Source organism: Mus musculus, chromosome 7 (genome assembly GCF_000001635.26).
Source record: "Mus musculus strain C57BL/6J chromosome 7, GRCm38.p6 C57BL/6J".
Lineage (NCBI taxonomy): Eukaryota > Metazoa > Chordata > Mammalia > Rodentia > Muridae > Mus > Mus musculus.
In genome coordinates, this window is record NC_000073.6 from 104,407,772 (window position 1) to 104,551,950 (window position 144,179).

Below are 144,179 nucleotides of genomic sequence, written 5' to 3' on the forward strand. Positions count from 1 at the left end.
AACAGCTGAGTAGTAATATTGTGTAAATGGTGTAAATGTACACCATTTTCCGTATCTATTCCTCTGTTGAGGGCCATCTCGGTTGTTTCTAGCTTTTTTTTTTTCGTTTTTTCGAGACAGGGTTTCTCTATGTAGCCCTGGCTGTCCTGGAACTCACTCTATAGACCAGGCTGGCCTCAACTCAGAAATCCGCCTGCCTCTGCTTCCTGAATGCTGGGATTAAAGGCATGTGCCACCATGCCTGGCTTTGATTCTAGCTTTTGACTATTATAAATAAAGCTGCTATGAACGTCGTGGAACATGTGTCCTTTTTATATGTTGGAGCATCTTTTAGGTGTATGCTTATGGATGGTATAGCTGGGTCTTCAGGTAAAACTATTTTCAATTTTCTGAGGAACCTCCAGATTGATTTCCAATGTAGTTTTTCCAGCTTGCAATCCTACCAGTAGTGGAGGAGTGTTCATCTTTCTCTATATCCATGTCAATGTCTGCTGTCATCTGTGCCTTTGAGCTTAGCTATCCTGATTGGTGTGAAGTGGAATCTCAGGGTCATTTTGATTTGAATTTCCCTGATGACTGATGCTTTTGAATGGGCTGCTGCATATTCTACCAGCATGTGATGCTAGAATCTGGATTGTACTTGCTGCCCTGTAACTGCTTCCTCTATTCCTTTCACATAGACAGCTGCTATAAGAGAACTAACTTTCAGGAGCCATAATAACCTAAGTGAGTTTCCATGGGAGGTTGCCATGTCCTGTGTCACATGACTGCTGTGACTCTTGCCCTGACATGAGAGAACCTGGGTGTAGGCTCCTGCTGAGAACTCACCATTTTGAAAGGTCAAAGATGAGTCTTACCTGCCTGCATGCTCTGCACAGAGATCCCTTAATTTGTTCTTCTGTGGTGCTGGGACCACTACTTCTCTGGGAACCATAACCCATGATGTGTCCTCTCTATCTCTGTCAGTTTATGTCAATATGAATCTTTAAATAAACTCTGATTCCCCAGTAATCCTTCACAGTGTCCTCTTGAACTTCCTCACTTATCTAAAACCTAGCACATTCTCCTTTAAAGGTGTTGAGTTTTGTTCTATTGCTATGTATTGTAAACTTCAACACAAAAGCAAAGCAAAGCAAATCCAACCAAAGCAAGGTCATCCTGTGTAACTGAGCCTGGCCACAGATGCACTGAAATTTTCCTGTCTCTGTCTCATTAGTGGTTGGATTTTATCAAAACCATCATGGCAACATCTGTTTGTCATTCCAATGGTACTTTATTGTGGTCACAACAAAGGGTAGAAAAAACTTAACAGATACAGTATCTGATACCTTCTATCTGCTAGAAGCAATATGAGTTCCTAGAAACATTCTATTGTTTACATTTCACAACATAACAGAAGGTTCAGTTATGGGTATCATTGTCATTATTATTATTTATTGTGAATGGAAAATCATAGATTTTAACTTACTTGATAATGAATACAGCTAAACAAATATCCTTTCAAAAAGTAAGTGTGAAAAGAAAAAAAATCATATATATCCACAACACATTAGAATATTCTTGGCGGCAGCTTCCAGGATCTAATATCCAGACATGAGAAGATCTATACCTTAGTTTCCTCAGTGCCACATAGAACATCAGTACAGCACATCTACCCAGTAATTAGCACAATCCCCACTTACAGAGTGTGCACTGGACACATTATACCTATTGATCTTTTCTTACTAAAAATAACATAGTCTCCTCTCATTTGTATGAGTTTCAGCCTAGATGTTCTGTAGCATATTTGTGAAGTAAGATGATCATCTCTCAGAGCTGGCTGCTTCCTTCAGCCAAGAGGGTCTAAGTAAATGAACACAGTTCATCACTCACAGAGGAAAGGGCTTTTACTCTCAGAGCCTTGTAAAGATTTCAAATTTATTTTCCTAAAATGACGTGTAATATAGGTGTGCTATTTTAGCAAAACTGAAAAACAAAAAAGAAAAATGAAACAAACAAAGAAAAGAACAAACAAACAGGCTTGAGATGATGTTATTCAGGGTTGTAATGCTATGTGGAGAGACAGGATTAGAACCTGGGTATTCTAAACACATGGTCTTAGTGGATATCATTTGAGATGTCTCCTTCTTAACTTTTTGATGAAACACAAGCATTGTGGTTAAACTGACCTTCTGCTAAGTCCCATTCCTTAAAGACAGACTCCTACATATAATTTCCTAAACTGCTAGACACACTGGAGAAGAACTTTCTCTCAGCTTTTTCAGTTTCAGAAAGAATGCAGCTGTGGAGACCTGACAGAGCTGAGGCAAGTAACTCAGGGGTAGAGCAACTCATAAGCACTCACGAATCCCTGGCTTCTATCTCTGGCAACACCAAAAAGAAGGTGTGCATACCGTTGTGGGCCTATGTAGTTCTGTCTGTAAGATCTGGGGTTTGCAGACCTTAAAGAATGGGGGGACTACAGCCTGATGCTGCAGACAACTTTATTTCAGTTTCACTGTGCTTTTAAACATGAATGTACAAAAGAAAGCAGGAAGGTTGATGAGTTCAGAAGAACCAAATCAGAAAAACATGGAAATACATACCAGTAAGAACATATTAACAAACCTTTCCTACAACTGTCTCAGGACAGACCATATAAACACAAGTGTCTGGTACTATGCTATAGATGATATCTTGAAAAAAATGAGATCAAGGCACAAGTCCATATTCAGAATTTGTACATTGAGGCCAGCATTCAGTATATCCTTGCACAGGAATTGGATCTATAGCTATGTTCTGACATCCAACAAGAGTAAACAGATCTTACAAATTGAATGCAGATGTTCTTTTTGCAGGAGGCACAAAATCACATCCAAAGCAATCCAGGGAACAAAATGTCCCTGAGGTTAAAGGCCCTCTTTCTTTTTCTCTGGGGCTTCTCTTACAGGTCCCTAAGACATTGTTCACCATGAGTCATTCTTTTGACTGTGTTTCTACAGAGATGGTGTTAGCAGAGGATCTATTTTACTTTGTGAGGAAACAACTATTTTTTTTTTTTTTGAATATGGGAAATGATACATGACAGTAATCATCTTGTGAACAGACAAGCAACTGGATCAAGGAAATGAATCTACAGTGGTTTGGGGTTAGAAGTGAAGGTCATTAAAATAAAAGGCCCAAGACAAAAAAGAAGTTAGAATGATGCAAGGGGTTTCTTGCATAAGATACACCAGACATGGGGGCACTGTATAAAGATATAGATGATATAGATATAGATATAGATATAGATATAGATAGATATAGATATAGATATAGGTGAAGGTTTAGGAGGGTGGCCCGCATATAGTCATTGGCTCTGAACATTTCATAGGATTAAAATATGGATAGACTTCAACAGGGAAGGCAGGGTCATAGAACCTATAGATGAGAGCACCGCAGTTAGAAACATCATAAAATGAGAGAGTGCCAGCTTTCCGATCCAGGAAAACTCCGACACGACTGGGACGATCAGGCAGAGAGATGACCAGGATACTGGAATTGTGGGTGATAGAACACTCATCAAAGGCCTTGTATACAGACGGATTCTTCATCCCTATAACCCAGTAGCCACATTTAGGCTGAAACAATACATTTTGTTTGATCTGAGAATGAAGGTTTTTTTTGATGCCCATTTCTTCCTTTGAGTGAAGTTGGGGTTGAGCACACTTTCCGTCATTTAATCCGAGGAGCCAGGCATCACTTCTAGATATGTCTACTTCCCAGTAATGCTTCCCTGAGGAAAGAGCTGGATATCCCAGGACACCCAAATGGTAGATCTCAGAAACTGGAACCGTATTGTAACTTCTATACTGTATTTGTCTTTTTTCTTTGTTAATGGCAATGACTGCATTGTTCCTTGCATGTAGAGTCATATGAACTGCAGAAAAATGAGACATATATGTTTTGAGTCAAATGAAACATAAGGTGCAACCTTATTTGTAACTTAAGCAACAGAAGCATAAGGAGAAAGAGCAAGGAAACTTGGAGAAGCCTTGTTTAAAGTCAAGCAGAGGCAGAGGGCTGCACATAGTGGGAGAAGCACCATGAAACCTGAGACTTAACAGAGAAATAAACTCTGGAAGACATTGAGAGGAGAGGGGTTCATGGTGCTGTGGTTTCTCCTTACCCCAGTATTGCTGGATATCCATGAGTCCTGAAATGATGAAAGTTCACAGCAGTAAATACAGTGAAGAAATCAAACCATTAAAGCCCATCACCTCTCCAGATGAGGGGAAAGTTTAGAAAATGTGATAATGTGTATGGGATAAATGATGATTTCCCACCACATACAGTGACATCATAGGGACATACTATCTGCTCTTCTCTGTCCCTCTACCCATAGTCAGAAATCTTACTCGCTTCTTTATGCAGTCTAGCACACCTAGAATCATACATGGAATCACAGAATTTAGCTGCACTCACCTTGATACACTTGCAGCATGCCTTTCAGATCTGGAGCTTGGAATGTTCTTTTTCTCTTTTGGGGGACAGTTTGGGGCTGTTGCAGGCTTAAGGACTGACTCCTAGGGGTAAAAAATTGACTTTCACATCACAAACCTTTGACTTTTGACCAGCACTGACTCCCTGTCATTCTAACCATAGATTACCTTGAACTCCCCTGAGAATTCTGAGAAGGAAGAGGGGATGTAGATTATTAAATGTAGATATATGGGACATACTTATGATCCTGATCACTTACTTGCTGTGTGATACTAGGAAAGTCTTATTCTCCAAAGCATAGTGCCTTAACGTCACACTCACATAATGTTTTTCTTCCACTTTCCCTCCTCCTCTCCTAGAAGTCTTTTAAACATGAATTAGTGAATTTTTAAAAAATTAAATTGAAGGTACAGAAAAATAATGTGTGGACTCGGAAGGGTGCCACATGTACTTAGAAGGCAGAGGCAGGGGATCTGTGATTTCAATAGCAACCTCTTCTACACAGTGAGTTCCAGGCCAGCCAGACCTAGAAAGAGGAACCCTGTTTGAAAAAACAAGAAATCATAAATGAGTAAATAGAAACATAGAAAAAAGGAAAGCAAGAAAGAAATAGATGGAAGATAAGTTTTCAAGAATCTGGTATAAATCCTTCAACAAAACTAAAAGAAGACAGCCACAAGAACAGAATGCCAACATTAACAACAAAAATAACAGGAAGCAACAATTACTTTTCCTTAATATCTCTTAATATCAATGGAGTCAACTCCCCAATAAAAAGACATAGACTAACAAACTGGCTACACAAACAAGACCCAACATTTTGCTGCTTACAGGAAACTAATCTCAGAGAAAAAGATAGACACTACCTCAGAATGAAAGGCTGGAAAACAAATTTCCAAGCAAATGGTATGAAGAAACAAGCTGGAGTAGCCATTCTAATATTTAATAAAATTGACTTCCAACCCAAAATAATCAAAAAAGACAAGGAGGAGCACTTCATACTCATCAAAGGTAAAATCCTCCAAGAGGAACTCTCAATTCTGAATATCTATGCTCCAAATACAAGGGCAGCCACATTCATTAAAGAAACTTTAGTAAAGCTCAAAGCACACATTGCACCTCACACAATAATAGTGGGAGACTTCAACACACCACTTTCACCAATGGACAAATCATGGAAACAGAAACTAAACAGGGACACAGTGAAACTAACAGAAGTGATGAAACAAATGGACTTAACAGATATCTACAGAACATTTTATCCTAAAACAAAAGGATATACCTTCTTCTCAGCACCTCATGGTACTTCTCTAAAATTGACCACATAATTGATCACAAAACAAGCCTCAACATATACAAAAATATTGAAATTGTCCCATGCATCCTATCAGATCACCATGGATTAAGGCTGATCTTCAATAACAAAATAAATAATAGAAAGCCAACATTCACGTGGAAACTGAACAAAACTCTTCTCAATGATACCTTGGTCAAGGAAGGAATAAAGAAAGAAATTAAGGACTTTTTGGAGTTTAATGAAAATTAAGCCACAACATTCCCAAACTTATGGGACACAATGAAAGCATTCCTAAGAGGAAATCTCATAGCTCTGAGTGCCTCCAAAAAGAAACTAGAGCGTGCACACATTAGCAGCTTGACAACACACCTAAAAGATCTAGAAGAAAAGGAAGCAAATTCACCCAAGAGGAGTAGACTGCAGGAAATAAACAAACTCAGGGGTGAAATCAACCAAGTGGAAACAAGAAGAACTATTCAAAGAATCAGCCAATCAAGGAGCTGGTTCTTTGAGAAAATCAACAAGATAGATAAACCCTTAGCCAGACTCACTAGAGGGCACAGGGAAAGTATCCTAATTAACAAACTCAGAAATGAAGAGGGAGACATAACAACAGATCCTGAAGAAATCCAAAACACCATCAGATCCTTCTACAAAAGGCTATACTCAACAAAACTGGAAAATCTGGATGAAATGGACAAGTTTCTAGATAGATACCAGGTACCAAAGCTAAATCAAGATCAGGTTAATGATCTAAGCAGGCCTATATCCCCTAAAGAAATAGAAGCAGTCATGAATAGTCTCCCAGCCAAAAAAAGCCCAGGACCAGACAGGTTTAGTGCAGAGTTCTATCAGACCTTCAAAGAAGACCTAATTCCAGTTCTTCACAAACTATTCCACAAAATAGAAACGGAAGGTACTCTACCCAACTCATTCTATGAAGCCACAATTACTCTGATACCTAAACCACAAAAAGACCCAACAAAGATACAGAACTTCAGACCAATTTCCCTTATGAATATCGATGCAAAAATCCTCAATAAAGCTCTTGCTAACCTAATCCAAGAACACATCAAAACAATCATCCATCCTGACCAAGTAGGTTTCATCCCAGGGATGCAGGGATGGTTCAATATATGGAAATCCATCAATGTAATCCAGTATATAAACAAACTCAAAGACAAAAACCACATGATCATCTCGTTAGATGCTGAGAAAGCATTTGACAAAATACAACACCCATTCATGATAAAAGTTTTGGAAAGATTAGGAATTCAAGGCCCATACCTAAACATGATAAAAGCAATCTACAGCAAACCAATAGCCAACATCAAAGTAAATGGTGAGAAGCTGGAAGCAATCCCACTAAAATCAGGTACTAGACAAGGCTGTCCACTCTCGCCCTACCTATTCAACATTGTACTTGAAGTCCTAGCCAGAGTAATTAGACAACAAAAGGATCAAGGGGATACAAATTGGAAAGGAAGAAGTCAAAATATCACTTTTTGCAGATGATATGATAGTATATATACGTGACCCTAAAAATTCCACCAGAGAACTCCTAAGCCTGATAAACAGCTTCAATGAAGTAGCTGGATATAAAATTAACTCAAACAAGTCACTGGCCTTTCTGTACACAAAGGACAAACAGGCTGAGAAAGAAATTAGGGAAACAACACCCTTCTCAATAGTCACAAATAATATAAAATACCTTGGCGTGACTCTAACTAAGGAAGTGAAAGATCTGTATGATAAGAACTTCAAGTCTCTAAAGAAAGATATTAAAGAAGATCTCAGAAGATGGAAAGATCTCCCATGCTCATGGATTGGCAGGATCAACATTGTAAAAATGGCTATCTTGCCAAAAGCAATCTACAGATTCAGTGCAATCCCCATCAAAATTCCAACTCAATTCTTCAACGAATTAGAAAGGGCAATCGGCAGATTCATCTGGAATAACAAAAAACCGAGGATAGCAAAAAGTCTTCTCAAGGATAAAAGAACCTCTGGTGGAATCACCATGCCGGTACTAAAACTGTACTACAGAGCAATTGTGATCAAAACTGCATGGTTCTGGTATAGTGACAGACAAGTAAACCAATGGAACAGAATTGAAGACCCAGAGATGTTGCGCGCGCTCAACTGGCCAGGAAGAACGACGCTGCTACAGGATCCTTCTGCACACATTTATTCAGTCCTGTTTCTTCTTTCTCCATATATCTCCCTTGTTTATATCTCCCTTGTTTATATCTCCCCTGTTTATATCTCTCTTGTTTTTATATCTCCCTTGTTTTTATATCTCCCTTGTTTATATCTCCCTTGTTTTTATATCTCCCTTGTTTTTATATCTCCCCCGAACCCTGGGCCTCTCACTCTTTTATACTCTCAGTTCCCATCCACGCACAGCAGGCCACGACACCTCACCAGGCACGCAGCTTCAGCTAATCAGGGCAGCAGGGGCATATCTCCATCAAACTGGATTCACTGGTATCCTGGTGCACCTGCGTAGCTCTCAAGATGTTTGTGTCTTATATGAGGAAGTCAGGTGCAAGTCATATGACTTAGCTGCAGTCCCTGGCGCCTTTGAGACTGCCGCCACACCCGCTCCCCACAATTCCCCCTTTTTTCTTTTTTGGCAGAGAGAATGTCTGTAGATAGCCCCCCGCAGCCATGCCCCTTACCCGTCCTTGGGTGACAAACAGCATTGGTTTGATCCCTGTCTTAGGTTGGTGACATGCCCAGGGAGTCTTATCACTGACTACCTCTCTATCATGCCAAGCCACACCTGGGGAGATTGTGTTTTGCTTGTGGCAGGTGCATCAAAAGGCCAGGATGTTAATTAACTTATGGCCAGATCTTAATTGCTGCAAGCAAGCCTCATGGGTGAAGGTAGAGGTCTGATCCCCAGTGTGCAAGCATAGGGGCCCTACACAAAACCATCCCTTAGGCTCATCACCCAGAGAGGTCTTGGCCAGCTCCCGTGTCGTTTTTCCTGGGGGAAGGGAACTAGGACACTGAACCTTCATGCAATCAGACATGCCTTCCACAGGATGCCAACAGCAAGCTATCCTCTGTGCAGTGCTTAGCCTCGCAACCCATGGCATAAAGCAGCATTATTTCTTTTAGAGTGGCAAACCGAATCTGAGGAGATTGTCCTGCCTCCACTGCAGCAAAAGCCTACGCTACCATGGCGAAAGTGTGGGCCGCACACTCTGCACCTAACACATGTGCCAAACACAAAACACACACACACACACACACACTATAACAAGCATACATCCCAGGGCTCTCACCCCCGCTCATCTTCCCTGAAGCAAGGGATAGATGGCCAGAGAGGCTATATCTTTAAGGGGAATTCAGGGATCAAAAAGCGTGGAAAGAATATCATGTTGAGCTGGTATCGGCTTCTGGAATACCGAAAGGATCTCTCATCTCGGCTCCATCCTTTGTGCTTGTGGGATCATCCACCACATCCACAGGGGCAACTGGATCAGGAGCCTCATTCTTGCAGCGTCTCACCAATCTCTCCGGCACCCAAAGAGGTTCCGTCTGGTCCTGTGGAAACACACAAACAGACCCTCTCGCCCACGTCAACACCTGATCTGGTCGATCCCCAGGGGAGATGGACACAATACCTCGTGGTAATGAGACCATAACCTCAATCACCTGTGTGTCCATCTGGGGAGTCAATATGAGAGTCAAGTTTTCACTAACTTCCCCTCTGTTAGGCAATGATTTCCACGCCCTTATAGGAATCTGATTCACCTGCTCAAACACCTGCACTGGATATCCTGTCTGTTGTTGTGCAAATCTACCTTGACCAAGCAGCATATCCCTATCCTCTCTGCCCTGCTTGGTCGGTGAAAATAGGACATCCCAGCAAGATTGTCTAACCTCTCTCCAAATCTCCGGACAGAAGGTCCGTCTATATGCGGCTGCTGAGGAGGCATAGGGAGGAGGCGCAGAAGCTAATTCGCCTTCCTCTTCCGCCTCTGCTCTTATATTTTGTCCTTTCTGTCCACCTGTTAACACTGTGTCTCCTTTCTTTTTCTTTTTTCTTTTTAAGCCCTTCTCCTCTTCCGACATACTTTGTTGCTCTGTAAGGATTTTCTGACCTGTCTTGACTGCCTCTACACACAAACAGTAACAGAGTCCATATATCAGAACAAACAAGACCAAAACTATCAGACCTACCCACAAAGGGTCAATGGGAGAAAAAAGCATAACTACACAGCGAGGATCTATTGATCACTACACTGAGGTTATCATAGTTCCTTAATCTATCCCTAAACCATGAACCTTAACTTGTCCCAAAACCAGGAACCTTAACTTGTCCCAAAGCCTGCTTCCTGGCAACTTTATATTTGCCTCTATTTTATCCGAGGTCCTTCCCAAACTCCTGGGGTCGCAAGTTTCACTCACCGTGAACTTACCCTGCCAGCAACCACTGACTGCTGAAAGTTCTGAACTCGGTGGGGGAGTCGGGTCCCCGTACGGGCCACCAATTGTCGTGCCCGCTCTCGACCAGCAAGAACGACGCGACCACCAGTCCTTCTAACAGCAGTTTATTCAGTCTTCATCTTTCTTCTTTCTCTTCATCAGTACCGTTCCCCAGCTGAAGAGTTCTGAATCCACGCCGGATCCTTCTCAACAGTCTGTTTTACGGGAACACTTTATTAACCCCTTCTTCCCCGTTATGCAGTTCTGAATCCTCCCTGTAGCAGGGGGTCTTCACTCATGCCTGAAGATGTTTCTTTTCCAGGGTTTTTTCGTCCCAGGTCTTCTCATCCTGGGTCTTCTCATCCCGGGTTTCGGCACCAACTGTTGCACGCGCTCAACTGGCCAGGAAGAACGACGCTGCTACAGGATCCTTCTGCACACATTTATTCAGTCCTGTTTCTTCTTTCTCCATATATCTCCCTTGTTTATATCTCCCTTGTTTATATCTCCCCTGTTTATATCTCCCTTGTTTTTATATCTCCCTTGTTTTTATATCTCCCTTGTTTATATCTCCCTTGTTTTTATATCTCCCTTGTTTTTATATCTCCCTTGTTTTTATATCTCCCCCGAACCCTGGGCCTCTCACTCTTTTATACTCTCAGTTCCCATCCATGCACAGCAGGCCACGACACCTCACCAGGCACGCAGCTTCAGCTAATCAGGGCAGCAGGGGCATATCTCCATCAAACTGGATTCACCGGTATCCTGGTGCACCTGCGCAGCTCTCAAGATGTTTGTGTCTTATATGAGGAAGTCAGGTGCAAGTCATATGACTTAGCTGCAGTCCCTGGCGCCTTTGAGACTGCCGCCACACCCGCTCCCCACACAGAGATGAATCCACACATTTATGGTCACCTGATCTTCGACAAGGGAGCTAAAACCATCCAGTGAAAAAAAGACAGCATTTTCAACAAATGGTGCTAGCACAACTGGCGGTTATCATGTAGAAGAATGCGAATTGATCCATTTCTATCTCCTTGTACTAAGGTCAAATCTAAGTGGATTAAGGAACTCCACATAAAGCCAGAGACACTGAAACTTATAGAGGAGAAAGTAGGGAAAAGCCTTGAAGATATGGGTACAGTGGAAAAATTCCTGAATAGAACAGCAATGGCTTGTGCTGTAAGATCAAGAATCGATAAATGGGTCCTCATAAAATTGCAAAGCTTCTGCAAAGCAAAAGACACCGTCAATAAGACAAAAAGACCACCAACAGATTGGGAAAGGATCTTTACCTATCCCAAATCGGATAGGGGACTAATATCCAATATATATAGAGAAATCAAGAAGGTGGATTCCAGAAAATCAAATAACCCCATTAAAAAATGGGGCTGAGAGCTGAACAAAGAATTCTCCCTGAGGAATACCGAATGGCAGAGAAGCACCTGAAAAAATGTTCAACATCCTTAATCACCAGGGAAATGCAAATCAAAACAACACTGAGATTCCACTTCACTCCAGTCAGAATGGCTAAGATCAAAAACTCAGGTGACAGCAGATGCTGCTGAGGATGTGGAGAAAGGGGAACACTCCTCCATTGTTGGTGGGATTGCAAGCTTGTACAACCACTCTGGAAATCAGTCTGGCGGTTCCTCAGAAAATTGGACATAGTACTACCGGAGGACTCCGCAATACCTCTCCTGGGCATATATCCAGAAGATGTCCCAACCGGTAAGAAGAACACATGCTCCACTATGTTCATAGCAGCCTTGTTTATAATAGGCAGAAGCTGGTAAGAACCCAGATGCCCCTCAACAGAGGAATGGATACAGAAAATGTGGTACATTTACACAATGGAATACTACTCAGCTATTAAAAAATGAATTTATGAAATTCCTAGGCAAATGGATGGACCTGGAGGGTATCATTCTGAGTGAAGTAACCCAATCACAAAGGAACTCGCACAATATGTACTCACTGATAAGTCGATATTAGCCCAGAAACTTAGGATACCCAAGATATAAGATACAACTAGCCAAACGCATGAAATTCAAGAAGAACGAAGACCAAAGTGTGGACACTTTACCCTTTCTTGTAAATGGGAACAAAACACCCATGGAAGGAGTTACAGAGACAAAGTTTGGAGCTGTGACGAAAGGATGGACCATCTAGTGATTGCCATATGTAGGCATCCATCCCATAATCAGCTTCCAAATGCTGACACCATTGCATACACTAGCAAGATTTTGTTGAAAGGACCCAGGTATAGCTCTCTCTTGTGAGACTATGCCGGGGCCTAGCAAACACAGAAGTGAATGATCACAGTCAGCTATTGGATGGGTCACACGGCCCCCAATGGAGGAGCTAGAGAAATTACCCAAGGAGCTAAAGGGAACTGCAACCCTATAGGTGGAACAACAATATGAACTAACCAGTACCCGGGAGCTCTTGTCTTTAGCTGCATATGTATCAAAAGATGGCCTAGTCGGCCATCACTGCAAAGAGAGGCCCATTGGACTTTCAAACTTTATATGCCCCAGAACAGGGGAACGCCAGGGCCAAAAAGGGGGAGTGGGTGGGTAGGGGATTGGGGGAGGTGCGTATGGGGGACCTTTGGGATAGCATTGAAAATGTAAATGAGTAAAATACCTAATAAAAAAAAAGAATCTGGTATAATAGTCATAGAGCATGAAAAAGCCATATGAAAAAAGGCTAGACTTGAAACACTTTGGTCAATGAGGACACTATTAGTCAACATCTGCTTCTTCAAGTTCTCTTGTTAAGATGAATAAATTTGGAAGAGGAGACAGGAAACCACACTTAGGCTGACACACGCTTCACATGTTAGGATGAAGCCTGATGGTGACAGTTGGGTTGTCACACTTTACACAGAAGGGTGAGGCTTCCCACAAATCTGTGACCTATGTGGTCCACCTGCAGTCATTTTTTTTCACCATGCTCACAAACTGTCAAGTCTCTTTTGAAAAAAATCTAAGTGCAATCACAAAGGAAATCTGGATCTACTCTATCTCCAGGAGAAATACACAAAATATTTGGGAATTTTTCCATACACAACTTCGTGAAAACTGCAGACACAGAGGACATACACTATCTATCTGCACTTGTCACCTGCAGATCCAGAGCTAAATACAAGCAGACAGTATGGAGAGAATGATGTATTTATGAGGAGTCCAAAAGTACCTGTAGGTCCAGTTGTTTCATCTCACCACTGATCCAGCTCATTAGATATCCATAACTATGTCTCCTAAAAGAGAACCTAATTTGTTCTCAATAGTTACAAAACGTCCAGATACTCCCTTTTTCATCCTCTCCTTTCCTCTTCCTAGAACTTCAGAATAGCTTTATATATAAATTCTGCAAAACCCCAGAGATATTTATTCTAATTGAATATCAAATAATTCTCACCACACAAAGGGCTATACTCCCCTATCAGCCCAGACATACCTTCTCAGGACACAATTTGCACCCTAGGGAAAAGTGAGAAAACACCATTAATAACATGTTCTTCATGTTCTTGCAAATACTGCTTACACTCTTATTGGCTGAAGAGACAAAGTCAAAAGAGAATCAAATCAGTCACCCTCAGTTCCCCAAGAAATGATATAAATATGGTGCATGTCTCTTTATTTGACTTATATGTAAATTAATAGACTCTTTCTGTCTTATGTTACCAGGCATTGGAGACCAAAGATGATGAAACCATACTTTGAAAACTTACATAGGTTTTCATGTGCATATTGTTAAACAAATAAACACATGACCTTTCTCATGCTACATATTAGGTATCTGTTACCTTACTGAAAACTTCTATGTATGAGAAGCTGAATTCTAGATTCTTTTAATAATTTAACCATTTCCCCCCCCTCTGTTTTTCTTCTCCTTCTGAGTTGTCCTGACAGGTAAGAAGTTGATCTAAAGAGATATTCATGTCTCTCAATTTGACCATCAAACTGTTTAATCACAGAGACTCCAGAGAAAGGAGGATTTCTCAAGGATCTCATATTCGAGAAGGAAAACAGCTCTATCCGGGGGAAGAGCTGGTCTCCTCAAAGAACTTCAAACAAATAATGACTTGTCTGACCATCTTAAAGTGTGACACTGTGACGTAGATCATGATGGGAGAATGATGGACAGGACCACATCTTGACTTAAATTATACACATGTTCATATTCTTGGCTCTCTACTTAAACTTTGATCTCACTTAGGGAACATGAAGATCCACAGAGGGTTTTTTTTTTTAAATCTCTTCCTCTCCTTTCAAAACATGGCCCCCTTTAGTAAATCTCCTTTTTCTGCTTTCCAATATTAATTACACTCCTTTATTTTGGCTTATTGAGGACAGACATCAAGACCTGACTGGCCAGGTCGTTTGTGATATGTTAAATAAGTACTGTAATTTGCCATTTAGCCTACGTTTGAAAGGTAACACTATGCAGGAATTCTTGAATGTTTGGGTTCCACTGGATATTGGTAGATACATGTAAAGTTACATTCTTAAAGAACGACAACCCTTCTTCTTCCTGCAGTTAAGAATTACCAGTAGCTCCTTGACTGTGTATGAGCTTTCTAAGCAAGTCTACTTTCATACTTGAGTTTGGCTTGCACAGTTCTTGGGTTTGATATCAAAACCAATCTTAGTTTATATGGGCTGCTGCTAAGCTGTATTCAGAAGAGTGTTTTCCTTGGACTCATCCACATCTGGCTCTTACACTCTTTCTGCCCCCTTTTCTGCAATGACCCCTGGGCATTTGAATTAGTGGTGCAGTATATGTGTTCTATTTAAGGCTGGAAATTCTGCAATCTCTTGCAACTTTTACCTTGAGAATTGCTGAGTAAATGTGCTGTTCTGCAGCTCACTATGTAGGACAGGCTGGCCTTGAACCCACCTAAGATTAATTTATTTTTGCATCCCAGCTGCTGGAGTAAAAGGTGTGGGCCAGCAGACCTTGATCTACAATAGAAAGCCTATATTTTCTGTTTATTATTGTGGGCTGTTCATCTATATATTTTTTATTTCTGTATATTAGAAGCTTTGAATTTCTGAGACCACAGGCTATTGCATATGTATTTATTTTATATGACATAAACAAATGTAGATTCCATAGTAAAAGGAATTTTGTGAGAGAACTAATTATTCTAGATGTAAATGAATTCTGATGAATAAGTTTGTCCTCATGAAGAACTCAGTATGTCCATGTCCACCGAATCATGAGTATAATAGATAAAATAATGGGTCAATTGGAGAACTCGTCAACAGATGAATGGATAAAAATGATATGGTCGTGCTCGCTTCGGCAGCACATATACTAAAATTGGAACGATACAGAGAAGATTAGCATGGCCCCTGCGCAAGGATGACACGCAAATTCGTGAAGCGTTCCATATTTTTTTAAAAGACATAGACTAACAAACTGGCTACACAAACAAGACCCAACATTTTGCTGCTTACAGGAAACTCATCTCAGAGAAAAAGATAGACACTACCTCAGAATGAAAGGCTGGAAAACAATTTTCCAAGCAAATGGTATGAAGAAACAAGCAGGAGTAGCCATCCTAATATCTGATAAGATTGACTTCCAACCCAAAGTCATCAAAAAAGACAAGGAGGGACACTTCATTCTCATCAAAGGTAAAATCCTCCAAGAGGAACTCTCAATTCTGAATATCTATGCTCCAAATACAAGAGCAGCCACATTCACTAAAGAAACTTTAGTAAAGCTCAAAGCACACATTGCGCCTCACACAATAATAGTGGGAGACTTCAACACACCACTTTCACCAATGGACAGATCATGGAAACAGAAACTAAACAGGGACACACTGAAACTAACAGAAGTGATGAAACAAATGGATCTGACAGATATCTACAGAACATTTTTCCCTAAAACAAAAGGATATACCTTCTTCTCAGCACCTCATGGTACCTTCTCCAAAATTGACCACATAATAGGTCACAAATCAGGCCTCAACAGATTCAAAAATATTGAAATTGTCCCATGTATCCTATCAGATCACCATGCACTAAGGCTGATCTTCAATAACAAAATAAATAACAGAAAGCCAACATTCACATGGAAACTGAACAACACTCTTCTCAATGATACCTTGGTCAAGGAAGGAATAAAGAAAGAAATTAAAGACTTTTTAGAGTTTAATGAAAATGAAGCCACAACGTACCCAAACCTTTGGGACACAATGAAAGCATTTCTAAGAGGGAAACTCATAGCTATGAGTGCCTTCAAGAAAAAACGGGAGAGAGCACATACTAGCAGCTTGACAACACATCTAAAAGCTCTAGAAAAAAAGGAAGCAAATTCACCCAAGAGGAGTAGACGGCAGGAAATAATCAAACTCAGGGGTGAAATCAACCAAGTGGAAACAAGAAGAACTATTCAAAGAATTAACCAAACGAGGAGTTGGTTCTTTGAGAAAATCAACAAGATAGATAAACCCTTAGCTAGACTCACTAAAGGGCACAGGGACAAAATCCTAATTAACAAAATCAGAAATGAAAAGGGAGACATAACAACAGATCCTGAAGAAATCCAAAACACAATCAGATCCTTCTACAAAAGGCTATACTCAACAAAACTGGAAAACCTGGACGAAATGGACAAATTTCTGGACAGATACCAGGTACCAAAGTTGAATCAGGATCAAGTTGACCTTCTAAACAGTCCCATATCCCCTAAAGAAATAGAAGCAGTTATTAATAGTCTCCCAGCCAAAAAAAGCCCAGGACCAGACGGGTTTAGTGCAGAGTTCTATCAGACCTTCAAAGAAGATCTAACTCCAGTTCTGCACAAACTTTTTCACAAGATAGAAGTAGAAGGTATTCTACCCAACTCATTTTATGAAGCCACTATTACTCTGATACCTAAACCACAGAAAGATCCAACAAAGGTAGAGAACTTCAGACCAATTTCTCTTATGAACATCGATGCAAAAATTCTTAATAAAATTCTCGCTAACCGAATCCAAGAACACATTAAAGCAATCATCCATCCTGACCAAGTAGGTTTTATTCCAGGGATGCAGGGATGGTTTAATATACGAAAATCCATCAATGTAATCCATTATATAAACAAACTCAAAGACAAAAACCACATGATCATCTCGTTAGATGCAGAAAAAGCATTTGACAAGATCCAACACCCATTCATGATAAAAGTTCTGGAAAGATCAGGAATTCAAGGCCAATACCTAAACATGATAAAAGCAATCTACAGCAAACCAGGAGCCAACATCAAAGTAAATGGAGAGAAGCTGGAAGCAATCCCACTAAAATCAGGGACTAGACAAGGCTGCCCACTTTCTCCCTACCTTTTCAACATAGTACTTGAAGTATTAGCCAGAGCAATTCGACAACAAAAGGAGATCAAGGGGATACAAATTGGAAAAGAGGAAGTCAAAATATCACTTTTTGCAGATGATATGATAGTATATATAAGTGACCCTAAAAATTCCAACAGAGAACTCCTAAACCTGATAAACAGCTTCGGTGAAGTAGCTGGATATAAAATTAACTCAAACAAGTCAATGGCCTTTCTCTACACAAAGAATAAACAGGCTGAGAAAGAAATTAGGGAAACAACACCCTTCTCAATAGCCACAAATAATATAAAATATCTCGGCGTGACTCTAACGAAGGAAGTGAAAGATCTGTATGATAAAAACTTCAAGTCCCTGAAGAAAGAAATTAAAGAAGATCTCAGAAGATGGAAAGATCTCCCATGCTCATGGATTGGCAGGACCAACATTGTAAAAATGGCTATCTTGCCAAAAGCAATCTACAGATTCAATGCAATCCCCATTAAAATTCCAACTCAATTCTTCAACGAATTAGAAGGAGCAATTTGCAAATTCATCTGGAATAACAAAAAACCGAGGATAGCAAAAACTCTTCTCAAGGATAAAAGAACCTCTGGTGGAATCACCATGCCTGACCTAAAGCTTTACTACAGAGCAATTGTGATAAAAACTGCATGGTACTGGTATAGAGACAGACAAGTGGACCAATGGAATAGAATTGAAGACCCAGAAATGAACCCACACACCTATGGTCACTTGATCTTCGACAAGGGAGCCAAAACCATCCAGTGGAAGAAAGACAGCATTTTCAACAATTGGTGCTGGCACAACTGGTTGTTATCATGTAGAAGAATGCGAATCGATCCATACTTATCTCCTTGTACTAAGGTCAAATCTAAGTGGATCAAGGAACTTCACATAAAACCAGAGACACTGAAACTTATAGAGGAGAAAGTGGGGAAAAGCCTTGAAGATATGGGCACAGGGGAAAAATTCCTGAACAGAACAGCAATGGCTTGTGCTGTAAGATCGAGAATTGACAAATGGGACCTAATGAAACTCCAAAGTTTCTGCAAGGCAAAAGACACTGTCTATAAGACAAAAAGACCACCAACAGACTGGGAAAGGATCTTTACCTATCCTAAATCAGATAGGGGACTAATATCCAACATATATAAAGAACTCAAGAAGGTGGACCTCAGAAAATCAAATAACCCCCTTAAAAAATGGGGCTCAGAACTGAACAAAGAATTCTCACCTGAGGAATACCGAATGGCAGAGAAGCACCTGAAAAAATGTTCAACATCCTTAATCATCAGGGAAATGCAAATCAAAACAACCCTGAGATTCCACCTCACACCAGTGAGAATGGCTAAGATCAAAAATTCAGGTGACAGCAGATGCTGGCGAGGATGTGGAGAAAGAGGAACACTCCTCCATTGTTGGTGGAATTGCAGGCTTGTACAACCACTCTGGAAATCAGTCTGGCGGTTCCTCAGAAAATTGGACATAGTACTACCGGAGGATCCAGCAATACCTCTCCTGGGCATATATCCAGAAGAAGCCCCAACTGGTAAGAAGGACACATGCTCCACTATGTTCATAGCAGCCTTATTTATAATAGCCAGAAACTGGAAAGAACCCAGATGCCCCTCAACAGAGGAATGGATACAGAAAATGTGGTACATCTACACAATGGAGTACTACTCAGCTATTAAAAAGAATGAATTTATGAAATTCCTAGCCAAATGGATGGACCTGGAGAGCATCATCCTGAGTGAGGTAACACAATCACAAAGGAACTCACACAATATGTACTCACTGATAAGTGGATACTAGCCCAAAACCTAGGATACCCACGATATAAGATACAATTTCCTAAACACATGAAACTCAAGAAAAATGAAGACTGAAGTGTGGACACTATGCCCCTCCTTAGAAGTGGGAACAAAACACCCATGGAAGGAGTTACAGAAACAAAGTTTGGAGCTGAGATGAAAGGATGGACCATGTAGAGACTGCCATATCCAGGGATCCACCCCATAATCAGCATCCAAACGCTGACACCATTGCATATACTAGCAAGATTTTATCGAAAGGACCCAGATGTAGCTGTCTCTTGTGAGACTATGCCGGGGCCTAGCAAACACAGAAGTGGATGTTCACAGTCAGCTAATGGATGGATCACAGGGCTCCCAATGGAGGAGCTAGAGAAAGTACCCAAGGAGCTAAAGGGATCTTCAACCCTATAGGTGGAACAACACTATGAACTAACCAGTACCCCTGAGCTCTTGACTCTAGCTGCATATGTATCAAAAGATGGCCTAGTCGGCCATCACTGGAAAGAGAGGCCCATTGGACACGCAGACTTTGTGTGCCCCGGTACAGGGGAACGCCAGGGCCAAAGGGGGGGAGTGGGTGGGTAGGGGAGTGGGGGTGGGTGGGTAAGGGGGACTTTTGGTATAGCATTGGAAATGTAAATGAGCTAAATACCTAATAAAAAATGAAAAAAAAAAAAAAAAAAAAAAAAAAAAAAAAAAAAAGAAAGAGGCCATGACTTTGAGAAGTAAGAGGGCACATGGGGAGACCTGAGGATGGAAAAGGAACAGGGGAAATGATGGAACTATTCTTTTGTCAAAATGAAAACAAGATTTAAATTGATAGTTTTGGATAATGAAAAAGAAAGCCATCACAAAAAAAAAAAAAAAAAAAAAAAAAAAAAAAAAAAAAAAAAAAAAAAAAAAAAAAAAAAAAAAAAAAAAAAAAAAAAAAAAAAAAAAAAAAAAAAAATGATATGGTCATCATGTATATTAAAATATTCGGCACTTTAAAGCAAAAGTATTGTCATTTGGTACTTTTCTGAACTCAGAGAATTCATTATATGCACCTAGCTGTAAACAAAAACCCATCAGAAGTGATATTATTGAAATATGTGTCATGTAAACATATTTTATCTCACAATGGTAAATATTAGAGTGGGGTTATCAGGGGCTGGAGGCAGAGAAAAATGATCATACTTATTAGTCAATAGATAAAATTGCAAAATTATGAAATGTGTTTGCTCTAGTTATTATGCTAACTAGCTCATTTTAGATATAGATGCATCATTCTATCTATTATGAATGTTTTCAGTTATAATTAAAATAACGCAATGGAAAAGAAGCAATTAGAGGACTATGAAGAATTTCTAGAACCAGCAAAGTCTACAAGATGATAATTCATGTGAAAGAAAGAAATTCCTGCAGAGGTATACATACTATAACTTTGAAATAAATCATTTAAAAATATGATAGAGATCAAAAACTACAACTTTATACCTCCATAGATAAAGAAGACACCTTTCCTATTAGTAATTGGGGACAGAATCAGGGACAAATTCTTTGAGTTCTTAGATGGTACTTCCACCAACAACAGCATCCCAGTCCATTAGCATCAGAGGCCATGAGGGTAAAACTCTCAACTCATCAGAGGAAGCAATGAACTCTACTAATTTCAAATTCTGGTAAAGTGACTAACTTGACAGTTGAAAATGTGCTTCACATATGCTCAGCAATAGAGCAGTGTCATAATACCCATGAGGCAAGAGATCTTCTTTCTAAGGTTCAGCTTCAGTTCTGAGAAGTTGTTGACAAACCAATAAAATACAATTTCCTTTTGGCATTTATGTGTGCAGTAATTCCTCCTGCCTGTGAAAATGATTCAGGAAAGATTTCAGGAAGAACTCACTATCATCACTAGGAAGAATATAGCAGCAGAGACGGAAGGCAATAGCTTCCTGTCCCCTGACTCTCAGACACTGGGACCTCCTGCTGTCTTACCTGCAGCATTTCTAAGGTTGAGAGCTCCAAATGATGTTCCACATCTGAGATGAGGTCTCTCACCAACTCTGTCTGATCCTCCAGCTCATTTTCAGACTCTTCCAGCTTTTCCATAACCTCTTTCTTCTCTTTCTTCAGCTTCTGCAGCTCCTCATTCTCCTTGGAGTCCAGGAGGTCTCTTAGTCCTTTAAACTGTCTCTGAACATTTTCTACATTGATCTGTATTTGGTTCTTCATGGGTAGGAAAAGAGAGAGGAACTAAGTCAGTCCAAATGGGAATAGGACACAGAGAAATACTGCTCTGGGAGGGGACCTTTCACAGGGAATTGAGCTTGGGAAAGGGAAGGGATTCTTACGGAAGCAGTTTTTTACTTTTAATGTCTGTTCAGGACATTCCAAAACAAAGATCTTAGGTCACCTTTACCAAGGCCATGTGAGCCAAAGTGGGATGACTGGATGAGACTCAGTTTCTAAACAGTTGTCTAAGATACTTGTTCCTCCTGAAATAGTTCTCATTCTACCTCTGCACCCTTAAGAGTAGCTAAACCCTGAGACTAGAACTGTGGCCTGTTCCCAAACATATTTCCCAACAATGTGCGTTTCAGAAGCCACCACAGGAGTAGGACTCAGTAGCTATTCTGACCAAGTATCCTGCATGGTGCCAGCTCCTCACAGCTCAGGGATGATACACTGACTTTGCATCTCCACCCAGGGGAACCAGTAGGGAGGAGTATCAAGGCTTCTTGACCTCATCAACTCCCAAGAAGTTAAGAACCCAGAGCTGCCGGGTGGTGGTGGTGCACGCCTTTAATCCCAGCACTCGGGAGGCAGAGGCAGGCGGATTTCTGAGTTCGAGGCCAGCCTGGTCTACAGAGTGAGTTCCAGGACAGCCAAGGCTACACAGAGAAACTCTGTCTTGAAAAACCAAAAAAAAAAAAAGAGCCCGGAGCTTCTTTCTCAGGTCCCTCTTGGGCACCTGGCTGACACTGCTAGGAAGAGTCTCCACTTGCCTCCCAGTCAACTCTCTGCAGTTGAAGGTCATCCTGCCATTCATCACATATTTTTGCCTTTTTCATCAGCTTCCACAGAGCTCCCTGCAGCTTCTCCTGTGAGAAAGGAATTGTAGCACAGTTAAATCTTGTGATTAGTTAGGACTGCTGTTCCTAAGGAAAGGGCAACAAACTCTTCTGGAAGGACAGGAAGCCTCAGACTGTTGACTTTTGAAAAACTTGTGTCAATATTTATGTACACAAAGTATGTAAATCTTAAGTGTCTATGACTCAATTGTTTCTGGTATTATATGTAAATGAACCCCATAAATGAAACAGAGGAATCTCTTTTAGTCAGTCATCCCACTCAGTAGAAACCTTTTATTTTGCTTCCAGCATCAGAGAACCTGGACACTTTTGTTAGTTTTCTGATCACAACTATGTATATACATCACATGCCCCATACAATGTCATATTTGACACCTGCACTTTTTTTTTTTTTTTTTTTTTTTTTGTAAAACTGGATCATGTTGTGTAGCCCTGGCTTGCCTGTAGTTACTGTGTAGACAAACATACTCCTGAAACTCAGAGATCCATGAGCATCAGCTGTCATGGCTCTGAGATTAATAACTGTGCCACAACATTGGCCATGTGAACATTCTTTTTTCTTTTGTCTTTTCCTCATTTTAATTGCATTTTTTGTAGTTAAGTTTCTTTCTTTTACTGAAAATCACTTTTCATATGAGACAGAGTTTCTTGGTGTAGTCCTTGCTGTCCTGGAACTCACTCTGTAGATTAGGTGGGCCTCGAACTCAGAAATCTGCCTGTCTCTGCCTTTCAACTGCTGGGATTAAAGGCATGTGCCACCATTGCCCGGCTTCAAGGCATCTTTTAAAAAAAGTTTTATTTATTCAAGTATATGAGTGCTTTCTTTGCATATATGCCTACAGAACAGAAGAAAGCATCAGGTTCTATTATAGATGGCTGTGAGACACCATGTGTTTGCTGGATATTGAAATCAGAATGTCTGCAAGAACAACTATTGCTCTTAAGTGCTGAGTCATCCCTTTAGCCCCATACAATGCATTCTGATTAAGTTTTTCCCTCTCATTACCCCTTCAGGTTCTTTACCACCTCGTCTCCTCTCCTATCCAGATCCACACTCTTGGGTATCCTGTTAGAAAACAAAGAGGCATGTGTTGTCTGCAGCACTAGGGAGAGCAGACCCTGTACCTTTCCTGAACAGCACAGCAATGCTGATGATCCTGGTGGCAGGGGATTGGGTGAGCTAACCCAAGGGTGTGAGCTGAGAGAGCTGGATCTGCCAATTGTCTGCTGTGAGGTGACATGGGCAAGGGAGAAATTATATGCTCCCTCACCCCCAAATATACATCCCTTGCTATCTCTGGGAGGCAGGAGAGCTGTCCCAGCGGTCTTCTGAACAGGAGATGTGGCCCTCCTCCTCATCTGCTGCAGCACGTGGGAGAGTAGGGCCTGCCCCTCACTTGGGCAGCATAATAGACCTGACTCTGCTGATGGGTACACCAGTGAGCAAGTCTTAAGGGTGTGAGTATGGGAGAGCTGGCCCTACAGCTTTTCTGATGTGTGTCAGTATAGGCAAGGGAGAGATGCTGTCTTAGTAAGGGTTTCTATTCCTGCACAAACATCATGACCAAGAAACAAGTTGGGGAGGAAAGGGTTTATTCGGCTTACACTTCCATACTGCTGTTCATCACCAAGGAAGCCAGGACTGGAACTCAGGCAGGTAGGTCAGGAAGCAGGAGCTGATGCAGAGGCCATGGAGGGATGTTCTTTACTGGCTTGCCTCCCCTGGCTTGCTCAGCCTGCTCTCTTATAGAACCCAAGACTACCAGCCCAGAGATGGTCCCACCAACAAGGGGCCATTCCCCCTTGATCACTAATTGAGAAAATGCCTTAGAGTTGGATCTCATGGAGGCATTTCCTCAACTGAAGCTCCTTTCTCTGTGATAACCCCAGCTGTGTCAAGTTGACACAAAACTAGCCAGTACAATTGACCCCTTGTCAACTTGACACACAAACACATCACTAGTAAGCCTCAACCCTTACATTCTTATTCATCCCCAAGATCTAAATAACTTTAAAAGTCCCACAGTCTTTACATATTCTTAAAATTTCAATCTCTTTAAAATATCCATCTCTTTTAAAATCCAAAGTCTTTTTTACAATTAAAAGTCTCTTAACTGTGGGCTCCACTAAAACAGTTTCTTCCTTCAAGAGGGAAAATATCAGGGCACAGCCACAATCAAAAGCAAAAGTCAATCTCCAACCGTCCAATGTCTGGGATCCAACTTACGATCTTCTGGGCTCCTCCAAGGGCTTGGGTCACTTCTCCAGCCATGCCCTTTGTAGCACACGCGTCATCCTCTAGGCTCCAGATGCCTGTACTCCACTGCTGCTGCTGCTCTTGGTGGTCATCTCATGGTACTGGCATCTCCAAAACACTGCATGACCCCTTCAGTCCTGGGCCATCAATTGCAACTGAGGCTGGACTTTCACCAATGGCCTTCCATGGCCTCTCACAGTGCCAAGCCTCAGCTGCTCTGCTCAACTCCTTCATGCCTTCAAAACCAGTACCACCTGGGTGACCCTTACACATTACCAAGTCCAGCCACAGCACAAGGTACAACTTTGGCTATATCTGGAACACAGCCACTGTGCTCTCAGAAAACACTTCCCAGAAGATGTCACCTCAATGATGCTGGTCTCTTCTTAATCACCGCTAATTTCTTAGCTCCAGCTAACCAGCATCAATAGTCCCAGTAATGCAAAGTTTTTGCTTTAGTAGTTCTGGTATCTTGTTAACCACAGCTGATTCTTCAGCCCCAGCTAACCAGAACTACAGAATCTTCACATTCAAAACAGCAATGGCCCTGAAAAGAGTCTTTAATTTTCCCTCTGAAATTTCACAAACCAGACCTCCATCTTCTGCAGTGTTCTCAACATTATCTTCCAAGCTCCTACACAACATCTGACAGAGCTCTTAACAACGGATGGATCTTCAAGCCCAAAGTTCCAAAGTCCTTCCACAGTCCTCCCCAAAACATGGTCAGGTTGTCACAGGAATACCCCACTCTGCTGGTACCAATTTGTCTTAGTCAGGGTTTCTATTCCTGCACAAACATCATGACCAAGAAACAAGTTGGGGAGGAAAGGGTTTATTCGGCTTACACTTCCATACTGCTGTTCATCACCAAGGAAGCCAGGACTGGAACTCAGGCAGGTAGGTCAGGAAGCAGGAGCTGATGCAGAGGCCATGGAGGGATGTTCCTTACTGGCTTGCCTCCCCTGGCTTGCTCAGCCTGCTCTCTTATAGAACCCAAGACTACCAGCCCAGAGATGGTCCCACCAAAAAGGGGCCTTTCCCCCTTGATCACTAATTGAGAAAATGCCTTAGAGTTGGATCTCATGGAGGCATTTCCTCAACTGAAGATCCTTTCTCTGTGATAACCCCAGCTGTGTCAAGTTGACACAAAACTAGCCAGTACAGATGCCCATCCCTTGACTTGACCCTTGACACCTACATCAAGCAGAAGAGCTGGCCCTGTGTGATGAGAGCAGGAGAGGTGGTCCTACCCCTCAACTGCTGAAGCACTCAGGAGAGCTAGTCCTGCACAATGACTGGGCACCACTGTAGAGCTGGCCCTGGATGTGGGGGTTGCTGGTTAACAGGCCCTAAGGTTGTGAATGCAGAAGAACCCTCCCTCTTGACTTCTGGGCAGCTGTGCAGAAACAGGAGGGACAGACTCCTCCCTTTATCTTTTGTCATCTATGGCAGTCAGGAGAATTGGCACCAGGATTATGAGAGTGTGAGAACTGGCCATGTCTCTCAGTAGGTGAAAAACTTGGAAGAGTAGGCCCTACACCTCATATAGGTAGCAGAGTATAGCTGATTCTGGTTTCTGGGATTGTTGGTGAGAGGGCCTCAAAGGTGTGAGACAGCTTGCAGGCTGACCAGCTCAGATATTGCTTAGACCAAGACCCAGGGCTTAGAATTGTCTCACTGCAACATCTACTTCATCAATGAATTGCTAGAGTGCAAGAAGGGATGTCATACAGATCCAATACTACAGGATCAGCACGACACAGGGAAACAAGAGAGTATCTGAGAGGAGCCCTAGTGAGGTTCTGATATTGGTAAAGTAGCAGAAGCCAGAGGCCTCAGATCAGATCAATGACTCATTGCAATGAATATTTCAAAGCAAAGAATTGTGGACTAATGGGTATACCGTAGGACACAGTGTAACACACCAGAGCTTTAACAATAGGTTTTTTTCACTCTTAGTGGTGAGGTTGCAAGATGAAGAGCAGGTATGAATGGAGGTGGAGATGTATGGGATTGGAGTACATGATGTAAAATTCACAAAAGAACCAATAAATAGTTTAAAAAAGAAAACAAAGAGGCATGTAAGAACAGAATAAAAGAAAATACAATAAGAGAAATAAAAAGCAAACACACTGGAATATGACAAAACAAACAAACCACAAAAAGAGCTAAGTAAAAAGAATCACAAGAAGTACATATAGATGCAGCGTATATGTTTTGAACACATTGGAGTACCATGAAAACTCAAGCCATGATATAAAAGCAAAGGACTATAAGTTTCTAAACAGAAAAAGGGAAAGAAAAGCCCTGACAACATTATCAGAGAAAGAACCTCCTAATAAGGAGCATTTGTTCTGGGTGTGCATGTGTTGCTGGGCATGGGAATTTCCTTAAAGATGGTTTATTTCCCCAGTCTGACTCCCTTGGAAAAAAAGAATTTTTCATTTTGGATGCCTATCAATTACAGATTGCTTCTGGGTTAGGGGTGGGTCATATATCCACTCTCCTTCCTGTTCCAGAATCCTATTTGGTCCAGCCCCTTTCAGACGCTATGCATGCAGCCACAGTCTCTGTGAGTTTATATTTGGTCTCAAAAACAAACAACAGAAAACATAGATCAAGCACAGAACTTGTTGCTGTGTTTCTCATTATGGAAACCTTCCTCTCCTCCCTGATGTTTCAGCTGCCACATGCACATTGTCTTCACTGCTGTGTGTCATGTGTTTATTAACCCCATTGTTGAAAGTCACTAGATAGCATGTTACGTACTTAGAATAAATCTGATGTTAACATTGAAAGGATATAAACACAGAAGGAATCAGAAGATGTTCTGCTGATTTGGCTTTCTTAGACATCAACTCAATTTAAAGAAGCAGTTCCACAGTATCTTATTTGTATTTTAATAATTGTAGTCTAGGGAGATTCTCTTATGCTTAAGTGGAATAAATCACCATGTCTTTTTAGGAGTTAAAATGTAAAAGAGTATATAGAATGATATATCAACTTCCAAGCCTATAATGCTCAGGTAAGTACCCTGTCAGCAAAAGTGGAGGTTTTCCACCTGTTACTGCTTTATGCTTTGTTTCCTGTATCTTCCTGCTCCTTACCTTGTATTCTTGGTCAACCTCTTCAATGAGAGCTGTTTGGTGACCACGGTGCTCCTGAGATCGCTCACAAAGCCAGCAGATGACCATCATGTCCTTCCTACAGAAGAGCCGGAGTTTCTCTCCATGTTGTGCACAGATATTCACCTTCTGCTCCTCCTCTGGAATGGACTTGAATCCCTTGAGCCTCTCTACTATGTTGGCCACATGTAGATTAGGCCTCAGATTCCCAAATGGGTAAGGAACTCGGCATACAGGGCAGTTGCCCTTCCCGTCTGTGTTTCTGTTGGACTCATAATTCAGTGTGATGCAGGCTCTGCAGAAGCTGTGGTTACAATCAGCACTCACAGGTTCCTTCAGGAGCTCCAAACAGATAGGACAGGTTACTTCCTCCTTTATCATCTCCAGGACTGATGAGGCCATAGTTGCTGTGATCCTGTGTCTGCCTGTCCTGACTCCTCACACTGCTGCACGGACAGGGAAAAGGACCAAGTAAGAAGTGGAAGATCAAAATGAACCCTGTGCAGAGGTCAAGGAAGGACCACCATGACAAGTTAAAAGAACAAAGGAAGAAATATGGAAGGAGGTTTGGTGATATAGCAAGTAGTACTTGGTTATACTTCAAGTGTTGTACTTTTAGGTCATCCCAAATGATAACTTTCATGTATCAGAATGTTATCCCCCTTTTACTGAAGAGTAAAAAGAGTTTCCCATCAACATCCTCGTGTAGCCTCTATTTTTTCCTTCCCTGTCTTTCCCAGGCACCATCTTCAGTGTCTTAAGCAACAAACCTCTCATATCTCTGGCCACTCCTCTACTGTCAAGACTAGTCAGTGAGACTCACTGTGATGCTCTTATTGCCTGTTTCTTACCAGAAAGAGCAGATGCTTACATGGAGTGTAAACACTTCCATGTCCTTATGGACATACGCAATGATTTCTCTGATTGTCATCTAATAAAAGACTATGTGTGTGTTTGTTGACAAGTTATGTTAACCCCTGTGGAGATGTATAGAGTTGGTCACTTAAGAGGGTCATTTGTCTTCAATACACTTCAACGGTATAAAAATCATTCCATGAAGTCTTCTTTCATTGGTGACTGCTCTATCCCATAGAGGTCACCCAAGAAAAAAGAGGTGGCTACTAAGGCACAACCTGTAGCCATCACATAGATTGTGTGGAATTATGCCCCCAGTTACTTGGAGTATCTGAGGAATCATACGTCTGTAAATATTAAAATTTTATCTTGGTCTAGAAATTTTCCCAAAACATTAATGGGCGTCTCCAGGTATGTATGCCACCATGATACTAAGTGAGATCAAGACTAAATGAAAAATTATTCTTGAAAGTACACAGTTTTTTTTCTCCCAATAGCATGTAATATTAGTTCATCATGAAAAACCAATGGACAATTCACACAACACTGAGAAACTAAAGAAAAAAAACCCTGTTGGCTAAGTGTTGGTGCCTACCTTTAAGGCAGGCAGATCTATGAGTCCAAGGCCTGCCTGGTCTTCAGAGTGAGTTTCAGGATGCCTACTGCTATAGATATACTTCCTCAAGAAACTGTTATTATTCTTTGTCTGACAAATATTTGAAAAAATATATTTTTGGAGTAATAAAATTTCAAAACTGTTTATAGCAAGACATAAATTTCCTGACTATAAAGACATACATGAAAGGCCCACTACTTATCTCATAGCAAATTTAGGGCATTGAAAAATCTTTAAAATCATGTACAACACAAGCATACTTATTTTTGTCACCTCTATTCATCACAGCAGGGCAAGTACTTAGAATAAATGCAAACTGAAAAACTAAACTAAAATAAAAATTATGCAAGTAAGATTTCTTTTCACATGAAAAAAAGCCAATGATTTCAGTAAAGATGGCTGTGTAATATTCCATATAGAAAAGTCACAAATAGTGAGACGCCATGATAAAGGAATAAAGAATCTGAACCTGTGAGAGAGAAATTATGGAAATAACACCCTTTTCAATAGCTATAGATAATATAAAATATCTTGGTGTAAGTCTAACCAAGCCAGTGAAAGATGTGCATGAAAGGAATGTCAGTTTCCTGAAGAAAGAAATTGAAGATATCAGAAGTTGGGAAGATCTTCCATGCTCACTGATAGGCATGATTAACATAGTGAAAATGGCCATCTTATGAAAAGGAATCCTCACCAAAATACCAACACAATTTTGTATAGACTTTAAAGAGCAATTCTCAACTTCATATGGAAAAATAAAAACCCAGGATGCCAAATCAATCCTGAACTTCAGGAGGAATCACCATCTCTGCCCCTAATCTGTAGTACAGGGCAGTAATGGTAACAACAGCATGGTACTGGTACAGAAACAGACATGTTCATCAATTGAATCAAAGAGGACCCAGAAAAAGACCTACATAACTATGGACATTTGATTTTTGATAAAGAGACTGAAACTACACAGTAGGAAAAAAAAAAGTCATCTTCAACAAATGGTTTTGGCCTAATCGGACGTATACATGTAGAAGAATGCAAATAGTTCCATATTTATCACCCTGCACAAAAATCAAGTCCAAGTGGATCAAGGGCCTCAAAATAAAACTCACTATACTAAATTTCATAGAAGTGAAAGTGGGGAGTAGCCTTGAACACATTAGTACAGAAGACAATTTGCTGAACCAAACACCAATGGCTCAGGTATCAGGATCAAAAATTTATAAATGGTACCTCATGAAACCGCAAAGCTTCTGTAAGGTAAAGGACACTGTTAATAGAAAAAACATTACCAGCCTACAAATTGGAAAAGGTTCTTTACCAACCCTACATTTGACAGAGGGCTTACTCCCCAAATTCATAATGTACTCAAGAAGTTAAACAGTAACAACCCAAATAAAACAATTTAAAAAATGGTATAAAATGCTAAACAAAGAGTTCTCGAGAGAGGAATCTCGAACGGCCTGAGAAGTACTTTAAGAAATGTCGAAAGGATGGACCATCTAGAGACTACCATACCCGGGGATCCATCCCATAATCAGCCTCCAAACGCTGACACCATTGCATACACTTGCAAAATTTTGCTGAAAGGACCCTGATATAGCTGTCTCTTGTGAGGCTATGCTGGGGCCTAGCAAACACAGAAGTGGATGCTCACAGTCAGTTATTGGATGGATCACAGGGTCCCCAACGGAGGAGCTAGAGAAAGTACCCAAGGAGCTAAAGGGGTCTGCAACCCTATAGGTGGAACAACAATACAAACTAACCAGTACCCCCCAGAGCTCGTGTCTCTAACTGCATATGTATCAGAAGATGGCCTAGTCAGCCATCATTGGAAAGAGAGGCCCCTTGGTCTTGCAAACTTTATATACCTCAGTACAGGGGAACGCCAGGGCCAAGAAGTGGGAGTGGGTGGGTAGGGGAGTGGGGGAGGAGGGTATGGGGGACTTTTGGGATAGCATTGGAATTGTAAATGAAGAAAATACCTAATTTTAAAAAAAGGAAAAAGATGACTAAGTTTGGGAAATATATTGTGTAGCATGGTTATAATAGCTAGTAATTATTTTTAATTTGAAATATGATAAAATGGCAAAAAAAAGAAATGTTGAAGTCCTTAGTCATTAGGGAGGTACAAATCAAAACAACTATGAGGTTTCATCTTACATCCATGAGAATGGTTTAGATCAAAAATTCAAGAGATAGCACATGCTGGTGAGAATGTGGAGCAAGGTGTGAACTCCTTCATTGCTGGTGGGGGTACAAACCTGTACAATCACTTTGGAAATCAATTTGGTGATTTCTCATGAAACTGTGAATAGTTCTACCTGAAGACCCAGCTATACTGCTCCTGGGCATATACCCAAAAGATGCTTCACCATCCCACATAGCCAAATGCTCAAGTATGTTTATAGCAACTTTATATGTAATTGCCTGAAACTGGAAACAACATAGATGTCACTCAACTGAAGAATGGATAAAGAAAATGTGATACATCTACACACTAGAATGCCATTCAGCTATAAAAAACAAAGACATCATGAATATTGTAGGCAAATGGATGGAACTTGAAAATATCATCCTGAGGGAGGTAACCCAGTTCCAAAAGGACATGCATGTTATGTACTCACTATTAATGGATAATAGCCATAAAATACAGGATACCCATGTCATATTCCACAAACCCCAATAAGCTAAACAAATAGGAAGGCACAAGAGAGGATACTTGATTCTCACTTAGATGGGAGAATAAAATGGTTACAAATGGTAGATGGAGGGAGAGAACTGGATGTTAGAGCAGATAGGCAGGGAAATGGGAGGGTTCAGAATTACATGTGGGGAGTGAGAGGAGGGATGGGTAGATGGCCATGAAAATGAATGGAAATCTGCAACTGACAGGGGTGAGGAGGTAGGGGCCATCTCCAAGATGAGATAGAGACCAGGGAGAATGTAGGTGTGCAAGAATCAATGAGAGTGCCCTTAGCTGTGACTCACAGCACTGGAGGTATGGAACCTGAAGAGTCTACTTCCTGTAGTCAGATAGGAAACCCAATGGAGTGATAGGGACACCAACCCACCCACAAAACGACTGACCCAAAATTTATCCTGTTTACAAGAACTGTATGTTTGAGACTTGATTTAATGGATCCCCAAATAACATGGAAATTCCTAGGTTTGTTTATAAAATGCTGCAGGTCCCTGCCTCCAATTGGTTTTGATTGGTAAATAAAAATTTCAGAGGGAAATGGCTGGCCAGAGGGAGATGGAGCAGGAGCCTTAGATTTGTTCAGGCTAGGAACTGGGAGAGATGGAGGAGACAAGGGCTGCAGGAGAGGAAGCCAACCTGCTCTGTAATAGTTTCAGCATGTGGCCTTTGGAGTTACTCCCCAAGTTGGGTCTGGGGGTAGCAGAGATGGAATATTGATTTAGCAAGTTGTGTTGAGAATACTGGAGGGGAGTTTGTGCTAATCAGGGAGAATTAGAACTACTCAGTCTTTGAGCTAGTCAAGGCATATCAAAATTAAACTAGTGTGTTTGTGTGTGTGTGTGTGTGTGTGTGTGTGTGTGTGTGTGTCACTGCCTGTAACTCCAGCTTCAGAGAATCCAGCACCTCTGATCAGTACAGTCTTTCCTTCCTTTCTTCCTTTCATTTCTTTCTTCCATTTTAAAAAATGATTTTATTTATTTTATGTATGTGAGAACACTGTAGCTGTCTTCAACATACCAGAAGAGGGCACTGGATCCCATTACAGATGGTTGTGAGCCACCATGTGGTTGCTGGAAATAGAACTCAAGATATCTGGAAGAACAGTCAGTGCTCTTAACCACCGAGGCATTTCTCCAGCCCCTTCCCTTCCTTTCAAATGTGTATGCACACAGGCAAACACACAAATACACAGCTTAAACAAAATTGTGTGTGTGTGTTAGACAAATAATGGTTGGTTTTACTGTAGTAATCTGCACTATTATCCTTTGGTTCTTGACTACCCAAACATTGCTAGGTATGTGTGTGCTCTTGGCTCTTGGCTCTTTAGTCAAATCAGACGTTTGCTTGGGGTTGGTAATCCCACGAATTCTATGCAACCATTGCCCTTGAATATTATGCAGGCAGAACAGATTGTACATAAAGGATTTGAGGTTGGTTTGGTGTTTATGTTTCTCTCTTGGTATCTAGCAGAGTACCTTCTTGCACCATAGAGACTAGAAGTTAGGGATGAAGGCTATGCTTAGTCACAAGCTCAAATCTCCATGTTCAATGAATTATGTGGATTCTTTTTCTGCAGTTGGGCACCACTATCATTTTGAATAGAGCAACATGTTGTGTTAGCAACAGCCTTGATTGTTTAAGGATCTCCATGAAATCCTGTTGGTCAATAACTCAATTGAATGTAATCCAGTCCTACAATTGGAAGTTTATTTGGTGACAAGAGGTTGCCAGTTGAGTTTCTCCCATTATTAATAGACCTCATTAACATAACCTCCATACACTTTAGGAAGTTTCCATTGCACTAGGTTTCCATATAACCCCTCAAATGCCCCTTAATTCCAGCAATATTAATCTTTCAAAATAGAGACACTAAGAAACAATAACTAGGTTTGTTCAAATCAAAAAAGACTTCAGACAGCACTTGTTTCTGTTGTTATTGGAGTATGTAATGGCCAAGGAAGCTCCATTTTGTGCTAGGCACTCATTTGAAATTCCTGAAAAATAAGTTCCTCAAAACTCTCACTCCTTGCTGTCCTCCCCAAATGTAAAACTCATGCTGGTTTTGTGAACTTTATTGCTGAGTTATTTATTCTCAGCTACACATCCCAGACAAATAAGTTGATTGTGGTGTCCACCTTTAAATACACTCCCTCTAGCCTCTTCCTGTGTCACAATTCTTTGATTTGCCTTTAAGGCCACTGAGCTATTAGCAATATTTTATGAATTCACTTCATTATAACTTAATCTGTGGTCTTCTCCCTGTGTAGTTGAACTCTGTAACACCTAAAACTGTTACTTTAAGAATGATGATAGTTTCACTGAAAGTAATAGAAAAAAAGGGGGAAGAGCCTCAAGCTCATGGACACAGGGGAAACTTTCCTGAACAGTAGATGAAGAATGGACAAATGTAAGGCAAAGGACACTCTGAATAGGACAATATGGCAACCTACAGATTGGTAAAAGATCTTTACCAACTCTACATTCCATAGAGGGCTAATATCCAATATATACAAAGTACTCAAGAAGTTAGACTCCAGAGAAACAAATAACCATATTAAAAATGGGGTACAGAGATAAACAAAGAATTCTCAACTGAGAAAACTTGTATGACAGAGAAGCACCTAAATAAATGTTCAGTATCCTTAGTCATCAAGGAAATGCAAATCAAAACAACTCTGAGATTCCACCTCACATCTATCAAAAATAGCCAAGATCAAAAATTCAGGTGAGCTGGGCGGTGGTGGCACACACCTTTAAACCCAGCACTTGGGAGGTAGAGACAGGAGGATTTCTGAGTTCGAGGCCAGCCTGGTCTACAGAGTGCGTTCCAGGACAGCCAGAGCTCTACAGAGAGAAACCCTGTCTGGAAAAACAAAACAAAACAAAACAAAACAAAACAAAACAAAACAAAACAACAAAAAAAAGAACAAACCAAAAAAACCAAAAAAACAAAACCAGAAAAAAAAAAAACCCAAACAAGCAAACAAACAAAAACCTCAGGTGACAGCAGATGCTGGTGAGGATGTGGAGAAAGAGGAACACTCCTCCATTGCTGGTGGGATTGTAAACTGGTATACCCACTCTGGAAATCAGTTTGGTGGTTCCTCAGAAAATTAGACATGGTACTACCCGAGGACCCAGCTATACCTCTTCTGGGCATATACCCAGAAGATGCTCTAACATGTAATAAGAACACATGTTCCACTATGTTCATAGCACTATGTTCATAGCCAGAAGCTGGAAAGAACCCAGATGTCCTTCAACAGAGGAATGGATACAGAAAATGTGGTACATTTACACAATGGAATACTACTCAGCTACTAAAAACAATGAATTTATGAAATTCTTAGGCAAATGAATGGAACTAGAAAATATCATCTTGAGTGAGGTAACCAAATCACAAAAGAATGCACATGGTATGCACTCACTGATAAGTGGATATTAGCCCGGAAGCTCCGAATACCCAAAATACAGACCACATGAAACTCAAGAAGAAGGAAGAACAAAATGTGGATACTCTGGTCCTTCTTAGAAGGGGGAACAAAATACCCATGGGAAGAGATACAGAGACAATGTGTGGAGCAGAGACTTAAGGAAAGTCCATCCAGTTGCTGTTCCACCTGGGGATTCAGCCTATATACAGTTACCAAACCCAGACACTATTGTGGATGCCAACAAGTACTTGCTGAGAGGAGCCTGATATAGCTGTCTTTCTGTCAGTGCCTGAAAAATACAGAGGTGGATGCTCACAGCCAACAATTGGACTGAGCACAGAGTCGCTAATGGAGGAGTTAGAGAAAGGAAGCAAGGATCTGAAGGGGTTTGAGGCTCCATAGAAGGAACAAAAATATGAACCAACCAGTAGCTCCCGGGACTAAACCACTAACCAAAGAGTTCACATGGAGTGTCCCATGGCTCCAGCAGCATATGTAGCATTAATGGGAGGAGAGGCCGTTGGTCCTATGAAGAGTCAATGCTCCAATGTATGGGAATGCCAGGAGAGGGAAGTAGGAGTGGGTGGGTTGGTGAGCAAGGGAAAGGGGGATGGGATGGGGGTTTTTGGAGGGGAAGTGAGGAAAAGGCTAATAGTTGAAATGTACAAAATATCTAATAAAAAAAGGGTATACAAGATATAAGATACAATTTGCTAAACGCCTGAAACTCAAGAAGAATGAAGACCAAAGTGTGGACACTGTGCCCCTTCTTAGAATTGGGAACAAAACACCCATGGAAGGAGTTACAGAAACAAAGTTTGGAGCTGTGACGAAAGGATGGACCATCTAGAGACTGCCATATCCAGGGAACCACTCCACAATCAGCTTCCAAACGCTGACACCATTGCATACACTAGCAAAATTTTGCTGAAAGGACCCAGATATAGCTGTCTCTTGTGAGACTATGCCGGGGCCTAGCAAACACAGAAGTGGATGCTCACAGTCAGCTATTGGATGGATCACAGGGCTCCCAATGGAGGAGCTAGAGAAAGTACCCAAGGAGCTAAAGGGATCTGCAACCCTATAGGTCGAACAACAATATGAACTAACCAGTACCCCGGAGCTCTTGACTCTAGCTGCATATGTATCAAAAGATGGCCTAGTCGGCCATCACTGGAAAGAGGCCCATTGGACACACAAACTTTATATTCCCCAGTACAGGGGAACGCCAGGGCCAAAAAAAAAAATGGTAATGGGTGGGTAGGGGAGTGTGGGGGAGGGTATGGGGGGCTTTTGGGATAGCATTGGAAATGTAATTGAGGAAAATATGTAATAAAAAAAAGGGTATAAAAAGAATGAAGAGAGTTCAAAGAACTGATGCCATAGAAGAAATGGTCCTTTTCCAAATAGGCCTGGCAAATAAATTCTCTCATTTACAAAGTATCATTTTTTGAAGCAATTTGACACGTATCCCCTAGACGTTTCCACATTTAAAAACTGGACAACCCTAAAACATGCATTTTAATATCTCATAACATATGGTGGTTAAGAGAGTTAATTGCTATGTTCAGAAAACAGGTGTACACAACTGATTGAAAGCAAGACAGAGCAAAGGGAAAGGGGATGAATGGGCTCTTGAGAACCCTCAAGCCAACCTGGACACAGGAAGTCCTGACCTGTGTCTTCTGGAGTCTACATTAGTTTGGGTGAAGCCTGGATTCCCTGCTCCAAGTCCTTTCTTTTCTTTCATGGTTCTCAAGATCTCTAGATCTTTCTATCAGCAGACATTTTTCATTCTTTTATGTCATCAAATTCAATTAGGAGCTCTTGCTGTGCCTCCTAGGGCACTAATGTTCATGTGTAATCCCAGGAGCTGGGGAGGCTGACACAGAACAATTCCATGAGGTCAGCCTGGGATATACAGGAATTAAAAAGCTGTCACTTCTTGAGAGTGCTCCTTTGCTGTTCTCTCTCTGTCTCTCTGTTTCTTTCTGTTTCTCTCTATCTCATCCAATCTTCCTTTCACCCTATCCTCTGTCTCTTTCCTTGGGATTAAATTAGGAGCTGGTAGAAACTTGCAAGTGCTCCTCCAGCCCACTAATTGCACCCAAATTAGCTAAATAGATTTGGTCTTATTAGGTCCTTGGACTCTGGATCTTACTGTGTCGTCTTTCGTTGTATCCAGAATTACTAGTCTGGGGTGATCTAGATTCAGATACAGGACATATGGCATATGGGGAAGGGTAGGCAATGGTAATGATTTTAAAGTGACATTAGGAATTCCCTACAGACTTCAGGCTATTTTATAGTACAAGTACATTAATAGGAGGCTGCAAAGAGATCAAGACTTCCAATCACAGACAAAGATCAAAGGAAATAAGCCCTTAGAATCATGGGTAAATCTACTATTACTCAGAGAAATCTTAACCTTTTTTTTCAAACACCCCTCTGGCTATACTACTTCTTTGGAGGGAAATCAGTGTCTGTGTTGGAGCAGAAGATTCATGCTGCAACTCATAATTAAAGATTAGAAAAAAGACTGGAGTCTGTTTGGAAAAATAACGGACCTTTCCAGACAGGTCATAAGAGCTGTCTTCCTCAAGGCCACCCTGTCTCTGGCTCTCATCCCCATAATATTCAGCAGGAAGCCAGCAGTTCCCCCCCAACCTCTTCCTGCTTTTTAACTTCAACTTAAACTCACCAGAGCAAAGACTGTGTCTTCTTCTAAATTCCTCCAAACTCTGCAGTTGAAAATTGGCTCACACCTTCAGATACCAACCAAGAGACCCAGGATTTGTGGAGAGGAGCAAACACAGGCAAGAGTCTAAGTCCTGAGGATTCAGCCAACTGTGCTGGTCCTCTTGGGAGCCAGTAGAGAAATGAAAGTTAAGACTGTGAGGGCAGGAACTGAGAAAAAGAAACTAAAAACAACCAACCAGTGGGGTGGTACCCCATCAATATCTGAGGTTTTACCACCAGAGGGAGTCAGTTGCCTTAGGTCAGCTTTGCCTTCCAGTAACTTGGGACATTTTTTTTCAGAACTACAGAAACTTGTTATGTCACTTGTTCAGACTCATGATACAATCAACCAAAAAGTTCCTGACCCTCTGGGAATGTGGAAAGAAAGCCTTCCCCATGGGCTTCTCCTGCACTTGAGCTCCTGTTTTGGCTTTGCCTTGGTGGCAGGTGTGGCCTAAAGGGAAGGAAAAACAAGGCTAGGGACAGAAAGCTGCCGTGTTCCTCTGAGGTTGGAGCTGGACTCTTACCGGAAGAGAACAGGAAGGAAGTTGCAGTTCAGGGAGCTGCCACACAAGCAAGATTTCCCACCCATCAGGGACAGAATGGGGAGGAGTCATGTGCAGAGCCAGGCAGAAACACCTCACCACCCTCACAGCAGAGAGAGCAGTGAGCTGCAGAGGGCTCTCCAGTTGTTCCATGATGTCCCTCAGATTATGTATTCTGTAACTGAATAGACTTTGTCCCTTCACAGTGCCGAGCTGATCCATTCATTCATTTTCCCCTTTCCAGGAGTCCCTCTACAGGATGTTTCACAAGGTCCCATTTGATTTAGGATTTGTTTAAAGACCAGTACTACTGCTACACCATTCCCTGAATAAAAGGTGGAAATCTGTAGAGCTTCTCTGAGAGTAGTGTTTGCCTATCATTATAGAGTCTGATGGTGGACCCTCAGCACTGTACAAAATCAGGTGTGGTGGCTCCTGCATGTGATCTGTCTTAGTTACTCCGAACTGCTGGGATAAACACCATGACTGGGACAAGTTGTAAGGAAAGTGTTTCATTTGGGGCTCACAGTAGAGTTCATGACCACCACAGTAGGACACATGGCACCAGGCAGGGAGACAAGGTGCTGGAGCAGGAAATGAGAAGTCACACCTTGAGACACAAACTAGACAAGAGGCAGAGGCAGAGAGAAAATGTTGTTGTTGGTGGTCAGAATCTACTGAATCCTGAAAGCTTGCATCCATGCCATACCTTCTCTAATAATGCCACACTACCAATCTTCTTTTCTTTTCTTTTTTTTTTTTAAGGATTTTTTTTTTATTGGATAGTTTCTTTACTTACATTTCAAATGTTTTTCCCTTTCCAGGTCTTCCCTTCGGAAACCCCCTACTCCTACCTCTATGAAGGTGTTCCCCCTCCCCCACTCCTATCTTCCTGCCCTAGCATTGTCACATACTGATGCATCTAATATCCTCAGGCCCAAGGGTTACTCCTCCCACTGATGTCCAACAAGGCCATCCATCATCTGCCACATATGTGGACATAGCCATGGCTCCTTCCATGTGTACTCTTTGGTAGATGGTCCAGTTCCCAGGAGCTCTGGTGGTTCTGGCCCGTTGACACTCTTGTTCCCTCCATGAGGATGCAAACCCTGTCAGCTCTTTCAGTCCCTTCTCCAACTCCTACACTGAGGACCCTGCTCTCTGTCCAATGGTTGTCATTGAGCATCTGCCTCTGTATTTGTCAGTCTCTGGCAGAGTCTCTCAGGAGACAGCCTTATCAGTCTCCCATCAGAAAGCACTTCCTGCACACTCAATAGAGTCTGATTTTGGGGACTGTATATGGGATAGGTCCCCAGGTGGGGCAGTTTCTGAATGGCCTTTATCTCAGTTTCTGTTCCACACTTTGTCTCCATATGTCCTCCTGTGAGTATTTTGTTCCCCTTTCTAAGAAGCTCTGAAGCATCCACACTTTGGTCCTTCTTCTTAGGCTTCTTATGGGCAGGTCACTTCCCCCTTTATCATCTCCAGGACTGATGAGGCCATAGTTGCTATGATCCTGTGTCTGCCTGTCCTGACTTCTCACACTTCTGCACGGATGGCTGTGTGACAGGGATGGGGAAAAGGGTCAAGTAAGAAATGAAGGATCAGAATGAACCCTGTTCAGATGTCAAGGAAGGACCACAATGACAAGTTAAAAGAACAAAGAAAGATATGTGGAAGGAGGTTTGGTGACATAGCAAATAGTACTTTGTCATACTTCAGGTGCTGTACTTTTAGGTCACCCCAAATGACAGATTTCATGTATGGGGATGCTATCCCCCTTTTACTGAATAGTAGAAAGAATTTACTGTCAACATCCTTGTGTAGCCTCCCTTTTATCCTTCCCTGTCTTTCCCAGGCACCATCTTCAGTGTCCTAAGCACCAAACCTCTCATACCTCTGGCCACTCCTCTTCTATCAGGACTAGTCAGTGAGACTCACTCTGGTGCTCTTATTGCCAGTTTCTTACCAGAAAGAGCTGATGCTGACACGGAGTGTAAACACTCCCACGTCCTGATGCACATATGTATTGATTTCTCTGATTATTATCTAATAAAAGACTATGCATATATTTGTTCACATGGTTCCATTAATCCCTGTGCTAGATGTATAAAGATGGTCACTTAAGAGGGTCATTTGTCTTCAATACACTGAAAAGGTATGAAAATCATCCCATGGAGTCTTCTTTCATATGAACCTGTGTGGGGGCAGTGAGCTGCTCACAGTCAGACTGGTCTTAGTAGAACAAAGGTCTGGAACCCCAGGGACTGGATGGGTGGTGATTTCCACCTACATGGGATGGAAAGTATTTGGTCATGTCTCCTTAACCCCTGGCTCCTATTGAAATTACGGTCCCCACAGTCCCCGCAGAAGAGGTGTGTGTCTCTCTATCACTGGATAGTTGACTTCTTGTCGGCCCAGGCAGACCCAACTAGTGCAAAGTGTCTCAGAGTTACCGAGTGACCTGGAAGACATGGTGGAGACTTCATCTCCTTGCCTGCACTAGCTTCCCTTTGCCGAAACCCTTGCACAAGACCTGGCCAGAGATCTCCATGGAAAACCTCTGCTACCCAGGCCCACAGTTGGCTCCTGATGTGGGACTCTTATAGACACGACTGCACTGAATGGATACTGCAGGAAGGTGTGCTCCCCCTGCCCCCAGCTCTGGAAACAATTAATCTGTCTTTTCCTACTGTCCTTTCGGTCAGCGCCATTGCATGGATTTAGACAAACTAAAAGGGCAACTGAAGCCTGGCCAGAGCTACTCTCCGTTGTTGGCTGAAGGTCCCTCTGGCCTCTGTCTAAACCCCCGACAGCCCACAACAGGTGTTGGCAAAGACTCTCTATCTAACTTCTCCTTAAAACAAAAAGAAAACCTGGTAACGCAGCAGCCACTTAAAAGCCACAGGGCAGCTGCCAGTTCTTAAATCTGCAGGAAGGCTTAGCATTTTGACCTCTGTGGAATCCCCCAAAGCCAAATAGGCCAAGGGAACGTTCCCATTGGGCAAGTGCTTCTCATCTTTTCTATCATGGGCAACTTACCATCACATAAAAAATCACCCCAGGCCAGGGAAACACGCGCCCTACAAAAACCCTGAGGAATAAAGATAGCAAAAAAACAAACAAAAAAAAAAAAAACAAAAAATAACAACAAAAAAACAAAACAAAAACAAAAACAAAAACCAAACAACAACAACAACAAAAAACAAGCATTAGTGTTTTGGAAAGAAGTCTTTCAGATAGCACCATTCATGGCCAGTGATAATATTTATAGCCTGGACTCATGGATCAGAGTACTTCTCTCATCAAAAACAAAGATACCCTACAAGGAAAAACACCCTCCAGTGATTTTTTTCGCTAATCTTAGCTGCAATTAGGCAATGCATAGGGCCATCCAAAATAGGAAAGACTGATAGCAACACAGCTTCTGAGTCCCCTCAGTCAGATGAACCCAAAGATCAAGGTCCTAAAAACCACTCCATTTCAGATCTCACAGCCCTTACCCAATTAATAAGAGAAATAAAATCCATCTACCCATCCCTGCCTCCTTATGTCTTAGAGGAAACACTAAATAAACTGTCTGCTCCTCCTGCCCCTTCCTCTCCCACTCAAAGGCAAGGCTCCCTTAGAAAACCAAAGGAGCTACCACCTTCAACTCCCCCCATCCAACCAGAGAGATGTAGCTCTCCTCCCTCTTCTCCAAGCTGTAATTGTGAAATACCTTAAAAACTCATAGATGAAGCCCCACCTAACTCCATAATCCCTTACCCCCAACCATCTACCTACCACCCAACAACTTTGTAATATTAGAGACTCTCTTGCAAAACTAACCCCGCCTCCCAGGCTACTCAGGAGTCCAATACAAAACTAAAAACCCAAACCGCTCAGGCATTCCCAGTTAATATCAACCCCAGCTGAAATAAAACCCTTAATTGGTACCCACTCCAAGCCTCAGACTTAAAAGAACTCTGGCAGGCAGTAAAGGAAGATGGCATCCACGCACCGTGGACAAAATCTCTCCTACAGAGCCATGTTGCCAACCTAAATACCCCACAAGATTGGAGAGATAATTGTCGTTATGCCCTTCCCAGGCAATGTTTTTGGAATGGGAAGCCTTATTCATAAATGAATGCTGTCAATGAGTCAGGAAGAAACAGAGCAGAGGCAACACCCTATCAAGTTTTAATGAACTCTTTGGCCAGGAGACATGATCAAACACATTCTGTCCCATGTAGGTAGAAATCACCACCCATCAATTCCCTGGGGTTCCAGACCTTTGCTTGACTGGAGACCAGGCTGTGCACAGCCCACTGCCCCACAAACCTGCTCTAACACATAAAGGTTACCAAAGAAAGAAGAGGTGGCTACTGGGATACCACTGAGAGCCAGAACAAAGGGTAAGCGGTATTATGCCCCCCCCTCCAGTTACATGGGGTATCTCAGGAATATTGTGTCTGAAATGTTAGGATTTTATCTTGGTCAAGTAACTGGGATGAGTGGGACCCAGGTGCCCAGGAACTCTGTCTGACCAGTGGCACAGCTTCCTTCCTGTCTGGGCTAGTGCCCTGAGCAGACAACCTTGGGCATGAACTCTGCAGCCAGTCTCACAACACCCAGTGGAAGATTTACTTCTAGGTGCTCTAATACTCCCAGGATCAGAGGATCAGAGGTGAGGAGGACACAACATCTACCCCAACAGTGGAAGTAACTGGGACCAGTGGGACCGAGGCACTCAAGAACTCTGCTCGACCAATGACAGGGGTTCCTTCCTGTCTGGGCCAGTGCCCTGAGCAGACCTTGGGAACAAAATCCACTGTCAGTCTTACAACACTCAGAGGAAGCTCCACTCCCAGGTGCTCTAACACACCCAGGACCACAGTATCTTAGGATCTCAGTATCTCAGGAGCTTGGTCAGTCCAAGATGTTAGGGTCCCAGAGGCAGGTTGACTCCCAGGAGTTCAGGATCAGAGGATCCCAGACTCACAGGATCCCAGAGACAGCTGAACTCTAAGGAGATCTGGCACAACCAGGATCACAGGAAGGACAGCCTCGAGTCAGATATCTTGAGGGCAGGTAGAACTAGAAATAATCATATGGCAGGAGGCAAGTATAAGAACATAAGCAACAGAAACCAAGGTTGCTTGGCATCATTAGAACTCAATTCTCCCACTATAACAAGTCCTGAATACACCATCACATAGGAAAAGCATGGTTTGATTCTAAAATCATTTCTCATTATGGTGATTGTGGACTTTAAGAAGGACATAAATAACCCCATTAAAGAAATACAGGAGAACACAGGTAAACAGACAGAAGTTTTTAAAGAGGAAGCAAAAAAAAAAAAAAACCCTTAAAATCCCTTAAAGAATTACAGGAAAACACAATCAAACAGATGAAGGAAATGAACAAGACCATTCAAGATCTAAAAATGGAAATAGAAACAATAAATCACAAAGGGAGACAACCCTGGAGTTAGAAAACCTAGGAAAGAGATCTGGAGTCATAGATGCAAGAGCATCGCCAAAAGAATACACGATAGAGAGGAGAGAGGGAGAGAGGGAGAGAGGGAGAGAGGGAGAGAGGGAGAGAGAGAGAGAGAGAGAGAGAGAGAGAGAGAGAGAGAGAGAGAGAGAATCAGAGACTCTCAGGTACAGAAGATAACTTGGAAAACATTGGCATAAAAGTCAAAGAAAATGCAAAATGAAAAAAGCTCCTAACCCAAAACATCCAGGAAATCCAGGACACAATGAGAAGACCAAACCTAAAGATAATAGGTATAGAAGAGAGCAAAGATTCCCAACTTAAAGGGCCAGTACATATTTTCAACAAAATTATAGAAGAAAACTTCCCTAACGTAAAGAAAGAGATGCCCATGAACATACAAGAAGCCTACAGAACTCCAAATAGACTGGACCAGAAAAGAAATTCCTCCTGTCCCATAATAATCCAAACACCAAATACATAAAACAAAGAAAAAATATTGAAATCAGTAAGGAAAAAAGGTCAAGTAACATATAAAATCAGACCTATCAGATTACACCTGACTTCTCCCCAGAGACTATAAAAGCTAGAAGATCCTGGGCAGATCTCATACAGACCCTAAGAGATCACAAATGCCAGCCCAGGTTACTATAGTCAGAAAAACTCTCAATTACCATAGATGGAGAATCCAAGATATTCCATGGCAAAACCAAGTTTACACAAAATTTTCCCATAAATCCAGCCCTAGAAAGGATAATAGATGGAAAACTGCAACACAAGGAGGGAAACTGCACCCTAAAGAAAGCAAGAAAGCAACTATTCAACAAACTTAAAGAAGATAGCCACACAAACATAATTCCAACTCTAACAACAAAAATAATAGGAAGTAGCAATCACTTTCCCTGAATATCTCTTAACATCAATGGACTCAATTCCCCCCAAAAGACATAGACTAACAGACTGCATATATAAATAGGACTGAGCATTTTGCTGCATACAGTAAATGCACTTCAGTGAAAAGGCAAATACTACATCAGAAGAAAAGGTTGGAACACAATTTGCCAAGCAATTGTTCCCAAGTAACAAGTTGGTGTAGCGATTCTAATATCGAATAAAATCATGTTTCAAGCAAATGTTATAAAAAAAAGATAAGGAAGGACATTCCATACTGGTTAAAGGAAAAATCTACCAAGAAGAGCTCTCAATTCTGAAAATCTAAGCTCCAAATGCAAGGACACCTACATTCATCAAAGAAACTTTACTAAAGCTCAAAGCATACATTGCACCCCAAAAATAATAGGAGATTTCAACACCCCACTATCAGCAATGGACCGATCATGGAAACAGAAACTAAACAGAGACACAATGAAACTAACAGGAGTTATCAACCAAATGGATTTAATAGATATTTATAGAACATTTCATCCTAGAGCAAAAGAACCTTTTAAGCACCTCACGGTACCTTCTCCAAAACTGACCATTTAATTGGTCACAAAACAGTCTTGAACAGATACAAGAATATATGAATAATTTCATGCACCCTATCAGATCACCACGGACTAAGACTGGTCTTCAATACTAACAAAAACTACTGAAAGCATACATACACATGGACGCTGAGCAATGCTTTACTCAATGATAACTTGGTCAAGGACAAATAAAAGAAATTAAAGGCTTTTCAGAATTTAATGAAAATGAAGATACATCATACCAAAACTTATGGGACAGAATGAAAGCAGTGGTAATAGGAAAACTCATAGCCCTAAGTGCCTCTACAAAGAAGCTGAAGAGAGCTTACACTTAGCAGCTTGACAGCACACATGAAAGCTCTAGAAGAAAAAGAAGCAAATACACCCAAGAGGAGTAGAATATAGGAAATAATCAAACTCTGGGCTGAAATCAAACAAAAAGAAACAAAAAGAACTATACATAGAATCAATGAAACCAGGAGCTGATTCTTAGAGAAAATCAACAAAATAGATAAAACCTTAGCCAGACTAACCAGAGGATACAGAGACAGTATCCAAACTAATAAAATCAGAAATGAAAAAGGAGACATAACAGTGAAACATGTCTTAAAATAATTATTATGTTTTTTGAATATTAACAGTTGAAAATATTAAAATGATATGCTACAAACATCATAGAAATATTACTGATTTTTTTTCTCAATGTGCTTGAAATTTGTATTTTCCTAATGTATAACTTCAAAGAGTTTTTGGTATTTTGAAATTTTCAAAATATACTTACTGATAAAGTAATTTCTCTCCTAGAAACACTGATAATCCTTTTTAAGTAAACTGATTATTATACAATGTACACAGATACATAATGAACTTTAAATGCACTCTCACTATATTAGGTTGTATCAAATAAGGGCTTTTGAATATATTCCTCAATGATTCATTCATAATATTTTATGGTCTTCTACTATGCTTAACTCCCAACTAATACTTTGAATGTTTTGTAACAATTCAGTATTTAACATTAGATATAGAGAAAAGATATGAATATAAAGGTTGTACAAATTTTTACATGTTATTTGATTCTCAAAATACTCAATATTATTAATATGGTTGATGTATAAAATGCATTTAAATAATGAAAAATTAAGAAAAAAATAAAATGAAATCAAACACCAAAAAACATATTTTTTTTATCTTGGTCTTGAAGTTTGCTAAAAAACATTAATCGGTGACTAGAGGTATGTATGCCACTATAATACTGACTGAAATCAAGACTATAACAAAAGTATTCTTAAAAGTACACAGATTTTTCTCCCAATAACATGTAATATTAGTTCAGCATGAAAAACCAACGGACAATTCACACTACACTGACAAACTGAAGACAAGAAACTCCTGTTGGCCAGGTGGTGGTGAACACCTTCAAGGCAAACAGATCTGTGAGTCCAAGGCCTGACTGGTCTACAGAGTGTGTTCCAGGATACCTACAACTATGGAGATACTTTGTCTCACTGACTAAACCGCCAAACCCAAAAGAAACTCTTTTCATTCTTTGCCTGAGAAATATTTGAAAAAAATAATTTTTTCAGTAATTAAATTTCCAAAACTCTCTATAAATAGACATAAATTTCCTTGCTGTAAAGACATACATGAAAAGCCTACTGCTAATCTCATAGCAAATTTAGAAAAATGGAAAAATCTTTAAACTCATTTATAAAACAAGCATACTTATTTTTGTTACCTCTATTCATCACAGCAGGGCAAGTACTTGAAATAAATGGAAATTCAAAACCTAAACTAAAATAAAAGGTATGCATGTAACAGTATTTTTACACATTAAAAATAGCCAATGGTCTCAGTAAAGATGGGCATGCAATATTTCATATAGAAAAGTCACAGATAGTGAGCCAACATGATAAGGAAATTAAGAACCTGAATCTGTGAGAAAGAAATTAAGGAAAAACACCCTTTCAATAGCCATAAATAATATTCTTGTTGTAAGTCTAATCAAACCAGTGAAAGATGTGTATGAAAACAACATCAAGTCCCTGAAGAAAGAAATTATAGAAGATATCAGAAGATGGAAAGATCTCCCATGATCATGAATATGCAGGATTAATACAGTGAAAATGGCCATCTTATGAAAAGCAATCACCACCAAATTCCAACAAAATTTGTAAAGAGAACTTCTCAACTTCATATGGAAAAACCAAAAATCAGGAAAGCCAAAACAATTCTGAATAAAAAAAAGAGGGATCACCATCTGTTTTAGCTAGGGTTTTCCTGCTGTAAACAGACACCATAATCAATGCAAGTCATATAAAAGACAGCATTTAATTGGGGCTGGCTTATAGGTTCAGACGTTCAGACCAGTATCATCAAGACAGGGACATGGCAGCATCCTAGCAGGCATGGTGCAGGAGAAGGTGAGAGTTCTGCATCTTCATTTAAAGACTGCCAGAAGAATGCTGGCTTCCAAGCAACTAGGGTGAGGGTCTTAAGCTCATGCCCAGAGTGATACACCTATGCCTCCTAATAATGCCACTTCCTAGGTTGGGCATATTCAAACCATGACACCATCCCTGACCTAAAGCTGTACTACAGAGCAGTAATTGAAAAACTGCATGGTATTGGTACAGAAACAGACATGTTAATCAATTGAATCAAATAGAAGACCCAGAAATAAACCCACATACATATGGACACTTGATTTTTGATAAAGAAGCTGAAACTACACAATGGGGAAAAAAGTCATTTTAAACAAATGGTTGCAGCCCAACGATGTCTAGATGTAAAAGAATGCAAATAGATCCATATTCATCACACTGGACAAAATTCAAGTCCAATTGGATCAAGGACCTCAGGATAAAACACACCACACTAAATTTCATAGAAGAGAAAGTGGACAATAATCTTGAACACATTGGTACAGAAGTCAATTTACTGAACAAAACACCAATGGCTTAGACTCCAAGATCAACAATTTATAAATGGGACCTCGTGAAACTGCAAAGCTTCTGTCAGGTAAAGAATACTGTTAACGGCAGCCTACAAAATGGTAAAGGTTCTTCACTAACCTTACATTTGAGAGAGGGCTCATATGCAAAACTTATAATGTATTCATGAAGGAAAACACTAACAACCTAAATGAAACAATTAAAAAATGTGTCCAGAGCTAAACAGTGAGTTCTCAACAGAGGAATCTTGAATGGCCAGAGAAGTACTTTAATAAATGTTACAAATTCTTAGTCATTAGGGAAATGCAAATCAAAACCACTAAGGTTTCATCTTATACCCATCAGAATGGTTAAGAAAAAAATTTCAGAGTTTCATCTACTCTGCAGAAAGTAGTCTGCACAGGTGAGAGTGTGGACTACAGAAGCGAACAGCTTCTGGGACAGGCGAGAGCCACAGAGCTTTTGAGGCAGCACTGTTTTTGGTCTCGAGACATCCGGCCATCTTCCTGGCCAGAGGACAGGTGTCTGCCTGGCCCGGGAGGCTTTTGCCTCAGGATCCGAAGGACCATCTTGGTTACAGGACTCCACAGGAAGTAGTCTGCACAGGTGAGAGTGTGGACTACTGAAGCTAACAACTTCTGTGACAGGCCAAAGCAACACAGCTTCTGGGAAAGGTCCTGTTTTGGGCCTTAATCTTTGGCCAGGAGGAGTTCCAGATGCCAGATAACTGTGCACCTTCCCTGTAAGAGGAGAGCTTGCCTGCAGAGACTGTTCTGACCACTGAAACTCAAAGGAGAGATCTAGTCTCCCAGGTCTGCTGATAGAGGTAACAGAATACACCAGAGGAACAATCTCTAAACAGAGACAACTATAACAACTAACTCCAGAGATTACCAGATGGCGAAAGGTAAACCTAAGAATCTTACTAACAGAAACCAAGACCAAGTCCTCTACCATCATCAGAACACAGCACTCCCACTTCTCCCAGTCCAGGGCACCCCAACACACCCGAAAAGCTAGACCTGGATTTAAAAGCATATCTCATGATGATGGTAGAGGACATCAAGAAGGACTTTAATAACTCACTTAAAGAAATACAGGAGGACACTGCTAAACAGGTAGAAGACATTAAGGAGGAAGCACAAAAATCCCTTAAAGAATTGCAGGAAAACACATCCAAACAGGTGATGGAAGTGAATAAAACCATACTAGACCTAAAAAGGGACGTAGACACAATAAAGAAAACCCAAAGTGAGGCAACGCTGGAGATAGAAACCCTAGGAAAGAAATCTGGAATCATAGATGCGAGCATCAGCAACAGAATACAAGAGATGGAAGAGAGAATCTCAGGTGCAGAAGATTCCATAGAGAACATCGGCACAACAATCAAAGGAAATGGAAAATGCAAAAAGATCCTAACTCAAAACATCCAGGAAATCCAGGACACAATGGGAAGACCAAACCTATGAATAATAGGAGTGGATAAGAATGAAGATTTTCAACTCAAAGGACCAGCAAATATCTTCAACAAAATTATAGAAGAAAACTTCCCAAATCTAAAGAAAGACATGCCCATGAACATACAAGAAGCCTTCAGAACTCCAAATAGACTGGGCCAGAAAAGAAATTTTTCCCGACACATAATAATCAGAACAACAAATGCACTAAATAAAGATAGAATATTAAAAGCATTAAGGGAAAAATGTCAAGTAACATATAAAGGCAAGCCTATCAGAATTACATGAGATTTTTTACCAGAGACTATGAAAGCCAGAAGAGCCTGGACAGATCTTATACAGACACTAAGAGAACACAAAATCCAGCCCAGGATACTATACCCAGCCAAACTCTCAATTACCATAGATGGAGAAACCGAAGTATTCCACGACAAAACCAGATTCACACATTATCTTTCCAGGAATCCAGCCGTTCAAAGGATAATAACAGAAAAAAAAAAAACCAATACAAGGACGGAAACCACACCCTAGAAAAAGCAAGAAGGTAATCCCTCAACAAACCAAAAAGAAGACAGCCACAAGAACAGAATGCCAACTTTAACAACAAAAATAAAAGGAAGCAACAATTACTTTTCCTTAATATCTCTTAATATCAATGGACTCAATTCCCCAATAAAAAGATATAGACTAACAGACTGGCTACACAAACAAGACCCAACATTTTGCTGCTTACAGGAAACTCATCTCAGAGAAAAAGATAGACACTACCTCAGAATGAAAGGCTGGAAAACAATTTTCCAAGCAAATGGTATGAAGAAACAAGCTGGAGTAGCCATTCTAATATCGGATAAAATCGACTTCCAACCCAAAGTCATCAAAAAAGACAAGGAGGGGCACTACATACTCTTCAAAGGTAAAATCCTCCAAGAGGAACTCTCAATTCTGAATATCTATGCTCCAAATACAAGGGGAGCCACATTCATTAAAGAAACTTTAGTAAGGCTCAAAGCACACATTGCACCTCACACAATAATAGTGGGAGACTTCAACACATCACTTTCACCAATGGACAGATCATGGAAACAGAAACTAAACAGGGACACAGTGAAACTAACAGAAGTTATGAAACAAATGGATCTGACAGATATCTACAGAACATTTTATCCTAAAACAAAAGGATATACCTTCTTCTCAGCACCTCATGGTACCTTCTCCAAAATTGACCACATAATTGGTCAGAAAACAAGCCTCAACAAATACAAAAATATTGAAATTGTCCCATGCATCCTATCAGATCACCATGGATTAATGCTGATCTTCAATAACAAAATAAATAATAGAAAACCAACATTCACATGGAAACTTAACATCACTCTTCTCAATGATACATTGGTCAAGGAAGGAATAAAGAAAGAAATTAAGGATTTTTTGGAGTTTAATGAAAATGAAGCCACAACATACCCAAACTTATTGGACACAATGAAAGCATTCTTAAGAGGAAAACTCATAGCTCTGACTGCCTCCAAAAAGAAACTAGAGAGAGCACACATTAGCAGCTTGACAACACACTTAAAAGGTCTAGAAGAAAAGGAAGCAAATTCAACCAAAAGGAGTAGAAGGCAAGAAATGATCAAACTCAGGGGTGAAATCAACCAAGTGGAAACAAGAAGAACTATTTAAAGAATCAACCAATTGAGGAGCTGGTTCTTTGAGAAAATCAACAAGATAGATAAACCCTTAGCCAGACTCACTAGAGGGCACAGGGAAAGCATCCTAATTAACAAAATCAGAAATGAAAAGGGAGACATAACAACAGATCCACAAACCCTTAGCCAGACTCACTAGAGGGCACAGGGAAAGCATCCTAATTAACAAAATCAGAAAAGAAAAGGGAGACATAACAACAGATCCTGAAGAAATCCAAAACACCATCATATTCTTCTACAAAAGGCTATACTCAACAAAACTGGAGAACCTGGATGAAATGGACAAGTTTCTAGATAGATACCAGGTACCAAAGTTAAATCAAGATCAGGTTAATGATCTAAACAGTCCTATATCCCCTAAAGAAATAGAAGCACTCATTAATAGTCTCCCAACCAAAAAAAGCCCAGGACCAGATGGGTTAACGCAGAGTTCTATCAGACCTTCAAAGAAGATCTAATCCCAGTTTGTCACAATCTATCCCACAAAATAGAAACAGACGGTACTCTACCCAACTCATTCTATGAAGCCACAATTACTCTGATACCTAAACCACAAAAAGACCCAACAAAGATACAGAACTTCAGACCAATTTCCCTAATGAATATCGATGCAAAAATCCTTAATAAAGTTCTTGCTAACCAAGTCCAAGAATACATCAAAACAATCATCCATCCTGACAAAGTAGGTTTCATCCCAGGGATGCAGGAATGGTTCAATATACAGAAATCCATCAATGTAATCCAGTATATAAACAAACTCAAGACAAAAACCACATGATCATCTCGTTAGAAGCTGAGAAATCATTTGACAAAATCCAACACCCATTCATGATAAAAGTCTTGGAAAGATCAGGAATTCAAGGTCCATACCTAAACATGATACAAGCAATCTACAGCAAACCAATAGCCAACATCAAAGTAAATGGTGAGAAGCTGGAAGCAATCCCACTAAAATCAGGGACTAGAAAAGGCTATCCTATCTCTCCCTACCTATTCAACATTGTTCTAGAAGTCCTAGCCAGAGCAATTCGACAATAAAAGGAGATCAAGGGGATACAAATTGGAAAGGAAGAAGTCAAAATATCACTTTTTGCAGATGATATGATAGTATATATAAGTGACCCTAAAAATTCCACCAGAGAACTCCTAAGCCTGATAAACAGCTTCAATGAAGTAGCTGGATATAAAATTAACTCAGACAAGTCAATGGCCTTTCTGTACACAAAGAATAAACAGGCTGAGAAAGAAATTAGGGAAACAACACCCTTCTCAATAGTCACAAATAATATAAAATACCTTGGCGTGACTCTAACCAAGTAAGTGAAAGATCTGTATGATAAGAACTTCAATTCTCTTAAGAAAGAAATTAAAGAAGATCTCAGAAGATGGAAAGATCTCCCATGCTCATGGATTGGCAGGATCAACATTGTAAAAATGGCTATCTTGCCAAAAGCAATCTACAGATTCAATGCACTCCCCATCAAAATTCCAACTCAATTCTTCAACGAATTAGAAAGGGCAATCGGCAGATGCATCTGGAATAACAAAAAACCTAGGATAGCAAAAACTCTTCTCAAGGATAAAAGAACCTCTGGTGGAATCACCATGCCTGACCTAAAGCTGTACTACAGATCAATTGTGATAAAAACTGCATGGTAATGGTGTAGTGACAGACAAGTAGACCAATGGACAGAATTGAAGACCCAGAGATGAACCCACACACCTATGGTCACTTGATCTTTGACAAGGGAGCTAAAGCCATCCAGTGGAAAAAAAGACAGCATTTTCAACAAATGGTGCTGGCACAACTGGCGGTTATCATGTAGAAGAATGCGAATTGATCCATTCCTATCTCCTTGTACTAAGGTCAAATCTAAGTGGATCAAGGAACTCCACATAAAACCAGAGACACTGAAACTTATAGAGGAGAAAGTAGGGAAAAGCCTTGAAGATATGGGTACAGGGGAAAAATTCCTGAATAGAACAGCAATGGCTTGTGCTGTAAGATCGAGAATCGATAAATGGGACCTCATAATGTTGCAAGCCTTCTGCAAGGCAAAAGACACTGCCAATAAGACAAAAAGACCACCAACAGATTGGGAAAGGAGCTTTACCTATCCCAAATCGGATAGGGGACTAATATCCAATATATATAAAGAACTCAAGAAGGTGGACTCCCGAAAATCAAATAACCCTATTAAAAAATGGGGCTCAATATCCAGGGATCCATCCCATAATCAGCTTCCAAATGCTGACACCATTGCATACACTAGCAAGATTTTGCTGAAAGGACCCAGATATAGATGTCTCTTGTGAGACTTTTCTGGGGCCTAGCAAACACAGAAGTGGATGCTCACAGTCAGCTATTGGATGGATCACAGGGCCCCCAATGGAGGAGCTAGAGAAAGTATCCAAGGAGCTAAAGGGATCTGCAACCCTGTAGGTGGAACAACAATATGAACTAACCAGTACCCCGGAGCTCTTGTCTCTAGCTGCATATGTATCAAAAGATGGCCTAGTCGGCCATCATTGGAAAGAGAGGCCCATTGGACTTGCAAACTTTATATGCCCCGGTACAGGGGAATGCCAGGGCCAAAAAGGGGGAGTGGGTGGGTAGGGGAGTGGGGGTGGGTGGGTATGGGGGACTTTCGGGATAGCATTGGAAATGTAAATCAGGAAAATACCTAATAAAAATTTTTAAAAAATTCAACAGTTAGCACATGCTGATGAGAATGTGGAGCAGGGTGGACACTCCTCCATTGCTGGTGGGAGTACAAAGTTGTACAACTACTTTTGAAATCAATTTGGTGGTTTCTCATAAAACTGGGAATCGTTCTACCTGAAGACCTACCTATACTGCTCCTGGAAATATATCCAAAAATGCTCCATATTCCCACAGAGACATTTGCTTGAGTATGCTTATAGCAGCTTTATATGTAACACTCAGAAACGGAAAACAATCTAGATGATCCACAACTGAAGAATGTATAAAGAAATTGTGATACATCTATACAATGGAATGCTACTCAGCTATAAAAAACAAAGATATGAATTTTTTAGGAAAATGGGTGGAATTGAGAATATCATCCTGAGTGAGGTACCCTAGTCCCCAAAAGACAAGCATGGTATGTACTCACTATTCACTGATATTAGCCATAAAATTTAGGATATCCATGCCATATTCCACAGACCCAAAGAAGCTCAAGAAGGAAGGCACATGGGAGGATGCTTGATTCTTACTTAGGTGGGAGAATAAAATAGTCACAATAGGTAGATGGAGGCAGGGAACTGGATAGGAGAGCAGATGAGGAGGGAAATTGAAGGGTTCAGGATGTGGTGTGGGGAGGAGAGGAGGATGGGTAGATGACCATGAAAATAAATAGAAATCTGTAACTGACAGGGGTAGAGAGGTAGGGGACATCTCCAAGATGAGACAGAGACCAGGGAGAAGGTAGGTGTCCTAGAATCTTTGTGAGTGCCTTAGCTGTGTGTGACTCACAGCACTGGGGACATGAAACCTGAATAATCTACTTCCTATAGCTAAACAGAAACCCCAGTGGAGTGATAGGGACACCAACCCACCCACAAAACTTCTGATGCAAAATTTGTCCTGTCTATGAGAAATGTATGATAGGGCCTTGGTTTAATGGATTCCTAAATAACATGAGAATTTCCATGTTTGCTTCTAAGATGCTGCAGGTCCCTGCACCCAATTGGTTTTGATTGGTAAATATAGATTTCAGAGTCCTATTGTTGGGGACAGGGGATCAAACACGGGCCTTAGATTTTCTAGGAACTGGGAGAGAGATAGGAGACAAGAGCTGCAGGAAAGAAAGCCAACCAGTCCCATAAGAATTTGTGTAAGTGCCCATTGGGTCTTTTCCCCCAGTTAGGTCTGGGGTAGCAGAGATGAAATTTTTATTTAACAAGTTGAGCCAAGAATACCAGAGGGGAGTTTGTGTGCTGCAGGAGAAATAGGACTGTCCAGCCTTTGAGCTAATCCAGGCATCTCAAAATTAAACTAGTTTGCGTGTGTGTGTTTGTGTGTGTGTGTTTGTGTGTCTTTCATTTGAGAGAGCACTGGAGTGGGTGTAGTGTGTGCTCAACGTATAGGGAGCCAAAGCAGGTTTTTTTTTTTTTTTTTTTTTTTTTTTTTTTTTTTGAGTCAGGGTTTCTCTGTATAGATCTGGCTGTCCTGGAACTCACTTTATAGGCTGGCCTCCAACTCAGAAATCCACCTTCCTCTGCCTCCCAATTGCTGGGATTAAAGGTGTGAGCCACCACCGCCCGGCATGCGTGGACTCTTACAGCCCTCTAACAAACCTGGACACTGGAAGGCTTGACCCGTGTCTTCTGGTGTCTAAATTAGCTTGGGGGGAAGCCTGGATTCCCTGCTCCAACTGCTTTCTTTTCTTTCATGTTTCTTAAGATCTCTAGATCTTTCTATTAGCAGACATCTTTGATTCTTTTATGTCATTGAACTCAATTAAGATGTCATGCTGTTTCTCCTGGGGTAGTAATGTACACTTGTAATCCCAGCAGCTGAGGAGGCTGACACAGGGCAATTCCATGAGGTCAGTCTGGGTTGGTCACTTCTGGAGAGTGCTCCACCAGTGTTTCCCTCTCCCTCCTCTTCCTCTCCTCCCTCTCCCTCTCCTTCTCCCTCTCCCCCTCCCCTCCCTCTCCCCCTCCCCTCTCCCTCCTCCTCCCCTCCTCCTCCCTCTCCCCCTCCTTTCCAATCCTCCTTTCACCCCATTCATTGTCTCTTTCTTTGGGATTAAATTAGGGTCTTACACAAACATGCCAGTGCTCCTCCAACACACTAAATGCACCTTAATTAATTACAACTCCTGGATATCTCTTTCTTTAGATTAGGTTTAATGAGGCCCCGGACTTTGGATATTCCTTTTTTCAGCTTTCTTGGTATCCAGAATTACTATCCTGGGGTGATCTTGATTAGATATAACACATATGACCCAAGGACAAGGGCATGCTATGGTACTGACTTTTAAGTGACATTAGGAATTCTCTACAGACTTTGGACTGTTTCATAGTACAAGTACATTAATAGGAAGCTACACAGAGATCAAGAATTCCCATCACAGAGACAGCAGCATAGGGAATGGGCCCTTAGAATCATGGGTAAATCCATTATTACTCAAAGAAATCTTAAAAGTTTGTTTTCGTACACCCCTCTGACTGCACCCCTCTGGCTTCTTCTATTTAAGGAGAGCAATGTCTGTATTGGAGCAGAAGGTTCATGATGCAAATCATAATTAAAGATTAGAAAAGTCTGAAATATGTTTGGTACAACAACTGGACATCTCCTAACATACCATGAGAGCTGTCTTCCTTAAGGCCACCCTGTCTCTGGCTCTCATCCCTATAATACTCAGCAGGAAGCCAGCAGTTCCCCTCCAACCCCATCCTGCTTTTTACCTCCAACTTAAACTCACCAGAGCAAAGACTGTGCCTTTTTCTAAATTCCTCCAAACTCTGCAGTTGAAAATTGGCTCACATCTTCAGATACCAACCAAGAGACTCAGGATCTGTGGAGAGGAGCAAACACAGGCCATAGTCTAAGTCTTGATGATTCAGCCAACTGTGCTGCTCCTCTGAAGAGCCAGTAGAGAAATGAAAGTTAAGACTTTGAGGGCAGGAACTGAGAAAAAGAAACTAAAGAACTACCAACCAATGGGGTGGTACCTCATCATTAACTGGAGTTTTACCACCAGAGGGAGTCAGTTGCCTTGGGTCAGCTCTGCCTTCCAGTAACTTGGGACATGTTCAGAGTTTCAGGAACTTGTTAGGTCACTTATTCAGACTCATGATACAATCAACCAAAAAAATTCCTGACCCTGTGTAAATCTGGAAAGAAAGCCTTCCCCATGTGGGCTTCTCCTGCACCTGAGCTCCTGTACTGACTTTGCCTTGGTGGCAGGTGTGACCTAAAGGTAAGAATAAACAGGGCTACGGACAGAAAGTGTCTCTCTAAGGTCGGAGCTGGACTCTTACAGGATGAGAACAGGAAGGAAGTTGCAGTTCAGGGAAGCTGCCACACAAGCAAGATTCCCCACCCATCAGGGACAGGATGGGAAGGAGTTATTTGCAGAACCAGGCAGAAACACCTCAGTACCCTCACGGCAGAGAGAGTAGTGAGCTGCAGAGGGCTCTCCAGCTGCCCCATGGTCTCCCCCAGATTATGTATTATGTGGCTGAACAGACTTTGTCCCTCCAACAGTGCTGATCTGATCCATTCATTCATTTCCCCCTTCCAGAAGTCTCCCACCAGAATGTTTTACAAGGTCCCATTTGATTTAGAATTTGTATTAAAGACCAGTACACCATTCCCAAGGTGGAAGTCTGTAAGGCTGTGAATGGGCTTCTCTGAGAGTAGTGTTTGCCTATCATTATAGAGCAGTGTACAAAATCAGGTGTGGTGGCTCCTGCATGTGGTCTGTCTTAGTTATTCTTCTACTGCTGTGATAAACACTATGACTGGGACAAGTTGTAAGGAAAGTGTTTCATTTGGGGCTCACAGTAGAGTTCATGACCACCACAGTGGAACACATGGCACCAGGCAGGGAGACAGGGTGCTGGAGCAGGAATTGAGAAGTCACAACTTGAAACACAAACTAGACACAAACCCGAGGCAGAGAGAGAATGTTGTTGTTGGTGGCCAAAATCTACTGAATCCTGAGAGCTTGCACACATGCCAAACCTTCTCCAATAATGCCACACTCCTAATCTTATTTTCTTTTTTAATGGATTTTTTATTGGATATTTTCTTTATTTACATTTCAAATGTTTTTCCGTTTCCAGGTCTTCCTTTCAGAAATTCCTATTCCCCCTCCCCCTACCTCTATGAAGGTGCTTCACCCCGCTTCCCATTTTCCTGCCATAGTATTCTCGTATACTGGGGCATATAACATCCTCAGGTCCAAGGGCTGCTCCTCCCACTGATGTCCAACAAGGCCATCTTCTGCCTCCTATGTGGACATAGCCATGGCTCCTTCCATGTGTACTCTTTCGTAGGTGGTCCAGTCTCCAGGAACTCTGGTGGTTCTGGCCGGTTGACACTGTTGCTCCCCCAGTGAGGATACAAACCTCCTCAGCTCTTTCTGTCTCCTGTCCAACTCCTACACTGAGGACCCTGCTCTCTGTCCAATGGTTAGCTGTGAGCATCCACCTCTGTATTTGTCAGTCTCTGGCAGAGTCTCTCAGGAGACAGCCTTATCAGACTCCCATCAGAAAGCACTTCCTGCACACTCAATAGAGTCTGATTTTTAGGGACTGTATATGTCTCCATATTTCCTCTTGTGATTATTTTGTTCCCCTTTCTAAGAAGCCCTGAGGTATCCATACTTTGGTCCTTCTTCTTAGGCTTCTTATGGCTATCAATTGAACCTTGGTTATTCCAAACTTTTGGGCTAATATCAATATATCAGTGAGTACATACTGTGTGTGTTCTTTTGGGACTGAGCTACCTCACTTAGGATGATATTTCCAAGTTCCATTCATTTGCCTGAGAATTTCATGAATTGATTTTTTTTATAGCTGAGTAGTATTCTATTGTGTAAATGTACCATATTTTGGATAAGGCTGTGAGCACAGGTAAGACCACTACTTCTGCTTAGAAGGACCCACTTGGAGACCTCAGTGCACAGTAACTGAGGAGCAGCTTGGGACAGGAGCCTTCCACTTATCAGTGAGTGCATATCATGTGTGTTCTTTTGTGATTGGGTTACCTCACTTAGGATGATATCTTCCAGATCCATCCATTTGTCTAAGAATTTCATAAATTCATTATTTTTAATAGCTGAGTAGTACTCCATTATTATAATCTCACAGCTTCTATTTTTCTGAGCTCCCAGTATCACTGCCTGTGTTCACAATCCAACTTTTTTTCACTTGAACTCTTCTACAAATAACAGAAAAATTCAGGTTGGAGAAACCTTTAATGTGAACTCTGGTTGTAACCCTCTATATCTTTGTTATGAGGTTCTTACAATTTTAATTTCAACCCTTAAATCACAAATTGTCCCTAAATATGTACACACACACACACACACACACACACACACACACACACACACATATACACACACAGATATAGATAGATAGGTAGATAGATAGATAGATAGAGATATTCACATATAAAATATTTTGTGGAATGTCATCATACATGGAATAAATCACAGACTGGCATATGAGGTTCCCAGGTTGTCTTATAGCATTTCTTTCCTACCGGTTGTGTGCTCCCAGCTACACATATGTTTTGCTGTCCCCTTTTGTTACTATTGTAATATTATGACCACACAGACGTATTATACATGTATTCTATGCTGTTTTCTCCTTCCTCTCTTATCTAAATTGGTCTTTCTTATCCTTCAAAAGTGTCCTGTGTCCTATTTTCCTTCACAAGGATTCACAGTGATTTGCCAACCCTGATAACATTGCCTAAGATCAAGGGTAGAATTGAGTTGGAAATTTGATGGGGATTGCACTGAATCTATAGATTGCTTTCAGAAAGATGGCCAATTTTACTTTATTATTCATACCAATCCATGAGCATGGGAGATCTTTTCATCTTCTGAGATTTTCTTTGATTTTTTTCTTCTGAGAATTGAAGTTCTTGTCATACATTTTTTTCACTTGTTTGGTTAGAGTCACACCAAGATACTTTATATTGTTTGTGACTATAGTGAAGGGTATCATTTCCCTAATTACTTGGAACCTTACTTGGGAGCTGGAGGGAATTTGGCCAGTTCAGGCATGACGGAAATCAAACAGTGGAAAACAGTCTAGTATGCAAAAAACCCCATTCTTTTTTGTTTTAATTAATCAGTTTATTCGCTTAAATTTCAAATGATATCTCCTTTACTGATTACCGCTCCACAAATCTCCATACCATCCTTACCCTCCCTCTGCTTTGCCTCTATGAGGGTACTGCCACCGCTCACCCACTCCTGTCTCACTGCTCTAGCATGTCCCTATACTGGAGCATCAATCCTCCAGAAGACCAAGGGCCTCCCCTCCCATGGATGTCAGATAATGCCATCATCTGCTACCTGTGTATCTGGAGCCATGGATCCCCCTTTGGTTTACTCCCTGGCAACTCTGGGTGGTCCAGTTAGTTGAAAATTGTGTCTCTAGCTTCATATGTAGCAGAAGATGGCCTAGTCAGCCATCACTGGGAGGAGAGGCCCTTGGTCTTGCAAAGATTATATGCCCCAGTACAGGGGAATGCCAGGGCCAGGAAGCAGGAGTGGGTGGGTTGGGGAGCAGGGTTGGAGGAGGGTATAGGGGATTTTCGGGATAGCATTTGAAATGTAAATGAAGAAAATATCTAATAAAATTGTTTTTTTTTTTAAATACATTTTGACTTAAAGAAAAAGAAAGATAATTGATCTTCCTATGGGGCTTCAATCCCCTTCAGCTCCTTAAGTCCTTCCCCTAGGTCTTCCATTGAGGTCCCCGGGCTCAGTCCAACGGTTGGCTGTAAGTATCTCCATCTGTATTACTCAGGTGCTGGTAGAACCTCTCAGGGAACAGCCATAAGAGGCTCTTGTCAGCAAGTGCTTCTTGGTATCGTTAATAATGTGGGGGTTTGGCATCTGAAGTTGGAAATGGATCCCTAGGTTGGGTGGTCTCTGCATGGCCTTTCCTTTAGGCTCTGTCCCATTTTTTTGTCCCTGTCTTTACTTTGGACAGGAACGTTTCTGGGTTAAAGGCTTTGAGACGGGTTGGAGTCTTTTTTCGTTATATGCCCAGCAGTGGTATAGCTGGGTCCTTTGGTAGAACTATTTTCAATTTTATAGGAACCCCAAGATTGATCTTCAAAGTGGTAAAACTACCAGCTTCCAATCCCACCCGTAGTGGAGGAGTGTTTCTCTTTCTGCATATCCTTGTCAATGTCTGCTGTCATCTGTGCCTTTGATCTTAGCTATTCTGATTGGTGTGAAGTGGAATCTCAGGGCCATTTTGATTTGAATTTCCCTGATGACTGAAGCAAGGTGATGCTGCAGGCTACTGCTGAGAACTCACCTTATGCTAAAATGTAGAAGAGTCTTACTTGTCTGCATGCTTTGCAGAGATCCCTCTGTTCAGTCTTCTATGGTGCTGGGACCTCACCTTCTCTGGGAACCACAACTCAAGATGTGTCCTTTCTCTGTCTGTTTATGTCAATATGAATTTTTAAATACACTCTGATTCCCCTGTAATCCTCACAGTGTCCTCTTGAACCCCCTCGCTTATCTAAAACTTAACACATTCTCCTTTAACAGTGGTGAGTTTTGGTCTGTTGCTATGTATTGTAAACTTCAACATAAAAGCAAAGCAAGCCAAACCAAAGCAAAGCACGGTAATCCTGTGTAAACTCAGCCTGGGCTGCACGGAAATCTTCCTGTCTCTGTCTCCAAAGTGCTGGGATTGTATCAAAGCCATCATAGCAACATCTGTTTGTCATTCCAATGATACTTTATTATGGTCCTATTAAAAGGGAGAAAAAAACTTTACAGATACCATATGGACATCCCTTATATGCTAGAAGCAATAGGAGTTCCTAGAAACATTCTATTGTTTACATTTTACAACACAACAGCAGGTATGGTTATGGGTATCATTGTCATCATTATCATTCATTATAAAATAGAAAATCATAGACTTTAGCTTACTTGATAACAAATACAGCTAAACAAATACCTTCTTAAAAAATAAGTGTGAAAACAAAAAAAAATCATACATATCTACAAGATATTAGAGTAGTCTTGGTGGCAGTTCACAGAACCTAACATCAAGACATGAGAAGAGCTATATCTTAGTTTCTCCAGTTACAAAGTGTCACATAGAACATAAGTACAGCACATTTACACAGTAATTAGCACAATTACCACCTACTGAATGTGTACTGGATGCATTGTAAGTATTGAACTTCTTTTGCTAAAAATTCCACAATCCTTTCTCATTTGTGTGTGTGTTTTAGCCTAGTTGTTCTGTAGTATATTTGTGCAGTGAGAGGATCATCTCTCAGAGCTGGCTGCCTCCTTCAGCCAAGATGGTCTGAGTAAGTTAACTCAGTTCATCACTCATAGAGGAAAGGGCTTTTACTCCCAGAGCCTTCTAAAGATTTCAAATTTATTTTCCTACAATGACCTGCAATATAGAGGTACTATTTATACCAAAACTGAAAAACAAACAAGAAAAATGAACCAAAAGAAAAAACCCAAGCAAACATAAGCTTGAAAAAATGTTATTCAAGGTTGCACTGCTATGTGGAGAGGCAGGATTAGAACCTGGGTACTCTAAACACATGGTCATAGTAGATATCATTTGAGATCTTTCCTTCTTAACTCTTTCATGAAACACAAGTATTGTGGTTAAACTGACCTTCTGCTAAGGCCCATTCTTTAAAGAGAGACACCTACATATAATTTCCTAAACTGTTAGACACGTTGGAGAAGAATTTTCTCTCATCTTTTGTCAGTGACAGAAAGAATGTGGCTATAGAGACCTGACAGAACTGAGGCAAGTAACTCAGTGGTAGAGCAACTCATAAGCACTCACGAAGCCCTGGCTTCTATCTCTGTCACCACAAGAAGGAAAGTTGTTTACCGTTGTGGACCTAGGTAGTTCTGTCTGTACGACCTGGTGTTTGCAGAATTGGTCTCAAAGAAGCAGGGGACTACAGCCTAATCCTATAGACAACATTACTTCAGTTTCAAAATGTGCTTTTATATATGAATATACAAGAGTACTCCTGAAGGTTTTTTGAGTTTAGAAAAACATAATCAGTAAAACATGTAAATAGATACCAGTAAGAACATACTATTCATAAATATTCACAGAGGAAAACTTTCCTACAACTTTATCAGGGCAGACTATATAAGCACAATTGTCTGGCACTATACTATAAAATATATCTTGGAAATCACAAAATCAAGGCATAAGCCCATATTCAGAACCAGTGTACACTGAGGCTGGCACTCAGTATAGCCTTGCACAGGAATGGGTTCTATAGCTATATTCTGATATTGAACAAGAGTAAATGTATCTTAAAAATTGAATGCAGATGTTCTTTTTGCAGGAGGCCCAAATTCACATCCAAAGCAATCCAGGGAACAAAAATGTCCTTGAGGTTGAAGGCTCTCTGCCCTTTTTTTTCTTCTTTTTTTCTGGGGCCTCTCTCACAGGTAACTAAGACATTGTTCACTGTGAGTCATTCTTTTGACTGCGTTCCTACAGAGATGGCATTATCAGGGGCTCTATTTCACTTAGTGAGGGAACAGCTATTTTTTTGGGGGGGGGGAAATATTGGAAATGACAAATGACAGTAATCATCTTGTGAGCAGACAAGCTACTGGATCAAGGAAATGAATCCACAGTGGTTTGGGATTAGAAGTGAAGGTCATTACAATAAAGGGCCCAAGACAAAAAAGTTAGAATGATGCAGCGGAGACATGGGGGCACTGCACAGGTATAGGTGAGGGTTTAGGATGGTGGTCCGCATACTGTCATTGGCTCTGAACATTCCATAGGATTAAAATATGGATAGACTTCAACAGGGAAGGAAGGGTCATAGAATCTATAGATGAGAGCTCCAGAGTTAGAAACATCATAAAATGAGAGAGTGCAAACTTCCTGGTCCAGGAAAACTCCTACACGACTGGGACGATCAGGCAGAGAGAGGGCCAAGACACTGGAATTGTGGGTGATAGAACACTCATCAAAGGCATTGTATACAGATGAATTCTTCATCCCTATAACCCAGTAGCCACATTTAGGCTGAAACGTTACATTTTGTTTAATATGAGAATGATATTTTTTTTTGATGCCCATTTCTTCCTTTGAGTGAAGTTGGGGTTGAGCACACTTTCCGTCATTTAATCCGAGGAGCCAGGCATCACTTCTAGATATGTCTACTTCCCAGTAATGCTTCCCTGAGGAAAGAGCTGGATATCCCAGGACACCCAAATGGTAGATCTCAGAAACTGGAACCGTATTGTAACTTCTATACTGTATTTGTCTTTTTTCTTTGTTAATGGCAATGACTGCATTGTTCCTTGCATGTAGAGTCATATGAACTGCAGAAAAATGAGACATATATGTTTTGAGTCAAATGAAACATAAGGTACAGCCTTATTTGTAACTTAAGCAACAGAAGCATAAGGAGAAAGAGCAAGGAAACACGGAGAAGCCTTGTTTAAAGTCAAGCAGAGGCAGAGGGCTGCACATAGTAGGAGAAGCACCATGAAAATTAGACTTAACAGAGAAATAAACTCTGGAAGACATTGAGAGGAGACGGGTTCATGGTGCTGTGGTTTCTCCTTACCCCAGTATTGCTGAACATCCATGAGCCCTGAAATGATGAAAAGTCACAGCAGTAAATACAGTGAAGGAATCAAACCATTAACGCCCATCGCCTCTTCAGATGAGGGGAAGGTTGGGAAAGGGTGACAAAGGACAGGATAAATCATGAATTCACATCATATAGAATGGCATCACAGGGACACACTAACTTCTCTTCTCTGTCCCTCTGCCCATATTCAGAATCCTTACTCTCTTCTATTTGCCGGCCAAGCACACCCAGAATCATAAAGAAAATAACATAATTTAGCTGCCCTCACCTTCAAATGACTGTAGCATGCCTTTCAAATGTGGAGCTTTGGATGTTCCTCTTCTTCTTTTTGGGGGAACTATTTGGGGCTGCTTCAGTGTCATGGTCTGAATGCTAGGAATAAAAAAAAATGACCTCTGCATCTTAAACCTTTGACTTTTGACCAACACTGACTCCCTGTCATTTTAACCATAGATGTCCTTGAAGTATCCTGAGAATTATGAGAGGGAAGAGCGAATATACACTATTAACTGTAGAGATATGGGGCACACTTATGCCCCTGCCTACTTACTTGTGGTGTGATGCTGAGAAAGCCTTATTCCCCAAAGCATCACGCCTTAACATCACACTCACACAACATGTTTCTTCCACTTTCCCTCCTGCTCTCCTAGAACTATTTTAAATGTGAATTACTGAATTTAAAAAAAAGTGAAGCTGAAGTAGCAGAAACTTAATGAGTGGGCTGGGATTGGTGTCACATGAACTTAGACAGAGGCAAGGGGATCTCTAATTTCAAAAACAACCTGTTTTACACAGTGAGTTCCAGGAAAGTCAGAGCTAGAAAGAGGAACCCTGTCTGAAAAAACAAAAGAACATAAATGAGTAAATAGAAACATGGAAAAAAGAAAAGGAAAGGAAAGGAAAGGAAAGGAAAGGAAAGGAAAGGAAAGAAAAGAAAAGAAAAGAAAAGAAAAGAAAAGAAAAGAAAAAGAAAAGAAAGGAAGAAAGAAGAGCCTTCTGGTCAGCGCCAGCACCTGGTCACCTTGGGTGCAGAGTCGGCTGACACCTCCATAGTCCCTAGAGGACTCTCCATGTGATCTTAGGATCACTGGTGAGCTGAACACAACGTCTGTTCCAATCCAATTGAGGGGGATCTGAGACAGCATTAGGAAATCAGAAAACCGCCCTTACCAGTGACACAAGTCTCTTCCAGTTGGCCCCAGCACCAGATCACCTTGGGTGCAGAATCGGCGCCCCCCCCCCCCCCCCCAGTCCCCAGAGGACTCTCCACACGATCTTAGGATCACTGACCAGCCAGCTCCATGGTCCTCAAAAGAGACACCACTTCCAGGCCCTGTAACTTCCCCAGGATATTAGGATAACAGGATCCCAGGATAACAGAAGCTGGGTCACACCAGTATTTCAGGGTCTCAGAGGAGCTTGACTGCCAAGAACTCTGACACACCCAGACTCTCAGGTTCACAGGGGACCACAATCAAAGGATCACAGAGAAAGCTGGACTCTGAGGAGTCCTGAATCAACGGGGATTATAGGAAGGACAGCCTCCAATCAGATATATTGAGGGCAGCAAGCACTTGAGATAATAAGATGGCAGGAGGCAAGCATAAGCACAGAAGCAAGAGAAACCAAGGTTACTTGACATCATCAGAACCAAACTCTCCCACCCTAGCAAGTCCTGGATACACCATCACACCAGAAAAGCAAGACATGGATATAAAGCCACTTCTCATGATGATGATAGAGGACTTTAAGAAGGAAATACAGGAAAACACAGGTAAACAGCTAGAAGCATTTAAAGAAAAAAACACAAAAATCCCTTAGAGAGTTAGAGGAAAACAATACCAAACAGGCGATGGAATTGAACAAAACCATCCAGGATCTAAAAATGGAAGTAGAAACAATAAAGAAAACTCAAAGGGAGACAACTCTGGAGATAGAAATCCTAGGAAAGAAATCAGGAACCATAGATGTGAGCATCAGCAACAGAATACAAGAGATGGAAGAGAGAATCTCAGGTGCAGAAGATTCCACAGGGAACATGGGCACAACAATCAACGAAAATGCAAAATGCGAAAAGATCCTAACTCAAAACATCCAGGAAATCCAGGACACAATGAGAAGACTAAAGCTAAGGATAATAGGTATAGGTGAGAATGAAGATTTTCAACTTAAAGGGCCAGCAAATATGTTCAACAAAATTATAGAAGAAAACTTCCCATACCTAAAGAAAGAGATGCCCATGAACATACAAGAAGCCTACAGAACTCCAAATAGACTGGACCAGAAAAGAATTTCCTCCTGACACAAAATAATCAAAACAACAAATGCACTAAATAAAGATAGAATATTAAAAACAGTAAGGAAAAAGGGTCAAGTAACATATAAAGAATTACTTCAGATTTCTCACCAGAGACTATGAAAGCCAGAAGATCCTGGATAGATGTTATACAGACACTAAGAGAACACAAATGAATTTGTGTTTTGCATTTGGACCATAGATGTTCAGAATTGAGCGTTCCTCTTGGAGGATTTTACCTTTGATGAGAACGAAGTGCCCCTCCTTGTCTTTTTTGATGACTTTGGGTTGGAAGTCAATCTTATCAGATATTAGGATGGCTACTCCAGCTTGTTTCTTCATACCATTTGCTTGGAAAATTGTTTTCCAGCCTTTTATTCTGAGGTAGTGTCTATCTTTTTCTCTGAGATGTGTCTCCTGTAAACAGCAAAATGTTGGGTCTTGTTTGTGTAGCCAGTTTGTTAGTCTATGTCTTTTTATTGGGGAGTTGAGACCATTGATGTTAAGAGATATTAAGGAAAAGTAATTGTTACTTCCTGTTATTTTTGTTGTTTAAGTTGGAATTCTGTTCTTGTGGCTGTCTTCTTTTAGGTTTGTTGAGGAATTACCTTCTTGTTTTTTCTAGGGCATTGTTCCCGTTCTTGTATTGGTTTTTTTCTGTTATTAACCTTTGAAGGGCTGGATTCGTGGAAAGATATTGTGTGAATTTGGTTTTGTCATGGAATACTTTGGTTTTTTCATCTATGGTAATTGAGAGTTTGGCTGGGTATAGTAGCCTGGGCTGGCATTTGTGTTCTCTTAGTGTCTGTATAACATCTGTCCAGGCTCTTCTGGCTTTCATAGTCTCTGGTGAAAAATCTGGTGTAATTCTGATAGGCTTGCCTTTTTATGTTACTTGACCTTTTTCCCTTACTGCTTTTAGTATTCTATCTTTATTTAGTGCATTTGTTGTTCTGATTATTATGTGTTGGGAGGAATTTCTTTTCTGGTCCAGTCTATTTGGAGTTCTGTAGGCTTCTTGTATGTTCATAGGTATCTCTTTCTTTATATTTGGGAAGTTTTCTTCAATAATTTTGTTGAAGATGTTTGCTGGTCCTTTGAGTTGAAAATCTTCATTCTCATCCACTCCTATTATCCGTAGGTTTGGTCTTCTCATTGTGTCCTGGATTTCCTGGATATTTTGAGTCAGGATCTTTTTTCATTTTCCATTTTCTTTGATTGTTGTGCCGATGTTCTCTATGGAATCTTCTGCACCTGAGATTCTCTCTTCCATCTCTTGTATTCTGTTGCTGATGCTCAAATCTATGGTTCCAGATTTCTTTCCTAGGGTTTCTATCTCCAGTGTTGCCTCACTTTGAGTTTTCTTTATTGTGTCTACTTCCCTTTTTAGGTCTAGTATGGTTTTGTTCATTTCCATCACATGTTTGTATGTTTTTTCCTCTTTTTCTGTAAGGACTTCTACCTGTTTGATTGTGTTTTTTTTTGTTTTTCTTTAAGGACTTGTAACTCTTTAGCAGTGTTCTCCTGTATTTCTTTAAGTGATTTATTAAAGTCCTTCTTGATGTCCTCTACCATCATCATGAGATATGCTTTTAAATCTAGGTCTAGGTTTTCGGGTGTGTTGGGGTGCCCTGGACTGGGCGAAGTGGGAGTGCTGGGTTCTGATGATGGTGAGTGGTCTTGGTTCCTGTTAGTAGGATTCCTACGTTTACCTTTCGCCATCTGGTAATCTCTGGAGTTAGTAGTTATAGTTGACTCTGTTTAGAGATTGTTCTTCTGGTGATTCTGTTACCGTCTCTCAGCAGACCTGGGTGACAGATTCTCTCCTCTGAGTTTCAGTGCTCAGAGCACTCTCTGCTGGCAAGCTCTCTTACAGGGAAGGTGCGCAGATATCTTGTTTTTGGACCTCCTCCTGGTCGAAGAAGAAGGCCCAAAACAGGGCCTCTTTCAGAAGCTGTGTTGCTTTGGCAGTTCCCAGAAGCTGTCAGCTTCTGTGGTGCAGACTCTCACCTGTGCAGACTAAATTCCTAAGTTCCAGGGAGTCCTGGAACCAAGATGGCGACCGCTGCTGCTGAGGCTGAGGCTGCCTCCCAAGCCAGGCAGACACCTGTCCTCTGGTCCGGATGGTGGCTGGCTGTCTGCGGCCCGCCAAGGGTGCTGCCTCAGCGGCTCTGTGCTTCTGCCCGTCCCAGAAGCTGTCTGGTTCTCTGGCGCACCCTCTAACCTGTTCAGACTAATTTCCTAAGTTCTGCTGAGTCCTGGAACCAAGATGGCGACCACTGCTGCTGAGGCTGAGGCTGCCTCCCAAGCCAGGCGGACACCTGTCCTCTGGTCCGGATGGTGGCTGGCTGTCTGCGGCCCGCCAAGGGTGCTGCCTCAGCGGCTCTGTGCTTCTGTCTGTCCCAGAAGCTGTCCGGTTCTCTGGCGCACCCTCTAACCTGTTCAGACTAATTTCCTAAGTTCTGCTGAGTCCCGGAACCAAGATGGCGACCACTGCTGCTGAGGCTGAGGCTGCCTCCCAAGCCAGGCGGACACCTGTCCTCTGGTCCGGACGGTGGCTGGCTGTCTGCGGCCTGCCAAGGGTGCTGCCTCAGCGGCTCTGTGCTTCCGCCCGTCCCAGAAGCTGTCTGGTTCTCTGGCGCACCCTCTAACCTGTTCAGACTAATTTCCTAAGTTCTGCTGAGTCCCAGAACCCTCCTGTTTTTCTTTAAGAACTTCTACCTGTTTGGTTGTGTTTTCCTATGTTTTTTTTTTAAAGAACTTGTAACTCTTTAGCAGTGTTCTCCTGTATTTCTTTAAGTGAGTAATTAAAGTCCTTCTTGATGTCCTCTACCATCATCATGAGATATGCTTTTAAATCCAGGTCTAGCTTTTTGGTTGTGTTGTTGTGCCCAGGACTAGGTGGGGTGGGAGTGCTGCGTTCTGATGATGGTGTGTGGTCTTGATTTCTGTTAGTAGGATTCTTATGTTTGCCTTTTGCCATCTGGTATTCTCTGGAGCTGTGCAGGATACACTCGGTGGGGTCCTGGAACCAAGATGTCTGTGCAGGATACACTCGGCAGGGTCCCGGAACCAAGATGTCTGCTGCCGATGCTCAGGCAAAGCGCTCCCGTGCTGGGCAGATCCCTATCCTCTGGCTGGGAAAATGGCCAGCTCCCTGTGCAGGATACACTCGGTGGGGTCCAGGAACTGAGATGTCTGCTGCTGATGCTCAGGCAAAGCGCTCCCGCACCGGACAGATCCCTATCCTCAGAAGTCTTAAGATACCATTGTGGGTGTTGTGGGTAGCTGGTGGGTGTCAGCCGACTCTGCGCCCTAGCTACCCCTGTGCTGCTCGGACTGGAAGGGGCTTGTGCCCCTACTCAGACCGGGTTTTCTGCTTCCCTAACTAATGCAGTCTCAGGTCCCGCGCAATTGGATTGGGGCAGATGCTGTGTTCCACTCACCAGAAGTCTTAAGATCCTGTGGCGGGTGTTGTGGGTAGCTGGCGCCCTAGCTACCCCGGTGCTGATCGGACCGGAAGGGGATGTCCTCATTCTTAATAACTGAGTACTATTCCATTGTGTAAATGTAGAAAATATCCAATAAAAAATTGGAAAAAGAAAAAAAAAGAAAGAAAGGAAGGAAGAAAGGAAGAAAGAAAGAAATGGAAGGAAGGAAGGAAAGAAGGAAGGAAGGAAGGAAGGTATGTTCTCAAAAATCTGGTATAATAGAGTCATAGAATGTGAGCTGGAAAGCCATCTCAAGAAAGCCAAGGCTTCAAACACTGTTGTCAATGAGGACACTGTCAGCCAGCATCTGCTTCTTCAGGTTCTCTTGTTAAGATGACAAAATTTGGAAACCAAACTAAGACTGACATAAGCTCCACATGTTAGGATGGATACTGATGCTGACAGCTGAGATGTGACAATTTACACACAAGGTTGAGTTTTCCCACAGTCCTGTGACATATGTGGTCTACCTGCAGCCATTGTTTCACTGCCAAAAGACTGTGCCCACAGAGTTAAGTCTCCTTTTAAAAAAATCTAATTATAAACACAATGGAAATCTGGATCTCCTCTATCCCCAGGAGAAAAACACAAAACACTCAGGAATTTTTTCCCAGTATAGAATTTTGTGAACATTGCAGACACAGAGGACATACAGTACCTACATGCCCTTGTTACCTGCAAATCCAGAGTTAGATACAAGCACACAGAATGGACAGATGATGTGTCCAATAGGAGTCCAAATCTCCTATAGGTCCATTTGTTTCATCTCACTACTGACCTAGCTCAATAGATCTCCATAATCCAGTCCCCTAAAAGAGAACCCAATTTGTTCTCAAAAGTTACCAAATGCTCAGACCCTGCCTTTTTCCTTCTCCTCTTTCCTCTTCCTAGAATGTCAGAATAACATTATGTGTAAAATTTGCAAAACCCCAGAGACATTGATTCTAATTGAATATCAACTAATTTTCAACACCGAATAGGACTATCCTTCCCTATCAGCCCAGACATACCTTGTCAGGACATAATTTACACCCTAGAGAGAAGGAAGAAAACACAATTAATAACATGTTCTTTATGTTCTTGCAAATCCTGGTTACACTCTTATTGGCCAAAGAGACAAAGTCAAAAGAGAATCAAATCAGTCACCCACAGCTCCCCAAGACATCATATAAATACAGTGTGTGGCTCTTTATTTCACTTATATGTAAATTAATAGACTCTTTCTGTCTTATGCTACCAGCATCGGAGACCAAACATAAAGAAACAGTAGTTTGACAGCTCACATAGGTTTTTATGTGCATATTGTTAAACAGTTAAACAAATAAACATGTGACCTTTCTCATGCTACATGTTTGGTATCTTACTGGAAACTCATATGTATGAGAAGCTGTATTCCAAATTCTTTTAATCATTAAAAAATGATTTGTTATATTAATATTGAGGAATCCAAAAGGACCAGAGGCTTAGAATGTTTAATTCTTAAAACCAACTAACCAGATCTCTGCTAACTCCACCCTCTTCTCCCCTGCCCCTTCTGCTTTTCTTTTCTTTCTGCAATTGGCCTAGCAGGAAAGAAGCCAATCTAAAGAGATATGTGTGTTTCTCAATTTGAGTATCAAACTGTTAAAACTTTGATTCCAAAGAAACAGGTATTTCTCCAGGATCTCACATTGAGAGAAGAGAAACAGTTTTAGCCAGAGGAAGAGCTGATCTCCTTAAAAGATTTCCAACAGTTGTAATGACTTGCCTGACTACCTTAAAGTGTGACACTGCAACCCAGATCATGATGTGAGAATGATGGACAGGACCACACCTCGACCTGGACTACACATATGTGCATCTCCTTGGTTCTCTATTTAAACTTTGATCTCACTTAGAAATCCTGAATAAGGATAGCGTAATTTTGTGAATCTTTGTCTCTCTTCCAAAGTAGCTACATTTAATAAATCTTCATTTTCTCCTTTCCAATATTAATTTGACTCTTCATTATGGGCTTATTGAAGTCAGACCTGACTGGCCAGGTCCATTTTGATATGTTAAATGGGCACCTGAACTTTCCAATAAACTTGGCTTTAATATATTCTAATATGTCTTGGATTGGCTCATTTCATTGGCAGACAATAACCTATCAGTAGATTCCATAGTAAAAGACATTTTGCAAGAGCACAAATTATCAATTTATCCTTTTGAAGAAGTCTGTATGCTCATGTCTCCTGAATCATTCATTATTATTGTAGAAAAAATAGAGAGTCAATCAGAGGACTAATCAACAGACAAATGGATAAAAATGACATGATCAGCATATAGTAAAATATTAGATGTTTAAAAGCAAGAAGTATTGTCATTTGTCATAATTTGTCTGAACTTAAGAGAATTTATTTTATACTAAACCAGCTGGGAACAGAAAAAAAATCATTAAATGATACGATTTAAATATGTATCATGTACACATATTTGATCTCATAAGAGTAAGGATCAGAATGGAGATCCTCAGGGCCTGGAGGTAGAGAAAAATAGGCATATTCATTATTCAAGAGATAAAGTTTCAAGATTGTGAAGTGTGTTGGTTGAAGTAAGTATGTATTTGAATTAGTTCAGTATAGACATAAATGCATAGTTTTGTCTAATATGAATATTTTCATTTGTAATTAAATTAACACCATGGAAACAAAGAAATCAAAGGAGTTATGACAAATTTCTAGAACCTTCAAGGTCTACAAGACTGACAATTATAATGAAAAAAAAAAAACAAATTCCCACAGTGATGTTCAGAACCAGAATATGACTTTGGTATAAATTATTTTAAAATGTGATAGAGATTAAATACACTAAAATTTATGCCTTTATAGATAATGAAGCAACCTTTCACATTAGCCACTGGCAGATAGAGGCATGGAAACCTTTCAATGAGTTGCTTGATCATATCCCTACCCCAAGTCACACTTCCACTGCAATCACAGGCAGTGGGGATAAGTATTTCAAATCTTCATAAGGAGAAATAACTCTAATACTTTCAAATTCTGGTGAACTGACTAACTTGACAGGTGAAAATGTGCTTCACACATGCTCAGCAGTACAGAAGGGTATTAGCTGTTAAGGCCTAGGTAACTACTGCCTGTCTAGCCAGCCGTTTTATGCTGTTATTAATATTAATATTAACATTAATATTAATATTAATATTAAAGGAAACTTTCTCATGTGCTATTACATTGAAACTTTTCATCACCAAGTTGATTGCATATTATGTTATGTTCTGTACTTTGGTTTTACTTGGGAAGCAATCACAAGAGAGGTCAGTTAGAACTGCTTTGTGTAGTTAGCCACAATAAGCTTGGACCAGAATCAACTGCCCAGCATTGTTGTGGATAGCCCTGGGGCTAATTATATTTGATGTTAATTCCATTCTCCTGTGAGTGACTTTGAACAAGGAATGAGTCAGCACTCAGGTGATTTCTTATAAACTTGTTTCCCACCTTAATTTGTAAAATAAAGGAAAGATGATGATTGGGCACATAAAAGGGAAGGTGGAGCAGAAGGTGAGGGAGAGAGAGGAAGTAGAAAATGGAAGAGGGTGAGGACGCAGAAGAGGAGGAGGAGGAAGAAGAAAAGTGGAGCAGAAGCACATGGCCTGGAGAAACCGCAAGTTCTAAGGGGTCTCATAAGCTGTGGAAGATGGTAGTATAGCGGTAGATCTGCCCAATCTAGGCTCACAGCATGTAATCATATTAACTGTGTTGTGTTTTTATTGCCAGGGCATATTTTGGAGGAGATTTACCACAATACAGCAAAATTTCCTGTACCTGTGTAAGTATGACTTTTATGGTTTGCCTTTTTAAGCTGCTCCTAGGATGGACCCCCAACATAAGAGGGATACCTGCACTAATATAAAAAGCCATTTGGAATAAGACTTCCATTTTAAATGGGAGTCGAGTAAAGTTTTAGGTTCCCAATAACTTCCTGGTAATTGACATCCTACTTGGCAGAAAGAGAGACTGAGAGAGCGAGAGCGAGAGCGAGAGAGCGAGAGCGAGAGTGAGAGAGAGAGAGAGAGATGGGTAACTGGCATCCTGGTTGGCAAGTTAAGAGATGAATGTTAGGGAAGGCAAGACCTGTACCACGACTGAATACCTCAACCAATGAGAGAAATATAAATGTACAGCAAAGACGTGCTCCTAAAGCTGTCCCCTACTCCAAATCCTGATTGGTGGAATAACTTATCATAGATATTTGTGGATTTCAGGCTTAAAGGCCTTGTAGGATTCGGACTCATGGTCTCAATCAGCTCCACAGTCTTGTTCATGGCCCTCATTGATTAGACCTTGGGTGAATGCTCAATGAACTATCCCTGTTAGAGATCTGTGTTCATTTTGTTTGTGGTTTGACTCCTGGACCCCAACAATTTCTATCCGTGATACAACAGCTCTTCTCTCCCTACTATACCTGATAAAATAATAAAATACCATTTCCTCTTGACATTCATGCATGTAACGACTCCCCAAGCTTCTGAACCTGATTCAGGAAAGACTACAGGAAGAGCGCACTGTAATCACCAGGAAGAATACAGGAGCAGAGAGGGAGGACAATGGCTTCCATGTCCCCTGACTCTCAGACACTGGGTTCTCCTGCAGTCTTACCTGCTTCATTTCCATGACTGACAGCTCCAACTGATGCTGAACATATGAGATGAGGTCTCTCACCAACTCCCTCTGCTCCCTTAGCTCATGTTCAGACTCTTCCAGCTTTTCCATAACCTCTTCCTTCTCTTTCTTCAGCTCCTGCAGCTTCTCATTCTCCTTGGAGTCTAGGAGGTCTCTTAGTCCATTAAACTCTATCTGAATGTCTTCTATATCACTGTGTATTTGGTTCTTTAAGGGTGAAAAAAGAGGGAGGAATTCAGTCTGTCCAAATGGGACCAGGAGATAGAGAAAAACTGCTCTAAGCTTTCATACGGAATTGAGCTTGAGAAAGGGAAGGGATTCTTAGGGAAGCAGGCTTTCCCTTTTAATATCTGTGAAGTACATTCCAAGCAAAGACCTTAGGTCACCTTTACCAAGGTCTTGTGAGCCAAAGTAGGATAACTGGATATGGCTCAGTTTCTAAACAGTTGTCTAAGGTACTTGTTCCTGCCTGCAATAGTCCTCATTCCACCTCTGAACCCTTAAGAGAAGCTAAACCCAAAGACTAGAACTGTGGCCTGTTCCCAAGCATATTTCCCAACAATGGGCATTATAGAAAGCACCACAGGAGTAGGAGCCAGCAGCCATTCTGACCAAGCATCCTCCATGGTGCCAGCTTCCCACAGAGCTCAGCTCCCATGTGATACACTGACTCTGCTTCTCCAGCTCTGGGGGAACCAGGAGGAAAGTATAGTCAAGGCCTCTTGGCCTCATCAACTCCCAGGAAGTAAAGACCCCAGTTGCTTCTTGCCCAGGTCCCTTTTGGGCATCAGACTGTCTCCCTTAGGAAGGGTCCCCACTTGCCTCCCAGTCAGCTCTCTGTTGCTGAAGGTCATCCTGCCATTCATCACATCTTTTCTCATTTTCCATCAGCTTCTGCAGAGCTGCCTGTAGCTTCTCCTGTGAGAAAGGAATTGTATCAGAGTCAAGTTGTGTGGTTAGTAGGACTGCTGTTCCTAAGCAAAGGGCAACAAACTCTTCTGGAAAGACAGGAAGCTCAAGACTGTCCTCTTTTGAAAAACTTGTGTCAATATTTATGCACATAAAGTATATAAATCTTAAAAGGCTACAGCTCAATTGATTTTTATATTTTATACACACCACCTCCATACAGAAAAAGACAGAAATCTCTCTAAGTCATTCATCCCACTCAGTAGAAACCTTTTATTCTGCTGCCAGCATCAGAAAACCAGGACACTTTTGTTAGTTTTCTGATCACAACTATGTACATACATCACATGCCCTACTGTGTCATATTTGATACCTGTACTTTTTTTAAAAAATGGGTCATATTGTGTAGCCTTGACTTACCTGTTGCTACTGTGTAGAGAAGCATACTCCTGAAACTCAGAGATGCAGGAGCATCAGCTGCCAGGGCTCTGAGACTAAAACCTGTGTAACAACACTGGCCACATGAACATTCTTTTTTCTCCCCCCTTTTTATTTCTTATTGAATATTTTTGCAGTTATGTTTCTTTCTTTCACTGAAAATGACTTTTCATACAATATATATTTCAAGGCATGTTTTAAAAAAAGTTTTATTTATTTAAGTATATGAGTGCTCTTTTTGCATGTATGCCTGCATAACAGGAGAAAGCATCACATCCTATTATGGATGGCTGTGAGACACCATGTGATTGCTGGATATTGAACTCAGAATCTATGCAATAACAGCTCATGCTCTTAAGTGCTGAGTCTCTCTTTAGCCCCAATACATTCTGATTAATATTTTCCCTCTCATCCCTCCTCCAGGTTCTTTACCACCTCGTCTCCCCTCCCATCCAGATCCATGCTCTTGGGTATCCTGTTAGAAAAAAAAGAGGCATGTGTTGTCTGCAGCACTTGGAAGAGTAGACCCTGTACCTTTCCTGAGCAGCACAGTAGAGCTGATCCTGGTGGCAGGGAATTGGACAACCTGACCCAAGGGTGTGAGCTGGGAGAGCTGGTTCTGCTACTTGTCTGCTGTGAGGTAACATGGGCAAGGGAGAGATACACCCCCTCACAGAACATACACACTCCTTGATACCTATGGAAAGCAGAAGAGCTGGCCTGAGGTCTTCAGAAGGGGAGAGCTGGCCCTCTTCTTCATCTGCTGAGTACATGGGAGAGCAGGCCCTGTACCTCACTTGGGCAGCACAGTAGACCTGACTCTGATGATGGAGGCACCAGTGAGCAGCCTTAAGGGTGTGAGTGTGGGATAGCTGGCCCTGCAACTTTGCTGTGTGACAGCATAGGAGAGGGAGAGATGCCCTGTCCCACTGTCTACCTTTGACATCTACTTCAAGAAGGAGAGCTGGCCCTGGGTCATGAGAGCATGAGAGCTGGTCCTGGCCCTCAACTGCTGCAGCACTCCGGAGAGCTGGTCCTACACTGTGACTGGGCACCACAGTAGGGCTGGTCCTGGATGTGGGGATTGCAGGTTAACAGGCCCCAAGGGTGTGAATGCAGGAGAGCTGTTCCTTTTGATTTCTGGGCAGTGTTGCATACAAGTGAGAGACACCCTTCTTCCCTTATCCCTTGTAATCTATGGCAGTCAGGATAACTAGCATCATCAGAGTCAGGTCTACTAAGCTGCTAATTCTCATGATAGTGTGTGAGTACTGGCCATGTCTCACAGAAGCTGAAAAGCTTGGGAGATCTGGCCCTACACCTCACATAAGCAGCAGGGTGAGGAGATCCTGTTACTAGGATTGATGGTGAGTGGGCCTCAAAGGTGTTTGAAAGCCTGCAGTTTTGAAACTGCTCAGGCCAAAACCCAAGCCTTAGAATTGTCCCACTGAAACATCTACTCCATCAGTAAACTGCTAGAACACAAGAAGGGACAAGTCTTACAGATCTAATACTACAGGATCAACATGACACAGGGCAATGACAGGATATCTGAGAGGAGTCCTAGTGCAGTTCTAGTATTGATAAAGTAGCAGAAGCCAGAGGCCTCAGACAATACCAATGACTTGTTGCAATCAACATTTGCAAGCAAAGAATTATGGACTAAATGGTATACTATAGGACACAGTGTGACACACTACAGCTTTCGAAATGAGTTTTTCACTATTAGCAGTGAGGTTGAAATGGTGAAGGGCAGGCACTAAAGGGGGTGGAGATGAGTGAGGTTGGAGTACATGATGTAAAATTCACAAAGAACCAATAAATAGTTTAAAAAAGAAAACAAAGAGGCATGTAAGAAATAATAACAGAATAAAAGAAAATACAGTAAGAGAAATAAAAAGCAAACACACTGGAATATGACAAAACAAACAAACCATAAAAAGAGCTAAGTAAAAAAATTCACAAGGCGTGCATATAGATATAGAGTATATGTTTTGAACATATGGGAATCCCATAAAAACTCAAACCATGATATAAAAGCAAAGGACTATATGGTTCTAAACAGAAAAAGGGAAAGAAAGAACCTCCTAATGAGGGCTCGGTGCATTTGTGCTGGCTGTGCATCTATTACTGGGCATAGGAATTTCCTTAAGGATGGTTTATTTCCCCAGTGTGACTCCCTAGAGAAAAGTATTTATTCATTTCAAGTAGTTATCAATTATAGATTGCTTAGGGCTTAGGGGTGGATTATATGGCCACTTCTTCCTGTTCCAGAATCCTATTTGGTCCAGCCCCTTTCAGGCCCTATGCATGCAGCCACAATCTCCGTGAGTTTATATTTGGTCTCAAAAACAAACAACAGAAAACATAGATTAAGCACAGAACTTGCTGCTGTGTTTCTCATTATGGGAACCTTCCTCTCCTCCCTGATGTTTCAGCTGCCACATGCACATTCTCTTCACTGCTGTGTGTCATGTGCTTATTAACCCCATTGTTGAAAGTCACTAGGTGGCATGTTAGGTACATTGAAGAAATCTGACGTTAACATTGAAAGGATATAAACACAGAATAAATCATCAGATGGTCTTCTGCTGATTTGACATTTTTTGGATATTAATTCAATTTAAAGTAACAGTTCCAAAAATAATTTTTTTTGTCTTTCAGTAATTGTAGTCCAGGCAAATTCTCTTTTGCTTAAGTGGAATAAATCACTATTTTAGGAGTCAAAATGTAAAAGAGTATAGAATGATAATTCAACTTCTAAGCCTATAATGCTCAGGTAAGTACAATGTCAAAGGTAAAAAATGAAAAAGGTGATGTTTTCTCTTTGTTACTGTTTTATGCTTTGTTTCCTGTATCCCCCTGTTCCTTACCTTGTATTCATGGTTGACCTCTTCAATGAGAGCTGTTTGGTGACCACTGTGCTCCTGGGATTGCTTACAAAGCCAGCAGATGGCCATCATGTCCTCCTTACAGAAGAGCTGGAGTTTCTCTCCATGTTCTACACAGGCATTAACCTTCTGCTCCTCCTCTGGGATGGACTTGAATCCCTTGAGCCTCTCTACTATGTTGGCAACATGTCGATTAGGCCTCAGATTCTCAAACAGGTAAGGAACTCGGCACACAGGGCAGTTGCCCTCCCCTTCTGGGTTTCTGTTAGACTCATAGTGCAGTGTGATGCAGGCTCTGCAGAAGCTGTGGTTACAGTCAGCACTCACAGATTCCTTCAAGAGCTCCAGACAGATTGGGCAGGTCACTTCTTCCTTTATCATCTCCAGGACTGATGAGGCCATAGTTGCTGTGATCCTGTGTCTGCCTGTCCTGACTTCTCACACTTATGCATGGATGGCTGTGTGACAGGAATAGGGAAAAGGGCCAAGTAAGAAATGAAGGATCAGAATGAACCTTGTTCAGATATAAAGGAAGGACCATGATGACAAGGTAAAAGAACAAAGGAAGATATGTGGAAGGAGGTTTTGTGACATAGCAAATAGTACTTTGTCATGTTTCAGGTGCTGTACTTTTAGGTCACCCCAAATGAGAAATTTCATGTATGGGAATGCTATCCTCCTTTTACTGAATAGTAGAAAGAATTTACTGCCAACATCCTTGCTTGACTAGAGACCAGGCTGTACACAGCCCACTGCCCCACAAACCTGCTCTAACCCATAAAGGTCATCAAAGAAAGAAGAGGTGGATACTAGGATACCACTGATAGTCAGAACAAAGGGTAAGCAGAATTATGTCCCCTGCCCCCAGTTACTTGGGGTCTCCCAGGAATCTTGTGTCTGAAATGTTAAGATTTTATCTTTGTCAAGTAACTGGGACCAGTGGGACCCAGGTGCCCAGGAACTCTGTCTGACCAGTGGCACAGCTTCCTTCCTGTGTGGGCCAGTGCCCTGAGCAGACAACCTTGAGCATGAACTTTGCAGCCAGTCTCAAAACACCCAGAGGAAGATTTACTCCCAGGTGCTCTAATACTCCTAGGATCATAGGATCAGAGGTGAAGAGGACACAACATCTACCCCAACACTGGAAGTAAGTGGGATGAGTGGGACCGAGGCACTCAAGAACTCTGCCTGACCAATGGCAGGGGTTTCTTCCTTTCTGGGCCAGTGCCCTGAGCAGACCTTGGGCACAAACTCCAAGTCAGTCTCACAACACTCAGAGGAAGCTCTACTCCCAGGTTCTCTAACACACCCAGGACCACAGTATCTCAGGATCCCAGTAACTTAGGAGCTTGGTCAGTCCAGGATGTTAGGGTCCCAGAGGCAGCTTGACCACAGGAGCTCAGGATCAGGGGATCCCAGACTCACAGGATCCCAGAGACAGCTGAACTCTAAGGAGTTCTGACACAACAAGGATCACAGGAAGGACAGCCTCAAGTCAGATATCTTGAGGGCAGGTAGAACTAGAAATAATCATATGTCAGGAGGCAAGTATAAGAACATAAGCAACACAAACCAAGGTTACTTGGCATCACCAGAAGTCAAATCTCCCATATTAGCAAGTCCTGGAAACACCATCATATAGGAAAAGCATGGTTTGAGTCTAAAATCATTTCTCATTATGGTGATAGTGGACTTTAAGAAGGACATAAATAACCCCATTAAAGAAATACAGGAGATCTTCGGCTCCAAACAACCGGCCACCTTCCTGGTGAGAGCACAGGGGTCCGCCCGGCCTGAGAGGTTTCTGCCTCAGGCTCCGGCGGTAGCCGCTTTGGTTCCAGGACTCCGCGGAGGGCAGGCTGCACAAGAGAGGGTGTGGAATACAGAGGCCAGCAGTTTCTGACCATATAATTGGTCACAAAACAAGCCTCAACATATACAAAAATATTGAAATTGTCCCATGCATCCTATCAGATCACCATGGACTAAGGCTGATCTTCAATAACAAAATAAATAATAGAAAGCCAACATTCACGTGGAAACTGAACAACACTATTCTCAATGATACCTTGGTCAAGGAAGGAATCAAAGAAAGAAATTAAGGACTTTTTGGAGTTTAATGAAAATGAAGCCACAACATACCCAAACTTATGGGACACAATGGAAGCATTCCTAAGAGGAAAACTCAAAGCCCTGAGTGCCTCCAAAAAGAAACTAGAGAGAGCACACATTAGCAGCTTGACAACACACCTAAAAGCTCTAGAAGAAAAGGAAGCAAATTCACCAAAGAGGAGTAGAAGGCAGGAAATAATCAAACTCACGGGTGAAATCAACCAAGTGGAAACAAGAAGAACTGTTCAAAGAATCAACCAATCAAGGAGCTGGTTCTTTGAGAAAATCAACAAGATAGAAAAACTCTTAGTCAGACTCACTAGAGGGCACAGGGAAAGCACCCTAATTAACAAAATCAGAACTGAAAAGGGAGACATAACAACAGATCCTGAAGAAATCCAAAACACCATCAGATCCTTCTACAAAAGGCTATACTCAACAAAACTGGAAAATCTGGATGAAATGGACAAGTTTCTAGACAGATACCAGGTACCAAAGCTAAATCAAGATCAGGTTAATGATCTCAACAGTCCTACATCCCCTAAAAAAAATAGAAGCAGTCATTAATAGTCTCCTAGCCAAAAAAAGCCCAGGACCAGACGGGTTTAGGGCAGAGTTCTATCAGACCTTCAAAGAAGACTTAATTCCAGTTCTTCACAAACTATTCCACAAAATAGAAACGGAAGGTACTCTACCCAACTCATTCTTTGAAGCCACAATTACTCTGATACCTAAACCACAAAAAGACCCAACAAAGATAGAGAACTTCAGACCAATTTCCCTTATGAATATCGATGCAAAAATCCTCAATAAAGTTCTTGCTAACCGAATCCAAGAACACATCAAAACAATCATCCATCTTGACCAAGTAGGTTTCATCCCAGGGATGCAGGGTTGGTTCAATATACGGAAATCCATCAATGTAATCCACTATATAAACAAACTCAAAGACAAAAACCACATGATCATCTCGTTAGATACTGAGAAAGCATTTGACAAAATACAACACCCATTCATGATAAAAGTTATGGAAAGATTAGGAATTCAAGGCCCATACCTAAACATGATAAAAGCAATCTACAGCAAACCAATAGCCAACATCAAAGTAAATGGTGAGAAGCTGCAAGCAATCCCACTAAAATCAGGTACTAGAAAAGGCTGTCCACTCTCGCCCTCCCTATTCAACATTGTACTTGAAGTCCTAGCCAGAGCAATTAGACAACAAAAGGAGATCAAGGGGATACAAATTGGAAAGGAAGAAGTCAAAATATCACTTTTTGCAGATGATATGATAGTATATATAAGTGACCCTAAAAATTCCACCAGAGAACTCCTAAGCCTGATAAACAGCTTCAATGAAGTAGCTGGATATAAAATTAACTCAAACAAGTCAATGGCCTTTCTCTACACAAAGAATAAACAGGCTGAGAAAGAAATTAGGGAAACAACACCCTTCTCAATAGTCAAAAATAATATAAAATATCTCGGCGTGACTCTAACTAAGGAAGTGAAAGATCTGTATGATAAAAACTTCAAGTCTCTGAAGAAAGAAATTAAAGAAGATCTCAGAAGATGGAAAGATCTCCCATGCTCATGGATTGGCAGGATCAACATTGTAAAAATGGCTATCTTGCCAAAAGCAATCTACAGATTCAATGCAATCCCCATCAAAATTCCAACTCAATTCTTCAACGAATTAGAAGGAGCAATTTGCAAATTCATCTGGAATAACAAAATACCTAGGATAGCAAATACTCTTCTCAAGGATAAAAGAACCTCTGGTGGAATCACCATGCCTGACCTAAAGCTTTACTACAGAGCAATTGTGATAAAAAACTGCATGGTACTGGTATAGAGACAGACAAGTAGACCAATGGAATAGAATTGAAGACCCAGAAATGAACCCACACACCTATGGTCACTTGATCTTTGACAAGGGAGCAAAAACCATCCAGTGGAAGAAAGACAGCATTTTCAACAATTGGTGCTGGCACAACTGGTTGCTATCATGTAGAAGAATGCGAATCAATCCATACTTATCTCCTTGTACTAAGGTCAAATCTAAATGGATCAAAGAACTTCACACAAAACCAGAGACACTAAAACTTATAGAGGAGAAAGTAGGGAAAAGCCTCGAAGATATGAGTACAGGGGAAAAATTCATGAATAGAACAGCAATGGCTTGTGCTGTAAAATCAAGAATCGATAAATGGGACCTCATAAAATTGCAAAGCTTCTGCAAAGCAAAAGACACTGTCAATAAGACAAAAAGGCTACCAACAGATTGGGAAAGGATCTTTACCTATCCCAAATCGGATAGGGGACTAATATCCAACATATATAAAGAACTCAAGAAGGTGGACTCCAGAAAATCAAACAACCCCATTAAAAAATGGGGCTCAGAGCTGAACAAAGAATTCTCACCTGAGGAATACCGAATGGCAGAGAAGCACCTGAAAAATGTTCAACATCCTTAATCATCAGGGAAATGCAAATCAAATCAACACTGAGATTCCACTTCACTCCAGTCAGAATGGCTAAGATCAAAAACTCAGGTGACAGCAGATGCTGGCGAGGGTGTGGAGAAAGAGGAACACTCCTCCATTGTTGGTGGGATTGCAAGCTTGTACAACCACTCTGGAAATCAGTCTGGCGGTTCCTCAGAAAATTGGACATAGTACTACCGGAGGATCCCGCAATACCTCTCCTGGGCATATATCCAGAAGATGTCCCTACCGGTAAGAAGAACACATGCTCCACTATGTTCATAGCAGCCTTGTTTATAATAGCCAGAAGCTGGAAAGAAACCAGATGCCCCTCAACAGAGGAATGGATACAGAAAATGTGGTACATTTACACAATGGAGTACTACTCAGCTATAAAAAAAATGAATTTATGAAATTCCTAGGCAAATGGATGGACCTGGAGGGTATCATCCTGAGTGAAGTAACCCAATCACAAAGGAACTTGCACAATATGTACTCACTGGTAAGTGGATATTAGCCCAGAAACTTAGGATACCCAAGATATAAGATACAACTTGCCAAACGCATGAAATTCAAGAAGAACGAAGACCAAAGTGTGGATACTTTACCCTTTCTTAGAAATGAGAACAAAACACCCATGGAAGTAGTTACAGAGACAAAATTTGGAGCTGTGACGAAAGGATGGACCATCTAGTGATTGCCAAATGCAGGGATCCATCCCATAATCAGCTTCCAAATGCTGACACCATTGCATACCCTAACAAGATTTTGCTGAAAGGACCCAGATATAGCTCTCTCTTGTGAGACTATGCCGGGGCCTAGCAAACACAGAAGTGGATGTTCACAGTCAGCTAATGGGTGGATCACAGGGCTCCCAATGGAGGAGCTAGAGAAAGTACCCAAGGAGCTAAAGGGATCTGCAACCCTATAGGTGGAACAACAATATGAACTAACCAGTACTCGGGAGCTCTTGTCTTTAGCAGCATATGTATTTAAAGATGGCCTAGTCGGCCATCACTGCAAAGAGAGGCCCATTGGACACGCAAACTTTATATGCCCCAGTACAGGGGAACGCCAGGGCCAAAAAGGGGGAGTGGGTGGGTAGGGGATTGGGGGGGGTGGGTATGGGGGACCTTTGGGATAGCATTGAAAATGTAAACGAGGAAAATACCTAATTAAAAAAAATAAGAAAACAGAATTATCATAAAAAAAAAGAAATACAGGAGATCACAGGTAAACAGACAGAAGTTCTTAAAGAGGAAACACAAAAACCCCTTAAAGAATTACAGGAAAACACAATGAAACAGACAAAGGAAATGAACAAGACCATTCAAGATCTAAAAATGAAAATAGAAACAATAAATCACAAAGGGAGACAACCCTGGAGTTAGAAAACCTAGGAAAGAGATCTGGAGTCATAGATGCAAGAATTTCAAGATAGTGAGGAGAGAGAGAGAGAGAGAGAGAGAGAGAGAGAGAGAGAGAGAGAGAGAGAGAGAGAATCAGAGACTCTCTGGTACAAAAGATAACTTGGAAAACATTGGCATAAAAGTCAAAGAAAATGCAAAATGCAAAAAGCTCCTAACTCAAAACATATAGGAAATCCAGGACACAATGAGAAGACCAAACCTAAGGATAATAGATATAGAAGAGAGCAATGATTCCCAACTTAAAGGGCCAGTACATATTTTCAACAAAATAATAGAAGAAAACTTCCCATACCTAAAGAAAGAGATGCCCATGAACATACAAGAAGCCTACAGAATTCCAAATAGACTGGACTAGAAAAGAAATTCCTCCTGTCACATAATAATCAAAACACCAGTTGCACAAAACAAAGAAAAAAATATTAAAAACAGTAAGGAAAAAAGGTCAAGTAACAGATAAAGTCAGACCTATTAGAATTATACCTGACTTCTCCCCAGAGTCTATAAAACCTGGAAGATCCTGGGCAGATCTCATACAGACCCCAAGAGATCACAAATGCCAACCCACGCTACTATAGCCAGAAAAACTCTCAATTACCATAGATGGAGAAACCAAGATATTCCATAACAAAACCACATTTACATAATATCTTCCCATAAATTCAGCCCTAGAAAGAATAATAAATGGAAAACCCCAACACAAGGAGGGAAACTGCACCCTAGAAAAAGCAAGAAAATAATCTCTCAACAAACTCTAAGAATATAGCGACACAAACATAATTCCACCTCTAACAACAAAAATAATAGGAAGTAGCAATCACTTTTCCCTTAATATCCTTAATATCAATGGACTCAATTCTCCCAAAAAGACATAGACTAACAGACTGCATATATAAATAGGACTGAGTGTTTTGCTGCATACAGTAAACGCACTTCAGTGAAAAGGCAAATACTACATCAGAATAAAAGGTTGGAACACAATTTGCCAAGCAATTGGTCCCAAGAAACAAGTTGGTGTAGCGATTCTAATATCGAATAAAATCAAGTTTCAAGCAAATATTATCAAAAAAAAAAAAATAAGGAAGGACATTCCATACTGGTTAAAAGAAAAATCTACTATGAAGAGCTCTCAATTCTGAAAAATCTATGCTCCAAATGAAGGACACCTACATTCATCAAAGAAACTTTACTAAAGCTCAAAGCATACATTGCACCCCACAAAATAATAGTAGGAAACTTCAAAAGCCTACTATCAGCAATGGATGGATCATGGAAACAGAAACTAAACAGAGACACAATGAAACTAACAGGAGTTATCAACCAAATGGATCTAACAGATATTTATAGAACATTTCATCCTAGAGCAAAAGAATACACCTTCTTTTCAAGTACCTCACGGTACCTTCTCCAAAATTGACCATTTAATTGGTCACAAAACAGTCCTCAACGGATACAAGAATATATAAATAATCTCTTGCACCCTATCAGATCACCACAGACTAAGACTGGTCTTAAATACTAACAAAAAGTACTGAAAGCACAAAAACACATGGAAGCTGAACAATGCTCTACTCAATGATAACTTGGTCAAGGAAAAATAAAAAGAAATTAAAGGCTTTTCAGAATTTAATGAAAATGAAGATACATCATACCAAAACTTATGGGACAGAATGAAAGCAGTGGTAATAGGAAAACTCATAGCCCTAAGTGCCTCTACAAAGAAGCTGAAGAGAGCTTACACTTAGCAGCTTGACAGCACATGTGAAAGCTCTAGAAAAAAGAGAAGCAAATACACCCAAGAGGAGTACAATGTAGGAAATAATCAAACTCTGGGCTGAAATCAAACAAAAAGAAACAAAAAGAACTATACATAGAATCAACGAAACCAGGAGCTGATTCTTAGAGAAAATCAACAAGATAGATAAAACCTTAGCCAGACTAACCAGAGGATAAAGAGACAGTATCCAAATTAATAAAATCAGAAATGAAAAGGGAGACATAACAATGAAACATGCCTTAAAATAATTATTCTGATTTTTGAGTATTAACAGTTGAAAATATTAAAATGATGTTCTACAAACATCATGGAAATATTATTGATATTTTTCTCACTGTGCTTGAAATTAGCATTTTCTTAATATATAAATTCAGAGTTTTTCCTATTTTGAAATTTAAAAAATATACTTATTGATAAAATAATTTCTCTCCTAGAAACACTGATAATCCTTTTTAAGTAAACTGATTATCAGACAATGTACACAGATACATAATGAGCTTTAAATGCACTCTCACTATGTCAGGTTATATCATATAAGGGATTTTGAATATATCTATCAATGATTTATTTGTAATATTTTATGGTCTTCTACTATGCTTAACTCCCAATTAATATTTTTAATGTTTTGAAACAATTTAGTATTTAACATTAGATATAGGTTCCTCAGTTATGGAGAGTATTAAATATTGATTAAATGTATTTTTAGCATAAGAAAGGATATGACTATAAAAGTTGTAGAAATTTTTACGTGTTATTTGATTTTCAAAATACTCAATATTATTAATATGGTTGATGTATAAATTCATTTAAATGATGAAAAATAAGAAAAAATAAAAGAAAATCAAACACTAAAAAATATTTTTACATCTTGGTCTAGAAATTTGCTAAAAAACATTAATGGGTGACTGCAGGTATGTATGCCACCATAATAGTGACTAAAATCAAGACTATATCAAAAATTATTCTTAAAAGTACACAGATTTTTCTCCCAATAACATGTAATATTAGTTCAGCATGAAAAACCAATAGACAATTCACACTATACTGACAAACTGAAGACAAGAAACCCCTGTAGGCCAGGTGGTGGTGAACACCTTTAAAGCAGGCAGATTTGTGAGTCCAAGGCCTGCCTGGTCTACAGAGTGAGTTCCAGGATACCTACAACTATAGAGATACTTTGTCTCACTGACGATACCCCCAAACCCAAAAGAATGTCATCATTCTTTGCATGAGAAATATTTGAAAAAAAATATTTTTTTCAGTAATTAAATTTCCAAAACTCTCTATAAATAGACATAAATTTCCTTGCTGTAAAGACATACATGAAAAGCCTACTGCTAATCTCATAGCAAATTTAGAAAAATGGAAAAATCTTTAAACTCATTTATAAAACAAGCATACTTATTTTTGTTACCTCTATTCATCACAGCAGGGCAAGTACTTGAAATAAATGGAAATTGAAAAACTAAACTAAACTAAAAGGTATGCAAGTAAGAGTCTTTTTACACATTAAAAATAGCCAATGATCTCAGTAAAGATGTATATGCAATATTACATATAGAAAACTCACAGATAGTGAGCCAACATGATAAAAAAAAATTAAGAACCTGAATCTGTGAGAAAGAAATTAAGGAAAAACACCCTTTCAATAACCATAAATAATATTCTTATTGTAAGTCTAACCAAGCCAGTGAAAGATGTGTATGAAAACAACATCAAGTCCCTGAAGAAAGAAATTATAGAAGATATCAGAAGATGGAAAGATCTCCCATGCTCATGAATATGCAGGATTAATACAGTGAAAATGGCCATCTTATGAAAAGCAATCCCCAACAAATTCCAACGAAATTTTGTAAAGAGAACTTCTAAACTTCATATGGAAAAACCAAAAACTCAGGGAAGCCAAAACAATTCTGAACAATAAAAGAATTTCAGAAAGGATCGATCTGTCTTAGGGTTTTACTGCTGTGAACAGACACCACAATCAAAGCAAGTCTCATAAATGACACCATTTAATTGGGGCTGGCTTATAGGTTCAGACGTTCAGACCAGTATCATCAAGAGAGGGACATGGCAGCATCCAGGCAGGCATGGTGCAGGAGAAGGTGAGAGTTCTGCATCTTCATCTAAAGACTGCCAGAAGAATGCTGGAGTCCAAGCAACTAGGGTGAGGGTCTTAAGCTCACGCCCAGAGTGATACACCTATGCCTCCTAATAATGCCACTTCCTAGGTCGGGCATATTCAAACCATGACACCATCCCTGACCTAAATCTGTACTACAGAGCAGTAATTGAAAAACTGCATGGTATTGGTAAAGAAACAGACATGTTAATCAATTGAATCAAATAGAAGACCCAGAAATAAACCCACATACATATGGACACTATTTTTTCCCATTTTTTTATTAGATATTTAGCTCATTTACATTTCCAATGCTATACCAAAAGTCCCCCATACCCACCCATCCCTACTCCCCTACCCACCCACTTCTCCTTTTTGGCCCTGGTGTTCCCCTGTACTGGGGCATATAAAGTTTGCGTGTCCAATGGGCCTCTCTTTCCAGTGATGGCAGACTAGGCCATCTTTTGATACATATGCAGCCAGAGTCAAGAGCTCCGGGGTACTGGTTAGTTCATAATGTTGTTCCACCTATAGGGTTGCAGATCCCTTTAGCTCCTTGGGTACTTTCTCTAGCTCCTCCATTGGGGGCCCTGTGATCCATCCAATAGCTGACTGTGAACATCCACTTCTGTGTTTGCTAGGCCCCGGCATAGTCTCACAAGGGACAGCTACATCTGGGTCCTTTTGATAAAATCTTGCTAGTGTATGCAATGGTGTCAGCATTTGGATGCTGATTATGGGGTGGATCCGTGGATATGGCAGTCTCTACATGGTCCATCCTTTCGTCTCCAAACTTTGTCTCTGTAACTCCTTCCATGGGTGTTTTGTTCCCACTTCTAAGGAGGGGCGTAGTGTCCACACTTCAGTCTTCATTTTTCTTGAGTTTCATGTGTTTAGGAAATTGTATCTTATATCTTGGGTATCCTAGGTTTTGGGCTAATATCCACTTCTCAGTGAGTACATTTCATTTGAGTTTTTTTGTGATTGGGTTACCTCACTCAGGATGATGCCCTCCAGGTCCAACCATTTGCCTAGGAATTTCGTGAATTCATTCTTTTTAATAGCTGAGTAGTACTCCATTGTGTAAATGTACCACATTTTTTGTATCCATTCCTCTGTTGAGGGGCATCTGGGTTCTTTCCAGCTTCTGGCTATTATAAATAAGGCTGCTATGAACATAGTGGAGCATGTGTCCTTCTTACCGGTTGGGACATCTTCTGGATATATGCCCAGGAGAGGTATTGCGGGATCCTCCGGTAGTACTATGTCCAATTTTCTGAGGAACAGCCAGACTGATTTCCAGAGTGGTTGTACAAGCCTGCAATCCCACCAACAATGGAGGAGTGTTCCTCTTTCTCCACATCCTCGCCAGCATCTGCTTTCACCTGAATTTTTGATCTTAGCTATTCTGACTGGTGTGAGGTGGAATCTCAGGGTTGTTTTGATTTGCATTTCCCTGATGATTAAGGATGTTGAACATTTTTTTCAGGTGCTTCTCTGCCATTCCGTATTCCTCAGTTGAGAATTCTTTTTTTTTTTAAATTAAAATAGAATTTATTAGCTTTTAATATAAACATGAGAAAGAAAAACCACGTTAAGTTGTAGCATTCTTTTCAAAACAAAACTGCAATCAATACTTGAATCTCTAAGCTCTGAACTCCATAAACAATGTTTTTTGAGGTGGTAGATTGTAATATTTCATACATTCTTCTGTAACACTTATGTCTGTCCTTTAAAAGTGATGAGCCTGGCAGCACTGATGAGCATGGGAAGCATTGCAGCCTCAAGAGAAAGTATTCGTGGCCCACAAAAGGCTTTTTTCTTCTCACATCTAACCTTGGGAGTCTTATAAATAGAATGCACATAGTTGTAGGATGCAAATCTTTTATTATTTCAGCTTTAGCTGCTACTGCCATTCCTTTCCCAGTCTTCGCTCCCTGCTGTTGAAAGCCGTGCATAGGCCTGCAAGGATGCAGCTTAAGAGAGACCTGCACCCAGGAGAGCGCGCAGGGTTTTAATTGCTCATTTCACCTGCTGTTTGAGGATCTGATTTCTTTTGATTTGTTCCATGTGAGTTACCACCACTTTAATAGCCTCCCTTGACTGAGCGTAAAGACACTTAGGTGATCAAAGCGGCTAGAGCCCAGCCTGGCAAAGAACACTTGAGAACAGAGTGCTTCCATGGAAAGGCACCGCAGCTCCCACAGCTCCACATAGTTGTCAGCTCTGATGCCTTACAATCACAAACGCTACAAAACTAATGAAACATTATTTGAAAGTTTTAAGTCACCTTTCCCTTCAACTTAATTTCCCACATTTGGAATATTTTTGGTTTACGGTTATAACTGAGAAACAATAAAATTAAATTAGCTTCAAATTGGTAAAATTAAAACTTTCAAATGATGTTTTGTGCAAGTTTGTGGCTTCTGTTGCAGTGTCCCCAGAGAGCCCACAGGACAGTAAGTGTGAAGCAATCACTAATTTTGGGGACCCCTTGTATTTTACTATGGGATCATGTTTACTGACCTGCTATGTTGTTGGCATTATGAAGCATCTTTAATACACTTGTTTAACACATGAGAGAGAAGTGATCAGAGGATGAGAAGCACCATTAGTAGTGAACAGGAAATGAACGCAGTGTGGACGCAACAGAAGTGGTCAGCACAGGACACTCTCTCTCTATGGCTCCAAACACACCAAAATGCCAGCAAGCAGCACTTACGAACAACGTGAATAGCGAGTGTTTCCAGCAGCTTTCTGGTAATTTAAACTGATTGCCAGTAATGACTAGCAGCTCTGATGATACAGTGAGAGAACCTTTAATACCTAATGAGGCTACAATCTGCTCCTAGGTGGTTTCATGAGTGTTAAGAATCCTGTTTGGGGCTGAGGAGTGTTGCTCAGTGGTCAAATGCTTACCAAGCACTTGCTAGGTCTTCAATTTGATTCCCAGCACCACAAAAATGGAGAAGGATTCTCATGTTTTAATGGTAATACTGAAATGCATCAATTCTAAAAGCATATGCAGCAGTTGGGTGGGGCAGGGGCAAGAAAAACCAAAGTTATATGGTTAGTGTCTTTAAAGTCTAAAAATCTGAGCCAGGCATGGTAATCCCAGCATTTGGGAGGTAGAGGCAGGAAGATAGGAGTTCAAGGACAGCCTCAATCATATACTTAGTTTGAGGCCAGCCCAGGCTATGTAAGACCCTGTCTCAAACAAAAGTCTAAAAATTGAAACAATTTAAAAACCTCGCATATTTCACAGCCATTGGCCTACATGGTAAGCACGATCAGTGTGGTCAGCGCTTTTGCTGTGGAGTGGTTTCTGTAACCGTTTACATTACAAAGGACAGAGAGCTGTTGCTTTGACAAGGTCCCATTCTTTCCTATGGAGTCAGCAGTCACTGTCCAGAGTCTCTTGAATCCGAGGTCTTCCCATCCCGTGGAGTCCCACCTCTGCTGCTCTCTGATCAGGAGAGGTGCTGTTGCTCCAGCCTGTCTATGAGGAGTCCCTGGTGTTCTTACTCCTCGAGTCTCTTAAGAGAGGATGGCATTAGAGCGCTGAATACCAATGAAATTATCAGCGCTTAAAGATCTTCTCATAGCAGCTCTACACAAGTCTTTGTATTTGTCTTCACACAATCTTGAAATGGCCTCTAGGTTCTGTGCTCTTTCTTTGCTGAGAGGAGCAAACAGAAAATTCAGGTTGTTGTCATCTGCTAAGGAGCGAAGGTCAAAGTAGTATTTGGCATAAACACTGGCAGGAACATTAATATTAAACTGGAGTAGCTCCAAGAAATGCCTTTCCATCTCATTCATGTCCTCAACCGTAATGTCCTTGAGGATCTGGCAGTAGTCTACATTCCATACAGCCTGGTCATCCCAAACCTTGGAGGCAAGAAGAATGGCTCCCAGAACAATTCTTTTCCAGTTGGTGGGACAAATGTCGATCTCAGCATAAGTTAGGAGCCTCTCTAAGTAAACCAACGTCACTATTGCACATTCCGCTGTCAGCTGTGCAGCACTAAAAAGTGTACGAACAAATCTGTAAATAAATTTGTGTTCAGGGTCATGCTTAAAGTACTCCTCTGGAACTTTCTCTCTTGTGAGAGGATGTGACCGCTCATCAAAAATGTCCAGGGATCTATTTGCATCTCTGTTCTTTATGTGGTAATATATTGCTAAGGTCACACATTTTATTGTGGTTCTAAGGTTAGGCTGGCTGACTGTGCTGTCATTTAGATATATTGTTGAGCATGAGCTATACTTTTTAGTAAGCTGCCCTGGAGATACATGGTTTAAATGGTTGCTCTTCCTCTTTTCACGCACATCCGTTTGAGATTTGCTCAGGAAAATTGTGCTTGCCCTCGGGTGGTCGGAAGGGTTTGATTCCAAAGCTAGATCTTCGGGCATCTCTCGGTCACTGATGTGCTGCAGGTGGTGGCCCTCCCCGGCTCCGAAATCCAACTCGGCAGGCTCCACGGCCGCAGCGGGCGCCGGCGCTACCGCCACCGCGTCCCCAGCCGCCGCCTCTTAGACCTCGGACTCGTAGTCGGGCTCTGCCGGCCCAGCGCGCCGGCCCAGCTTGGGGCTGGGATTGGGGGACACGCAACAGGTCAGCTTGTTCCCCATGGGGAGCGTCCGCTCCGCTCGGCCAACGCCTGCGCCTCCACTCGCCCCGGACTCCGCGCCCGCCCCCTCCCCCAACAATGGCGCGGTCGGCGCCGGCAGCCCCGAGCAGAGCAGGGCTGTGCCTGCCCGCACTCCCCGCCTTGCCCGCTGCGCGCCCGCCCGCCCCGCCGCCCAGCCCTGGGCAGGGCTCCAGCCTCAGACGCACCCCCGCTGGCTCGCCGCCGCCACCTCCCCACAGCGGACTAGCAAGAATTCTTTGTTCAGTTCTGAGCCCCATTTTTTAATGGGGTTATTTGATTTTCTGAAGTTCACCTTCTTGAGTTCTTTATATGTGTTGGATATTAGTCCCCTATCTTATTTAGGATAGGTAAAAATCCTTTCCCAATCTGTTGGTGGTCTTTTTGTCTTATTGAAGGTGTCTTTTGCCTTGCAGAAACTTTGGAGTTTCATTAGGTCCCATTTGTCAATTCTCCATCTTACAGCACAAGCCATTGCTGTTCTGTTCAGGAATTTTTCCCCTGTGCCCATATCTTCAAGGCTTTTCCCCACTTTCTCCTCTATAAGTTTCAGTGTTCCTGGTTTTATGTGAAGTTCCTTGATCCACTTAGATTTGACCTTAGTACAAGGAGATAGGTATGAATCGATTCGCATTCTTCTACATGATAACAACCAGTTGTGCCAGCACCAATTGTTGAAAATGCTGTCTTTCTTCCACTGGATGGTTTTAGCTCCCTTGTCGAAGATCAAGTGACCATAGGTGTGTGGGTTCATTTCTGGGTCTTCGATTCTATTCCATTGGTCTACTTGTCTGACTCTACACCAGTACCATGTAGTTTTTATCACAATTGCTCTGTAGTAAAGCTTTAGGTCAGGCATGGTGATTCCACCAGAGGTTCTTTTATCCTTGAGAAGAGTATTTGCTATCCTAGGTATTTTGTTATTCCAGATGAATTTGCAAATTGCTCCTTCTAATTCGTTGAAGAATTGAGTTGGAATTTTGATGGGGATTGCATTGAATCTGTAGATTGCTTTTGGCAAGATAGCCATTTTTACAATGTTGATCCTGCCAATCCATGAGCATGGGAGATTTTTCATCTTCTGAGATCTTCTTTAATTTCTTTCTTCAGAGACTTGAAGTTTTTATCATACAGAACTTTCACTTCCTTAGTTAGAGTCCCGCCAAGATATTTTATATTATTTGTGACTATTGTGAAGGGTGTTGTTTCCCTAATATCTTTCTCAGCCTGTTTATTGTTTATGTAGAGAAAGGCCATTGATTCGGTTAGCGAGAATTTTATTGAGGATTTTTCCATCGATATTCATAAGGGAAATTGGTCTGAAGTTCTCTATCTTTGTTGGATCTTTCTGTGGTTTAGGTACCAGAGTAATAGTGGCTTCATAAAATGAGTTGGGTATTGTACCTTCTACTTCTATTTTGTGAAATAGTTTGTGCAGAACTGGAATTAGATCTTCTTTGAAGGTCTGATAGAACTCTTCACTAAACCCGTCTGGTCCTGGGCTTTTTTTGGCTGGGAGACTATTAATAACTGCTTCTATTTCTTTAGGGGATATGGGACTGTTTAGATAGTCATCTTGATCCTGATTCAACTTTGGTACCTGGTATCTGTCCAGAAATTTGTCCATTTCGTCCAGGTTTTCCAGTTTTGTTGAGTATAGCCTTTTGTAGAAGGATCTGATGGTGTTTTGGATTTCTTCAGGATCTGTTGTTATGTCTCCCTTTTCATTTCTGATTTTGTTAATTAGGATTTTGTCCCTGTGCCCTCTAGTGAGTTAAGATAAGGGTTTATCTATCTTGTTGATTTTCTCAAAGAACCAACTCCTTGTTTGGTTAATTCTATGAATAGTTCTTCTTGTTTCCACTTGGTTGATTTCACCCCTGAATTTAATTATTTCCTGCCATCTACTCCTTTTGGGTGAATTTGCTTCCTTTTTTTCTAGAGCTTTTAGATGTGTTGTCAAGCTGCTAGTATGTGCTCTCTCCCGTTTCTTCTTGGAGGCACTCAGAGCTATGAGTTTCCCTCGTAGAAATGCTTTCATTGTGTCCCATAGGTTTGGGTACGTTGTGGCTTCATTTTCATTAAACTCTAAAAAGTCTTTAATTTCTTTCTTTATTCCTTCCTTGACCAAGTTATCATTGAGAAGAGTGTTGTTCAGTTTCCACGTGAATGTTGGCTTTCCATTATTTATGTTGTTATTGAAGATCAGCCTTAGTGCATGGTGATCTGATAGGATACATGGGACAATTTCAATATTTTTGTATCTTGGACACTATTTTTTGATAAATAAACTGAAACTACAAATGTGGAAAAAAGTCATTTTAAACAAATGGTTGCAGCCCAATGATGTCTAGATGTAAAAGAATGCAAATAGATACATATTCATCACACTGGACAAAATTCAATTCCAATTGGATCAAGGACCTCAGGATAAAACCCACCACACTAAATTTCATAGAAGAGAAAGTGGACAATAATCTTGAACACATTGGTACAGAAGTCAATTTACTGAACAAAACACCAATGGCTTAGACTCCATGATCAACTATTTATAAATGGGACCTCATGAAATGGCAAAGTTTCTGTCGTGTAAAGAACACAGTTAACGGCAGCCTACAAAATGTTAAAGGTTCTTCATTAACCTTACATTTGACAGAGGGCTCATATGCAAAACTTATAATGTATTCATGAAGGCAAACTCTAACAACCTAAATGAAACAATTAAAAAATGTGTCCAGAGCTAAACAGTGAGTTCTCAACAGAGGAATCTTGAATGGCCAGAGAAGTACTTTAATAAATGTTTCAAATTCTTAGTCATTAGAGAAATGCAAATAAAAAAAAATAAGGTTTCATCTTATACCCATCAGAATGGTTAAGATAAAAAATTCAACAGTTAGCACATGCTGGTGAGAATGTGGAGCAAGGTGGACACTCCTCCATTGCTGGTGGGAGTACAAAGTTGTACAACCACTTTGGCAATCAATTTGGTGGTTTCTCATAAAACTGGGAATAGTTCTATCTGAAGACCTACCTACTGCTTCTGGGCATATATCCAAAAATGCTCCACCATCCCACAGCGACATTTGCTTGAGTATATTTATAGCAGCTTTATATGTGATACCCAGAAACCAAAAACAACCTAGATGAACCACAACTGAAGAATGAATAAAGAAAATATGATACATTTATACAATGGAATGCTACTCAGCTATGAAAAACAAAGATATCATGATTTTTTTAGATAAATGGGTGGAATTTGAGAATATCATTCTGAGTGAGGTACTCTGGTCCCCAAAGGACAGGCATGGTATGTACTCACTATTCACTGATATTAGCCATAAAATTTAGGATATCCATGCCATATTCCACAGACCCAAAGAAGCTAAACAAGAAGGAAGGCACATGGGAAGATGCTTGATTCTCACTTAGGTGGGAGAATCAAATAGTCATAATAGGTAGATGGAGGCAGGGAACTGGATAGGAGAGAGATGAATAGGGAAACTGAAGGGTTCAGGATGTGGTGTGGGGAGGAGAGGAGGATGGGTAGATGACCATGAAAATGAAAAGAAATCTGCAACTGACAGGGTGGATAGGTATGGGGCATCTCTAAGAAGAGACAGAGACCAGGGAGAAGGTAGGTGCCCTAGTATCTTTGTGAGTGCCTTAGCTGTGTGTGACTCATAGCACTGGGGATATGAAACCTGAAGAATCTACTTCTTGTAGCCAAACAGGAACCCCAGTGGAGTGATAGGGACACCAACCCACCCACAAAACTTCTGACGCAAAATTTGTCCTGTCTATGAGAAATTTATGATAGGGCCTTGGTTTAATGGATTCCTAAATAACGTGGGAATTTCCATGTTTGCTTCTAAGATGCTGCAGGTCCCTGCACCCAATTGGTTTTGATTGGTAAATAAAGATTCCAGAGTCCAATCGTTGGGGATAGAGAGATCAAACAGGGACCTTAGATTTTCTAGGAACTTGGAGAGGGGGAGGAGACAAGACCTCCAGGAGAGAAAGCCAACAAGTAGCATAAGAATTCCTGTAAGTGCCCATCAGGGCTATTCCTCCAGTTAGGTCTGGGATAGCAGAGATGAAATCTTCATTTAACAAGTTGAGCCAAGAATACCAGAGGGGAGTTTGTGTGCTGGGGGAGGAATAGAACTGTCCAGCCTTTGAGCTAATCAAGGCATATGAAAATTAATCTAGTTTTTGTGTGTCTTTTTGGGAGTGGGTTTGTGTGTGTCTTTCATTTGAGAATCCAGAGAGCACTGGAGTGGGTGTAGCATGTGCTCAACCTGTAGGGAGCCAAAGCAGTTTGTTCGTTTTTTTTTTTTTTTTCTTTTTCTTTTAGACAGTGTTTCTCTGTATAGCCCTGGCTGTCCTGGAACTCACTTTGTAGACCACGGTAGCCTCCAACTCAGAAATCCACCTGCCTCTGCCTCCCAAGTGCTGGGATTGAAGGTTTGAGCCACCACTTCCGGCATGAGTGGACTCTTTACAGCCCTCAAACCAACCTGGACACTGGAAGGCTTGACCTGTGTCTTCTGGTGTCTAAATTAGCTTGGGGGAAGCCTGGATTCTCTGCTCCAACTGCCTTCTTTTCTTTCATGGTTCTCAAGATCTCTAGATCTTTCTATTAGCAGACATCTTTGATTCTTTTATGTCATTAAGCTCAATTAAGAGGCCATGCTGTTTCTCCTGGGGTTAATGTACACTTGTAATCTCAGCTGCTGGGGAGGTCGACACAGGGCAATTCCATGAGGTCAGCCTGGGTTGGGCACTTCTGGAGAGTGCTTTACCAGTGTTGTTCTCTCCTCCCTCCCTCTCCCTCTCCCTCTCTCTCTCTCTCCCCCTCCCCCTCCCCCTCTCCCTCTCTTGTCCAATCCTCCTTTTACCCCATCCACTGTCTCTTTCGTTGGGATTAAATTAGGGTCTTGTACAAACATGCAAGTGCTCCTCCAATGCACTAAATGCACCTCAATAAATTACACCTCCTGGATATTTCTTCTTCTTTAGATTAGGTTTTATGACCCAAGGACAAGGGCAGGCTATGGTACTGACTTTTAAGTGACATTAGGGATTCTCTACAGACTTTGGACTGTTTCATAGTACAAGTACATTAATAGGAAGCTACACAGAGATCAAGAATTCCTATCACAGAGACAGCAGCATAGAGAACGAGCCCTTAGAATCATGTGTAAAGCCACTATTACTCAAAGAAATCTTAAAGTTTTGCTTTCATACACTCCTTTGGCTGTACTTCTTCTATTTAGGGAGACCAAAGTCTGTCTTGGAGCAGAAGGTTCATGATGCAAATCATAATTAAAGATTAGAAAAGTCTGAAATATGTTTGGTACAACAACTGGACATCTCCTAACATACTATGAGAGCTGTCTTCCTTTAGGCCACCCTGTCTCTGGCTCTCATCCCACAATACTCAGCAGGAAGCCAGCAGTTCCCCTCCAACACCCTCCTGCTTTTTAACTCCAACTTAAACTCACCAGAGCAAAGACTGTGCCTTCTTCTAAATTTCTTCAAACTCTGCAGTTGAAAATTGGCTCACACCTTCAGATACCAACCAAGAGACCCAGGATTTGTGGAGAGGAACAAATACAGGCCAGAGTCTAAGTCCTGATGATTCAGCCAACTGTGCTGCTCCTCTGAAGAGCCAGTAGAGAAATGAAAGTTAAAACTTTGAGGGCAGGAACTGAGAAAAAGAAACTAAAGAACTACCAACCAATGGGGTGGTACCTCATCATTAACTGGAGTTTTACCACCAGAGGGAGTCAGTTGCCTTGGGTCAGCTCTGTCTTTCAGGAGCTTGGGACATTTTCAGAGCTTCAGGAACTTGTTGTGTCACTTGTTCAGACTCATGATACAATCAATAAAAAAAGTTCCTGACCGTGTATAAATATGGAATGAGAGCCTTTCCCATGTGGGCTTCTCCTGCACCTGAGCTCCTGTACTGGCTTTGCCTTGGTGGCAAGTGTGACATAAAGGTAAAAATAAACAGGGCTAGGAACAGAAAACTGCAGTGTTTCTCCAAGGTTGGAGCTGGACTCTTACAGAATGACAACAGGAAGGAAGTTGCAGTTCAGGGAAGCTGCCACACAAGCAAGATTTTGAACCATCAGGGATAGGATGGGAAGGAGTCATGTGCAGAGACAGGTAGAAACACCTCACCACCCTCACAGCAGAGAGAGTAGTGAGGTGTCGAGCGCTCTCCAGCTGCCCCATGGTCTCCTCCAGATTATGTATTCTGTGGCTGAATAGACTTTGTCCTTTCACAGTGTTGATCTGATCCATCCATTCATTTCTCCCTTCCAGAAGTCCCCCACCAGAATGTTTTACAAGGTCCCATTTGCTTTAGGATTTGTAATAAAGACCAGTACTACTGCTAAACCATTCCCCGAGTAGAGGGTAGAAATGTGTAGGGCTTTGAATGGGCTTCTCTGAGAGTAGTCTTTGCCTATCATTATGGAGGCCAATGGTGTTCCTTCAGCACTGTACAAAATCAGGTGTGGTGGCTCCTGCATGTGGTCTGTCTTAGTTACTCTTCTACTGCTGTGATAAATACCATGACTGGGACAAGTTGTAAGGAAAGTGTTTCATTTGGGGCTCACAGTAGAGTTCATGACCACCACAGTGGGGCATAGGACACCAGGCAGGGAGACAGGGTGCTGGAGCAGGAATTGAGAAGTCACAACTTGAGATACAAACTAGACACAAACCCGAGGCAGAGAGAGAATGTTGTTGTTGGTGGCCAGAATTTACTGAATCCTGAAAGCTTGCACCCATGCCATACCTTCTCCAATAATGCCACACTCCTAATCTTATTTTCTTTTTTTTTAAGGATTTTTTTAATTGGATATTTTCTTTACTTACATTTCAAATATTTTTTCCTTTCTAGGTCTTCCCTTCGGAAACCCCTATCCCATTCCCCCCTCCCCCTGCCTTTATGAAGGTGCTCCTCCCCACCCACTCCCATTTTCCTGCCCTAGTATTTTCTTTTTTTTTTCCATTTTTATTAGGTATTTAGCTCATTTACATTTCCAATGCTATACCAAAAGTCCCCCATACCCACCCACCCCCACTCCCCTACCCACCCACTCCCCCTTTTTGGCCCTGGCATTCCCCTGTACTGGGGCATATAAAGTTTGCGTGTCCAATGGGCCTCTCTTTCCAGTGATGGCCGACTAGGCCATCTTTTGATACATATGCAGCTAGAGTCAAGAGCTCCGGGGTACTGGTTAGTTCATAATGTTGTTCCGCCTATAGGGTTGCAGATCCCTTTAGCTCCTTGGCTACTTTCTCTAGCTCCTCCATTGGGAGCCCTGTGATCCATCCATTAGCTGACTGTGAGCATCCATTTCTGTGTTTGCTAGGCCCCGGCATAGTCTCACAAGAGACAGCTACATCTGGGTCCTTTCGATAAAATCTTGCTAGTTTATGCAATGGTGTCAGCATTTGGATGCTGATTATGGGGTGGATCCCTGGATATGGAAGTCTCTACATGGACCATCCTTTCATCTCAGCTCCAAACTTTGTCTCTGTAACTCCTTCCAAGGGTGTTTTGTTCCCACTTCTAAGGAGGGGCATAGTGTCCACACTTCAGTCTTCATTTTTCTTGGGTTTCATGTGTTTAGGAAATTGTATCTTATATCTTGGGTATCCTAGGTTTTGGGCTAATATCCACTTATCAGTGAGTACATATTGTGTGTGTTCCTTTGTGAGTGAACTACCTCACTCAGGATGATATTTTCAAATTCCATTCATTTGCCTGAAAATTTCATGAATTGATTATTTTAATAGATGAATAGTATTCTGTTGTGTAAATGTACCATATATTGGACAAGCCTGTGAGCACAGATGAGACCATCACTTCTGCTCAGGGGGGCCCACCTGGAGACCTCAGTATACAGTACTGAGGAGCAGCTTGTGACAAGATTCTTCTGGTTTTTATCAGCACCTGGAGCTCATCCTGTGCCATGGCTCTCCATGCCAAAATTCCTCCCAGAGAAAACTTGTCTCCCCAAAATACTGACACACTGGCTTGCAGAAGGGACAAGACACAGTCAGATACAGCAAGATCAGCTAACACCAGAGAAAAACAGATGGTGAAAGGCAAGGTCAAGAATATAAGCAACAGAAACCAATGCTATTTAGCATCTTCAGAATCCAGTTCTCCCACCACAGGAGACTTTGTTACCTCAACACACCACCTCAACACACCAGGAATGTAAGACTCTGACTTAAAATCACATCTGATTATGATGACAGAGAACTTTATGAAGGACACAAATAACTCCATTAAAGAAATACAGGAGACCACAGGTAATCAGCTAAGATCCCTTAAAGAAATAACACAAGGTCCTGTCAGCAAAATCTGTCTGGCCATAATAAAGCTCTCTCTTGTGAGGCTATGCCAGTGCCTAGCAAATACAGAAGTGGATGTTCACAGTCATCTATTGGATGAAACACAGGGCCCCCAATGAAGGAGCTAGAGAAGTACCCAAGGAGCTAAATGGGTCTGCAACCCTATACAAGGAATAACAATATGAACTAATCAGTAACCCCCCCCCCCCAGAGCTGTGTTTCTAGTTGCCTATGTAGCAGGGGATGGCCTAGTTGGCCATCAATTGGAGGAGAGGTCCTTGGTTTTGCGAAGATCATATGCCTCAGTACAGGAGTATGCCAGGGCCAGGAAACAGAAGTGGGTGGGTTGGGGAGCAGGGCAGGCGAAGGATATAGAGGGCTTTGGGGATAGCATTTGAAATGTAAATGAAGAAAATATCTAATAAAAATATTTAAAAAAAAATCTTGGCTTAAAGGGATGAAAAACAAAAAGTAACACAAGATTCGCCCTTATAGTCAGTGCCAGCTCCGGGCCACCTTGGGCACGAACTTGTCAGATGGTCTCATGGTCCCCAAAGGATCTTTGGATCACTGGTAAGTGGAATGCAACATCTGTTCCAAAACAATCGTGAGTGGCCTGTGAGAGCAGAAGCAAGGACACAGGAGCCCTGCCTGACCAATGGTGTGGGTTCCCTTCTGGTGGGTGCTGTTATACCTTAGTTTTGGACACAGTAGACATCCCGTGGTCCTCAGAGGAGACACCACTTCCAGGTGCTGTAATACGCTCATGATCTTAGGATTCCAGGATACCAGGTTACCAGGAGCTTGGTCACACGAGGATCTCAGGGTAACAGAGGAAGCTTGACTGCCAAGAACTCTGACACACCCAAAATCTCAGGTTCCTAGGATCCTGGAATCACAGGATCACAGAGAAAGCTGGACTCCGAAGAGTCCTGAATCAATTGGAATTACAGGAAGGTCAGGCTCCAATCAGATATATTGAAGGCAGCAAACACTTGAGATAATCAGATGGCAGGAGGCAAGCATAAGAACAGAAGCAACAGAAACCAATGTTATTTGGCATCATCAGAACCAACTCTCCCACCTTAGCAAGTCCTGGATACAGCATCACACCAGTAAAGCAAGACATGGATCTAAAGTCACTTCTCATGATGATGATGGAGGACTTTAAGAAGGAAATAAATAACTCCCTTAAAGAAATACAGACGAACACATCCAATCAGGTGAAAGAATTGAACAAAATTTTCCACGATCTAAAAATGGAAGTAGAAACAGTAAAGAAATCACAAAGGGAAACCACTCTGAAAATAGAAAACTTAGAAAAAAGTCAGGAGCCAAGGATGTAAGCATAACAAACAGAATACAAGAGATAGAAGAGAGAATCTCAGGTGCAGAAGATAGAAAACATTGACACAACTATCAAAGAAAATGTGAAATGCAAAAAGATCCTACTCCAAAACATCCAGGAAATCCAGGACACAATGAGAAGACCAAACCTAAGGATAATAGGTATAGAAGAGAGCAAAGATTCCCAAATTAAAGGGCCAGTACATATTTTCAACAAAATTATAGAAGAAAACTTCCCAAACCTAAAGAAAGAGATGCCCATGAACATACAAAAAGCCTATAGAACTCCAAATAGACTGGACCAGAAAAGAAATTCCTCCTGTCACATAATAATCAAAACACCTAATGCACAAAACAAAGAATATTAAAAGCAGTAAGGGAAAAAGGTCAAGTAACATATAAAGTCAGACCTATCAGAATTACATCTGACTTCGCCCCAGAGACAATGAAAGCCAGAAGATCCTGGAAGATGTCATACAGACCCTAAGAGAACACAAATGCCAGCCCAGGCTTCTATACCCAGCAAAACTCTCAATTACTATAGATGGAGAAACTAAGGTATTCCATGACACATCCAAAACTACACAATATCTTCCCACAATTCCAGCCATTCAAAGGATAATAAAGGGAAAACTTCAACACAATGAGGGAAACTAAGCTTGAGAAAAAGCAAGAAAGTAATCTTTCAACAAACCTAAAGAAGATAGACACATGAACATAATTCCACTTCTAACAACAAGAATAACAGGAAGCAACAACAACTTCTCCTTAATATCTCTTAATATCAATGGACTCAATTCCCCAATAAAAAGACAGACTAACAAACTGGTTACGTAAACAGGACCCAACTTTTTGCTGCATACAAGAAACCCACCTCAGGGACAAAGACAGACATTACCTTAGATTAAAATACTGCAAAACAAATTTCCAAGCAAATGTTCTGAAGAAACAAACTGGAGTAGCCATTCCAATATTGAATAAAATTGACTTTCAAACTAAAGTTCTCCAAAAAAATAAGGAGGTCCACTTCTTACTCATCAGAGGTAAAATTTACCAAGATTAACTCTCGATTCTGAACATCTATGCTCCAAATGCAAGGTCATCCACATTCATTAAAGAACCTTTGCAAAAACTCAAAGCACACATTACACCTCACACAATAATAGTGGGAGAGTTCAAGACCCCACTCTCATCAATGAACAGATCCTGGAAACAGAAATTTAACAGAGACACAGTGAAACTCACAGAAGTTATGAAACAAATGGATTTAACAGACATCTATAGAACAGTTCATCCTAAAACAAATATACCTTCTTCTCAGCACCTCATGGTACCTTCTCCAAAATTGACCATATAGTAGAGCATGTGTCCTTATTATGCTAGAGGGTCTTCTGGGTATATATGTCCAGGAGTGGTACAGCTGGATCTTCAGGTAATACTATGTCCTGTTTTCCGAAGAACCTCCAGACTGATTTCCAGAGGGGTTGGAGTGAAGAATAGAAAATTAATGGCCTCTTGTGAGAACATGAACTTTTCACCTCGGAGCCCACCCCCTCCCATCTGGAAAACATACTTGAGAAAAACATTTTCTGGAACAACCACAGAATGTTTCAACAGGCCAGGTGTATTGCCAAACATAGGGATGACTCTTTGGTTGAGTAAACTTGTGGTTGTTAAACTTCCCCTATTCCCTCCCCATTCCCCCTCCCAGTTTGTGGTTTTTGCCTTTAAAAGCTTGTGAAAAATTTGAGTCGTAGTCGAGACTCCTCTACCCTATGCAGAGTTGTACGAGTCTCGGCCCCAGCAAGCTGGCTCTCCTCCCCACCCCCCCACTTTATTAAATAGCTTTGTGTGTACGCCATTTCGGTCTCCGCGTCTCTCTTGGGTCCACGCCACATCCCGAGGCTTGAGTGAGGGTCTCCCTTCGGGGGTCTTTCAGGAGCATCTTGCAATTCTACCACCAATGGAGCAGTGTTCCTCATTCTCTACATCCTCACCACCATCTGCTGTCACCTGAGTTTTTGATCTTAGCCATTCTGACTGGTGTGAGGTAAAATCTCAGTAGTTTTGATTTGCATTTCCCTTATGACTAAGGATTTTGAACATTTCTTTAGGTGTTTCTCTGTCATACAAGTTTTCTCAGTTGAGAATTCTTTGTTTAGCTCTCTACCCCACTTTTTACTATTACTAATAAATTTAATTAAAAGTAATATTAAAAGTTATTTGGTTCTTGGGAGTCTAACTTCTTGAGTACATTGTATATGTTGGATTTTAGCTCTGTATGAGATGTAGGATTGGTGTAGTGGCTATTCCTGGTTGTCAACTTGACTATATTTGGAATGAACTACAATCCAGAATTGGAAGGCTCACCACTGACCCTTATCTGGAGGCTTGGAGATCCTTATCTGGATCTTGGTATGGAGATCTTGAGCCATAGTGGCTATGGATTCCAGAAGATTAAATCTCCGAGTTTAAGGAACACACCTTTAATCTGGGCTACACCTTTTCATCTGGGATTAAGGATGTGGTGGAACACACCTTTAATCTGGGCTACACCTTCTGCTGGAGACAATATAAGGACATTGGAAGAAGGGAGTCATGCTCTTGCTCCTTTGCCTGCTTGCTGTGTGAGACTGAGTAACTGCTAGATCCTTGGACTTCCATTCACAGCTGCGACTGAACAATTGTTGGGAATTGGGCTGCCGACTGTAAGCCATCAATAAATTCCTTTACTATCTAGAGACTATCCATAAGTTCTGTGACTCTAGAGAACCCTGACTAATACAGAAGTTGGTACCAGGAGTGGTTCTAGAGTAACAGAAGTACAAGGATGAATCTTTTAAAATACTGGAATTGACTTGTTGATCCACCAGCACTTTCAACTATTGAAACCTCTCCAGATTCTCTCCCTTCTGGGAGCTCAGAGAATTTTGAAGACCCATTGTGGGGAGCCGCCCTCACATTCGCCGTTGCAAGATGGCGCTGACATCCTGTGTTCTAAGTGGTAAACAAATAATCTGCGCATGTGCCAAGGGTAGTTCTTCACTCCATGTGCTCTGCCTTCCCCGTGACGATAACTCGGCCGATGGGCTGCAGCCAATCAGGGAGTGACACGTCCTAGGCAGAAGATAATTCTCCTTAAAAAGGGACGGGGTTTCGCCATTCTCTCTCTTACTCTTACTCTTGCTCTTGCTCTTGCTCTCTCTTGCTCTCTTGCTCTCTTGCGCTCTGGCTCCTAAAGATGTAAGCAATAGAGCTCTTGCTCTCTTGCTCTCTGGCTCCTAAAGATGTAAGCAATAGAGCTCTTGCTTGCTCTCTTGCTCTGGCTCTTGCTCTCTTGCACTCTTGCGCTCTTGCGCTCTGGCTCCTAAAGATGTAAGCAATAGAGCGCTTGCTCTTGCTCTCTTGCTCCTGAAGATGTAAGCAATAAAGCTTTGCCGCAGAAGATTCCGGTTTGTTGCATCTTTCCTGGCCGGTCGCGAACGCGTGTAAGAACCCATGGTTGAAACTATATTTCGAACTTAAAGAAGCTAATGCCCTTGATTTTCTTAATGAATTAGGTGATTCAGTGCACAAAGCTTTCTACAAGATGGGGGAAAAATCGGAAAATGATTTTACTGGCTGGCTGCTCTTAGTATCTGTGGAAAAAATGATGAATGAAAGGAAGGAGTTGTGTGATAAAATCGAAAGGCTCCAGACACAAGTAAACGATCTAAAAGTTGCTAAGTGTGTCCTTGAAGAGAATCTTCTCTCTTGTAGCAATAGAGCTCAAGTTGCAGATAATCAAACTGAAACCTTCATTGTAAGGTTGGCTGAACTACAGCGAAAATTCAAGTCAGCCTCAGAGTGTGTCGACAGTTAAAGTAAGGGCTCTAATTGGCAAAGAATGGGATCCTACAACATGGGACCGGGATGTGTGGGAAGACCATGTTGAAGCTGAGAATTTTGAATCTTCAGATTCTCAAGGGTTTGCCCCACCTGAGGAAGTAGTACCCTCAGCCCCACCCCTTGAAATAATGCCTTCCCCACATGAGGAAATTAATTTTGCAGAGTCTGATAAACCAGCAATGACTTTCACTACTGATGTTTCTCAAGGCCCACCAATAGTTTCTTCTAGACCTGTAACCAGACTCAAAGCAAAACAGGCTCCTAGAGGGGAGGTAGAAAGTGTAGTCAATGAGGAAATTCGCTACACTACTAAGGAGCTTAATGAGTTTGCTAATTCATTCAAGCAGAAACCTGGTGAATATGTGTGGGAATGGATTTTAAGGGTGTGGGATAAGGGTGGAAGGAACATAAAACTAGAGCAGGCTGAGTTTATTGACATGGGTCCTCTGAGTGGAGATTCTAGGTTTAATACGGAAGCTCGCATAGTTAAAAAAGGTGTCAAAAGTTTGTTTGAATGGTTGGCTGAGGTGTTTATCAAAAGATGGCCTACTGGAAATGACTTGGAGATGCCTGATATTCCGTGGCTTAGTGTTGATGAAGGGATTTTAAGACTTAGGGAAATTGCAATGCTAGAGTGGATATATTGTGTAAAGCCTAATTGTCCACAATGGGAAGGTCCAGAAGATATGCCCTTCACCAGCTCTATAAGACGCAAATTGGTGAGAGGGGCACCAGCACATTTGAAGGGTTTTGTTCTTTCCCTTTTCCTTGTGCCAGATCTTAGCATTGGAGATGCTTCTGCTCAATTAGATGAATTAAATTCACTGGGTTTAGTTGGATTCCGAGGTAACAAGGGCCAGGTGGCAGCATTGAATCGCCGGAGACAAGGTGATCTTAGTTATTATAATGGACAGCGTAGACAAAAGAATGTTTATAATAACATACCCAGTAATGGTCAGCACAGGAGAGGTGAAATTTATAATGGCATGACTCGCTTGGACCTTTGGTACTGGCTAATCAATCATAGTGTTTCCAGGAATGAAATACATAGGAAGCCTACTGCATATTTGTTTGTTCTGTATAAGCAGAAAAATTCTCAAACAAATGAAAGAAAGGCTACATTAGATCATGGTAAACAGCAATCTCGGCCAGTGAATCAATTTCCAGACTTGAGCCAGTTTGCAGATCCGGAACCCCTTGAATGAAGGGGTGGCCAGGTTCCGCTGAGGAAGGATCCTGATAAGACACCCAAAGGTTTTGCTGTTACCCTTTCTCCAGTTCTTCCCCAGAGGGACCTACGGCCTTTTACAAGGGTAACTGTACACTGGGGAAAAGGAAATAATCAGACTTTTCAGGGTCTGCTGGATACTGATTCTGAGTTGACACTGATCCCAGGGGATCCCAAGAAACATTGTGGCCCTCCAGTTAAAGTAGGGGCTTATGGAGGACAGGTGATTAATGGAGTTTTGACTGATGTCCGACTCACAGTAGGTCCAGTAGGTCCCCGGACACATCCTGTGGTGATTTCCCCAGTTCCAGAATGTATAATTGGGATAGATATACTCAGAAATTGGCAGAATTCTCATATTGGTTCCCTGAACTGTAAAGTGAGGGCTATTATGGTTGGAAAGGCCAAATGGAAGCCTTTAGAGTTGCTGCCAAAGAAAATAGTGAATCAAAAACAGTATCGTATTCCTGGAGGAATTGCAGAAATTACTGCCACTATCAAGGACTTGAAAGATGCAGGGGTGGTGGTTCCCACCACATCTCCTTTTAACTCTCCTATCTGGCCAGTGCAGAAAACAGATGGATCATGGAGAATGACAGTTGATTATCGAAAACTAAATCAGGTGGTAACTCCAATTGCAGCTGCTGTACCAGACGTAGTTTCGTTACTTGAGCAAATTAACACATCTCCTGGCACCTGGTATGCGGCTATTGATCTGGCAAATGCCTTTTTCTCAGTACCTGTCCATAGAGACCACCAGAAGCAATTTGCTTTCAGTTGGCAAGGCCAACAGTATACCTTCACAGTTTTGTCTCAAGGATATATTAACTCTCCTGCCCTGTGTCATAATTTAGTTAGAAGGGATCTTGATCGTTTGGATCTTCCACAAAATATCACATTGGTGCACTATATTGATGATATTATGCTGATTGGACCAAGTGAGCAGGAAGTAGCAACCACTTTGGACTCATTGGTAACACATATGCGTATCAGAGGATGGGAAATAAATCCAACCAAAATTCAAGGACCATCTACCTCAGTGAAATTCTTAGGAGTCCAGTGGTGTGGGGCATGCAGAGATATTCCTTCTAAGGTGAAAGATAAGTTATTGCACCTGGCCCCTCCTACAACCAAGAAAGAAGCACAACGTTTAGTGGGCCTATTTGGATTCTGGAGACAACACATCCCTCACTTGGGTGTGTTACTTAGGCCTATTTACCAAGTGACTCGGAAAGCTGCTAGCTTTGTGTGGGGCCTGGAACAGGAGAAGGCCCTTCAACAGGTCCAGGCTGCTGTGCAGGCTGCTCTACCACTTGGACCATATGACCCAGCAGACCCAATGGTACTTGAGGTGTCTGTGGCTGATAGAGATGCTGTTTGGAGCCTCTGGCAGGCCCCTGTAGGTGAATCACAGAAAAGACCTTTGGGATTTTGGAGCAAAGCTCTACCATCATCTGCAGACAACTATTCTCCCTTTGAAAAACAGCTCTTGGCCTACTATTGGGCCTTAGTGGAAACTGAACGTTTGACAATAGGACACCAAGTTACTATGCAACCTGAATTACCCATCATGAGCTGGGTACTATCAGACCCTGCAAGTCATAAAGTGGGACGCGCACTGCAGCAGTCTATTATCAAATGGAAGTGGTATATACATGATCGGGCCAGAGCAGGTCCTGAAGGCACAAGTAAGTTACATGAAGAAGTTGCTCAAATGCCTATGGTTTCTACTCCTGTTACAATGCCATCTGCTGCCAAGCATGCGCCTATAGCCTCATGGGGTGTTCCCTATGATCAACTGACCAAAGAGGAGAAGACTAGAGCCTGGTTTACTGATGGCTCTGCACGTTATGCAGGCACCACCCAGAAGTGGACAGCTGCAGCATTACAACCCCTTTCTGGGACAACCCTGAAAGACACAGGTGAAGGGACATCTTCACAGTGGGCAGAACTTCGGGCAGTACACATGGTATTACAGTTTGTTTGCAAGAAGAAATGGCCAGAGGTATGATTATTCACTGACTCATGGGCTGTAGCCAATGGATTGGCTGGATGGTCAGGGACTTGGAAAGATCACAATTGGAAAATTGGTGAGAAAGACATCTGGGGAAGAAGTATATGGATAGATCTCTCCAAATGGGCAAAGGATGTGAAGATATTTGTGTCCCATGTAAATGCTCACCAAAAGGTGACTTCAGCTGAGGAGGAGTTCAATAATCAAGTGGATAAGATGACCCGTTCTGTGGACAGTCAGCCTCTCTCCCCAGCCATCCCTGTCATTGCTCAATGGGCACATGAACAAAGTGGCCATGGTGGTCGAAATGGAGGTTATGCTTGGGCTCAGCAACACGGGCTTCCACTCACCAAAGCTGACCTGGCTACAGCTGCTGCTGATTGTCAGATCTGCCAACAGCAGAAACCAACACTGAGCCCCAGATACGGCACCATTCCTCAAGGTGACCAGCCAGCAACCTGGTGGCAGGTTGACTACATTCGACCACTTCCTTTGTGGAAAGGACAGCGTTTTGTTCTTACTGGAGTAGATACTTATTCTGGTTATGGATTTGCCTTTCCTGCACGTAATGCCTCTGCTAAAACCACCATTCATGGACTGACAGAATGCCTCATCTTTCGTCATGGTATTCCACACAGTATTGCTTCTGACCAAGGAACTCATTTCACAGCCAGAGAAGTACGACAGTGGGCCCACGATCATGGAATTCACTGGTCTTACCACATTCCCCATCATCCTGAAGCAGCTGGTCTGATAGAAAGATGGAATGGCCTTTTGAAGACGCAGTTACAGCGCCAATTAGGTGGTAACAGCTTGGAAGGCTGGGGTAGAGTTCTTCAGAAGGCAGTATATGCTTTGAATCAGCGCTCGATATATGGTACAGTTTCACCTATAGCCAGGATTCATGGGTCCAGGAATCAAGGGGTGGAAAACGGAATAGTTCCACTTACTATCACTCCTAGTGACCCTCTAGGAAAATTTTTGCTTCCTGTCCCCATAACTCTAGGTTCTGCTGGCTTAGAAGTTTTGGCTCCAGAGAGGGGAGTGCTCCTACCAGGAGCTACAACAAACATTCCATTGAACTGGAAGCTCAGACTTCCCCCTGGTCATTTTGGGCTTCTAATGTCCTTAAACCAACAGGCTAAAAAAGGAATAACAGTGTTAGGAGGGGTGATAGATCCAGATTACCATGGGGAAATTGGATTACCTCTTCACAATGGTGGTAAGCAAGATTATGTCTGGAGTGTAGGAGATCCCTTAGGGCGTCTCTTAGTACTACCATGTCCTGTGATTAAAGTCAATGGGAAACTACAACAGCCAAATCCAAGCAGGATGACCAAGGACGCAGACCCATCAGGAATGAAGGTATGGGTCAATCCTCCAGGAAAAGAGCCAAGACCTGCTGAGGTGCTGGCTGAAGGAGAAGGAAATACAGAATGGGTAGTAGAGGAAGGTAGTTATAAATACCAATTAAGGCCACGTAACCAGTTGCAGAAACGAGGAATATAAAGTAATATGAATGCCCATTGTAAATTTACTAATGTGTTTGCGATTGTACGAGGGATAGTTATATCATGTTAGGCGTATTTACAACCTTGTTACTGTTTCATGTGAACATGAGATATTATTTGTGTCAAGTTGACAAGGGGTGGATTGTAGTGGCTATTCCTGGTTGTCAACTTGACAATATTTGGAATGAACTACAATCCGGAATTGGAAGGCTCACCAGTGACCCTTATCTGGAGGCTTGGAGATCCTTATCTGGATCTTGGTTTGAAGATCTTGAGCCATAGTGGCTATGGATTCCAGAAGATTGAATCTCCGAGTTTAAGGAACACACCTTTAATCTGGGCTACGCCTTTCATCTGGGATTAAAGGTGTGGCGGAACACACCTTTAATCTGGGCTACACCTTCTGCTGGAGACAATATAAGGACATTGGAAGAAGGGAGTCTAGCTCTTGCTCTTGCTCCTTCACCTGCTTGCTGCGTGAGACTGAGTAACTGCTAGATCCTTGGACTTCCATTCACAGCTGCGACTGAACCATTGTAAGGAATTGGGCTGCCGACTGTAAGTCATCAATAAATTCCTTTACTATCTAGAGACTATCCATAAGTTCTGTGACTCTAGAGAACCCTGACTAATACAATTATCATGTAGGATTTATCCCAGGGATTCACGGATGGTGTAATATACAGAAATCCCTCAATATAATCCACTACATGAACAAATTCAAAGTAAAAAAAAAAAGCCACATGATCATTTCATTAGATGTGAGAAAATAATTTGACAAAATTCTGCATCCCTTCATATTAAAAATCTAGAAAAGGTCAGAAATTCAAGGCCCATACCTTAACATAGTAAAAGCAATACACAGCAAATTAGTAGCCAACATCAATCTAAATGGAGAGAGACTTGAAGAAATCCCACTAAAATCAGAGAATAGACAAAGCTGCTCTCTCTCTCTCCTTATCAATTTAATATAGTACTTGAAGTTCTAGCTAGTGCAATTAGACAACAATAGGAAATCAATGGGTTACAAATTGAAAGAAAAGTAAAAATATCACTATTTGAAGACGATATAGTAATATACGTAAGTAACCCCCAAAACTCTACCAAAGAGCTCCTACAACTGAAAAACAACTTCAACAAAGTGGCTGGTTATAAAATTAACTCAAACAAATCAGTACCCTTTATATACTCAATGGATATACAGGCTGAGAAAGAAATTTGGAAGTGATACCCTTCACTATAGTCACAAACAATATAAAGTATCTTTGTGTGACTCTAACCAAACAAGTGAAAAATCTGTATGACAAGAACTTCAAGTCACAGAAGAAAAAAAATCGAAGATGGTCTGAGAAGATGATTGTGGATTGGCAGGATTAATAAAGTAAAATTGGCCATCTTGCTGAAAACAATCTATAAATTCAATGCAATCCCCATCAAATTTCCAACTTAATTCTACCCTGGATCTTAGGCAATGTTATAAGGGTTGGCAAATCACTGTGAATCCTTTTGGAGGAAAATAGGACACTGGACTTCTAATTTTGATGTATGAGAAAGACAAATTTTGATAAGAAAGGAAGGAGAAAGCAGCATAGAATTCATGTATAATATGTCTGTGTGGTCATAAAATTACAATAGTAACAAAAGGGGACAGCAAAACATATGTGTAGCTGGGAGCACACAACTGCTAGGAAAGAAATACTATCAGATAGCCTGGGAATCTTATATGCAAGTCTGTGATTTATTCCATGTATTATGACATTCCACCAAGTATTTTATATGTCTCTGTCTCTGTGCCTGTCTGTCTGTCTGTCTGTCTGTCTGTCCGTCCGTCCGTCCATCCATCTGTCTGTCTCTCCGTCCATCCATCTCTCTCTCTCTCTCTCTCTCTCTCTCTCTCTCTCTCTCTCTCTGTGTGTGTGTTTGTGTGTGCATGTGTGTGTGTACATATCTAGGGAGAATTGGTGATTTAAGGGTTGAAAGTAAAATTTAAAAATAACTCATAACAAAGATATAGAGGGTTACAGCCAGAGTTCATATTCAATGTTTCCCCAACCTGAATTTTTGTGTTATGTCTAGAAGAGTTCAGGTGAGAGAAAGTTGGATTGTGAACACAGGCAGTGATACTGGGAGCTCAGATAAATAGCAGCTGTGAGATTATGATAATGGAATATTACTCAGCTATGAAAATTAATGAATTTATGAAATTCTTAGACAAATGGATGGATCTGGATGATATCATCCTTAGCGAGGTAACCCAATTACAAAAGAACACACATGATATGCACTCACAGATTAGTGGATATTGGTCCAGAAGCTCAGAGTACTGAAGATACAATTTGCAAAACACATGAAAGTCAAGAATAAGGAAGACCAAAGTGTGGACACTTCGATCCTTCTTAGAAGGGGGAACACAATACCCATGGAAGGAGTTACAGAGACAAAGTGTGGAGCAGAGACTGAAGGAATGACCATCCAGAGACTGCCCCATCTGGGAATCCATCCCAAATACAATCACCAAACCCAGACACTTTTATGGATGCCTACAAGTGCTTACTGACAGAAGTTATAGATGTCTCTAGGGAGGCTCCACCAGTGCCTGAGAAATACAGAGGTGGATCCTCACTGTCTACTATTGGAGTGAGCACAGTGTCTTTAATAGAGGAGCTAAAGGAAGGACCAAAGGAGCTGAAGGCATCAGTAGCCCCATAGGAGGAAAAACAACATGAACTAACCAGTGCCCCCCCAGAGCTGCTTGGGTCTAAATCCCTAACCAAAGAGTACACATGGTGGGACCTGTGGCTTCAGGTGAATAAGCAGCAGAGGATGGCCTAGTTGGTGATCAATGGGAGGAGAGGCCCTTGGTCTTGTGAAGGCTCTATGCCCCAGTGTAGGGTAATGCCAGGGCCAGGAAGCAGGTGTGGGCGGGTTGGTGAGCAGGGGCAGGGGAGAGTGAATATGGGGATTTCAGAGGGGGAACCAAGAAAGGGGACAATAGTTGAAATGTAAATAAAGTAAATATCTAAAACCAAAAGAAAAAGAAAAACAAAACAAAACAACAACAAAAAACCAAAACTATTTGGTCGATAACTTTTGTTAGTTTCACTGAGTCTATGATTAGTTTGTGTTTCCATTGATGACAGAGGGGTGTTGAAGTCTTCTGCAACTACTGTATGAGGTGCAATGTGTGCTTTGACATTTTTTTTACATTTTTATTTTATTTTATTTTAATATTTTTTATTACGTATTTTCCTCAATTACATTTCCAATGCTATCCCAAAAGTTCCCCATACCCTCCCCCCCACTCCCCTACCCAACCATTCCCACTTTTTTTGGCCCTGGCGTTCCCCTGTACTGGGGCATATAAAGTTTGCGTGTCCAATGGGCCTCTTAGTAAAGCTTCTTTTATGAATGTGGGTGACCTTGCATAGATGTTCAGAATTCGGAGTTCTTGGTAGATTTTTTTGGTGAATGGATATGTAGTGTCCTTCCTTATTTTTCTTGATAACTTTTGATTGAAAGTCAATTTTATTTGACATTAGAATGGCTGCCCCAGCTTGTTTTGCAAATTGCAAATATCCCATTTGCTTGGAAAATTGTTTTCCAGAACTTTAGTCTGAGGTAGTTTCTGTGTTTGACACTGAGGTGCATTTCCTGCATGCAGCAAAATGCTGGGTCCTGTTTATGTACCATTCTGTTAGTCTATGTCTTTTTATTGGGGAACTGAGTCCATTGATGTTAAGAGATGTTAAGGAATAGTGATTGCTGCTTCCGGTTATTTTTTATGTTAGAATTGGATTTATGTTTGTGTGCCTATCTTCTTTTGGGTTTGTTGAAAGATTACTTTCTTGCTTTTCCTAGGATGTAGTTTCCCTCCTTGTGTTGGGGTTTTCCATTTATTATCCTTTGTAGGGCTGGTTTTGTGGAAAGATACTGTACAATTTGTTCTTGTCATGGAATATATTGGTTTTTCCATCTATGGTAATTGAGAGTGTTGCTGGGTATAGTAGCCTTGGCCAGCATTTGTGTTCTTTTAGGGTCTGTATGACATCTGCCCAGTATCTTTTAGCTTTTATCGCCTCTGGTGAGAAGTCTGGTGTAATTCTGATAGGTCTGCCTTTATATGTTACTTGACCTTTCACTCTTACTGCTTTTATTACTATTCTTTCTTTGTTTTATGCATCTTGACTATCATGTGATGGGAAGAATTTCTTTTTTGGTCTTGTCTAATAAGAGTTTTGTAGGCTTTTGTATGTTCAGTAGCATTTCTTTCTTTTGGTTAGGGAAGTTTCTCCTATAATTTTGTTGAAGATATTTATTGCCTCTTTAAATTGGGAATCTTCACATTCTTCTATATGTATTATACTTGGCTTTGGTCTTCTCATTCTTTCCTGGATTTCCTGAATGTTTTGGTTTAAGAACTTTTTGCATTTTCATTTTCTTTAACTATTGTGTCAATGTTTTCTATGGTATCTTCTGTCCCTGAGATTCTCTCTTCTTTCTCTTGTATTCTGTTAGGGATGCTCACATCTATGACTCTTGATCTCTTTCCTAGGTTTTCTATCTCTAGGGTTGTCTCCCTTTGTGATTTCTTTATTGATTCTATTTCTCTTTTTAAGAGACTGGTTATCTTCCAGTTTTTCACCTGTTTGGTTGTGTGTCTCTGTAATTTTTAAAGGGATTTTTGTGTTTCCCTTAAAAGGGCTTCTACCTATTTACCTATGTTCTCCTGTATTTCTTAAAGTGAGTTATTTATCACATTCCTAAAGTCCTTTATTGCCAGGTCACTCTGGTAGAGTCAGCTTGTGAGGCAGAAATGCCAAAAAGCTACTCATGAGAAATGAATTTCTAGGACTCTCCTCCTGGATGTCTGGCGAAAGTCAACTCTCCAGTTTGGGTCAGTTTGACAGGGGAAACGTCTGGAAGCTGTTTCACGAGGATGAGTTCCATGGAAATTTCCCTCCCGGAGTTATGGCGTTTTTTCCCTAACCCATAATAATCAAATTTCCACCACGTTAGTCTAGTGTATAGATTCATGTGCACTCTATTTACCTTATAGTAAATAAATTATAGTAAATGCCTTTTAAGATTGTATTCTAACATAGCTAAAGCCTTCTCCCAGTGTTCTTAGATTCCATATAGCAGCAAGGAGTTTAACCTATTCAGTAACTAATTAAGCACTACCATAAAACAATAAAGCACTAGCCAGTAATTCAGTTGTCTGCAGAAAGAGTCTGGAATTCTCATTGAGATAGAAATTCATATTACAGACTACATCCCATGCCAAGAACAAATTAATATACTATACTGATAAATGAGGATCCTTCAGACAAGATAATTTAACTAGGCCTAGAGAATTTTGGGGTCAGTGACACTACATTATTCTTGAGGCATGTCAAGAGTTAACAACCCCCTGGTACTATTTACACTAAGTGTGAAATTCCTGCCTGGCACTAAGCTGATCCTAGGCAGGGCTTGTTATCCCTAATGTAAACATTTATCTGGTCCCTACAAATTCCCTTTGAAGTAACTCCCCTTGCAACTGTGCTAATCTCTAGTGTTAAACATTTATCTGGTTCCTTTTGAAGTCACTCCTTTTGCACCTGGAAAAATTCAATGTGCCTTATTCTGTTATGATTTGCAATTTACTCTGTATTATAAAAAGTCTGAGGCTCGACTGGAAAATTACATTCAGATCTAACACCATTCTTGTGTGTTTGTCTGTCTGTCACTCCAACTCTTTGCCCATCTGCTCAAGAGAACCCGTTCTACGCAGATTCAGGGACCCAGAGGGTCTGCGGCACTTTATCATCATAAAGAGTTGTGATTTTATATCAGAGTCTTGCTTTTCTGGTGTGTTGTGGTATCCAGTGCTCACTGTGGTGGGGGAAATGGGCCCTGAAGATGCCAAGTAGCCTTGGTTTTTGTTGCTTATGCTCTTGCCCTTCCCTCTCACCATGTGGTTATCTTTGGTGTTAGCTGGTCTTGCTGTCTCTGACTTTGGCTTTTCCCTTCTGTGAGCCTGTTTGTGAGCCTGGTTTCTGTGAGACCAGCTATCTCCCAAAGATATTTGAGAATGCAGTGATGTGACATGGGATCATATATGGACACTGTGCCACAGGGTCACCTCAGTGTACTGACCACTCCTAATCTTTTTGAACAGTGTCTTGCTAACTTTGAACCAAGTATTAAAAGATATTAATCTCTGGGGCAATTTTTATTCAAACTAGCAAAGTATTCCACTGATTTGCAGCTGGCAGCATAAAGATCAGGTGCTCAAAGGCCATCCTTACCTATTGGTGACTGAAGTCAGGACAGAATGGGAAATACATGAAACTTTCCGAAGAGAAAAGAAAGGAGAAGGAAAGAAAGAAAGAAAGAAAGAAAGAAAGAGAGAGAGAGAGGGAGGGAGGGAGGGAGGGAGGGAGGGAGGGAGGAAGGAAGGAAGGAAGGAAGGAAGGAAGGAAGGAAGGAAGGAAGGAAGGAAGGAAGGAAGCGAGAAAGAAAGAAAGATATGAGCTAAAAAAGAAAATCGGTTGTGTGAGGGAACAATGGAAAAGCTTTTTTCTTCCATGTCCTTAATAGAAGCTGCCAGCAGGTGTGGCCCAGATTAAAGGTGGATCTTCCTGCTTCAAAAGATCCAGATGAAGAGTGATTCTTCTCACTTCAAATTACAAGAATTAAGAAAATAAATTCCATCACAGATCTACCCTGCTGCTTGGGTTGACAACTAAGAAGAGCTACCACAGTAACTATAATTAAAGACACATTTGGAGAAAGAATCCTCAAAACATTTCTGTTCCATAGTGTCTTAACATACATCAAATGGACAAGGCTTCTGCTGCTCCAACCTTGATATAAAAAATAATTCAATTAGTAATTGTTAAAAAGCATTGATACAAAATGCATTCAGTAAGTAATTTAAAACAGTAGCATCTACTCTGGTTAAGATGGTGGTTTCTGGAGGTACCAAAAACCATCAGGCCAGCTTGACCAACCACAGAGTAAACGAGAAAGCAAAAGGAGAGGAGAAACAACAGGTAGGAAAAAAAGGTAATTCCTGAGTTTGTTAAGTAGAAAGTTCATGGGCCCAGAGAATAAAGGAGCAGTATTCTTGCAGTAACCTGGCAGTACAGGGTTTAACGTAAAGTATTAAATGGAAAAAACAAAAAACAAAAACCGAACAAAACAAACAAACAAAGCAAGTCACAAGCAGGGATTCTAAAGCCTGATAGAGAAACACAACAGACTTCTTTTTTTAAATTAATTAATTAACTAACTAATTAATTAATTTTTATTAGATATTTTCTTTATATACATTTCAAATGCTATCCCGAAAGTTCCCTATACCCTCCCTTCGCCCTGTTCCCCTACCCACTCACTCCCACTTCTTGGCCCTGGCATTCCCCTGTACTGGGGCATATATAGTTTGCAATACCAAGGGGCCTCTCTTCCCAGTGATGGCCAACTAGGCCATCTTCTGCTACATATGCAGCTAGAGATATGAGCTCTGGGGTTACTGGTTAGTTCATATTGTTGTTCCACCTATAGGTTTGCAGAACCCTTCACCTCCTTGGGTGTTCTCTCTAGCTTCTCTATTGGGCCCTGTGTTCCATCTTATAGATGACCACAATAGACTCCTACCAAATCCGCAGCAACGTGGAACTTTCATGTTTTGTAAATCAGTAAGTATGAGGGACACTGCCCTAAGTACCTGCAACTGCTAGTGCCCAGGCCATACCAAATAAAGGGACAGATCGGTTTCAGTTGTAGACAGCTGGTACCCAGAGTTCTTAGACACAGAATTCATTGTGTCCTGGAGTCCTCTAATTGCCAAGATAAGGAAACCTACTCACTTTAGTTCAACAAACAAAACACACCCAGAAACAATAGTCTAGAACACAGAAGTTGGGCCCAGAGACCCACCTCCATTGTTATAGTCTAAAAAGTACTCCAAGAACCTAAGTAGGGTGTCTCTACCAGCAAACCAGATACCCACAGGGAAATTCAAAGACACAAAGGCTTAAAACTTCTGAAGTTTACCTTTTCCAAGACCCTGAAAGTAACTTTGGAATAGTAACTAGAAACTAATGCAAAACAAAATGTAAAACAAAGTCCTCTTCTGATTTGAGCAGGTGACTGCAACAACCTTTAAGACCAAAAGAGCCAGTGAGTGCCTCATCCCGATGGGGCTTCTACTTGTGCTGGCATACTTGGTGACAGCCTTGTTGTCCTCAGACACGGTGTGCTTAGCCAGTTTTCCGGGCTTACTGCTATCTGGATCTCCAGTGATGTGATTGTAGACCCCTGGTTTTAATGTACCAGACAAGAAGCTTTGTTTGCAATGCTCTTGAAGATGTAATTGATAAACAGGTCCATGATGCCCATGGACTTCGACGATATGCCAGTGGTAGGGTACATCTGCTTCAGCACTTTATACACAGAGATGGAGTAGCTATCCTTGTGGCTGTACTTGTGCTTCTTTCCCTTTTTCTTTTGTGCTGTGGTGATAGCCTTCTTGGAACCTTTCTTTGGAGCTGGATGGGATTTGTCCAACTCAGGCATGATTGAAATTGAACAGTGGCAGTCTAGTATGTAGAAAAAAGCATTCCTTTTCTTTTTCTTTTTAAAAATTAATCAGTTTATTTGCTTAAATTTCAAATGATATCAATCTTACTGGTTATCATAAATCACCATCCCATCCCCCCTCTTAATCCACTTTGACTCTATGAGGTTACTCCTCCACCCACTCACCCCCTCCTGCCTTATGGATCTAGCATCCTTCTATGCTGGGGCATCAAGCCTCCACAGGACCAAAGGCCACCTTCCATGGATGTCAGATAATACCATCCTCTGCTACCTATGTATCTGGAGCCATGGATCCTTCTGTGTTTGATGGCTTAGTCCTTTGCAACTCTGGGTGGTTCACTTAGTTGCAAATTGTTCTTCCCACGGGGCTGCAATCCCCTTCAGGTCCTTAAGTCATTCCCCTAGCTCTTCTATTAGGGTCCTGGGCTCTATCTGTATCATCTGTATCTGTATCTGTATCTGTATCTGTATCTGTATCTGTATCTGTATCTGTATCTGTATCTGTATCTATCTGTGTATCTGTATCTGTATCTGTATCTGTATCTGTATCTGTATCTGTATCTGTATCTGTATCTGTATCTGTATCTGTATCTGTATCTGTATCTGTATCTGTATCTGTATCTGTATCATCATTACTCAGGTGCTGGTAGAAACTCTCAGGGAACAGCCATACCAGGCTCTTTTCAGCAAGTGCTTCTTGGTATCATTAATAGTGCAGGAGTTTGGCATCTGCAGTCGGAATGGATCCCTAGGTCGGGTGATCTCTGGATGGCCTTTCCTTCAGGCTCTGTTTCATTTTTTTGTCCCTGTCTTTCCTTTGGATAGAAACATTTCTGGTTTAAAGATTTTGAAATGGGTAGGTGACCCCATCCTCAGCTAGGATCCATGTCTATATACTGAAGGTGATCTCTACAGGTTCTCTCTTCCCTTTGTTGGGTATTTAGGCTAACGTCATCCTTGTTGGGTCCTGGGAGCCTTTCCCTTACCTAACATCTGGGACTATCTTGTGGCTATCCTGTGTCCCCATCCCCCACAGCTACATACTTCTATTCAATTTCCTGACCTTCATTACTTCTTTCCCTTCCAATACCTGATCCTGCCCTCTTTTTCCTCCCACTCCTTTCTCCCCCTAAGGTCTCTTTCTCCCTCTACCTCCTGTGATTATTTTGTTCCCCTGACGATGTAGGATGGAAGCATCTACTTTGGTGTTTCTTATTCTTAAGCTTCATGTGGTCTGTGAGTTGTTTTGTGGGTTCTCTGAGCTTTTGGGCTAATATCCACTTGTAAGTGAGTACATAGCATGTGTCTTCTTTTGTTCTGGGTTACCTCACTCAGGATGATATTTTCTAGTCCCATTCATTAGCCTTAGGAATTTAATGAAGTCATTGTTTTTAATAGCTGAGTTGTGTAAATGTACCCCATATTCTGTATCCATTCCTCTGTTGAGAGCCATCTGGGTTGTTTCTAGCTTTTGGCAGTTATAAATAAAGCTGCTATGAACATAGTGGAGCATTTAACCTTTTTATATGTTGGGCCATATTTTCAGTATATGCCCAGCAGTGGTATAGCTGGGTCCTCTGGTAGAACTATTTTCAACTTTCTTAGTAACCCCCAAATTGATTTCCAAAGTGGTTTGACCAGCTTGCAATCCCCCCAGTAGTGGAGGAATGTTTCTCTTTCTGCACATCCTTGTCAATGTCTGCTGTCACCTGTGCCTTTGAGTATTCTGATTGGTGTGAGGTGGAATCTCAGGGTCATTTTGAGTTGAATTTCCCTGATTACTAAGCTTGGTGATGCTTTTGAATGGGCTGTTGTATACTCTGCCAGCATGTGATGCTAGAATTTGGATTGTACTTGCTGCCCTGTATGTGCCCCCTCTTCTCCTCTCACATAGACAGCTGCTATAAGGGGATTGATTCCTCTATCTTGCAGGAGCCATACTAACCTAAATGGATCTCCCTGGGAGGTTGCCATGTCCTGTGTCATATGACTGCTGTGACTCTTGCCCTGATATCAGAGAGCCTTGCTGCACGCTACAGCTGAGAACTCACCCTATGCTAAAAAGTAGAAGAAGAGTCTTACCCGTCTCCATGCTTTGCAGAGATACCTTCATTCAGTCTCCTGTGGTGCTGGGACCTTACCTTCTTTGGGAACCACAACTCAAGAAGTGTCCTTTCTGTGTCTGTCTGTTTATGTCAATATGAATCTTTAAATAAACTCTGATTCCTCAGTAATCCTCACTGTGTCCTCTTGAACCTCCTTCCTTATCTAAAACCTAGCACATTCTCCTTTAACACTGTTGAGTTTTGGTCTGTTGGTATGTATTGTAAACTTCAACATAAAAGCAAAGCAAGCCACACCAAATCAAAGCACGGTAATCCTGTGTAAACTCAGCCTGGCCTGCACTGAAATCTTCCTGTCTCTGTCTCCTGAGTGCTGGGATTGTATCAAAGCCATCATGGCAACGTCTGTTTGTCATTCCAATGATACTTTATTATGGTCCTATCAAAGGGGAGAAAAAACTTTACAGATAGCATATGGACATCCCTTATATGCTAGAAGCAATATGAGTTCCTAGAAACATTCTGTAGTTTATACTTTACAACACAACAGCAGGTACGGTTATGGGTATCATTGTCATCATTATCATTCATTATAAAATAGAAAATCATAGACTTTAGCTTGCTTGATAACGAATACAGCTAAACAAATACACTCTCAAAAAATAAGTGTGAAAACAACAATAAAAAAAAAACTCCATAGATATCTACAAGATATTAGAGTAGCCTTGGTGGCAGTTCACAGAACCTAACAGCAAAACATAGTTTAGTTTATAATATAGGAGAGCTATACTATAGTTTCCCCAGTCACACAGTGTCACACAGAGCATCCGTACTGTACATCTACCCAGTAATTAGCACAACCACCACCTACTGAATGTATACTGAATACATTATAAGTATTGAACTTCTTTTACTAAAAATTCCATAATCTTTTTAAATTTGTGTATGTATTTCAGCCTATGTGTTCTATAGCATATTTGTACAGTGAGAGGATCATCTCTCATAGCTGTCTGGCTCCTTCAGCCAAGAGGGTCTGAGTAAATTAACTCAGTTCATCACTCATAGAGGAAAGGCTTATGGAGCCTTTTAAAGATTTCAAATTTATTTTCCTACAATGACCTGCAATATAGATGTACTATTTATACCAAAACTGAAAAACAAACAAGAAAAATGAACCAAAAGAAAAAAACCCAAGGAAACATAGGCTTGAAAAAATGTTATTCAAGGTTGCACTGCTATGTGGAGAGGCAGGATTAGAACTTTGATACGCTAAACTCATGGTCATAGTGGATGTCATTTGAGATGTTTCCTTCTTAACTCTTTCATGAAATACAAGCATTGTGGTTAAACTGACCTTCTGCTAAGGTCCATTCTTTAAAGAGAGAGTCCTACATATAATTTCCTAATCTGCTAGCCACACTGGAGAAGAACTTTCTCTCATCTTTTGTCAGTGACAGAAAGAATGTGGAGAAATGACAGAGCCTAGGCAAGTAACTCAGTGGTAGAGCAACTCATAAGCACTCACGAAGCCCTGGCTTCTATCTCTGTCACCACAAGAAGGGAGGTTGTCTACCATTGTGGATTTACGTAGTTCTGTCTATAAGACCTGGGGTTTGCAAATGTTAAAGAATTGGGGGACTACAGCCTGATACTACAGAAAACTTTACTTCAGTTTCAATGTGCTTTTATATATGAATGTACAAAAGCATGCAGGAAGGTTGTTTGAGTTCAGAGAAACATATAAATAGATACCATTAAGAACATACTAAATATTCACAGAGCAAACATTTATTACAGATGTCTAAAGAGAGACCATATAAGCACAATTGTCTGGCACTATACTACAGAATATATCTCAGAAATCATGAAATGAAGGCATAAGCCCATATTCAGAACCAGTGTACATTGAGGCTGGCTTTCAGTATATCCTTACACAGGAATGGATTCTAAAGCTATGTTCTGACATCCAACAAAAATAAACATATCTTACAAATTGAACGCAGATGTTCTTTTTGCAGGACGCACAAAATCACATCCAAAGCAATCCAGGGAACAAAATGTCCCTGAGATTAAAGGCCCTTTCTTTTATTCTGGAGCTTCTCTTACAGGTCCCTAAGACATTGCTCACCATGAGTCATTCTTTTGACTGTTTTCCTACAGAGATGGTGTTAGCAGAGGCTCAATTTCACTTCACGAGGGAACACCCATTTTCTTTGGGAATATGGGAAATGACAAAAAACAGTAATCATCTTGTGAGCAGACAAGCAACTGGATCAAGGAAATGAATCCACAGTGGATTGTGGTTAGAAATGAAGGTTGTTAAAATAAAGGGCCCAAGGAAAAAAAAAGTTAGAATGATGCAAGTGTGCTGTGGCACATAAGATAGAACAGACATGGGGGGCACTGTATAGATATAGGTGAGGGTTTAGGAGGGTGGCCCGCATATAATCATAGGACCTGTACAATTCATAGGATTAAAATATGGATAGAGTATAGGAGGGAAGAAAGGGTCATAGAACCTGTAGATGAGAGCTCCACAGTTAGAAACATCATAAAATGAGAGAGTGCAAGCTTCCTGATCCAGGAAAACTCCGCCGAGACTGGGACGACCAGACAGAGAGAGGGCTAAGACACTGGAATCGTGGGTGATAGAACACTCATCAAAGGCCTTGTATACAACCTTATACCTCATCCCTATAACCCAGTAGCCATATTTAGGCTGATACATTACATTAGGCTGATGATTTTGTTTATCATTAGAATTATGTTGCATTTTGAAGCTTATTTCATTCATTGAATGAAATTGAGGCTGAGCACACTTTCCATCATTTAATCCGAGGAGCCAGGCATCACTTCTAGACACGTCAACTTCCCAGTAATGCTTCCCTGAGGAAATAGCTGGGTATCCCAGTACACTCAAATGGTAGGTCTCAGAAATTTGAATATTCTTCCTATAGTTACTCATATGTCCTATTTGTCTTTTGTTTCAATGCTTTCCTGGTTGTTTTCTTGTAGAGTCACATGAACTGCAGAAAAATGAGACATATATGTTTTGAGTCAAATGAAATACAAGGTACAGCCTTATTTGTAACTTAAGCAACAGAAGCATAAGGAGAAAGAGCAAGGAAACACGGAGAAGCCTTGTTTAAAGTCAAGCAGAGGCAAATTTCTGTGCATAGTGGGAGAAGCAACATTAAACCTGAGACTTAACAGAGAAATAAGCTCTGCAATATATCGAGAGGAGTGGGGTTTATGGTGCTGTGGTTTTTCCTTACCCCAGTGTTTCTGGAAATCCATGAGCCCTGAAATGATATAAGTTCACAGCAGTAAATACAGTGAAAGATTCAACCCATTAAAGCCCATCCCTTGTCCATATGTGGCGAAGGTTTGGAAACTGTGATATAGTATGGGATGAGTGATGATTTCCAACCATATACAATGATGTCACAGGGACACAATATCTGTTCTCTGTCCCTCTACCCATATTCAGAAACCTTACTTGCTTCTTTATGCAGTTTAACACACCTAGAATCATACATGGAGTTACAGAATTTTGCTGCCCTCACCTTGATACACTTGCAGCATGCTTTTCAGATCTGGAGCTTGGAACATTCTTCTTCTTTTTGGGAGGACCATTTTGGGCTGTTTCAGTCTCAAGGTCTGACTCCTTGGGATAAAAAAATGACTGCCACATCTCTAACTTTTGCCTTTTGACCAACACTGACTCCCTGCCATTCTAACCATAGATGTCCTTGAACTATCCTGAGAATTCTGAGAATGAAGAGGGAATATAAACTATTACCTGTAGAGATATGGGCTATAATTATGACCCTGCCCACTTACTTGCTGTGTAATGTTGGGAAAGCCTTATTCTCAAAAACATAGTGCCTTAACTTCATACTCAAACAACGCATTTCTTCCACTTTCCCTCCTCCTCTCTGAGAACTCTTTTAAATATGAATTAGTGAATTAAAAAAGTTAAACTGAAAAAAAAATCAAAGTGAAATAACAGAAAAATAATGTGTGGTATGGGAATGGTGTCACATGTTCTTAGAAGGCAGACCAGGATGATCAGTGAGTTCCAAAAAAGTCAGAGCTATAAAAAAAAAAATCCTGTTTGAAAAAATAAAAAACATAAATGAGTAAATGGAAACATGGAAAAAAGAAAAGAAAAAAAAAGAAATGGAACAAAGGAAGATGGGTTTTCAAAAACTTGGTTATAATAATCGTAGAGTGTGAGAAATCCTTTGAAGAAAGTCTTAGACTTCAAACATTTTGTCAATGAGGACACTGTCAACTGTCATCTGCTTGTTCACATTCTTTTGTTAAGATGACAAAATTTGGAAAAGGAGACAGTAACCACACTTAGTCTGATATAAGTTCCACGTGTTAGGATGGACCCTGATGCTGACAGCTAGGATGTGACACTTTACATACAAGGGCAAGACTTCTCACAGTTTTGTGATGTATGCAGTCCACCTGCAGCCATTGTTTCACTGCCAAAATATTGTGCCCACAGAGTCAAGTCTCTTTAAAAAGAAATCTAAATACAACCACAAAGGAAATCTGGATCTCCTCTATTCCCAGGAAAAATACACAAAATACTCAGAAAGTTTTCCACTATACAACTTTATGAACATTGCAGACACAGAGGATATACACTATCTATTTGTACTTGTCACCTGCAGATCCAGAGCTGGATACAAACACACAGTATGGACAGAATGATGCATTCACGAGGAGTCCAAAAGCATCTGTAGGCCCATTTGCTTCATCTCACTACTGACTTCGTCAATACATTTCCATGACCCAGTCCCCTTATAGAGAACCTAATCTGTTCTCAATAGTTACAAAATGTCCAGACCCTGCCTTTCCCCTCCTCCTCTTTCCTCTTCCTAGAACTTCAGAATAGCATTATGTGTTAATTTTGCAAAACCCCAGAGATATTTATTCTAGTTGAATATCAAATAATTCTCACCACACAAAGGGCTATTCTTCCCTATCAGCCCAGACATACCTTCTCAGGACACAATTTACACCCTAGGGAGAAGGGAAAAAACACAGTTAATAACATGTTCTTCATGATCTTGCAAATCCTGGTTATACTCCTATTGGCTGAAGAGACAAAGTCAAAAGAGAATTAAATCAGTCACCTGCAGTTCCCCAAGACACGATATAAATATAGGGCATGGTCTTTTATTTGGCTTATATGTAAATTAATAGACTCTTTCAGTCTTATGCTACCAGCCACTGGAAACCAAAGATAAAGAAACAGTACTTTGAGAGTTTACATAGGTTTTTATGGGCATACTGTTAAACAAATGAACATGTGACCTTTCTTATGCTACATGTTATGTATCCATTATCTAACTGGAAACTCATATATGTGAGAAGCTGAATTCCAGATTCTTTTAATCATTTAACCATCCCTCCCCCTTCTGTTTTTCTTTTCTTTCTGAATTGTCCTGGCAGGAAAAAAGTTGATCTAAAGAGATATTCATGTCTCTCAACTTGACTATCAAATGGTGAAAGAAAGATTCCAAAGAAATGGGAATTTCTCCAGGATCTCATATTCAGAGAATGAAAACAGCTTTATCCAGAGGAAGAGCTGTTCTCCACAAAGTATTTCAAAAAAGTAATGAGTTGGCTGACCACCTTAAAGAGTGACACTGTGACACAGATCATGATGGGAGAACGATGGGACCACCCCTTGACTTGGACTACACATATGTGCATATTCTTGGCTCTTTATTTAAACTTTGATCTCACTTGAGGAACCTGAAGATGCACAGAGGGATTTTTGAATCTCTTCCTCTCTTTTCAAAATGTGGCCCCCATGAGTAAATCTCCCTTTTCTGCTATCCAATATCAAATAGGCACTTTTTTTTCTTGAATCTTTATTTAATGTTATTAAAGGAATTCTTCTTCACTGTTCAAAACTTCTAAAAATAAACTCTATATTTAGACTTTAGATATACTATTATATACATATACAATATATAAGCATTATTTATTCAATGTTTTCTTTTTTTTTGAAATTTAAAATGGTTATTCCTTTTCTGTTTTTTCCATTTTTATTAGGTATTTAGCTCATTTACATTTCCAATGCTATACCAAAAGTCCCCCATACCCACCCACCCCCACTCCCCTACCCACCCACTCCCCCTTTTTGGCCCTGGCGTTCCCCTGTACTGGGGCATATAAAGTATGCGTGTCCAATGGGCCTCTCTTTCCAGTGATGGCCGACTAGGCCTTTCTTTTTTTTTCCCATTTTTTATTAGGTATTTAGCTCATTTACATTTCCAATGCTATACCAAAAGTCCCCCATACCCACCCACCCCCACTCCCCTGCCCACCCACTCCCCCTTTTTGGCCCTGGCGTTCCCCTGTACTGGGGCATATGAAGTTTGCGTGTCCAATGGGCCTCTCTTTCCAGTGATGGCCGACTAGGCCATCTTTTGATATATATGCAGCTAGAGTCAAGAGCTCCAGGGTACTGGTTAGTTCATAATGTTGTTCCACCTATAGGGTTGCAGATCCCTTTAGCTCCTTGGCTACTTTCTCTAGCTCCTCCATTGGGAGCCCTGTGATGCATCCATTAGCTGACTGTGAGCATCCACTTCTATGTTTGCTAGGCCACGGCATAGTCTCACAAGAGACAGCTACATCTGGGTCCTTTCGATAAAATCTTGCTAGTGTATGCAATGGTGTCAGCGTTTGGATGCTGATTATGGGGTGGATCCCTGGATATGGCAGTCTCTACATGGTCCATCCTTTTATCTCAGCTCCAAACTTTATCTCTGTAACTCCTTCCATGGGTGTTTTGTTTCCAATTCTAAGGAGGGGCATAGTGTCCACACTTCAGTCTTCATTCTTCTTGAGTTTCATGTGTTTAGGAAATTGTATCTTATATCTTGGGTATCCTAGGTTTTGGGCTAATATCCACTTATCAGTGAGTACATATTGTGTGAGTTTCTTTGTGAATGTGTTACCTCACTCAGGATGATGCCCTCCAGGTCCATCCATTTGGCTAGGAATTTCATAAATTCATTCTTTTTAATAGCTGAGTAGTCCATTGTGTAGATGTACCACATTTTCTGTATCCATTCCTCTGTTGAGGGGCATCTGGGTTCTTTCCAGCTTCTGGCTATTATAAATAAGGCTGCTATGAACATAGTGGAGCATGTGTCCTTCTTACTGGTTGGGACATCTTCTGGATATATGCCCAGGAGAGGTATTGCTGGATCCTCCGGTAGTACTATATCCAATTTTCTGAGGAACCGCCAGACTGATTTCCAGAGTGGTTGTACAAGCCTGCAATCCCACCAACAATGGAGGAGTGTTCCTCTTTCTCCACATCCACGCCAGCATCTGCTGTCACCTGAATTTTTGATCTTAGCCATTCTGACTGGTATGAGGTGGAATCTCAGGTTTGTTTTGATTTGCATTTCCCTGATGATTAAGGATGTTGAACATTTTTTCAGGTGTTTCTCTGCCATTCGGTATTTATTAGGTGAGAATTCTTTGTTCAGTTCTGAGCCCCATTTTTTAATGGGGTTATTTGATTTTCTGAAGTCCACCTTCTTGAGTTCTTTATATATGTTGGATATTAGTCCCCTATCTGATTTGGGATAGGTAAAGATCCTTTCCCAATCTGTTGGTGGTCTTTTTGTCTTATTAACAGTGTCTTTTGCCTTGCAGAAACTTTGGAGTTTCATTAGGTCCCATTTGTCAATTCTTGATCTTACAGCACAAGCCATTACTGTTCTGTTCAGGAATTTTTCCCCTGTGCCGATATCTTCAAGGCTTTTCCCCACTTTCTCCTCTATAAGTTTCAGTGTCTCTGGTTTTATGTGAAGTTCCTTGATCCACTTAGATTTGACCTTAGTACAAGGAGATAAGTATGGATCGGTTTGCATTCTTCTACACGATAACAACCAGTTGTGCCAGCACCAATTGTTGAAAATGCTGTCTTTCTTCCACTGGATAGTTTTAGCTCCCTTGTCAAAGATCAAGTGACCATAGGTGTGTGGGTTCATTTCTGGGTCTTCAATTCTATTCCATTGGTCTACTTGTCTGTCTCTATACCAGTACCATGCAGTTTATATCACAATTGCTCTGTAGTAAAGCTTTAGGTCAGGCATGGTGTAGGCCATCTTTTGATACATATGCAGCTAGAGTCAAGAGCTCCGGGGTACTGATTAGTTCATAATGTTGTTCCACCTATAGGGTTGCAGATCCCTTTAGCTCCTTGGGTTCTTTCTCTAGCTTCTCCATTGGGAGCCCTGTGATCCATCCATTAGCTGACTGTGAGCATCCACTTCTGTGTTTGCTAGGCCCCGGCATAGTCTCACAAGAGACAGCTACATCTGGGTCCTTTCGATAAAATCTTGCTAGTGTATGCAATGGTGTCAGCGTTTGGATGCTGATTATGGGGTGGATCCCTGGATATGGCAGTCTCTACATGGTCCATCCTTTCATCTCAGCTCCAAAATTTGTCTCTGTAACTCCTTCCATGGGTGTTTTGTTCCCACTTCTAAGGAGGGGCATAGTGTCCACACTTCAGTCTTTATTTTTCTTGAGTTTCATGTATTTAGGAAATTGTATCTTATATCTTGGGTATCCTAGGTTTTGGGCTAATATCCACTTATCAGTGAGTACATATTGTGTGAGTTCCTTTGTGAATGTGTTACCTCACTCAGAATGATGCCCTCCAGGTCCATCCATTTGGCTAGGAATTTCATAAATTCATTCTTTTTAATAGCTGAGTAGTCCATTGTGTAGATGTACCACATTTTCTGTATCCATTCCTCTGTTGAGGGGCATCTGGGTTCTTTCCAGCTTCTGGCTATTATAAATAAGGCTGCTATGAACATAGTGGAGCATGTGTCCTTCTTACCGGTTGGGACATCTTCTGGATATATGCCCAGGAGAGGTATTGCTGGATCCTCCGGTAGTACTATGTCCAATTTTCTGAGGAACCGCCAGACTGATTTCCAGAGTGGTTGTACAAGCCTGCAATCCCACCAACAATGGAGGAGTGTTCCTCTTTCTCCACATCCACACCAGAATCTGCTGTCACCTGAATTTTTGATCTTAGCCATTCTGACTGGTGTGAGGTGGAATCTCAGGTTTGTTTTGATTTGCATTTCCCTGATGATTAAGGAATGTTGAACATTTTTTCAGGTGCTTCTCTGCCATTCGGTATTTATCAGGTGAGAATTCTTTGTTCAGTTCTGAGCCCCATTTTTTAATGGGGTTGTTTGATTTTCTGAAGTCCACCTTCTTGAGTTCTTTATATATGTTGGATATTAGTCCCCTATCTGATTTAGGATAGATAAAGATCCTTTCCCAATCTGTTGGTGGTCTTTTTGTCTTATTAACAGTGTCTTTTGCCTTGCAGAAACTTTGGAGTTTCATTAGGACCCATTTGTCAATTCTTGATCTTACAGCACAAGCCATTACTGTTCTGTTCAGGAATTTTTCCCCTGTGCCCATATCTTCAAGGCTTTTCCCCACTTTCTCCTCTATAAGTTTCAGTGTCTCTGGTTTTATGTGAAGTTCCTTGATCCACTTAGATTTGACCTTAGTACAAGGAGATAAGTATGGATCGGTTTGCATTCTTCTACACGATAACAACCAGTTGTGCCAGCACCAATTGTTGAAAATGCTGTCTTTCTTCCACTGGATGGTTTTAGCTCCCTTGTCGAAGATCAAGTGACCATAGGTGTGTGGGTTCATTTCTGGGTCTTCAATTCTATTCCATTGGTCTTCTTGTCTGTCTCTATACCAGTACCATGCAGTTTTTATCACAATTGCTCTGTAGTAAAGCTTTAGGTCAGGCATGGTGATTCCACCAGAGGTTCTTTTATCCTTGAGAAGAGTTTTTGCCATCCTAGGTTTTTTGTTATTCCAGATGAATTTGCAAATTGCTCCTTCTAATTCGTTGAAGAATTGAGTTGGAATTTTGATGGGGATTGCATTGAATCTGTAGATTGCTTTTGGCAAGATAGCCATTTTTACAATGTTGATCCTGCCAATCCATGAGCATGGGAGATCTTTCCATCTTCTGAGATCTTCTTTAATTTCTTTCTTCAGAGACTTGAAGTTTTTATCATACAGATCTTTCACCTCCTTATTTAGAGTCATGCCCAGATATTTTATATTATTTGTGACTATTGAGAAGGGTGTTGTTTCCCTAATTTCTTTCTCAGCCTGTTTATTCTTTGTGTAGAGAAAGGCCATTGACTTGTTTGAGTTTATTTTATATCCAGCTACTTCACCGAAGCTGTTTATCAGGTTTAGGAGTTCTCTGGTGGAATTCTTAGGGTCACTTATATATACTATCATATCATGTGCAAAATGTGATATTTTGACTTCCTCTTTTCCAATTTGTATCCCCTTGATCTCCTTTTGTTGTCGAATTGCTCTGGCTAATACTTCAAGTACTATGTTGAAAAGGTAGGGGGAAAGTGGGCAGCCTTGTCTAGTCCCTGATTTTAGTGGGATTGCTTCCAGCTTCTCTCCATTTACTTTGATGTTGGCTACTGGTTTGCTGTAGATTGCTTTTATCATGTTTAGGTATGGGCCTTGAATTCCTGATCTATCCAAAACTTTTATCATGAATGGGTGTTGGATCTTGTCAAATGCTTTTTCTGCATCTAACGAGATGATCATGTGGTTTTTGTCTTTGAGTTTGTTTAATTAATGGATTACATTGATGGATTTTCGTATATTAAACCATCCCTGCATCCCTGGATTAAAACCTACTTGGTCAGGATGGATGATTGCTTTAATGTGTTCTTGGATTCGGTTAGCGAGAGTTTTATTGAGGATTTTTGCATCGATATTCATAAGAGAAATTGGTCTGAAGTTCTCTATCTTTGTTGGATCTTTCTGTGGTTTAGGTACCAGAGTAATAGTGGCTTCATAAAATGAGTTGGGTATTGTACCTTCTACTTCTATTTTGTGAAATAGTTTGTGCAGAACTGGAATTAGATCTTCTTTGAAGGTCTGATAGAACTCTTCACTAAACCCGTCTGGTCCTGGGCTTTTTTTGGCTGGGAGACTATTAATAACTGCTTCTATTTCTTTTGGGGATATGGGACTGTTTAGATGGTCAACTTGATCCTGATTCAACTTTGGTACCTGGTATCTGTCCAGAAATTTGTCCATTTCGTCCAGGTTTTCCAGTTTTGTTGAGTATAGCCTTTTGTAGAAGGATCTGATGGTGTTTTGGATTTCTTCAGGATCTGTTGTTATGTCTCCCTTTTCATTTCTGATTTTGTTAATTAGGATTTTTTCCCTGTGCCCTCTAGTGAGTCTAGCTAAGGGTTTATCTATCTTGTTGATTTTCTCAAAGAACCAACTCCTTGTTTGGTTAATTCTTTGAATAGTTCTTCTTGTTTCACTTGGTTGATTTCACCCCTGAGTTTGATTATTTCCTGCCGTCTACTCCTCTTGGGTGAATTTGCTTCCTTTTTTTCTAGAGCTTTTAGATGTGTTGTCAAGCTGCTAGTATGAGCTCTCTCCCATTTCTTCTTGGAGGCACTCAGAGCTATGAGTTTCCCTCTTAGAAATGCTTTCATTGTGTCCCATAGGTTTGGGTATGTTGTGGCTTCATTTTCATTAAACTCTAAAAAGTCTTTAATTTCTTTCTTTATTCCTTCCTTGACCAAGTTATCATTGAGAAGAGTGTTGTTCAGCTTCCACGTGAATGTTGGCTTTCCATTATTTATGTTGTTATTGAAGATCAGTCTTAGGCCATGGTGGTCTGATAGGATATATGGAACAATTTCAATATTTTTGTATCTGTTGAGGCCTGTTTTGTGACCAATTATATGGTCAATTTTGGAGAAGGTCCCGTGAGGTGCTGAGAAGAAGGTATATCCTTTTGCTTTAGGATAAAATGTTCTGTAGATATCTGTTCATGTCCATTTGTTTCATAACTTCTGTTAGTTTCACTGTGTCCCTGTTTAGATTCTGTTTCCATGATCTGTCTATTGATGAAAGTGGTGTGTTGAAGTCTCCCACTATTATTGTGTGAGGTGCAATGTGTGCTTTGAGCTTTACTACAGTGTCTTTCATAAATGTGGCTGCCCTTGCATTTGAAGCGTAGATATTCAGAATTGAGAGTTCCTCTTGGAGGATTTTAAATTTGATGAGTATGAAGTGTCCCTCCTTGTCTTTTTTGATAACTTTGGGTTGGAAGTCGATTTTATCCGATATTAGAATGGCTACTCCAGCTTGTTTCTTCAGACCATTTGCTTGGAAAATTGTTTTCCAGCCTTTCACTCTGAAGTAGTGTCTGTCTTTTTCCCTGAGATGGGTTTCCTGTAAGCAGCAGAATGTTGGGTCCTGTTTGTGTAGCCAGTCTGTTAGTCTATGTCTTTTTATTGGGGAATTGAGTCCATTGATATTAAGAGATATTAAGGAAAAGTAATTGTTGCTTCCTTTTATTTTTGTTATTAGAGTTGGCATTCTGTTCTTGTGACTGTCTTCTTTTTGGTTTGTTGAGGTATTACTTTCTTGCTTGTTCTAGGGCGTGATTTCCGTCCTTGTATTGCTTCTTTTCTGTTATTATCCTTTGAAGGGCTGGATTCGTGGAAAGATATTGTGTGAATTTGGTTTTGTCGTGGAATACTTTTGGTTTCTCCATCTATGGTAATTGAGAGTTTGGCTGGGTATAGTAGCCTGGGCTGGAATTTGTGTTCTCTTAGTGTCTGTATAACATCTGTCCAGGCTCTTCTGGCTTTCATAGTCTCTGGTGAAAAGTCTGGTGTAATTCTGATAGGCCTTCCTTTATATGTTACTTGACCTTTCTCCCTTACTGCTTTTAATATTCTATCTTTATTTAGTGCATTTGTTGTTCTGATTATTATGTGTCGGGAGGAATTTCTTTTCTGGTCCAGTCTATTTGGAGTTCTGTAGGCTTCTTGTACGATCATGGGCATCTCTTTCTTTATGTTTGGGAAGTTTTCTTCTATTATTTTGTTGAAGATATTAGCTGGTCCTTTAAATTGAAAAGCTTCATTCTCATCAATTCCTATTATCCGTAGGTTTGGTCTTCTCATTGTGTCCTGGATTTCCTGGATGTTTTGAGTTAGGATCCTTTTGCATTTTGTATTTTCTTTGACTGTTGTGTCGATGTTCTCTATGGAATCTTCTGCACCTGAGATTCTCTCTTCCATTTCTTGTATTCTGTTGCTGATGCTCGCATCTATGGTTCCAGTTATCTTTCCTATGGTTTCTCTCTCCAGCGTTGCCTCGCTTTGGGTTTTCTTAATTGTGTCTACTTCCCTTTTTAGTTCTAGTATGGTTTTGTTCATTTCCATCACCTGTTTGGATGTGTTTTCCTGTTTTTCTTTAAGGACTTCTACCTGTTTGGTTGTGTTTTCCTGCTTTTCTTTAAGGGCCTGTAACTCTTTAGCAGTGCTCTCCTGTAATTCTTTAAGTGACTTATGAAAGTCCTTCTTGATGTCCTCTATCATCATCATGAGAAATATTTTTAAATCTGGGTCTAAAATTTTGGTTGTGTTGGGGTGCCCAGGACTAGGTGGGGTGGGAGTGCTGAGTTATGATGATGGTGAGTGGTCTTGATTTCTGTTAGTAGGATTCTTATGTTTGCCTTTCGCCATCTGGTAATCTCTGAAGCTAGCTGTTATAGTTGTCTCTGTTAAGAGCTTGTTCTTCAGGTGACTCTGTTAGCCTCTATAAGCAGACCTGGGAGGGTAGCATTCTCCTTAGTTTCAGTGGGCAGAGTATTCTCTGTAGGCAAGCTCTCTTCTTGCAGGGAAGGTACACAGATATCTGGTGTTCGAACCCGACTCCTGGCAGAAGTTGTGTTCCACTCATGAGAGGTCTTAGGATCCCTTGTGGAATCCTGCGTGGGCCCTTGCGGGTGTCAGGCGACTCCGCTGGCAAGGTAGCCCGGGGCTCGAGTGGAGCGGAAGTGGCTTGTGCCCCAGGTCAGGCCCGGGCAGTCTACTTCCCTATTTACCGCAGTCTCAGGTTCCGCGCAATTGGATTGGGGCAGGTACTGTGTTCCACTCACCAGAGGTCTTAGGATCCCGTGGGGAATCCTGTGTGGGCCCTTGCGGGTGTCGGGCAACTCCGCTGGCAAGGTAGCCCGGGGCTGGAGTTCAGAGTCACTCTTTATCTGGGAACTAGCTGGCCAGGAAGACTGGGAATGAAGTAAGCAGTCTTCGTTCTTTTTCCTCCTCTCCAAGTCCAGTTTCGCAATCTCATCCCCAGACCTATAGCAGACTACATACATGAAACCTGCCCTGCCTCCCTGCCCTCATTCCCCAGGGACTCAAAAGTTCCTTGTGGCAAACCCCGCTTTTCTTCCTCTTGGGGACCTTCTTAGATGTTCCCACTCCCTCCCTCTAGTCCACCTCCACCCCTTCCTGCCAGCTCCCAGTATCAAGAAACATATTCTATCTGGAAACTCCAGCGGCCACACCTCAGAAGCACTCACTACCTGGCAACCTATAGTCACCACACGCTCCTAAGATTGAGAGAGGGTAACAGAAACAAAGGAACAAAACACCCACTCCACAAAGACAAGACCATATATCAGCGTCTAGAATTACAATAATTCCAAACTCAGTAACCCAGACACCAGTATAGAAATACAATTAATCTCCACAGGAGCCCAATAGTCCTATTATAGTAGGTACTGAGAAACGCAATATAGCTGAAGCACTAATAGCTATTATGAATATGATCAAGGATATTACTTGTATATGCAGGCAAACTTATTTGTACATGCAAATAAAAACATCTGAACATATAAAAAATAAAATAGAATTATGTATAATGAAGATACCACCAATTATCAAACTAATAATTTCTGTGGGGTTTTAATTTCTTATTAGTAAGCTAAGTAAAAGCAATAAAACTTACCTGATGGTCATAATTTCAGGTTTCAAATTGTAGACTACTTTTAATATTTCTACTTTATCTTACTACATAAACTGTGACACAGACTGATGCCTACTAGGGTAGCTGGTGACTCTGCTGGGATGTCTCAGGGACTCATCCTAATACAGAGTCCTTCCTACTGCTGCCTAGGCTGGAAGAGCCAATGAGCTAGGAAACTCATTTTTAATTTTAGAGGAAATGCTTTCAATTTTAGGATATTGAATACAATGTTTGCTATCATATATAGCCTTTATTACATGGCGGGATAGTCTTTCAATTCCTAGTTTATTTAAGGTTTTTTTTCTTTCAAAAAGGGGTGTTAAATTTTGTCAAAGGCCTTTTTGAATCAATGGAGGCTTACATGGTTTATGTTCTCAGTCTATTTATGCACTAGATTCCATTTATTTATGTTGAGCCAATCTTGTATCTCTGGAATAAAATCAATATATCTATACTGTATGATCTTTGTGTATATTATGGGTTTTAGTTTATGTCTTTATGGTATTCCTGTGAGTGTGAACATATATGTCTCTGTGTATATATATGTTTCTTGTGCCTTTTCTTTGGCCCTTTTCTTTCTGTTTCCTTTGTCCTATTCTAATTGGTTTTAGTTTGTTTTATTTTATTATTATTCCTTAGATGTTTACTTGTTTTCTAACAAGAGACAGAAATGTGATGTATGAAAGGGTAGGTGGAGAGGAACTGGGAGTAGTTACTGGAGGGGAAACAATAACTAGAATATATTGTATGAAAAATCTGTTTTCAATAAAAAAGAAGAGTCCAACCATATAAACTCCATTTTGTAAGGCTTCTTTCAACTAACTTAGTACTTTTGTTCTTTATTCATATATTACATAATCTTATATGTATTGATGAATTGTTCCATTTTATTATTGATTAGTATTCCTTTGTATGACTATATGCAATGAGTTTATTTATGATTCTATGATAAATTAGAGAGTCTTGACATTTTAGATATTATCAAAAAAGATATATTATAAACATACATGTATAACTCTTCTTGTAAATATATTATTTTTCTTGAGAATTTGCCTAAAGGTTGAAATCCTTTGTTACAGAATATATTAATTATATATAATTATAGATAATATTATATTTTCTATATATATATCTAAAATGTATTTTGACTGTGCGCCCTCTCTCCATTTCCCTTTCACATCCCTGCTTGCTTCCTGTTGATTTCTAGTCTCCTTTTATTTTCACAGGTTAGGGTTTCTTACAGGATCCTCATCAGCATCTACACCACTGAAAAATTTATTTCACTTCCCTAGCAACTAACAAGGCAATGCCTACAAATTCTCAGGAATTGATGAGCCTGTGGACTCTTCCCACCTCTATGACTGAATGTTGATAGGTTCAGTCCCATGTACGTAATCACTGGTGTTGACAGTTCATGAGTGTCCCCAAACAGAACAGAACAGAACTGAACAGAACAGAACAGAACAGAACAGAACAGAACAGAACAGAACAGAAAGTTCACAGAATAAAGTGTTCTTCAGTAGCCATGACCATATCATACTCTTGACTTAGGATTTCCATTGCTGTGAAGAGACACCATGATCAAGGCAACTCTTACAAGGAGCAATATTTATTGGGGCTGGCTTACAGTTTCAGAGGTTCAGTTCATTATCATCATGGCAGGAAGCATGGCAGCATCCAGGCATGTCCAAATAGACATGGTCCTGAAGGAGGACTGAGTATTCTGCATCTTGATCTGAAGGCAGCCAAGAGAAGACTCCTTTCTTCAGGCAGCTAGGAGAAGGGTCTCCTCTGCAATGAGTGAGGCATGAGCATAGCAGGATACCACCAAAGTCCCTCCCCCCCCAGTACCACACTTCCTCACACAAGGCCACATCTTCTATCAGTAACACTCCCATGGGCCAAACATATTCAAACCACTACTCCCTTAACATTCCACCACTTTCTCCAGCTTTTACATACTTTCCATCTCCTCTTCCATCATGTTTTCTGTCCTTAACATTCGTGACAAGACTTGAATTTTAAGTCATTTCAGTATTGCATTTTAGAGGTATATATAGCTTTTAAATCAAGACTTATTTATATATGGTTGAATTTGTAACAGGACCCTTGACATGCACATATTGACTATAATATTTTCTTCATGAATGTTCAAGTTGTTTCTCATTTTTCTCTAGGCTACCTTGCGTAACTCAAATCATTGAATTGAGGATTTTAAAATAGATTTTGCATATCCATCCTCCATCAGATACATATTTAAAGAAAAATTTAAATATATTTTCTTTCTTTTTTTAAAGATTTATTTATTTATTTTATGTATATGAGTATACTATAGCTGTTCAGATGGTTGTGAACCTTCATGTGGTTGTTGGGAATTGAATTTTAGGACCTCTGTTTGCTCTAGTCAATTCCGCTCACTCTGGTTGGCCCCACTCACTCAGTCTCTGTTTGCTCTGGCCCAAAGATTTCTTTCTTCCTTCCTTCCTTCCTTCCTTCCTTCCTTCCTTCCTTCCTTCCTTCCTTCCTTCCTTCCTTCCTTCCTTCCTTCCTTCCTTTCTTTCTTTCTTTCTTTCTTCCTTCCTTCCTTTCTCTCTCTCTCTCTCTCTCTCTCTCTTCCTTTCTTTCTCTCTCTCTCTCCCTCTCTCTCCCTCTCTCTCCCTCTCTCTCCCTTCCTTCCTTCCTTCCTTTCTTTCTTTCTTTCTTTCTTTCTTTCTTTCTTTCTTTCTTTCTTTCTTTCTTTCTTTCTTTCTTTCTTTCTTTCTTTCTTGTTTTTTGAGATAGGGTTTCTCTGTGAAGCCCTGGCTGTCCTGGAATTCACTCTGTAGACCCGGCTGGCCTCGAACTCAGAAATCCACCTGCCTCTGCCTCCCAAGTGCTGGGATTAAAGGCATACACCACCACTGCCTGGCCAAAGATTTATTTGTTATTATTAAGTACACTGTTGCTGTCTTCAGACACACCAGAAGAGGGCGTCATATCTCATTACAGGTGGTTGTGAACCACCATGTGGTTGTTGCGATTTGAACTCAGCACCTTAGGAAGAACAATCAGTGTTCTTACCCGCTGAGCCATCTCACCAACCCTTAAATCTATTTTCATTTGTCTATCACTTTTAATGGTCTGAACTTCAAGTATAATTATATAAACCAAATTAGTACACTCTAATGGGGTGACTATCTTATTTTATTCAAACTTCTTGAGTGCAATCACAAGGTTTGTTAAATACTGGAAAGAAAGGCAGAGGATGAGAATCAAAGAACAATTTGACTTTGATATAAAAACAGGAGTAACGTATAAGAGGCTCACTTCCAGTATATCTGCTTCTAAATGGTTTCCCCTAGACATGACAGGGAAAAAAGCACATTCGTGAAATTTCAACAATGCAGTTTTCTGACCAAAATTTTAAGTAGATAAAGAGATTATAATCTGTTACTGTGTAAATCAGTAGGAAAAGAATCCCACTCATGATGAAATGCATTTTAAAAATTTATAGTATAAGTATTTCATAAGATAAAGTTATCAAATATTTCCCTATTGGTATATTGTTTCTTCTATGCAATCACTATCTCAATTGAATTTGTGATTTGTGTGTATTTGAAAACTGAGGAACTGTCTGTGAAAAGGGCTGGAAAAAGCAAAGGATTAACTGAAACCCAAATTACAAAGTTTCTTCTTCAGTATCAAGACTCTGGAACCTGGTAATGTTATTCATATAGGGTTGGTACAAGTTTATGTAAACTGATTAAAGGATACTAAAACTATAGTAACACTCTACGTCATCTAAGAATTCTGCCTCAACAGTCTGCCTGACTTGTCTCTGGATGAACTTTCCAGGGACACAACGTGTATAGGTTATTAAGACATGCAAAATACACACCCCCCCCCAAGGGAAACAACACATCGTTAGTCATATCCCTTGTGTGAGAACAGGAATGGAGAAAGATCACTCCACCCTACTTTCCGCTGGAGAATTTAGTTGTGCATAAATGTTTTCATTTACCTCTCAGTAGCATCTTTCCCGTTTGAAACTGTAACCAAATTCTTCCAAAATCACTTCCAATCACTCCTGTGAACCAAGAGAGTCCAGGCTGGTAAGTTGTCACTGGGATCAGTTAGTGAGAAGGAATTCTTTCCTCACATCTGTGATATTATTAAACCACACAGTTTCCAGCTCACTTGGTGTCTAAGGGATTGTGCTCAGAAGTCTTGTCTGTGGGAGAAATAGATCTTTTTTGATATCGACGATTCTTTCTAAAAAAATTTAAAATCACATTTATTTTATTTGTGTGTTTATGTGTGTGGGGGGTTCATGCACACACGTGCATGGGTGTGTGGAAATACATGTATGTATATGCATTTGTGCCATAATGTACATTTGGAGGTCAAAAAACAGCTTGTGTGAGTTAGGTTTCTTCCATTGTGTGGATTCTAGGGATTTAATTCACATCAAAAGGCTTAGCAGCAAGTGCCTTTACCTGCTGAGCCATCTCTCTGGCCCAATAACAATGGTGCTATGATAAGATAGTGGCCGCTTAATAGGAAGCTACTGATTTCAAGTTCAGAGCAACTAATGTACTCAGAAAAATATCCAGGACTTCAGTAGAGGTTTTCTGGTCAAAGAAATAAGAATAAGTTTTGACTAACGCAAGAATCCATGGTTCTGATTCTTTGAATCCCCACCCCTACCCTCCTTCATAGTTTCAGTGATGAATAGTTATTTTTCTCCCTCTTAGATGTTTGCCCTGTGACTCTTCTTTTGGACCGTGGTGCGGTTAACAGCAAATCTGTGCTGTAATAGACTGAACTTAAACTTCATCATTAATGAGATGTTTTTACATCATAGGTCTTCCAGAGTTTACTTGCTCATCAGCCAAAGACACAGCTGTCATCTTAGGGAGAGCATCATGGAGCATCTGCTGCTGTGCATTATTTATAAAACTTCTGTGCTTTTGATAGTTTACTCTGCACCAGGTCATGTGATGGGACCCAGAACACACATTCACAAGAACACACATTTGCTGGTGGCCATCTGAATTTCTCTCAGGTGGATGTGATGTGCTCACTGGTTAAGGCTGGTGCTAATAACAAATTAAGAAAGAGCAGTTTACTCATGTAAAGCTCTGACTGGTGACCGAGAAGACATGCCACAAAGCCTAGGTAGTCCTAGGTTTTCTTTTTCTGAGCATACAACAAGAGATCCTCACCATAGGTCCTGTTATGAATTGCTTATCAAGTCACTTTCCTGCCTTTTGAATGACTTTGTAACTTTATTATGGTTAATTGCTTTTGGATAAGCACTAACTCTAACATTTACCTATGGATGGCTTTCAATCTGTAGATACTAACAACAGGGGACTTCTTGGCCTCAAAGTCTTGATTATCTTTTCCTGTCACCTGAAAAGAACTGTTTAAAATAGATCACAGAAACTGAGTTAGCATACAAAAGGTATTTTCCAATGCCAGTGCCATCCCTAAAAGTGAGCTCTATTGAGTATAAAGCTAGAGATTCTCAAAGGTAGGGTCTAGTCACCAAGCAGACCAAAACAGAAGACTTCGACGCAAATCTCTGTGATTTTTTTTTACTTTTGCTCTAGGAAGTGAGACTCAGCAGGCACTTTACCTGTACAAACTCCTTTATCTTTTATCTTTTGGGGGGTGAGGTGGGTTGATGCAAGCTTCCTCCATACCAGCAGTGTGAATGTCTTCTCTGCAAATAATGGAGAGGAGAGACTATTTAACGTTTAGGACATTGACCCTGAGGCCCCAAACTTTAGCACTTCTTTGAAAAGCATCTTTTGGGATCATAGCTTTCTCCTACAGTTGAGTTAATATTGCTCTCCCCT

General features: G+C 41.0%; 2 protein-coding genes, 1 non-coding gene and 3 pseudogenes across 10 annotated transcripts; 1 reads left to right on the forward strand and 5 right to left on the reverse strand.

Annotated features, from left to right (window-relative positions):
* Positions 1–1,253: 1,253 nt before the first annotated feature.
* Positions 1,254–57,422, reverse strand: Trim30a (tripartite motif-containing 30A). 2 transcript variants are annotated; one of them, NM_009099.2, is made up of 8 exons: positions 57,239–57,422; positions 27,811–28,274; positions 22,360–22,455; positions 21,350–21,580; positions 13,664–13,686; positions 4,444–4,544; positions 4,148–4,174; positions 1,254–3,898 (listed from the first exon to the last, which is right to left on the reverse strand). In NM_009099.2, exons 2-8 carry the CDS (start codon positions 28,228–28,230, stop codon positions 3,306–3,308), a joined length of 1,491 nt encoding a protein of 496 aa, NP_033125.2. In that variant the 5' UTR covers positions 28,231–28,274; positions 57,239–57,422; the 3' UTR covers positions 1,254–3,305. The 2 variants fall into 2 exon arrangements, with proteins under 2 accessions (NP_033125.2, NP_001344396.1); NM_001357467.1 differs by lacking the exon at positions 57,239–57,422 and adding an exon at positions 38,133–38,354.
* Positions 15,503–15,609, forward strand: Gm25405. Its single transcript, XR_003947126.1, has one exon. It is a non-coding gene; the product is annotated as a U6 spliceosomal RNA (small nuclear RNA).
* Positions 57,423–62,242: 4,820 nt separating the features above from the next.
* On the reverse strand, positions 62,243–100,082 carry Trim30d (tripartite motif-containing 30D). Of its 6 annotated transcripts, none has more exons than NM_199146.2 (8): positions 99,900–100,078; positions 79,805–80,280; positions 76,407–76,502; positions 75,561–75,791; positions 71,937–71,959; positions 65,408–65,511; positions 65,113–65,139; positions 62,243–64,864 (listed from the first exon to the last, which is right to left on the reverse strand). In NM_199146.2, the coding sequence occupies exons 2-8, from the start codon at positions 80,222–80,224 to the stop codon at positions 64,272–64,274; spliced, it is 1,494 nt and encodes a 497-aa protein (NP_954597.2). In that variant the 5' UTR covers positions 80,225–80,280; positions 99,900–100,078; the 3' UTR covers positions 62,243–64,271. The 6 variants fall into 6 exon arrangements, with proteins under 6 accessions (NP_954597.2, XP_006507611.1, NP_001161300.1 ...); XM_006507546.3 differs by having other exon boundaries at positions 64,792–64,864; positions 65,113–65,205; positions 99,900–100,082; XM_006507548.3 differs by lacking the exon at positions 71,937–71,959 and having other exon boundaries at positions 99,900–100,082.
* Positions 91,287–94,205, reverse strand: Gm16464 (predicted gene 16464; annotated as a pseudogene).
* A 20,757-nt stretch (positions 100,083–120,839) lies between the features above and the next one.
* Positions 120,840–121,324, reverse strand: Gm6574 (annotated as a pseudogene).
* Positions 121,325–125,187: 3,863 nt separating this feature from the next.
* Positions 125,188–127,590, reverse strand: Trim30e-ps1 (tripartite motif-containing 30E, pseudogene 1; annotated as a pseudogene). The gene is made up of 3 exons (NR_033673.1): positions 126,978–127,590; positions 126,687–126,713; positions 125,188–126,437 (listed from the first exon to the last, which is right to left on the reverse strand). The product of NR_033673.1 is annotated as a tripartite motif-containing 30E, pseudogene 1 (transcript).
* Between the last annotated feature and the right edge of the window lie 16,589 nt (positions 127,591–144,179).

Coding starts and splice junctions, on each gene's coding strand:
- Trim30a (NM_009099.2), bottom strand. CDS start 28,230: ATGGCCTCATCAGTCCTGGAGATGATAAAGGAGGAAGTAACCTGTCCT. Junction 13,687..21,349: donor CAACCTTAGAAATGCTGCAG/GTAAGACAGCAG, acceptor ACTTTTCCCTAG/GGTGCAAATTGTGTCCTGAG. Junction 4,175..4,443: donor CATGCTGCAAGTGTATCAAG/GTGAGTGCAGCT, acceptor TCATCATTTCAG/GACTCATGGATATCCAGCAA.
- Trim30d (NM_199146.2), bottom strand. CDS start 80,224: ATGGCCTCATCAGTCCTGGAGATGATAAAGGAAGAAGTGACCTGCCCA. Junction 75,792..76,406: donor AACAGAGAGCTGACTGGGAG/GCAAGTGGGGAC, acceptor TCACCCTTAAAG/AACCAAATACACAGTGATAT. Junction 64,865..65,112: donor GGATGTTCAGCAATACTGGG/GTAAGGAGAAAC, acceptor ATTTTTCTGCAG/TTCATATGACTCTACATGCA.